This window comes from Scleropages formosus, chromosome 25 (genome assembly GCF_900964775.1).
Source record: "Scleropages formosus chromosome 25, fSclFor1.1, whole genome shotgun sequence".
Taxonomy (NCBI): domain Eukaryota; kingdom Metazoa; phylum Chordata; class Actinopteri; order Osteoglossiformes; family Osteoglossidae; genus Scleropages; species Scleropages formosus.
Genome location: NC_041830.1, coordinates 1,208,149 through 1,311,067, shown reverse-complemented (window position 1 = coordinate 1,311,067; position 102,919 = coordinate 1,208,149). Strand labels below are relative to the sequence as shown.

Below are 102,919 nucleotides of genomic sequence, written 5' to 3'. Positions count from 1 at the left end.
TGGAAACAAACAAAGTTTACTTGGGAATCACACGTCTACAACTGTGTCTCTCTTTCTTCTAATGTAATGCACAAATTGTATTTCTCTGAAATGTACATTGCTTTGGATAAAAGCATCTGCTAAATGAATAAATGTAAACTATGTTTCCTTCCAATATACAAAATAACTGTTAGTTCCAACGAAATCACTATAGCTGTTGAGGCCATGTTGGAACAGATTTGTTGAGAAACCCTAATAAAAGTAGTGTTAGGGTTGCAAGCTTTGCACCCAGAGGTTACAGGTTCAAATCCCAGCTGCAGTAGCCTTGAACGAAGTACTTATGCTGTATAAATGGGTAAGCAGGTGTAAGAACCTTAACATGGTAACTGCTGTTTTGGAGATCTTTTGATTAAGAAAGTGGGAGAAGTTTCCTTTAGATCACTTCATGGATTTTAAACATCTGGAAAGTTTATTGAAAGGGTAAAGAAGGACACTAACAGCACTGACGGTGCAACTGGTGGGAAGGAACAGCTCTTCACCTGTTCTGCTTCTGCAGCCACACACACATTATGGTCTGGGCTGATTTACTCCGTTTGTAGTGTTTTTCATCTTTATTTGGCTGAGTTGTTTGCTTCTTTTTGGTTTCTCTTGTCTTTCCTTTTATGTTTTTTGTTTTCTGCCATTTTGTTTCTTCTGGCTGCAAGGCTGCTACAAAGTGTGTGAAGCCCTTTTGTCAGAGAGAGGTGCTCCAGGCTGCGCGCAGTATTCCATGCTCTTATTTGCATTTTTAATGACAATTAGTCTTTCTCATGTGCCGTAAGTGTGTAATAATAATAATAAGATTCTGACTTAATAGGTGTGTAATGACAAATTCTGTTTGTTGCTTTAGCGGAAATCGTGTGTAGGAGAAACACAAAAAGTAGTGTAAAGGTGTAAAAATAAGGGAAGCACAAATTTCACCACTTAAACCAGCACACTGAAGCCACAACCTGAACCTGCAGATACATCCTGCATAACATCCGCAGGATCCCTCCTTACCTCACAACTGACCCTGCCCAACTACTTGTCCAGGACATGGTGACTTCCCGTCTGGATACTGCAACTCTCTCCTGTGTGGCCTTCCTGCCATCAAACCTCTGCAGCCGATACAGAACGCTGCTGACTGGGTTATGTTTGACTTGCCAAAGTGTTCCCATGTCTCTCCTCTACTCGCCTCTCTGCACTGGCTTCCTATAGCTGCCCAGATCAAAATTAAGACCTTGGTTATTGCCTACAAATGCATCAATAGAATTGCTCTTAGTTATCTTCAAGACTTTATCATTTGCTCCACCCCAACCAGACTGCTACGCTTTTCTACTTCTGCCTGCTTGGTGGTCCCACGCACGAAAGGTAAAGGACGGAGGTTCTCAGTTCTGGCTCCGTTGTGGTGGAACAGTCTCCCCCTCTTACTCAGAACTGCTGAATCTCTGTCCACATTAAAAATGATCTTAAAACTCATCTTTTCCAGGCTCACTTTGCCCATGACATCATAAGTTAATGTAAGGTAGAATTGTTCATGATCATGCTCGTATCACTCCTTTACAGAGCCACTCCTGTAATGTATAACATATTTATATATATCTCAAAAAAAAAAAAAAAAAAAAACTACTAGGAAGAGTCAACACTGAAAAAAATGGTTTGTTGAATTTACTCGAATTATGGACATTGGTTTCACATAATTAGTTTGGGTTCACAGTATCCTACACATTCACATGGTTTCAATATAATAATTTTATGTTAATGAGATGTATTTTAATAAAGTATACACGCTCTAATTAAGTTATCCTAACATAATTCAGTCATGTTGACTTAACATTATTCTTTTATATTCAGATACTTGTTTGAATCATGTTATGTAATCTAATCACATCATCTTTACACCATTGTCTTTGTTCAGTTTTAATGGTTTATGTTGTTACTCAATATGTTCCATTTTATTTTCAATAAAACAAACAGCTTTAGATTCAAAGGCTTTATTTCATTAAGTGATCCACCTGTCCTTTAACAGCAATATGAACAATACTCTTAAATGCATTGCAATGTGAAATACAGAGATTAACTCTTAAAGGATCGTGCTTATCAAAACTTAGTTTAAATTACATCTATTTAACAGGTCAGTTGGCAACAGTGTGACTTAAAAGCAACTTGTATCTGAAAATATGTTAAAAAAAATGTGCTGATGTATACACACACAACCATTTTACGCTTGACATTAACTATTCTGTCATGAAGGCCACAAACACCATAAGAAACATTTTGTTAACAAGACCATAAGCAACATAAGTTATACCTCACATTTCTGCATAAAGATTAAACTGCATTTCTCTATAAACAAACAGAACATAACAGCACTAATAATTTTACTTAATAAAATAACTTTGTCCTCTCAGACTCTTCTATACAACTTGAAACGTCATAAGTGTAGCACAACTTTGTGGGGAACTTCAGGTTAAAAGCATAAATGAGACCAAACAACACTGCAGTTGCAAAAGCCACATTCTTCTTGAGGTCCTGAAGCACAATCACACCCTCAAAGAAAAAAACAGCAATTAGTCATGAATAACATGAACAACAATAAATAAGTTTAACTATTACTAATAATTTGCACACAGTTACATTAACTTGTGTCAGTATTGACAGTGAAGCAAGTGAAGTAATCTAGCTATGGACAGGGAGGGATCGACTATCGCGATCAGCAATCAACTGTCGCGATCAACTGACAAACATTGATGTAGAAACGTGAGGCGCAATTATAAATGAGCCGTTTACCCATATCACTACCTACATATTCATATATAATAAAATGTATAAAGCATCTGATAGTTTGTTAGCGCATACAACAATGAATGAAGACCACTGCTCTTCATAAAAAACTTTTTTTTTTATTCATTACTATTGCCAAAATAGGTATTAAGCAAGCTAGCCTAGGTAAGTCAGGCGACGACACTCGGGGGAAACTACAGGCCTAAATTTAACGGTAGGTGGACAGCTATTATCAGAATACTATCAGATTTTATTGCAGTTCTTACCTTCTACTGAATTACCAGGTGCCCTCGTGTCGCTCTCCAGACCGACGGTTGTGCTTTGTGAAGTGCACGCGCGCTCGCTCACTTTTGAAGTTGCTCCCGCGCAAACGAAAAAAGAAAAAAAAAAAAAACTCGCAGAAGGCAGAGACGAAAATATGTGAGGAATAAACTCGATATTTCTTGAATACAAGCTAAATACATGCAACATCATGGACAGCGTTTCAACAGAGGTCCATCTCATTTTTTCTTCCTCATAGAAATGAAGCTTTGAACCTTAGTGGAAACACGCATTCGCAGACAGTTCAGACTCGGACCGACTGAAGCCGACATTCTGAGTTTTTTTATGCAGCTACTCGTGATGAACAGTGCATTTGGTGGAAAAAAACAAACTGTATTTAAGAATCACACATCTGCAGCTATGTCTCTAAGGTAATGCACAAATTGTATTTTCTATGAGATGTACGTCGCTGTGGAGAAAAGCGTCTGCTAAATGAGCAAATGTAAATCAGTGTAAATGTCTGTGAAGAATCCCAATAGAGTCGCTAGGGACAATCTAAAAAATCCGAGTCCAGAGCGCGAGTAACACGGTTTAGAACCTGGCTTTCTGGTCTTATATAATCTTAATAAAGTTACCCCGTAGTGTAAGTACTATTGTAAGAAAGTGTCATTTTACGTGTGCTATGGCTAACGCAGGGCCGACGGTTTCTCCGTGCGCTTTGCACGAGTGTACTTTGTAGACGGTGCCTCACACGAGTTTCGTTTCTTCGCACTGGCAGTTTTTCTGCGGAAATAATACGGACGCGCGTTTATAAATTGTTATCATCGCTCACATATCTCCTCTCCTTTCCATTTCATACCATGGCTCCAACCCTCAGAGCATCTGCTGATGTTGGACTGGATTTCATCAAATTTCTTGAAGAGACTAACAGAAAATCTACAACGGATAAGAACAAACTTCGCGATATATACAACGCGGAATTTAGAAGCAGGTACTTCGGCCGAATGTATTTTACAATTTATGACCATTTCGACAATGATAATAATGATGATGATGATGATTGACCTGCTGTGTGACGCGCCCAGGGACGGAGTGAAGAATCCCAATTTCTCGCGGGTCCTGTACGCGCTCGTGAAGTTCCGCGGAGCGACCGTGCGCGCTGGAGTGGTGCGCTTCACGCGCGCGGTAAGAGTAATGGAACCCGCTCACATCTGCTCACATCGTATAACTTCTGTTCTTTACTCTTACCTGAAATTCCTTTACACTTCACGTGTTCTGCGTCACACAGGTCAGTTAAAATGAAACACTTGCTGAAGTAGCCAAAGGTGTGCGTGTCATAAGCTGCATATCTGTTTATTTTTTATTTATTTTAAAAAAATAAGGAAAACAATAAAGAAGTAAAAAATAATGATATTAAAAAAAATAATAAGAACAAGAATATGCCTTCACCTACAGGGAAAATAAATGACTACATTTTCGAGTTTGTGGGCCTTCTGTAAGGTAGTACTTGGGATTTAACTAAGATTCATCAGAACCATTGTGTCCAGTGTCCAGTGGCCACTTGTGGTACCTTCTGTAGTAAAATGTCTTGAGCAGCTCTTACCAAAATCCTGCTGCTCTTCTCGCTATGAGACCACAGATGAGACCAAATGGCCCTTTTTGTGGAATCCCCCATTAGTGGAGTGCTAAAATAATAATAATAATAATAATAATAATAATAATAATAATAATAATAAATCAGTGCACATGTCCTACAGCTCATCTGTGTGCAGTTTTCATGCCTGCTGCCCCTTGTTTGTCCTTCTATGGTGTCAATATCTCAGGTGTGGATTTTCATTTGATCATTTATTGTTTCTCACACAAACTGGCATCACAGGTAATATGTACACATTGAAGATTTTATTTTTCTTAACAGCAATAAAAGTATTTCACTTGTGTCACGCACAAGGTTTCCCATGGAGCCCTTGTCTGAAATGTTGAGTTTGGACAGTTCTGGATAAGAACATGCTATCTGCTCACTGAAGGCCACATTTTTAATTAAACTCCCTTTAGCACACATACTTTCACAAAGCAGTTCAACTCTGATATACTGGAACATTCCAAGGTGTGGGAAAGGCCACGGTTCATATTTACCTAATTTACTATGGTCACATATTCCTTAGCACCAATACTATGAAATCAGGTTTATTGCTAACATTTGGTATGGCCTTGAAATGAAGTCAAAATTTTGTGCGAGGCTTTAATTTTGTAAACTATTTTCATAGATGTGTGTTTGATGGTGTAAAGGCAGAGGTAAATATTTGAATGTTGCTTGAAAGAGGAAAATGTAATACTTTTTCACTCTAAAATGTTCAATTTGTTGATATTAGTTTAAATATAACATATTCAATCATTTTTTCTGGTCCTTAAAAATAAAGAGGAAAAATTGGCTAATGCTGTTTACTTTTTATTTAAATTTGTAATGATTTATTGAAGGATCATAAACAATGATTAAACAAAAATGAAATATTTTCCCTCCCCTCTTCATCACTTTGGCTTAATGAAAGGCCACTTAGTTGAATGAGGAGACTGGTTACAGTACAAATAAATAGGCTATCTCAGTGATAACTAACCGAGTTCTGGTTTCCAGCATGTTAATCTGGATTTTTCTTTCAGCCGTCATCAATCAGTTACACTTAAGAAGAAAATAGTTTTATTTAAAAAATTAAAACATTTCAAAAAGTCAATATGCACAAGTAAAAAATTTGCTGTTATTACACCCAGTCAAAAGTTTTTTTTTTTTTACATTTCTTTGGGGAAATTTGGTGAGTCAGCTTTCTGTGCCTCTCAGTGTCAGACTTTGCATTGCGTGGTTCCTTGTGAAAAAAGTACCTATGTTTCCATGTCATTTATGATGCTTGCATGCCATTGTGGGTGTAATTTTTACAAACAACAGATGCATCAAAAACTGTCTCATTCTTTTGTAATGATTCTCCATGTTTTGTAATTTGTTTGAATGCTGTATGTCTGGTTTTAGGGAAATTTCAAATGACTTGTCCATGAACAAGCAATATTTGCAGGAGTCCAGTGCAACAGACAAGGCTGGACAGTAGTGCTCGCCTGTTGGCGTCTTTTCTTTATTCTGTTGTCTGGGAGGAGGCAAGGAGGGAAAGGGGGAACCGGGAATGGGTAGATTGGGGATTCAACTCGGTCTCTGCTGCGTCGTCCACGGCCTTGAGGTCGAGGTCGTGCTCGTTTTCTCAGTTGTGTTCTCCTCCTCCATCTCTCTCTCTCTCTCTCTCTCTCTCTCTCTCTCTCTCTCTCTGTCACTCACTGTCGGTTCTGGGGGAAGAAATAGTGGCAGTAATTAGCCCCAGCTGTGGCTGCCCTGTCCCTGTCTCCGCTCCCCTCCCCGGTCGCCTTGGCGTGTTGCTCATCAGCAGTGACTGTGACAGCGAGACTGAGCTGTGGTGGACAGAATATTATAAATGCAAAACAAAATGCAGAGCCATTAGTACTGAACCACGCTGAAAGAAGGAAGTCCTAGTGCTGTTTTGGTGATGAAGACATCTACTCTGTGGTTCAGACCTTCTTGTAATGCAACAAACTAGTTACAGATGAAAATCTGCTTTAAATAATTGACACCTGGAAATATGGGTTGAATAGACTGATGTTCCCCAGACAAAGCCCATCTTAAAGTAGAAAAAAGTAAAAGAATCATTACTACCAATGGTGCCACATAGTAATTCTCTGGTACTCCATGTTGTTTTTCTTTACAATTAGTAAACTGGTTCTCTGGTTACTGGTTTGTCTGCTTTGATTGTTTACCTATTCCCTACTTACTTGATGTATTCCTGGTTATGTTTTGTTTATGTACTACTTTTGTTTAGTACTCACATACAGTTTATTCCTGCTTGTATACCTGTTGCCTGTTCACTGGACATGTATACTGTATATATATACTGCCTCCCGACTCACTGTTGTTGCTGTGGTTAATACTCCATGTTTGGAGTTCGAGTCCCTTTGTAAAATCGGATTATTGGGGAGTCGTATTCATGACTTTGGACCCCTTTGGTGACTTTAAATAATGTTCACCTTCAATTAGAATGTCCAGCATCCAGTCCTCTTTTCTGCTCTTTGGGACCTAGTAGCTTTTGGCTTTTTTAACTGAAGACTGTTACAATAACCGTATTGCTTCTGCAGCTGTGATTTGTCAAGGTTTCATGCTCATTACTACATGTTATCACACTTTGGCCTTGGATGTATGAGATTTATGAAGTGAAGGCCAACTGCAAGTATGAGTTTAATGAAAGTTGCAAAGTGCAGTTTTGTCTGAGACTGGGCCACAGAGTTATTCACTTCTGCAGTAACGGCATGTGCTTTTTGCAGTAAGTATTTTGCCTAAAATACTGGAGAAAACCAATGTTATGGGACAAAGTACCCCTCAACCTCCATCAATCTCCATCGGCAACTACACTCTTGAGGTTGTTCATGTATTCAATTACCTCGGGTCGACCATCACAGATACCATGTCACTGGAGCCTGAGCTCAATAAAAGAATAGGAAAAGCCGCCATGACTCTGTCCAGTCTCAGCAGGAGAGTGTGGATGAATGGCATGCTCTCCAAGCGTACTAAGATCAAAGTTTACTGCGCTTGCGTTCTTGGAGTTCTGCTCTACGGAAGTGAAACGTGGACTTTGTATGCCCACCAGGAGAAAAGATTGAACACATTCCACCTGCGTTGTCTCAGACGCATCCTCCAGATCTCGTGGAAGGACAAAGTTACTAACAGTGACGTCCTTAATCTGGCTGGATTGCCAAGCATGCAGACCATCCTCAGGCAACGCAGGCTACGGTGGCTAGGGCACGTTCGTCGGATGGATGATGGAAGGATCCCGAAAGACATCCTGTATGGGGAACTGGCCTCTGGTGTACGACCAACCGGACGGCCTCATTTGCGCTTTAAGGATGTGTGCAAAAAGGATTTGAGAGAGCTTGACATTAATGTGAACGGCTGGGAGGAGCTGGCAACTGATCGTTGCAGCTGGAGGCGGGAACTTCATCAAGGTCTGGGACGTGGCGAACAAAAGCTGCGACTACAGGCTGAGGAGAGGCGAAGACGCAGGAAGGTCAGGCTTCAAGTGGAACATATGAACAGCACCCAGCACATCTGTTGCAACTGCGGCAAGGATTGTCATTCTCGTTTGGGCCTTCACAGTCATGGCCGGCGATGCAAACCACCGTGAAGTGGACAAAACCAAGGTGCAATTCCATGGTCTTTCTAGACTGATGGATGCCAATGACATTTTGCCTACTAGTGCAGTTCATTTCTAGGTGTATAAGGACATGATGAAGAAGGCAGTTCTGGGCTTCTTCAGTTTTCAGTTAGACATTGTGTTAGTGAGCGTATCAGTTCCCCAAACCTGTCAACATAATTTATTTTCTTGTGTTTTTCAGTATCAGTTAGGATCGGTTACCCTTTACAGTTGGGGGTGCAGTTTCGGTACATCCTGTTTCTCACACAGTAGCCTTTTTGCAGCCGTTACAGAACATACCAGTTGTACATTTAATGCACACCATCATTTCTACAATGTTTCCTTATTTTCTCTCAAGACAGCACTGAAATGTTCACACATACAAACATTTCTTTCACATACTTCATGCAGCTAGGAGCAGTGTGTCATGGCAAGGGTAACGTAAGGAACATAAGAAGAACCATCGCATTCAGGTGGCAGCCAGAGATGCGCATATGTCTTAGACATGTACCAAGTTGTACTGCACAAAGTCCATCCATGTCTCAGCTGAACCTCCTTGTGAACATCCAAACTTTGGCTATTTTTAATGTAGACATGCCAAACTCTGTCCTCCCTCCACCTCACAAAGCTCAGCACCCATTGCACAAGTAGAGAATACAGGGAATAGCCCCTGTCCTGAAATGTTCGGTGGATAAGGGAATTGTATCCCCAGTAATATACACACAATTCCATGATCGCTCTATAGGGAGATAGGACCTCACTCGCTCTGAGATAAGCGAGTCTTCAGAAATCAAAAACCTAAAGCAGCAGGAGAATATTTTCTTGCAATTTCCCCAAAGTCTATTTGCAGCTTCTGATGGGAGCACCCACATGATTGTGTGCTTGTGGGTCATAAACCGGTACTGGCTTGCAAAGATCTTTCTGATTAAGCTCAATCTGTATGTTCAGGTTGGCTGCATTAGTGCTTTCTTTGCTTAATACTACATAGGTGCTCAGTTCTGGTTAGAATTGCGTTAATCCATAGATTGCATTGCAATGCCTGTTTAAAGTTCAGGCTAATAGTCTAGATGGTGTGAGGATGTTGTCATGGGTGGATTGAATATATTAATGGAGAACATGGAGTTCTTACTTTAGCTGAACCATGGACAGTTGGCACTTCAGGTGGTTGAGATTTGCTGGGTGTGTACATTCAAGGATACACTATACTGTCATGCTCATGAAAGGCAGGGAAAAAGTATAGATTTGTCAAAAGGGGCATTCTGGTCCAAATATTTGTAGAACTCCTTTGTATTTAGTGCTACAATTTGTCTTTAAGGAGATATCTTACTGAAGTGTTGCCCCAGAAGGTAACTGTATGAGTGCAGTGTAGCTTTGAAATCCCACGTGAAAGTTGCAATATTGTGTTATTTATGAAGCTAGGGATGTGAGAGCATGGTGTAAGGTTTGGAAAGGTAATAATGACAGTAAACAATTGGAGGGTGGTTCTTGGGAACAACACAAGCCTGAGCATTTGAAAAAAATTGGTAACCTTACGGTAAGACTTTGCACTTGGCATTTACTTTATCACCTGTTCATGGGTGGAAGCAATAGAAACTGAACATGTAGATTCAGCCCATCACACCCTTTGAACTCCCTGTCTTCCCACTGTAATAACATAATTTTTAAATTAATCCTTTCCAGGCAGACGTTGCAAATTAGCATCAGCTGTTACAGGTTTCCCTACTGCTGGTATTAATTTGGCCCTGAGAGGGTTAACTACTAGTGTGTCAGCATTATGGGGCAAGCATCCTAACCAGAGTACAGCCATACACAATATCTTAACTCCCTGTGATTTTCTGGAAACTGAAACTGTTCAGTTCTTCAAAATGCAGGTCAGAATATGAATGATTAAATTAATGAAACTTTATTAATCTTGGTTGAATATTCATTTTATTTCCGGCAAACAGCATACAACACACAGTACATACTCACATACATACTGTACATACAGTAACAAAACAGAGGTAAATGAATAGATTCATTAGCTAATAAGTAAATAAAAAAGCACATTTACAGGCAAGAAGGTCAGGTGAAGTGAGGTGCTGCTAGGTGTAGTGAGACAGCAGAGAGCAAGTTCAGTACCACTCAGTCTTTATCAGTCATTAGTCATTGTTTTTCCAACATAGCTAAGGGCTGTCTGTCTTGTGTCATGCAAGGTGGGGAGTTGCTGCTTCATGATAAATCCATGGCGTTATTTGCCTATGGTACACTTTCATATTTTATATTTACATTAGTTAAATTTGTGATAATCGCAGATATAGCCCAGAAAACAACCACAACTGAAATGGGAAATTAGAATGCTCAGCAGAATTTTTTGGTAGTTTTTTTTCCAGTCAAATGTTTGGAACTGCACTAGCAAAAATACTGTCGCTGAATGACAAAGTTCTTATGAAATCAAGTTTAGATATAGGTAAAAACACTGTGCAAATCCTGCGTTTTCTGTTTTTTATAACCATGAAGGACATATATGAAGTCGAAACTATGAGATGTTTGGATTATAGTGTTTGGCAGATAGGCATGTACAGCATATCCTTGATAGCCATATGTTATGTTTTAGGGAACTCCCGAAGTGTGCAAAAGCCACACTGTTGGCAGGTATTTGCAAAAGTGAAACACTAGTCATTTGACCCTGTTCATGATTTGTTCATGCAATTTGCTTGGGAATTTTTTTGTATTTACTTTATTATAAATAAAGTTTAACAATATGAAGAATAATCAGTATATCCACTTATAACACTGAGCTTATCACGTTTATATATTCTGAGGGCTTCACACATTTATACAGACTTTTTAATGTGGAATAAATGCTCCTGTTACTGATCAGGAGATTAGGGTGCGGTGCAAGGGATAGGAGCTGATGTGCTACGACACTCTGACTGGTTTCGAAACGGTTGCTACAGAAGGCTTTCGTTTTGTGTTTCTGACATGTTTGTTGCACAAGCTGTTTCGTGTTTTTAATGAAACACCCAAGTACGCCCTATGCCTGGTTAGTCCCCAAACGCAGTTTTTTAAAAAATGTATAATTATTCCTTACCGGTGTCCATGATGTTAGATGATGCAGAAAGTACACAATACATTTTAGCATAACATATAAATAATAGAACATAAATGTATGTATTTATTTTACAGTTAATTTTCTGGTATTTTTATTTCCCCCCACCAAAAATACAGAAATTGGAAAGCATTACCTTCTGTATTTGTTACCTATATGTCATGCCCACGACATCAGATGGAACGAACGCACCTGCAGCACATCTGGGAGACGAAGCATAAAAGGGCTGCTCAGACACACCAGATCATGGAACCTCACCTGGGCAACTGTTACCACCATGACTAGGCATTGTGCTCCTCATCTCCTTGTTCCCAGTTGCCCTTTTCCCTGTTTCCATGTTTCTCCCTTGCTCATTCATATTGGTTTTTCTGGCTTCCTGACCTTCGTTACTGTCTCTTGGATTCTGATTCTGGTTTGCCCCGGTTATGATGTTTGCTCCTCGGTTACCTCTGCCTGCCCCTTTGGTTTTCATCGTTATAATAAACACCTGCTGATGGGTTTGACGACTCCGCTCCATGTGTTCCAGCATGGCACTATAGGGTATATAATGTTGTATGTTTTATTTTATTATTATATTCTGTATTCTTTTTGTGGGGGCGCAGTGGGTTGGACCGGGTCCTGCTCTCCAGTAGGTCTGGGGTTCGAGTCCCGCTTGGGGTGCCTTGCGATGGACTGGCGTCCCATCCTGGGTGTGTCCCCTCCCCCTCCAGCCTTACGCCCTGTATTGCCGGGTAGGCTCCGGTTCCCCGCGACCCCATATGGGACAAGTGGTTCAGAAAATGTGTGTGTGTGTGTGTGTGTGTGTATTCTTTCTACCATTATATTACGTTTTTTTATTCTTTCCAGTTATTTGGAAATAATTAATGAACATTGATGTTCATTTACCATGAAGTGAATGACATGATCTAAGTGTCATTGAACATAAAACAATTTTTTGTGCCAACCACACTGATTACGTCATCTGAGAAACAGCCAACCTCCTTGGGTTTTTCACATTGGACAGTATACAGATGTATCAGCCTACAAACTGGCCGTATGTAAATGTTTACAGAGAATGGTGTGAAAAAACATTCGTTCAACAGCACTTCTTTGGGTGACAATGCTTTGTTAATGAAAGAAGCTATTAGGAAAACAGCCAGATTCATGCACCTGACATGCTACAAGTAAGCAAATAATGGTTCAGTACAGTTGTGGTGGGGGGCCTGGTGGTGCAGCGGGTTTGGCCTGTGCCTGCTCTTTGGTGGGTCTAGGTTTTGAGTCCCGCTTGGACTGGCGTCCCATCCTGGGTGTGTCCCCTCCCCTCTAGCCTCACACCCTGTGTTGCTGGGATAGGCCCTGGTTTGCCACAACCCTGCTTGGGACAAGCAGTTTCAGTCAGTGTGTGCGTGTGTACACAGCCGTGGTGTGAAGAAGGGTATCCTGAAATGCTACAGTTTCCAAACTTTGAAACTTTGGATGGACTGCAGCAGCAGAAGACCATCCCATTCATCTCGTACGAGCACAAAACAAGAAGTTTGAGGTTTCATTGGACAGTCACTAGCTGAAGAATGTAAAAAGGTTAAGTTGTCAGATCTCTTTGTGTTGTTTCACCCATAGTGTGTGAGTGACCAAGAGAGTGTGTTCCACTGATGGATGGATGAGTCACTTTGGTGAATAAGGTGTGTGGGCTGATAACGCTACTTAGAGTTCATTGGAAGTCGCTTTAGAGAAAAGCATCTGCTAAATAAATAAATGTAAATGGAAATATTGTTCCATGTTAATGGCAGAGACAACAATTGACATATGAGGAATGAATCCATGGACCCATCATGTCTGGTGTCAACGGCACAGACTGGTGGTGGCGTAATAGTGTGGAAAAGGTTTTCCTGGCACAAGTTAGGATTTTTCGTGCTGACTAAGCATCATTTGATCATGGCCAATCCAGCCTTTCTGAAACTGACACTTCTAGCAGGATAATGTGCCCTGTCACAAAGCACACATCATCTCAGAATGATTCCCCCAACATGACAGTGTCTTTACTCCAATAACTTGCAAAGTCCTCATCTATCAAGCCGATAGACCATCTTTTGGATGGGGTTGAATAAATGTTACAAGAATGAATTTACTGCCAAAATCTATATAAAAGTGTAGAGTTTTCAAGCTGCCATGAATCAAAAAGTCCATGGAATGTGTCTCGTGCCTTCTTGCTGAATCCACACTGTTCTACGAGCAAATGGGTCCCACCCTGTACTAGCTGGGTGCACCTCTTAAGGTTGTCTCTGTGCGTAATTTAGTTTTTGCTTTCTGCAATTTTATTCCAATTTTGCAATTTTATTATTTTCATTCCTCTTATGTCAGTGGAAGTTGCTTTCTGCAATTATAAATTTTATGGAATATTGGCAAATAAATATTTTGTTGGAGATTGGTAGGCAATATCAAATATAGGGGAATATAAAAAATTATAAAATGATATTGTGTTTATGGTCAGTTTCTAAGCGAGTGGTTGCAGTTTGTGGTTTGTTTCCAGGCAACAGCACCTGATCCGGGACGGGGAACTTGCTTGCTGAAGCGTGGGTGTGGCCAGTTAAGCTACTTAATGTATAAACTGAAAGCAGAAGGTGTGTGCTGCATGTTAGTTTTGTTCTTCTCTAAAGTTCCTTTGAAAGGGGTTGGTTTTTGTGGTTGTGGGTGAGGTGTGTTACATAAACTGCAAAAGACATTAATTAGCAGAGTACATATAGATTATACCATATAAATTACATTATCATATAACTTGTGAGATGAAAATTACAAAATAACCCACACAAATAACTCACCATCCTTGATACTAAACAATGACATACTTTACCTAATTTCTTTCTCTGATGATGTGTGATACAGTTATTGAGAGTTTTTATTTTATGGTAACAAAATATGATAAAAAGAATGAGATATACAAAAATAAGGGACAGAATGTTCCATCTTTTGTTAACAGTACTCTTCTCTGAATATTTATGAACCAACCCACTTTGTTGTTCTGTCTTTAAAAATATTTTTATTAGGCAATATAGGTATGTGAGAAATTAATAGTTGTTTCGAAATGGTTGTATGACCAAACAATGTCATGTGAAGACAGGACTGAGTCAATAAAAAATATGCTTCCCTAAATTTAAGGAAAATAATATCCTGTGAATATACAGGGTCTGGGGCGCAGTGGTGCAGTGGGTTGGACCAGGTCCTGTTCTCCAGTGGGTCTGGGGTTCGAGTCCCGCTTGGGGTGCCTTGCGGCGGACTGGCGTCCCATCCTGGGTGTGTCCCCTCCCTCTCTGGCCTTACACCCTGTGTTGCCGGGTAGGCTCCGGTTCCCTGCAACCCCGTATGGGACAAGCGGTTCTGAAAATGTGTGTGTGTATACAGGGTCTGGACACAGTTTGTTTAGTTTAACCTTTTGTTCAGTTTATTTAAATTTGTCTTGAATCAAAATACCATGCTTCGATATGTGAACTGACCTCAGTTGCACCTGTGTGTTTGCATAATGCTGTTTTTTTTTTTTTAATGAATGTTGGTGCAATAGCTTCTGCCGAGGCTCAAAACAGAGAACCCTCTATCTTAGATTTGCTATGGCATGCTTAATCGAGAGCAGAGGTGCTACCTGACCTGTGTTTAGGCAGTAGTGCCATTCCATGGGGTCAAGGTATATGAACATCTGGTGATTTTACCTTCCTGGGGGAGTTAGTTTTCAGGCTTGAGAGCTCTTTGAGTTTTATTTTTTATTGAAACTTTGCCGGGGGGCGCGGTGGCACAGTGGGTTTGGGTTGGGCCTGCTTTGCGGTGGGGCAGGGGCTCGAGTCCTGCTTGGAGTGCATTGTGGCAGACTGGCATCCTGTCCGGGGTGTGTCCCCTCCCTCTCCAGCCTTGCGCCCTGTGTTGCTGGGTTGGGCTCTGGCTCCATTGTGGTGGAATGACCTTCCCCTCTCATTCAGATCTGCCGAAACTCTATCTATATTCAAGAAGGGTCTGAAAACTCACCTTTTCCAGACACATTTCACCCAAGATCTCTCCAGCTCGTGTATGGTGTAAATGTTCATACACCGTAACTTCATGATCATCCCCAGATAAGTCTTTACACAGCTGCTACTCCGGCATTGTATGTGAATGTTTGTGTATCTTCTAAAAAAAAAATAAAATTGTAGGAAGGTTATCAAGATTCATCTATCCTGCGTTTTATGCACCTACTAGAGTGATGAACATCGGTGCTTTAAGTGGAAGGCAACAAACTAGGTTTACTTAAGAGTCCCATGTCTGCAGTTATGTCTCTTGCTCTTAATTTAATGCACAAATTGTACTTTTGCTGAGATGTACGTCACTTTGGAGAAAAGCGTCTGCTAAATGAATAAATGTAAATGTAAGCGGTTATAGACACTGTGTGTATGTGAAACTTTGCCTGAAAGTTTTTCAGATTGTGGCTGTTGAAGATGTGGAGCAAGAATCAAGTCTAGGGCAGACATATTACTTGACCATGATGTCCTCCGGCTTTGTTAGGTGCAGCTGGTATCTCAGGACCAGTGGAGGAGACCTCAGCGACAAAACCAGAGTAATGCTTCTCCATCGCTGCCTGCTGATGCAACACCTATACAGGCAGCTGATGCTGATTCTGCAGTACGGAGCAGGAAAAGGCTGGGCCATGACATCCTTCGGAACCTGAAGGAGAAAAGGTGAGACATCTTCGAAGGTGCAAACAGTAGAAATTCCCATTATTCACACCCCCCGCAGCCACGTTCCCTTCAAACAACAAGCATACTAGTACCAGGAAAGGTTTCCTGAAGGAGATGTAAGACATACCAACATGGAATGACTCAGAAGACTCAAAGATGCCCAGACAGAGAATAATTGCAGGGTGGGGTTTTATGAGATTAGGAAGGATAACTAAATCAGTCACGTTTTATTACATAAACATTTTGAAATGATATCTGGAAGTCTACCAGTAGAAAGGATTTTGCTTTGTAAAGGCTTCCCTCGCATAGCAAGTATCATTCATTGCTCAAGATGTGCTTGTAAAAAGAATTCTTGTTAAAAGAACTCTTTATTACCATTGATTTAAATAGGAAAAATAGAAAAATTAATAATTACCTTAAGTACCTGCCAACAGCCACGAAGCTTTATAATGGAGCCCTCTTGCTGTCTGATTTCTCAGTACCACCTTATTACTTTTTAACACTTGACTTATTTGCATCTACTCTCTGTTTTTTTGGACTGTTCACTGTTCCCACTATTTCTGTTGTGATTCCTGTCTCTTTTCTGTTACTGCGTGTATGTCCTGTCCCTACTTGTGTGTATTCTGTGCACTTGTGTAGTTTCTTGTAGTTTCCTTCAGGATCAGTAAAGTGTTTGTTGCTCTGTTTATCAGTGTCTGTCCGTCTCGTTCCTGGGCCGCAAAAGGTTTGCCTGTTTTCACCAAACGTACAAAAATCCTGTATTATCTTTTAAAGATGCACAAAATTCAATTCAACATCAAGTCCAAAATATCAGAAATGCTCCTGACACCTTTAAATCCGACCTTAAGTCCTTCAGATTGCCCCTTGTGTCCTGGGAGTCTCAGAGTGGAGGGACTCTCTCCTCCTTGTTTGTCAGAATGGTAACTAATCTCTGTGCACATGACCCCTGTGATGGTCATGTCACTACTGATCGGGCTGTGGATAGAGTGTGTGTTATATGTCCTGTTGGAGCCTACAGACCATGGAAAGGGAGAAAAGAAAGGGGGAGGGCATGAATACGAGCTTTGTGCCTGTGTTTGGTTCGCTGTTGTGCTTTAAGGAACATATATAATAACTGTGTGATTTTATACAGCTAAAGTGAGCTTGAGAACAATAATGATCTGTGTCTTGTACCAACAGCAGCGACTATGTCGCTAATAAGAAGGGCATTGAGATCACCTCCGACCATAACACTGTGGATGGCAAGATCTTCTTCTGTGTGCAGAGCACCCAGGAGACAACATACACTATCAAGCTGTATGTGAGCAATCGGGGCACCAGCCCAGTTTACTTCACCGACTACATAGCCTTGCAGAGGATGCGCTCCTTCACGCTAAGAGATGAGAGGAATGTGAGTCGCACTAAACCACTGCTCCTAAGCCCAGGTAAGGAGCCTGTGAACACTTGATGGAGTCTGAAATTTTCCCAGGTCTTTTTATATCCTTCCATATATTTGGAGTATCCATCCATCCATCCATCCATCCATCTTCCTCCGCTTTATCCGGGGCCGGGTCGCAGGGGCAGCAGTCCGAGCAGAGTCCTCCAGACTTCCCTCTCCCCGCACACCTCCTCCAGTTCCTCTGGGGGAACCCCAAGGCGTTCCCAGGCCAGCCGGGAGACATAGTCTCTCCAACGTGTCCTGGGTCTGCCCCGAGGCCTCCTCCCAGTGGGACAAGCCCGGAACACCTCCCCAGGGAGGCGTCCAGGAGGCATCCGGAACAGATGCCCGAGCCACCTCAACTGGCTCCTCTCGATGCAGAGGAGCAGCGGCTCTACTCCGAGCTCCTCCCGGGTGACTGAGCTCCTCACCCTATCCCTAAGGGTGCGCCCAGCCACTCTGCGGAGGAAACTCATTTCTGCCGCTTGTATCCGCGATCTCATTCTTTCGGTCATGATCCAGAGTTCATGACCATAGGTGAGGGTAGGAACGTAGATCGACCGGTAAATTGAGAGCTTCGCCTTACGACTCAGCTCCCTCTTCACCACAACAGACCGGTACAATGACCGCATTACTGCGGACGCCGCACCGATCCGTCTGTCGACCTGCCGCTCCATTTTTCCCTCACTCGTGAACAAGACCCCGAGATACTTAAACCTCCGACCTAGGGTGTCCTGGTGCCAAGTGCACTGATGGACACCCTTATGCATGAACATGGTGTTCTTTATGGATAAACCGCGACTAGCACAGAAATCCAATTATAACTCACTGCTCGGGTTCAGATCAGGGAGGCCGTTCCTCCAAATCACGCCCCTCCAGGTATCACTGTCGCTGCCCACGTGGGCGTTAAAGTCCCCCAGTAGAACGACAGAGTCCCCAGTGGGAGCGCTTTCCAGCACGCCCCCCAGGGACTCTAAAAAGGCCGGGTACTCTACACTGCCGCTAGGTGCATAAGCACAAACGACAGTGAGAGACCGTTCCCTGACCCGAAGGCGCTGGGAGACGACCCTCTCATTCACCGGGGTAGACTCCAACACATGGCGGCTGAACTGGGGGGCTATTAATAAGCCCACACCAGCCCGCCGCCTCTCACCTTGGGCAACGCCAGAATAGTGGAGAGTCCACCCCCGATCTAGGAGAGTGGTTCCAGAACCCAAGCTGTGAGTGGAAGTGAGCCCGACTATATCTAGACGGTATCTCTCAACTTCCCGCACCAGCTCAGGCTCCTTCCCCGCCAGTGAGGTGACATTCCATATTTGGAGTATCTTTGAAAAGAAACTTTATGGAACCCATATTCAAAAGTCAGTAGGACTCTTATCCTACGTTATGTGGTCGTAATTTGTTCTTAAAAACACACAAAATATCAGAAGTCCAGATAATGAAATTACTTTTCCCATTATTTCTTATGGGGAAATATTCCAGTTTCTTTGAAGCCCAGTCTAAGTTCACTCCAAAGTCACCTTAAATAATGCCTAACATCATGAGGAAAAGTAGTGTAAAACACCCATACGCTGTCCGAAACTGCTTCTTCTGAGCAGGGTCGCAATGAACTGGAGCCTAACCTGGCAACTCAGGGCACAAGGCCGGAGGGGGAGGGGACACACCCAGGACAGGAAGCCAGTCTGCCTCAGAGCACCCCATTCAGGACTCGAGCCCCAGACCCGCCGGAGAGCGGAACCCAGCCAGGTCTTCTGTGCTACCGTACCCCTCCAGCGTAAACTATGAAAACAGGATGAATAACAACAACATTAGACATTCAGGCCTTCCTGTTTGTAAATTTTTAAGTGAGTTTATTTTTTGCTAATTGGTGCTAAAGAAGTGATTTATTTGATCTTGTGCGCAAAGCTTTTTTGAATCACACTAGTCACTGTGTGAATGGCATGCATTGCTGTAGTTCCAAGCATGGGCCTGTATGCACTTTTACATTTTCATTTATTCATTTAGCTGACGCTTTTGTCCAATGCAACAGATCGCATACATGAAAATCCAGACTGATTAACAATATGCTCTTAACAATACGTAAGTATTAATAATCTTGGACCGCATATGTGAAAAACGGGATATGGGGAAACCAAATAATGGTGATGTATGTAATTAGGAGAGGGGGCGCAGTGGGTTAGACCGGGTCCTGCTCTCCAGTGGGTCTGGGGTTCGAGTCCCGCTTGGGGTGCCTTGCGGCGGACTGGCGTCCCCTGCCCCTCCGGCCCTACGCCCTGTGTTACCGGGTAGGCTCCGGTTCCCCGTGACCCTGTATGGGACAAGCGGTTCCGAAAATGTGTGTGTGTGTGTGTGTGTGTGTGTGTGTGTGTGTGTGTGTGTGTGTGTGTGTGTGTGTGTGTAATTAGTGTAGTATAGGATTACTACAGTACTCATTACTATAGTATATGATTAGTTCTGTGTTTGTACTACACTGTGACTTGGAGGGGGGAGGGGTGAGCTGAGTTCCTCTTAGATGGCCAAACTCCTCACCCTGTTGTGGAAAGTGAGCCCCACCTCCCTCTGGAGAAAACTCAATTCAGCTGCTTGTATCTGTGATTGTATTCTTTCAGTCATCACCCAAAGTTCATGACCATAGGTGAGGGTAGGGACGTAGATTGACGGGCAAATAGAGAGCTTTGCCTTATGGCTCAGCTTCCCCTCCACCACTACAGTCCGGTATAGCGACCGCATTACTGCTCCTACTGCTCCCACTGCTCCCAGTATGTGCCAAATCTCATGCTCCCTTCTCCCCTCACTTGTGAACAAGACCCCAAAACACTTAAACTCCTCCACCTGGGGCAGATTTTCTCCCCTTACCTGAAGTGGGCATTCTATCCTTTTCCGTGAAAGAACCATGGACTCAGACTTGGAGGTACTGATCCTCATACCAACCGCCTCACACTTGGCTGCAAACCGTTCCAATGCATGCTGGAGGCATCCATGTGATGGTGCCAAAAGGACAACATCATCTGCAAAAAGCAGAGACATCGCTTTCCAGCCCCCACACAGAATGCCCTCCTGACCTCGGCTACGCCTTGATATCCTGTTCATGAAAACCAGAAACAAGAGTGGAGACAAAGCACAACTTTGACAGAGTCCAACACCCACACTGAACAAGCTTGACTTAATGCCGAGTATGCGGACACAGCTCTCACTCCATGTGTACAAAGACTGAATGACCCGCAGTAGTGGCCCCAGCACCCCATGCTCCCGAAGCACCTCCCACAGAATTTCTTGGGAAACCCTTCTCCAAGTCCACAAAACACATGTAGACTGGATTAGCGAATTCCCATGCCCCCTCAATTATCTGTGAGAGGGTAAAAAGCTGGTCCACTGTTCCACAGCCAGGATGGAATCCGCATTGTTCCTCTTCAATCCGAGGTTCAACTATCGGCTTGGAGCCTCCTTTCCAGCACCCTGGCATAGACTTTCCCAGGGAGGCTGAGAAGTGTGATACCCCGATAGTTGGCACACACTCTCCGGTCCTCTCTTGAAGATAGGGACCACCACCCTAGTTTGCCAATCCAAAGGCACTGTCCCCCAGGTCCATGCAACATTGCAGAGGCGTGTCAGCCATGACAGCCACACAACATCCAGGGTCTTAAGCAGTTCCAGGCAAATCTCATCCACCCCTGGTGCTTTGCCACTGTGGAGCTTTCCAACTACCTCAGTGACTTCCACCAGGGAAATGGACTCTGATATCCTGGAAGCCTCTGGCCCTGACTGCTGTAAGGGAGGCATATCTCTCGGGTTTAGGAGTTCCTTGAAGTGCACCTTTCACCTCCCAACAATATCCTCATTTGAGGTCAGAGTTTCTCCACCTTTGCTGAGCACAGCTTGGACGAAGCTTCTCTGACCCTTCCTGAGTCAGCAGATGGTTCTCCAGAATCTCTTTGAGGCCAACCAAAAGTCATAGCCTCCCCAAACTCCTCCCATGCTCTGGATTTCACTTCTGTAACCACAGCCGCTGCCGCCTTTTTTGCCTCCCGGTTCTTATCCGCTGAGTCCCCAGAGCCAACCAGGCCCTAAAGGCCGCCTTCTTCAGCTTGACGGCTTCCCTCACCACCGGTGTCCACCAGCAGGTTCTTGGGTTGCCGCTGTAGCTGGCACCAACAAGCTTTTGGCCACAGCTGCACCTGGCTGCTTCCACAATGGAGGTTTTGAACTCCATGGTCCATTTGGACTCCATGTCCCGTACCTCTTCCAGGACATGGGAGAAGTACTCACGGAGGTGGGAAATAAAATCATTTTGGACAGTCCTTCGACAGTCGTTCCCAGAATACTCAGAATACCTCACTATGCGCTTGGGTCTTCCGGGTCTGTCCTCTAATTTTCCCCGCCATCTGATCCAGTTCAACACCAGATGGTGATCACTTGATAGCTCAGTACCTCTCTTCACCTGAGTGTCCAGAACATAAGGCCTCAAGTTAGGTGAAACAACTACAAAGTCAATCATTGACCTTTAGCCCAAGGAGCTCAGATACCAAGTACACTTATGAGCATCCTTGTGTTCGAACATGGTGTTTGTTACGAAGAAACCATGGCTAGCACAGAAGTCCAATAACATTTCACCATTCAGGTTTAGGTCGGGCAAGCCTTTCTTCCCAATCACCCCACTCAAAATTTCCCAGTCATGGGGCCCTATCCAGAGCCCTATCCACTCTCTCCCAGAAGGTTGAATAGTCTGGACTGCTGTTTGGTGCATAAGCACACACAACAGTCAGAGTTTTCCTCTCTGTAACCTTAAATCACATTGAGGTGACCCTCCCGTCCACCGGGACAAACTCTAACTGTATGGCAGCCAGCCGGGGGCTTGTGAGTATCCCCACACCCGCTCGGCACCTCTCATCCTGTGCAACTCCTGAGTAGGAGAGAGTCCAGCCCCTATCGAGGAGTTTGGTTCCAGAACCAAAACTGTGAGTGGAGGAGAGCCCAATTATATTTAGTTGGTATCTCTCAACCTCCTGCACCAGTTCCGGCTCCTGTGAGGTTACATTCCACTTGCCAAGAGTCAGTTTCTGCCTCGAGGGACTGTGATGCCATGTGCCACCCCGCCCCTTCCAGCTGCCTTAAAGGCATTGCACCCGACCCCCATGTAGGACCTTGCGGGTGGTTGCCCCACATGGCCAAGAGTAACTTGTGATGGATTAATAAGCCCCACTCTACATTGTTTTACTTCCCGTGACACTAAGTTGATAAGCGCTCACTGTGGGAAATAGAAATAAGGGTTCCTGCAAATGTTAGACAGCTCAAGTTTTTCCAAACTCTGAAATTTGTTCATGAAATTCACTCACAAATGTTATTTCAAATGTATTTATTGTCCAGACAATCGCCATGAGGTCCTGGTAGAGTTCCATATTCGCCACTACGGTTTCTTCCCTGCTACATTGGCATTTGAGTTCCATGAAGATTCAGCTGCGGGTCGCCACTCCTTCCACATTGTGCGCTTCATAGAGGCCCAGTACCAGACGGTGCTGGCAAAGGACCTGGCTCCTGCTGAACCGTTCAAACCCATCACTATTGCTTCCTACAAGGCCATCCCTGCTGAGATAGTGGATGGAGGCGAACCGCCTGATAGGTGGGATACTGGACCCAGGAATCTCAAGTTACCTTTCGGAAATACAGCAGTTAATAATTTAAGGCTGTTCGAACATTAATATTTGTCCTGTTGACAGAATGAATATACACAACATTCCAGTTAAGTTTCAATTAAATAGAAAAGAAAAATCTATTAAATTAAGACTTTTCATCTCCTGGTTCAGATGAAAGTTAAAGATCGAAAGATATGATTCAATCTGTCCTTCCAGTCATTTTGCAAAATTCAAGATATCTGCTTTTCTGCTGAATATATGTTTGTAACTACATTTTTTTAAACTTATTTGGGAGCGTTTGGCATTTCATTGTATGTCTGTAGTTTGTACGAGTTTTTGCAGGAAGCAATGATCATAAAATGTCTAGTTGTTTTTATCCTAGTCATCTGACTTCCCTGTCCCGTCTGTCTTAGTTTTGCCCTGAATAACCTGAAAACAGTGGAAAAACTAGATGAATACAAAATTTCTGGTTACCTTTGGGACCTGGTGAATTTCCTGAAAGGACAGTCATATCCTGGACCCAGAGACCAGATCCTGTCCAACGCGTAAGTACTCATATTCTTACTTCCCTGTCTCAGTTCAGCTGTTTGTGACATTTTGGCTGTTTTTCCAGTTTCCATAATGGTGGGTTGCGATGGTTTGAACCAGATGCATTAGATGTGGAATGTCAGGTTACAGCACTGGTTAGGGTCACGACCAGTATGGCTTTTGCAAAGAGACAGAAGCCTTGATCTCTACTAGTAGTGTCAGTTATGACTTAACTGTTGGAGTGCAACAGTACCCTGAAACTATGGTGTTTTTCAGCTTAATAACTCAACATTTTCTTATAACATCTTGTTTTTTTTCCTGTTAAGAAGGGCTGATACACTGAGTTGCTGGAATTTGAGTTTCAGTCAGGAAGAAACAGTTTAAATACATGAGAGATGACCCTGCCTTTCTCACGAGTTTCTAAAACCAGTGACTCCTCCAATGAAAATTTGTGTCATATTGCTGAACTTGTGTCTTTCCTTGGATTTCTACAGTATAAGACATGACAGGAAGTAACAATTCCTATGTTTTCTCCTCTGGTTGAAGATACATCAGTACCAGTATTTAAAAAAAAAAATGCATGGAATTGGATTACAAAAACTGGAGGTTGAGCATATTTTATCATGGAAATAGCGTACAAAGTTACGCACATAAAAATGGTATTTGGACACAAATGAGGGCGTGGTGGTGCAGTGGATTTGGCCTGTGCTTGCTCTCTGGTGGGTCTAGGGTTTGAGTCCTGCTTGGGGTACCTTGTGATGGGCTGGTATCCCGCCCTGCGTGTGTCCCCTCCTCCAGCCTTGCACCCTGTGTTGCTGGGCTCGGCTCCGGGTTGCAGTGACCCCACTCGGGACAAGCGGTTTCTGTGTGTGTGTGTGTGTGTGTGTGTGTGTGTGTGTGTGGACCCAATACTTGAAGATGGATAGGATTGTATTCTGTGAAGCACAGACAAAGAGAAACAGGTCAGTGAACAAGAGCCACTAGTTAATCACAGGGAAACCAGTAAAGAGCTGATCAAGAGTTTGCAAACTAGTGATGAACTGATGAGGTTCACTGAAAGCAGGCGTGTTAGCTTAATTACATGGTTCTCAGGTGGTGCTACTGGTGGACCTTGGGGCTTTCACCTCCTGGGGTCAATACAGACAAAGAATATTTAAAGGGATACTGCAGACTTTTTTAAAACATGTCTCTATGTACTGAATGTGCAGCAGCACTGTGTCCATAAGAACAGGATCTTGACCAGCAAACCTGCTGACTTGAAAACACCTGCAATGGAATCTGATGTACAAGGTCAATATCAAAGTTGTCTGTTCTTATCAACATTGTACTACAGGTACAGATGCATTAAATAGGATTACACATTACAGTGCTAGAACACTATACGTTTGAAATTAGAGCTGTTCAGACAAGGACGTCTTCGTGATATAAGTTTCCCAGCTTTGGAAAATACTCACTTGGGATGGATGTTGCCATTATGGACTCACTCTCTGTCATCATGTTCAGTCCAGCATTTGGCAAAACTTCCTCTTTGTCCAATCAACATGGAGTTAAACTAGAACTAAACTAATGTTTATTTAAACTCTCTACTAACTTGGTATGAGTCACAGATTTACATAATTGTGTCTTAAGATAATTTAGACATTAATGGTAAACTATGAATTTATGTAGCAATGTAACTTGGAGAGCTGGTTAAATTCGATGGGTAACGGGCTAAACCTATACCTGACTTTTCTATGTCAACACCTTGGGATGGATAGCCTTTACAAGTTTTATCATTGGCAATAATTTATTACATGTCAGCATTTTGTTAAAATGCTACAATTTACTTAGTTTTTCAACTTGTTTAAAGTAAAGCATTGCCAAACTGTTGGCACATGTTGTATGGAGGGTGTCAACATTTCTAAACAGCCGAATCTGAATTAAAGTTCTTCTTTTACTTCTCCCTTCTTATGTTATCTGTACCAGCGGGAGCAGGATGGGCACAGCGTTTGTGGGACACATGCAGAATCAATTTTACTGTGTGGGATCAACTCCAAAGTTTTGAGTCGACTCTTGATTCCTTGCCGCTAGGAATCAGAGAATCATCTCTTTTTGATCAACTCCCAGCCTTAATAAATACGGATATCCATGCAAAAATGTCTGAAAGTTCAGTTAAAGAAAATCTTCAGTTCTAAAAGAGGGCTGAAGTAAAACACATTTCTGGATGTCATGGGTTTTATGTCTTAGTTACTGAAAGAAAGGGTGTCCTTCACACATACTTTCTCACACACACACACAGACAGTATGTGGTGTCATGACCGATGTTTGCAGTTGAGCAGTACCTGTGTTTGACTAGGGCTCTCCTGGAGTCTCCCCTGAGCTTCCAGAACTACAAGAAAAAATTCCAGCTCCTTCTCCATCTGGAAGAGAAACAGATGGAGATGGATATCAGGAGGTACGACATGCACAACGTGATCATGACTCAAGACCGGAACAACAAAAAGCTCCTCGTCCTGCACGTGAGTTAATCAGGTCAAAGGGTTGATGGTCAAGAGCTTATCTCTGTAGTGGAACAAGGTCATCTTTTCCTGGCTGTCACAGCTGAAGAGTACTTTCAAGATCACCTGATCTTGTAATGGTCCCTGATTCTGAATGATTTGTGTTCAGCTTTGCTGTACAATTGTGTTCTAAGGTGAACCAAATGGTACATAACAAGTGGTGCATAACTAGTTGGGCTACGTCTTTTCAGGTAAAATATACGTTTTATGTGAAAAAATGAAGGAACTAAATGTTAGATCTGTGTTAGACAAATAACAGCATTTTTTAATGGGAAATGCTGTATCTGTTTGGGGAAGTGCATTTTGGAAAATAAGCTTTGTTTCACCATCCAGGTTCACATGCTTACTAATCCAAAGTGATAAGTAACCCTTCCAATTTTAGGAAAGGAAACGACTGGGGGGGGGGTGGTAGAACAACGAGCTTGGCCGGGTCCTGCTCTCTGGTGGGTCCGGGATTCGAGTCCTGCTTGGGGTGCCCTGTGGCGGACTGGCGTCCTGTCCTGGGTGTGTCCCCTCCCCCTCCAGCCCTGTGCTGCTGGGTTAGGCTCCGGCTCGCTGCAACCCCACTTGGGATAAGCGGTCTTAGCCTGTGTGAACAACTGAGTTCCAGTTTAAGGCAGTTGCTGTACCCTGTACCTTTCAAACTCTACTTTACGTTTCTACAAATAAAACTTTGATGAGGGAAACAATCAAAGAAAGTGCAGCCAATAAAATGATTTATAAAATAAAGCAATATGTCTGTTTTGCATTATTTCAACCAATAGTTTTTGATTTTCTCCAATCAATCTGTGGGGAGCGCAGTTGCTATGCAACTTTTAGACTGTGTCACAAACCAGTGTCATTACAGCTCAGTGTTAAAACATTAAAGTGTGGTAAGAGGCTTTCTTTAAGTGTTTACATGTGTACACTCTGAGTGTTTGCGGTACTACTCAAGCTTGGATGGCTACTGTAATAATGTCTCCAGAGTTCAAAAACACTCTGTTTAAAATGAGTGAGAGTACTGAAACCCAAATAAAATTCATACTGTGCTCCACCTGCTGCCTTCAGTAGCAAAGTGGTTTAATTCAAAAAGAGGAAAACACTCATGTGTGAAGTACTTCTTCAAAATGAAAACCACACAGTTTCAAAGACTTTCTCTAGGAATAGGTTAAAAGAACAGCATTATAAAAAAAAAAAATCACAATAAGATAGAATAAAGAGAATAAAAGTATGTTAAAAAAGTTTTCCTTGTCAGTACAGATTTCCCCAGTGGAGAAAAGCTCCATAGTTGTTTCCTCAACAGGCAGAGAAGTATATCTATCACAGTGCTCAATTAGAAAAGTGGTTATTGGTAATGAATAAATGATAAATTATTTAAAAAATAATGTAGAAATAACTTTTATTAACAGCAAAACATGAAAAATGTTGCTCTTACAAATGTTTTGTGTAAAATACCCTTTATTTTTTGCATTTTAATTAATTTCAGGTGACTTTTTTTTGCCTAGAAATCTTTTTTCTGCGTAGAAAATATTTGGCAATTCAACCCTTTCACAATGTGAATTCCCCTGTCAGGGTGGTTTCATATACTCATGTGACGAATGCATGCAGTACCTCCAGGAACTGTAGTAGGATCTCTAGTAGAAAATTTTCATCACAATCCCTCTACACTGTCACCTCATTTGCTTCTGTTTGCCTCCAGGTCCCGGGTGTGGCTGAGAACAGGCCCTCTGTCCTGAGGGGGGACTACCTGTTGGCGTCCAAAGCAGGCGATACAGAGGAACCTGCCACCATGTACAAGGGCTATGTGCACAAGGTGGAGCTGGAGCAGGTCAAACTCAGCTTTCCCAATAAGTGAGTCAGCCTCCACCAGATTTTTTCTGTTCTCTTTTGACTCTGACTAGGGCAAGTATGCTGTTTTGTCCAGCAGCAAGGTATAAAGCAGTCATGAAGACACAATGCAATGGTGGAGGCTTCCTTCTATTTTGCTTCTCTACCCAGTTAGCCTACTGGTACTATTCTAATAAAGAAATTAACTTTCAGGTGAGCAGAGATCCTCCAAAGCTGTCTGTCTACTCAGGCATGAAGAGGAATTCCCAGTCTGCATATTGTTGATGTGTCCTAGCAAGCAGTTATATTTTTTTCCTATGTCTTATTGCCCTTCTGACATAATCATTTTGGGACAGGGGGTTGTAGAAGGAGTGGGGGTGCGGTGGCGCAGTGGGTTGGACTGCAGTCCTGCTCTCCCGTGGGTCTGGGGTTCAAGTCCCGCTTGGGGTGCCTTGCGACGGACTGGCGTCCCGTCCTGGGTGTGTCCCCTCCCCCTCCGGCCTTACGCCCTGTGTTACCGGGTGGGCTCCGCGACCCCGTATGGGACAAGCGGTTCTGAAAATGTGTGTGTGGGTTGTAGAAGGAATGCACTCGGACACATGGGGCCTTACGGGTCTTTTGGTTTTTCTGCAGACTTCTGAAAGAGTTTGTCAACAACATGCGCTTCAACATACGGTTCACCATAAACCGCTTCCTTATGCAACTGCAGCACCGCGCTGTGGAGCTAGCAGTCAGGCACCAACTGGAGGAGGTGCTCTTTCCTGCTGCCCGTGGGACAGTAGACTTGCCCCTCACCCCTCTCAGGTGAGTATTTGCCTCACTATACTCTCTCAGTGCAGGCCATAGTTCTTCCTTACCTGCAGTTGTACACTCTATATACATTTTATACAGTGCCTTACAAAAGTATTCAGACCAACTAAAAGTTGTCAATGTTGTGTGGATTACAAATTATATTTACAGATTATGCTGACTCATACTTATCCAATCAGTATTTTCATTTTTAACTCATATGCTCTAGCACTTAATTGCTCTAAATTATTTGTTTGGAGATATTTTAAAGAAACTGATAAATGCTGTACCAAATATCAGTATGTGGACTTGAATATGTACAGTATGTAAATAGCATATTTCAGTTTTTAATTACATTGTATATACATTTCTTCCTGAGCTGCTCTTAAAATCATCATCTCATCAATCATCTCATCATTCCATGTGCGTCACAATAACAAAGACAGTCTTTTACTTGACAACACACACAAAATTGTACATTGCCATATAATTATTGTACAATAGTTTGAACAAAGTCAAGTATGTCAACATCTAGTAACATCATGAAAACAGGATAATTGGAGGTTTGACTTTGATGTGTCATAAAAATTTAAAATAAATAAAAAAATTTTAGTTACCTGCTATTCACAACAGAATTCTGTTGAAGTGCAATTTTGCTTGATCAAGAGAGTTTTCAGAGGACCTCAGAAAAAGATTTGCTGAAGCTAATAAGACTGGAAAGAAATATAAAAGGATTTTAAAAGATAGTTCACAGACAGTAAATGGAAGAAGTTCAGCCCCATTGCTAGGAAGAAAAGACTCGGCGCAATCAGACACTCAGATTGCAGCAAACTTCATTTATTCATGTGCACATGGGTGAGCCTCCTAGAGAGAGTCACACTGCAGCAGCTAAGCAAGCAGATATTTATATACATTCTAGGGCGGATCTTCGCAAGCATGGGTAAGATACATGTTTTGTTCCAACATTCCAGGCAAGTCACTGTGCCCCTCAGTCTCTCATCCTCTTGTAAAACACCTCCAACAGTCGCCAGTTGATCTCCTTTCTTACACATAACAGGCTTTACGTAAATCTGCATTCCTCTGATATCTTATTAACACAGAAAGGGGCAAACTGACACCAAACTGCTGCCTGGAATATGGCACTTTCTTGCATAGGCTGTTCAGCAGCTAAACATTTCTTAAACATTCCATTATAGCAGCATTTACGCATAGTAAAGCTTTTAAAATCAAATTTTCTTTCCACACTACTCTTCTTAGGAGTGGGCATACAACAAAAACCAGTGCAAGGGCATACTGAACAATTCCCAAACAAGGGACAAAGAACCCTAGGATGACAGCTGCAATCCTCTTGAACTTGGTAACATCTGAGTTCATGAGTCTACTTTAAGAAAACACTGAAAAACAGTGTTGTTCATGGGATGTTCCATACAGGGAACCACTACTCTCAAAAACATTGCTGTCTATCTCAAATTTGCTAAAAACCACCTAGATGTTCAACAGCACAATTTGAGCAATATTCTGTGAAAAGATGACAGAAAAGCTGAACTTTATAGTAAATGTACACTGTGTTATGTTTAGACAAAACAAAGCATTGCATATCAATACTTAAACCTACTTCCAGCTGTGAAGCATGGTAGAGGGAGTATAATGTTGTGGGGCTGCTTTGCTGCCTCAGAGCCTGGATGGCTTCAAATCAATGAATTCCAGGTTGTATCTCTGTGCCAAAATGCCAGGGTGTCCGTCCATGATCTGAAACTCATAAGAAGTTGGGTAATGCAACACAGTAATAATCCAACATGCAGCGCTAAATAAGCGACAGAGTATCTCAAACCGAAGAAGTTCCCTTTTCTAGAATGGCCAAGGAAGAATCCTTACTTCAGTCCCACTGAAACGCTGTGGTATGATGTGAAACAGGCCATTAAGGCAAGACATCCCAAAAATACATTAACTGAATGGAATGTCACCTCACTGGCGGGGAAGGAGCCTGAGCTGGTGCGGGAGGTTGAGAGATCAGAATCAGAATCAGAACGAGCTTTATTGCCAAGTATGTTCGCACATACAAGGAATTTGTCTTGGTGACAGGAACTACCACAGCACAGACAGAATGACAGTGACAAGACAGGTGAGAAGATAGAGTATGTGAGCAAGGGATAAAAAATATTTAAAAATATAAAGTACCCAATATACAAAAATAGTCACTAGATACAAATGCAAGGGAGTGTAAGTAAGAGATATGTGATAAATAGTTATAAATATAAATAGCATTATGTATTGCACGGTTTACTCTCTAGGGGAGAGATTTAGGTGTTCATGAGGTAGATGGCCTGAGGAAAGAAACTTTTCTTATGCCTGGCTGTCCTGGTGCTCAGCGCTCTGTAGCGCTGGCCAGATGGCAAGGGTTCGAAGAGGAAGTGGCCTGGATGTGAGGGGTCTAGAATGATTTTGCTAGCCCTTTTACTGACTCTGGACGAGTGCAGTTCTTGGAGAGCTGGGGGGGATGTGACGATGATTCTTCCAGCAGTCCGAACTATCTGCTGCAGTCTTCTGATGTCTGACTTCGTAGCTGAGCCGAACCAGACAGTTATAGAGGTGCAGAGGACGGACTCAATGACTGCGGAGTAGAATTGCATCAGTAGCTCCTGTGGCAGGTTGAACTTCCTCAGCTGGCGAAGGAAGTACAACCTCTGCTGGGCCTTCTTCACAATGGAGTCTATGTGGGGCTCCCACTTCAGGTCCTGTGAGATGGTGGTGCCCAGGAACCTGAATGACAGTAGAGATACCGTCTAGATATAGTCGGGCTCACTTCCACTCACAGCTTGGGTTCTGGAACCACTCTTCTCGACCAGGGATGGACTCTCCACTATTCTGGCGTTGCCCAGGGCGAGAGACGGCGGGCCAGTGCGGGCTTGTTAATAGCCCCCCAGTTTAGCTGCCATGTGTTGGAGTCTACCCCGGTGAATGAGAGGGTCATCTCCCTGCGCCTTCGGGTCAGGGAACGGTCTCTCACTGTCGTTTGTGCTTATGCGCCTAGCGGCAGTGTAGAGTACCAGGCCTTTTTGGAGTCCCTGGGGGGCGTGCTGGAAAGCGCTCCCACTGGGGACTCTGTCGTTCTACTGGGGGACTTTAATGCCCACGTGGCCAGCGACAGTGACACCTGGAGGGGCGTGATTGGGAGGAACGGCCTCCCTGATCTGAACCCGAGCGGTGAGTTGTTATTGGATTTCTGTGCTAGTCACGGTTTGTCCATAACGAACACCATGTTCATGCATAAGGGTGTCCATCAGTGCACTTGGCACCAGGACACCCTAGGTCGGAGGTCGATGATCGACTTTGTAGTCGTTTCTTCTGACCTTCGGCCATATGTCTTGGACACTCGGGTGAAGAGAGGGGCTGAGCTGTCAACTGATCACCACCTGGTGGTGAGTTGGATTCGATGGCGGGGGAAAAAGCTGGACAGACCTGGCAGGCCCAAATGCATAGTGAGGGTCTGTTGGGAACGTTTGGCGGAGGCCCCTGTCAGAGAGGTCTCCGACTCCCACCTCCGACAGAGCTTCAACCAGGTCCCAAGGGGGACGGGGGACATTGAGTCCGAATGGACTGTGTTCCACACCTCCATTGTCGGGGCGGCGGTTCGGAGCTGCGGCCATAAAGTCTCCGGCACCTGTCGCGGCGGCAATCCCTGAACACGGTGGTGGACACTGGAGGTAAGGGATGCTGTCAAGCTGCTTCAGGAGTTCTATCGGGCCTGGCTGGCTCATGGGACTCCTGAAGCAGCTGATGGGTACCGGCGGGCCAGACGGAACGCGGCCCTGGCAGTCGCCGCGGCAAAAACTCGGGCCTGGGAGGAGTTCGGTGAGGCCATGGAGGAAGACTTTCGGTCAGCCTCAAAGAGATTCTGGCAAACCGTCCGGCGACTCAGAGGGGGGAAGCGGTGTTCCGCCAACACTGTTTACAGTGGAAGTGGTGTGCTGCTGACCTCGGCTGAGGATGTCCTTGGGCGGTGGAAGGAGTACTTTGAGGATCTCCTCAATCCCTCCGACACGCCTTCCGTAGCGGAAGCTGAGGCTGGAGACTTGGAGGGGGACTCGTCCATTACCCTGGCTGAAGTTGCTGAGGTAGTCAAAAAACTCCTCGGTGGCAAGGCTCCGGGGGTGGATGAGATCCGCCCTGAGTTTCTCAAGTCTCTGGATGTTGTGGGGCTGTCTTGGTTGACACGCCTCTACAGCATCGCGTGGAGCTCGGGAACGGTGCCTCTGGACTGGCAGACCGGGGTGGTGGTCCCTTTTTTTAAGAAGGGGGACCGGAGATTGTGTTCCAACTGTAGGGGAATCACACTCCTTAGCCTCTCTGGGAAAGTCTATGCCGGGGTACTGGAGAGGAGAATCCGACCGATAGTCGAACCTCGGATTCAGGAGGAGTAATGCTGTTTTCGCCCTGGCCGTGGAACACTGGACCAGCTCTATACCCTCACTAGGGTGTTGGAGGGTTCATGGGAGTTTGCCCAACCAGTCCATATGTGTTTTGTGGACCTGGAGAAGGCATTTGACCGTGTCCCTCGTGGCATCCTGTGGGGGGTACTTTGGGATTATGGGGTTCAGGGCTCGCTGCTACGGGCTGTTCGTTCCCTGTATGACCGGAGTAGGAGCTTGGTTCGCATTGCCGGCAGTAAGTCAGACCTGTTCCCGGTGCATGTTGGACTCCGCCAGGGCTGCCCTTTGTCACCGATTCTGTTCATTATCTTCATGGACAGAATTTCTAGGCGCAGCCAGGGAACGGAGGGTGTCTGTTTTGGTGGCCGCAGGATCTCGTCTCTGCTTTTTGCGGACGATGTGGTCCTGTTGGCTTCATCGAATCAAGACTTACAGCGTGCACTGGAGAGGTTTGCAGCCGAGTGCGAAGCGGCGGGGATGAGAATCAGCACCTCCAAATCCGAGGCCATGGTTCTCAGTCGGAAGAAGGTGGATTGCCCCCTCCGGGTTAGGGGGGAGTTGCTCCCTCAAGTGGAGGAGTTTAAGTATCTCGGGGTCTTGTTCACGAGTGAGGGAAAAATGGAGCGGCAGGTTGACAGACCGATCGGTGTGGCGTCCGCAGTAATGCGGTCATTGTACCGGTCTGTTGTGGTGAAGAAGGAGCTGAGTCGTAAGGCGCAGCTCTCAATTTACCGGTCAATCTACGTTCCTACCCTCACCTATGGTCATGAACTCTGGATCATGACCGAAAGAATGAGATCGCGGATACAAGCGACGGAAATGAGTTTCTTCCGCAGGGTGGCTGGGCACACCCTCAGTCACCCGGGAGGAGCTTGGAGTAAAGCCGCTGCTCCTCTGCATCGAGAGGAGCCAGTTGAGGTGGCTCGGGCATCTGTTCCGGATGCCTCCTGGACGCCTCCCTGTTGAGGTGTTCCGGGCATGTCCCACTGGGAGGAGGCCTCGGGGCAGACCCAGGACACGTTGGAGAGACTACGTCTCCTGGCTGGCCTGGGAACGCTTTGGGGTTCCCCCAGAGGAACTGGAGGAGGTGTGCGGGGAGAGGGAAGTCTGGAGGGCTCTGCTTGGACTGCTGCCCCCGCGACCCGGCCCCGGATAAGCGGAAGAAGAAGAAGAAGAAGACATTAACTGAAACAATGTGTAGTGTAATGGGCAAAATACCTCCTAACTGCTGCACAGGTCTGAGCAACAGCTACAGAAAGTATTTTCTTGGGGCTATGGACAGTGAAGAAGGGCTAGTTACTAAATGTAAGGGTTCACATGCTGTCTTCATCAATGACCTTTGCTGTTTAAACCATTTGAACTCAAGAAGGGTGGCCTGAAGACATTTTGGGATCAAATCAAGACCAGAATATCTGCGCAGAAACAGGCAAACTGGAACAGGAAGCAATGAAATAGGAAGGAGAATTATGCCAGGAGGAGAAGAAGAGTGCGAAATTGTAAATCACCACGGAAAAAACACGGAGTACACTAATAAACAGTTTGGTCATCTCTAAAAGAACATCCCACTTGGCTCACCAGAGCATGTACCACACCTAGGCCCCATCCAGTTTCCAAGTTCAATATCATGCCTCCTAAGATCAATTGCATACCATATAATTTATATAAGAGCTGCCACAGAACCTGATGAGAGTGGTCTGGAAGAACCAATGGACTTCATTTGAGTCATGAACAACAGTGGCTATACTCATCCTAAAACAACTGGAGTCTGGCAACACCAATCACTTCAGAAGCATTGCTCTACTGAACATGGGGGGAAGATGTTCTCAATGGTGGTGAGGAGAATCAGGTACCTCATAGCATGCAGTGCTGGCTTTGGTCCCAAAGGTTGATGATTTTAATATTACCCACTAGTACCCTCAAGCAGCATACTTGCCCTAAATTACACACACACACACACACACACACACACACACACACACACACACACACACACACACACACACACACACACACTTTCAGAACCTCTTGTCCCATACAGGGTCACAGAGCCTACCCAGTAACAGGGCATAAGGCCAGAGGGGGAGGGGACACACCCAGGACAGGATGCCAGTCCATCACAAGGCACCCCAAGTGGGACTTGAACCCCAGACCCACAGAGAGCAGGACTGTGGTCCAACCCACTGCGCCACCACACCCCCCTGCCCTAAATTACTGTAGTAAAAATTACCCAGCTGTATAAATATTGGTAGGTAGCTTAACATTCTAAGTTGTTTTGGAGAAAAGCAGCAGGTATATATAAATTAAATTTATTAACAATGTGTTTTTTCCTAGATTGTTTTTTTTTTTTTTACATTTTTCAGCTGTAAACAGAAGTGCTGTTATTTTAAGTAGTTTCTGTTACTTATTTTCTTCCTCCTTTCTTCATATTTCCTTATATCCTTTCATATGTTTCTAGTTTTACTACCTTTGTATTTTTTTATTAGCTAATGCGCCTCTTCAGAAATCTGCAATGGCACGATGAAAAAAATCAAAATGATGATGACAGACCGTTTCATCTCTTTTCATGGACTAGAGAGAGGAGGACAGTGAATTGCTTTCTGAGGAAGAGCCGCTACTCCCAAGGTTTCCCTCAGGAGCCTCACTGCCCTCCACCCTACAGACTCTTTGACAGGTGTCTGGAGCAGAACCCGGAGCAGTATACCGCCGTCCGTCATATTGTCTCAGGGGTGTCCAGGCCCGCTCCCTATCTGGTGTTCGGACCACCTGGAACTGGCAAAACCGTCACCTTAGTGGAAGCCATCAAACAGGTTCTTCCTGCTTTCTGTAGCCTTTCATTGTGCCATAAATTCATAGTTTCTTATCAAACTTGCACTTTCTATTGTTTACATTTGTTCACATAGCTGACTCTTTTCTCCAAAAGGATGGGCAGCATTAGGCTGTTTACAATGACTTACCCATCTGTACAGCTGGATCACTTTTAGGATAAGTGCTCTATTCAAGGACACTACTGCATAGGTGGGATTTGAAGCTGCAATCATCAGACCTAGAGGTGACAGCACTAACTGCCATGCTGCCTGCTCTTACTGCAGTTTCCTCCTGGTATTCTGGCTGTAAAACAGCTATTACGAACATGGTCCCGAGTGTCTCTTGTATCTTTACACAAAAGGATAGGTGGATGCAGCCAATTTTATCACAAATAACAATGACTATATAAATTGCTGCGTGAACTGTATAATAGTGCACAATTTATAATGTTATGTATGTACTGTATCACAAAGTAAATTACAACAAAATATCAGGTGTACTGCTCTAGGACAGGATTTGAGTGATCTTGCTGTACATTGTACTGCTGAGTAAATTAGTGTTTAGTCATAAAGACAGAAAATGTACAATGTGTAATAGAGCAAACTGACCTTTTCATTTTACATTTACATGTATTCATTTAGCAGATGCTTTTCTCCAAAGCGACATACATGTCACAAAAAAATACAATGAGTGCACTACATTAGCAGAAAGACTTAGATGCAGACCTGTGATTCTCAAGTACAGTTAGTTTGTTACTTTCCACCATATGAACCAATGTACATCACATGAGTAGCTGCATAAAGGTTTATCAATTTATTGTTAATTTCTAATCACACAATTGTAACAAATGTTTACATCTTGCAAGTAGCTGCATAAAGGTTTATGTGCTATTCAACAGTTATAATCACAAAGTTCAGCATAAACATTTACCGTTAACATGCACTTAAGAGATCATGAAAGAAGTGAGAGAGAATGTAGAGAGAGATTCAGCAGTTCTGAGTGAAAGGGGGAGGTCATTTCACCACATCAGAGCCAGAACCAAAAATCTTAACGTTTTTGATTTTGGACCTTTTATACGTGGGACCACCAAGTGGGCAGAGGTGGAGGAGTATTAGCAGTCTAGTTGGGGTGTAGCAGATGACCAGGTCTTATAGATATCTGGGAGCAGATCCATTGATGCTTTTTTAGACTATAACCAGGGTCTTGAATTTGATCCAGGCAGCTATAGGAAGCCAGTGCAGAGAGATGAGTAGAGGAGATACATGGGAATGCTTCGGCAAGTGAAACACAACTCGGGCAGCAGTGTTCTGTATCAGTTGTATAGGTTTTATGGCAGTAGCAGGAAGGCCAGACAGGAGAGAGTTGCAGTAGCCCAGACAGGATGTCACCATGGTCTGGACAATTAGTTGGGCAGAGTCAGTTGTGAGGTAAGGACAGATCCTGCGGACGTTATGCAGGCTGTATCTGCAGGTCCGAGTTGTGGCTTCGATGTGCTGAGAAAAAGACAGTCAATCATTATTCCCAGCCTCTTAGCCAAGGGAGTAGGCAAAATCAGTGAGCTGTCCAGTTTAATAGAGAGTTTACGACAGGAAGACAGGTAAGCTGGGAAATGAAGGATCTCTGCTTTGGAGAGGTTGAGTTGTAGGTGGTGATCAGACATCCATGTAGAGATGTTCATCAGGCAAGCAGCAATGCGCGTGGAAATGTCTGATGCTCCAGGTAGAAAGGAAAGGAAGAGTTGGGTATCATCAGCGTAACAGTGGTAGTTGAATCCATGGGAGGCAATAATTGGGCTGAGAGAGGAGATCTAAGGGCAGAGAAACTAGTACTGAGCCCTGCTGGACACCAATTCAGAGAGGCAGAGGAGAAGAATGGGAACCCCACCAGACCAGTTGATTGGATCTGTTAGATAGGTAGGACTCAAACCATCTTAGTACCATTCCTTTGATGCCAAGTTGACCAGGAGAGGAGAGTAGAATCCGGAGCTATTCAGATAGTTGATCACAGGTTGCCCGTTCCAGAGTTTTTTGACAGAAAAGGGAGGAGGGAGACTGGCCTGTAGTTTTGGACTGAGTCAGGATCCAGAGAGGGTTTCTTTACCAGAGATGAAATGAAGATGTTTTGAAGGCAGATGGGAAGCAGCCAGAAGAGAGCGAGGAGTTGATGATCTTGGAGATGAAGGTGGAGAGTTGCAGGGAGATGGTCTGTAGGAGTGTCGATAGGATTTGATCTAGTGAGTAGGGGGTGGCTCTGTGTGACAGCAGAAGGTTGGAGCTTTCAGTTCCTGATAGGTGCTTGAATTTGAAGAGCGTGACTTCACAGAGTGGTCCAGCATGATCAGGGTGGGTGGATGCCAAAAACTTGTTCATGATTGTGTTGACTTTGTCTCTGAAAAACAAAGCAAAATCATCAGAAGTGAGAGAAGAGGGAGGAGAAGGAGGACACAGTTGGGATGAGAAGGTGGCAAACACTCTGTGTGATTTGTTAATTGCACACTGTATTTTGTTGTGGAAGAGGGTTGTTTTAACTGAAGAGACAGCAGAGTGAAAGGTTGGTAAGAGTTGTTTGTAAACATCCAGGTTCATGCTAGTCTTAGTTTTTCGCCACTATGCCGCCCGTAGTTTGGTCCTGTTAGGACATAGTATGTCAGTATGTCAGTCAGCCATGGGGTGGCATGGGGCGTGCTGGCCTGAGAGAGTCTAGAGAGGAAGACAGGGCAGAGAGAAAAATATTAGTAGTATTGTCTGTGGAGAACTGTGAGAATGTTGCAGCAGAAGGGAGAGTGGACAGTGTGGCAGAGGCAAGGTAGGAGGGCGAGAGAGATTTTAGGTTATGGCGGAAAGTAACAGAGAGGACAGGACAGCCACAGTTATGGGAAAAGACAAGGTCAAAGCAATTACCAGCTTTGTGAGTGGCAGGGGACTGGGACAAGGAGAGGTCAAAGGATAGCAGGAGCGACAGACGGCCGCTTGCATGAATGTCCTCGACATGCAAGTTGAAGTCACCCAGCAGAATCAACGGAGTGTTGTCCCCTGGGAGAGAGCTCAACAAGATGTCGAAGTCATCTAGGAAGAGGCAGGGAGGCCCAGGAGGGCGATAGAGCACAACCGCAATGAGTGTGATAAGTTGCTACTCTACTGTGTGCGGTACCATAGATTAGTAAATTCCAACCATGGTGGGCTCTCTGTTCTAGGTGGAGGAACACCACCCGTCTGCCCACATCCTGGCCTCTGCCCCCTCCAACAGTGCCACTGACCTGCTCTGCGATCGCCTGTTGACACATGTGGATGCCCACAAGGTGTACCGCCTGTATGCCAGCAGTCGTAACCCAGATGATGTGCCATCTAAGCTTCTGGTGAGGGGTCTGCAAAGCCACACCTGGAACACTGATTATTTGAATCATCCACTGGGTCTGTTGTAGAGGTCTTAGCAGTACAGTGCAGCGGGTGAGAATCGTAGTCCATGATGGACTGGAGATTATTTATTGTCATTTACAGTCCCTCTCTGTACCGCTTTGTCCAGAAAGGAAGAATTATAAACAAAAATTGTACAATGGTGAATGCATGCTGTACTCTTTGTTAAACAACCTGCTTGCTGGAACGAGTTATTGTCTTTAACTGAGAATCTTAGGTGAGGAACTGATGTCTGCGTGGGCCTCGGTTACTCTTAGTTGCTGTATTAGTTATTTTCACTAGAAGCCACTGCTGTTGATATATAAATCATTTGCCAATTAGCGTGACCTGAAATTTTCCATTAACGTAATGGGGCCTCCGACTTGTTTGCAGCAGTAATAACAATCCTCCTTGTATTTCCCAGGGCTGTTGCAACTGGGATCAGAATCAAGGCTGTTTTGTATTCCCCTCAAAGGAGAAGCTCATGGAGTACAAGATCTTGGTCACCACTGTGTTCACTGCTGGACGGTATGGCTAGGACTTAAGGACCAAGACTTGGCCTTATTGGTACCATTTGATCCTTGTAGGGGAACGTCTGTTGTACACTATAAGGCTGGAAAACATTCAGTATCTGATGTGTCAGTTATGCACCTTGGAAACTATGTTATGTGCTGTGTTTGCAAATGCTTGTGTACACTGTTTCGGCAGACTAGTTTCTGGAGGCCTCCCGCCGGGCCACTTCACCTACATCTTTGTGGACGAGGCAGGCCATGCTGCGGAGCCAGAGTGCATCATCGGAATCGCTGGTGAGGGTCACAGGTTTGAAACCAGGCGCTGAAGTGTCTCGACTTACACCATCGGTTTTCTGGATGGATACAGTACTGCTGTCCTGCTGTGCCATTTTTTGATGAAGAAATCCCAGAAGTGTAGTAAATCATAGAGGGGAACTAGAAGGCGACCTTCTTGCCAGTCGTCAAAATAAAACTGGGGATGTTGATAACAACATGTATTCTTGGAAGATTTTAAGTTCACAGACCGAATACTTCACTTTGAAAGTTCTTCACACTGTTATGTCACAGAGGTATGCAAGGTGAAACAATAGGAGGTGTTAGTTACAAGGATCAGTGTCAGTGGTAACTGTTAGACCACTGGGGAGCAGAAAAGAAAGATAAAACCTTGTGTTGAGGGACAGTACAAAATTAGGCAAAAATGGGAGGGCACGCGCACACACACACACACACACACACACACACACACACACACACACACACACACACACACACACACACTGCCACGCCCACACCTTCGGACCAACACGGAACACCTGTGACCCAACGCAGACCGCAGCATAAAAGGCTGCGTCGAACAACCAGCTGATGCGGAACCTTGATCTGCCTCCTCGTTAGCGACCTTCTCCAGCCATTTCCTGTTCCTGAACGCCTTCCCCGAACCCGTCCCTTGTTCCCCCGATCTACTGCCTCCTTCGGATTATCGACCTCTTGCCTGCACACTGACCTCGCCTTTTGGATCCTCCCTGTTACGACGTTCGCACCTTGAAGACCCTTTGCCCGTCCTCTGACCTCCTCTCTTGGATTTCCCCGAAGACACCACGATTACCGCTCCGCACTTGGGTCCGCCGCTTCCCTCTGACGCGACCATGACACACACACACACACACACACACACACACACACACAGACACACGTTTGGTCAAATAAAAATGGAATGTTGTGAATTCCAGAATTTATTAGCATTGTAACACAGGTCTTGCATCCTGACCGAACCCTAACCCAATCACACACACACACACACACACACACACACACACACTTTCTGAACCACTTGTCCCATATGGGGTCGCGGGGAACTGGAGTCTAACCTGGCAACACAGGGCGTAAGGCTGGAGAGGGAAGGGACACACCCAGGATGGGACGCCAGTCCGTCACAAGGTACCCCAAGCGGGATTCAGAATCAGAATCAGAATGAGCTTTATTGCCAAGTATGTTCACACATACAAGGAATTTGTCTTGGTGACAGGAACTTCCACAGCACAGACAGAATGACAGTGGCAAGATAGATGAGAAGATAGAGTATGTGAATAAGGGATGAAAAATATATAAAAATATACAGTACCCAATATTCTATACAAAAATAGTCACTAGTTACAAATGCAAGGGAGTGTGAGTAAGAGATATGATGTGATAAAACGTTATAAATATAAATAGCGTTGTGTATTGCACTGGTTTACTCTCTAGGGGCGATTTAGCTGTTCATGAGGTAGATGGCCTGAGGAAAGAAACTTCTCTTGTGCCTGGCTGTCCTAGTGCTCTGTAGCGCCGGCCAGATGGCAAGGGTTCGAAGAGGAAGTGGCCTGGATGTGAGGAGTCTAGAATGATTTTGCTAGCCCTTTTACTGACTCTGGACGAGTGCAGTTCTTGGAGAGCTGGGGGGGGATGTGACGATGATTCTTCCAGCAGTCCGAACTATCTGCTGCAGTCTTCTGATGTCTGACTTCGTAGCTGAGCCGAACCAGACAGTTACAGAGGTGCAGAGGACAGACTCAATGACTGCGGAGTAGAATTGCATCAGTAGCTCCTGTGGCAGGTTGAACTTCCTCAGCTGGCGAAGGAAGTACAACCTCTGCTGGGCCTTCTTCACAATGGAGTCTATGTGAGGCTCCCACTTCAGGTCCTGTGAGATGGTGGTGCCCAGGAACCTGAATGACTCCACTGTTGCCACAGCGCTGTTCATGATGGTGAGTGGGGATAATGCTGAGGTGTTTCTCCTGAAGTCTACGATCATCTCCACTGTTTTGAGCGTGTTCAGCTCCAGGTTGTTATGACTGCACCAGACAGCCAGCTCTTGGACCTCCTGTCTGTAAGCAGACTCGTCACCATCCCGGATGAGGCCAATGAGTGTGGTGTCGTCTGCAAACTTCAGGAGTTTGACAGAAGGGTCTTTAGCGGTGCAGTCGTTGGTGTACAGGGAGAAGAGCAGTAGGGAGAGCACACATCCCTGGGGGCGCCAGTACTGATCGTGCGAGTATTGGATGAGAATTTTCCCAGCCTCACTATCTGCTGCCTGTCTGTCAGAAAGTTGGTGATCCACCGACAGATGGAGGTGGGCACAGAGAGTTGGGTTAATTTGGACAGGAGGAGGTATGGGATGATGGTGTGGAAGGCTGAGCTGAAGTCTACGAACAGGATTCTCGCATAAGTCCCTGGTCTGTCCAGATGTTGCAGGATGTAGTGCAGTCCCATGTTGACTGAATCATCCACAGACCTGTTTGCTCGGTAAGCAAACTGCAGGGGGTCCAACAAGGGTCCAGTGATGTCCTTCAGGTAGTCCAACACCAATTCGGACCCCAGACCCACCGCTGAGCGGGACCCGGTCCAACCCACTGCGTCACTCCGCCCCCCTAACCCAATCACTTTCTTCTGAATATAAAGTTCCAAACGTTTCAGAGTTGGTCAAAAGGAGGTTTGGTTGTGGTTTAACAATAAAAGGTCACTTGAAGGGCTGTGTAAACCCCAGTGCAGTAGACTTGTGTCTTATCACAGTTAATTCTGTCCGTAGTCTCTTCTCTTGTTTTGAACTGCAATGAAGTGTCAGTTGTGTGTACTTAGAAAAATCGCAGAAATGCCAGTTATCTCTGTGAAGGTCAAAAATGATCACCATTTAGTCTATAACTAACAATGCACTCTATCAAGTTTGTGTAGCTGAGCTTTATCATCCCTGACTCGGCCATGTCTTTGATAGCAGGAAAGCTCTCATTCCAGTATGTTAGTGAGTTTAGTTTCCATAGCAACAACAGAGGGCAAAAACTTCTTTAGCATTAGCATCATGTGTCTTACCCTTTATCATGTCCAGCTTGGTAAATTAAAGGGTCAGAAGGTGTTAGAAAGTCTTTAGAAAGGCTGTTAGAAAGACTGCTGCATGCCATGTCATCAGGTGTGTCCTTTGATGTGTTGTTTGTGGTAGGAAGAAAAGACTCAGTTCGACAAGGCACTCAGACTGCAGAAAACTTCATTTATTCATGTGCACATGGGTGACAGTCACACCGCAATAGCTTAACAAGCAGATATTTATACACACTCTAGGGCGGATCTTTGCAAGCATAGGTAAGTTACATGGTTTGTTTCAACATTCCAGACATGTCACTGTGCCCCTCAATCTCCCATCCTCTCGTAAAACACTTCCAACAATCGCCAGTTTATCTCCTTTCTCCCATAAAACAGTCCTCTGGGATTTACGGAAATCTGCATTTTTCTGTTATCTCATTGACACAGAAAGGGGCAAATTGACACCAAACTACTGCCTGGAATGTGGCACTTTCTTGCATAGGCTGTTCAGCAGTTAAACATTCTTAAACATTCTACTATAGCAGCATGTAGGCATAGTAAACCTTTTAAAATCAAATTTCCTTTCCACATGTCACACCATTGGTCCTTAGCTAGCTCCTTCTACATAGCTTGTTTAGCTTTGTGAGAGTCACAAGGAGATTGGGAAAGCATTGCTGTCCCAGCGCTGAGACATAGATATTCAAATTCATGAGTTTCTGGATCAAAGGCAAAAATCAAGTGGCTATCTTCAGTCCAGTCCATGGGGGCCCCGACCTACAGTATATGTCACTGCGTGATAGAGCAAGAAGTGTAGTTAGTGGTACTGTGTTGGAACATGGGCTGTAATGGAGATCGTCTCCTTACCAAGCACTTGTTCATAAAGTCTTATACTGTTTTGCACAAAATAATACAATTCTGTTTTCTTCAGTTCAGGTTTGCTTGATATGAATATAGTGGTTTAAGGAGTTCACATGGTTTACTCAAGTGTGCGACAGCAACATTTCTCAGGAACATGAGCTGGCAACAAATTCCAGTGAAATGCAGAAACAAATCCAATAGCCTGGTATGCTTCTTAAAATGACACAAATTCCGTGTTGTATGGAGTCTGAGGTGCAGTCACCACTGTTGCGGTCAAGGACACTTCACGGAGAGATCGCCTAGTGGAAGTCAGGAAGTCACTCATCTCTTTTTTTGTGTCCCCAGGACTCCTCCATCCAAAGACAGGGCAGCTGGTGCTGGCAGGGGACCCTAAGCAGCTGGGGCCCATTCTCAGGTCTCCTTTTGCTATAAACTATGGACTAGGTAAGAATCAGGTGCTCGGCCATGATCCTGACACACAAAATGATGAGCATGTCCAAATTACAAACATATGCAATGTGTTTAGACTGGAATTTAGCATCAATGATCCATGAAGACAATGTCTAACGGTTTACGATGCAGAACCCTGAGGATGTTTACAACATAGGAAACGAAACGTTGGGATTAGTCTCTATGACAACGCGGTCTACTCCGGAAGATGCTAAATTCCAGGCTAATGACAAGGCCGCGGAAGCCTACGTGAGTTGATATGCAATGTGTACCCTTATGCAAAACTGTAAATGCAGGAATAAAAGTTCTTGATTTACAAAGACTAAAAAGGTCCTGTTTTACACACACACACACACACACACACACACATTTTCTGAACCGCTTGTCCCAGACGGGGTCGCGGGGAACCGGAGCCTAACCCGGCAACACAGGGCATAAGGCCGGAGGGGGAGGGGACACACCCAGGACGGGTCCTGTTTTACATGCGACTTTTTTAATGACCACTTATTAAATCTTCAGCTTTGTAGATCCAACATTGTTTGTCTTCCAAATAGATGTGTAGAAGTAAAAGTGCCAAGTGTGTGCATATGTGGGGCGTGTCACGTGCTACAAACTGTGAGAACACAAAAAAGGAAAACGAAAGAAAAGGGAAACACTGTGATGCTGATAACGTTGGGGGAACTTTGGATGGATTTATTGGAGGATCAGGCATTTATTATGTAAATCAGCTTCCTCAAGGCACTTGCTGTTTAAAAAATAGTGAGATTCGTGAAGCTGGGTTCTGTTGGTGAGGGAAGACTCCATAGGGCCAACGTTTGATCATGCTGAAGGAATATCAGAAGACTTTTTGGAGATTCATTATTGAAGGGCAGAGCTCATGAGTCTTTTTGAAAGCTGTCATGTATGGCTATGGTTTTGAAGAAAACATTATGATGCATAGCTAAAGACCTCAGAAAGACGGCTGCTGCGTGAGGACAGATTCAGCAGTTCAAAGGAGCATTGGCTCAGCTAGAGCTTTTATCCAAAGCAACTGTTAAACATTTTAACAGCAGAAAATTGTAGTGTAGAAAATGGGTTTAGGTAGCTTCGAGAAGGATTCAGCCTCACAGTACATCCCGAGACTTGGATGGGTAACCATTACGTAAAATGCCTTTATCTTCCACACTAACATGTAATGTTTTTATTAGAAGTCTTTGTTGCTATATTCTGAAAAACTAACACTGTCAAAAAGGAAAAAAAATATATTTGTTGTATAACAGCAGTTGTTCACCTGACCGCTTACCTTCTCCTTACATGTCAGAGCACAGGAGCAGGAGGGGGAAGAAGTGCAGACCTCAAAAGAAACTTGGACCGTTTTTGTTTTCCTGAATGTTAAATGTCAGGTTTACTGACTGAGGCTGCTCTTTGTTGGGACTTCAGGACTGTCGTTACTTGAGAGGCTGATGACGACCAACCCTCTGTACAAGAAAGATGCGAATACAGGCCATCTGGACAACCGCTTTGTCACCAAGCTGCTGAGGAACTACAGGTAGTCTGTAGCCCAGAGTGGACATCCCCAACATTTAGTTCACTTCCAGACACATTTCTGTGTATATGTAAATGTAGCAGTGACGTGTCCCAGAAGTGTTTCTTTAATGTTGTTTTTTTCTGATTTAAATTGCCATTTAATGCAGTTTTGTGGAATTGTCTTTTTTTCGTCTTAGGTGGGAATCACATTCATTCATCCTTTTGATGCTTTTCTGCAGATTAATTTAGATTGTAAAGCTACTTACACTGGTTTACTCATTTGTACAGATGGGTATTTTTTACTCTAAGTTCAGGGTAACTACCTTGATCAAGGGTACCACAGCAGAAAATGGGATTCAAGGTTTAGTCCTTTGAGTACAAGGCAGCGGCTCTAACCGCTACAACAATTCCACACCTTGCATGCGTCCCTTGCAGCATCACCACATCAAGTGGCAGAGCCTCACCTGAGACTGTTGTCCCCTAGATCTCACCCAGCCATCCTCAAAATCCCCAACGAGCTCTTCTATGATGATGAACTGGAGGTGTTTGCTAATGAGGTCATTTGCAACTCCTACTGCAGATGGGAGTATCTGCCTAAGAAGGTAGGAGGCCCTGAGGGGGGAGGACAGGGGTGCTGTGTGCTCTTCTCTTCGGCTACAGTTGGTTATGTGGTCCCAGCTTTATGGTACCCTAGTATCTTGTCTGATAGGAACGTCTGTCACGGTCGCGAACAGGAAACGGGAGGTAGGGTTTGGACCCAAGTGCGGGTGCTGTTATTTCAGAGTCAAAACACGGGAATAATCAGAGACGGAGGTCGGGGACAGGCGAGGATCTTCTGAGGGACGAACATTGTTTCAGGGGCGAGGCAATACTCAGTAAACTGGTGAACAATCCAAGGTCAAAAAACTAGGAGAAGTAGGAACGTTAAACAGGGAACAGGGTACTGGGAAAACAAGACGCTGAATGCACAAGCCAACTGATGGGCGTTGTAGAGTCCCCACCTGTTGACGTGATGGCGCTGCCTTTATACCGTGCCGTGCTAATCAGCAGCCGGTGCTGTCACTGAGCCTGTGGATGTGGGCGTGACAGCATCATTACATTTACACTTATTTTTTTACTTGACGTTTTTTCTCCAAAGTGACTTACAACATTAAGGTAATTACATATATCTTACCCAATAATGGTAAGTACCTTGCTCAAAGGTACTATGCCAGTCCTTATTTGTGACCATGTCTTACTTTAAAACACTTTTGCATTTTTACTGAAATTCAGACACACACACACACACACATTTTCAGAACCGCTTGTCCCATACGGGGTCACGGGGAACCGGAGCCTACCCGAGAACACAGGGGCGTAAGGCCAGAGGGGGAGGGAACACACCCAGGACGGGACGCCAGTCCGTCGCAAGGCACCCCAAGCGGGACTTGAACCCCAGACCCACCGGACAGCAGGACTGTGGTCCAACCCACTGCGCCACCGCACCCCCGAAATTCAGACATTATGCAAAAATATATTTTTTTAACAATGAATTTTTTTTTTATTATGAAGTGAGTGAGTTTTTAAGAAAATACGTTTACCTGTATACAAACGGGCAAATGTGATTCCTGCCAACTAAGTGAGAGTGTGAGACTGTCTTAAAGTAACAGCACACTTGTAATATGCAAAGATTTCTATAGATATTATATATATAATATATATATGTAGGGGGGTGCGGTGGCGCAGTGGGTTGGGCCACAGTCCTGCTGTCCAGTGGGTCTGGGGTTCGAGTCCCGCTTGGGGTACCTTGCGACGGACTGGTGTCCCGTCCTGGGTGTGTCCCCTCCCTCTCCGGCCTTACGCCCTGTGTTGCCGGGTAGGCTCTGGTTCCCCGCGACCCCGTGTGTGTGTGTGTGTGTGTGTGTATATATATATATATATATATATCTGTTCCTTCTACTGTATAACTGTACTCTATTTAATATACTGCCTTGAAGTGCACACAACCTACAATATACCCAAATAAGGGAAGTACCTTCATTAAGGGTACCAAACTGAATTGCTGCTACCTCAGTAAAATAACTAAGAATAAAGAAGGAAGTTATCAAGCAGAGTAAATGTGTACACAATACACAGATACTCAGATAAATATGAAATGTTGATAGTGTTTCGTATGCTCGGTGCATCTCCTGTTGTCGACAGCCACGTAGGTCCAGTTTGCTGTTTGTTGTCAGTGTTCTCGCTTCATCCACTTCTCACACAAAGTGTGGAATTCTACAGTATGACATTTTAAAAATTCTGTATTTTAAATGTAATCTGTTTATTCACTTTTAGTGTATGAAACTGAAGGTGACACTTAAGTTGTCTGCTTGCATGCCACACTATTCCACGTAACTAATTGACTGATCCATTATTTCTGGTGGAGAGATATACCTGGAGGTGTGGGTGCGGGGGCACAGTGGCGTAGCAGGTTTGGCCAGGGCCTGCTCTCTGGTGGGTCTGGGTTGTTTGGGGGTCTGGGGTTCAAGTCCTGCTTGGGGTGCCCTGCGGCAGACTGGTGTTACGTCCTGGGTGTGTCCCCTTCCCCTCTAGCCTTATACCCTGTGTTGCTGGGTTAGGTTCTGGTTTGTCATGACCCCACTTGAGATAAGTAGCTGTAGACATTGTGTGTGAGAGATATACCTACTACATAGATTTCACTATATGTAGCACTTTTTCACTCCATATTAGTGTTGTATAGCAGTGCTCCATATATTACCTGGAAAACAGCAACTCCAATAAAGCAAAAGAGTTGTTCATGTGGTTGTCAAATCTGATGCTAAACTGATGTAAAATTTGTGTGTGCACCTGGTGTATGAGTTCATAAATGTGCTTCACACACTTGAACATTTATTTTGACCTTCCCTTTTCACCCCCAGGGATTCCCAGTGATCTTTCATGGTGTGACCGGAAAAGATGAGAGAGAAGGCAACAGCCCATCCTTCTTTAACACGACTGAGATTGAGGTCCTGGTGGATTACCTTAAAAAGCTGCTGCAGACTCAGGGCAAAAAGGGCTTGGCCACCATATCACCGAGGGAAATAGGAATCATTGCCCCCTATAGGAAACAAGTAAGAGTCAAACTGGAAATGTGTAAAAATAATGTTTAAAAGTGTAACTGTGATCAAGATATAGTCATCAGCAATATAACCATGTTACTGTCAAATTAGCTTTGGAAAAAAAAAAAAAAAACTTGAACTCTAAATTAACCAGGAGAACCTAAGGGAAAGGGATTATCAGATTTAGGGTAATACATTAAAGTGGTAAAGCGGTGCACAGAGAGTTCAAGCCTTGTAGGAGAATCTGTCTAAAAATTGATATGCACTTATATAACATTATGTGCTTATCAAATAAGCTTTATTTCTAATCCCTAAAAATATATTTTCACTATTTTATTCATGAAGGAGAATCTTAAAACTGTTCCCTGATGCCTTAGAAGATGACCCTTTGTAAGGTGGAACAGAGTGGAAATTGTTGTTATTTCATTCCCCATCAGTGACAAACACTGATTTTTAAACATTTTTTCCCTTCATTTCCACAGTTGTATCGTGAAAGATAATAGATGTTGTCAATCTTATGAAAGACACTGACTAAGGAATGGATTATTTAAAACCACATAGAACTCTAACCAGAGTTTTTGGTCCATAGTGTAAAATATAAGTGTTGCTCTCTGGAATAAAGTGGGAATTCTGGCCACAGAATCATCTTGGTGTCACCTTGGTGTCCGCAATGTGTTAGTAAACTCAGCCCTGTTGCATACGCTAAAGGCAACGTAAAGTTCTGGTTTACTATAGTAGGTTTTAAGCAAGCCCATTTTGTACTGTTAAAAATGGCTTAACATAAGAGTCACCCATATTTGATCTGTTCCATCGTTGTCTACCATCAAGCAAAGCCTAGTGTCCCCTTTCAACATTAGTTTGTAACTCTAGATTGCTGTAGCTTAGATCTTTTGGTCCCTCGACAACCAACAAGTTGAGGTGCCTCTGATCTGTTTAGTTCATAATTGCCTTGTGTGTATCACTCTGTTGGAATTCTCTGGTAGGTTGAGAAAATCCAACAGGCTGTCAGAACTCATGATAAGGACCTGCGCAAACTGAATGACATCAAGGAGCTCAAGGTGAGTATCACCATGACATTTTCACCCTCCATTCTATAAAGTTTCAACCCTTTAACACTGATTTCCAACAATGTGAGACAGAGTGCAGAGTATCACTGGAATGTATCGCAATTCTAGCGTGATGTCAGTCAGAATGCAGGCGCGAAGATAATGGTTGTCTGAAGTGACGTAGAGTGAGGGTCGTGATCTGAAAAGTTGGGGTTTGAAGGAGAAAATCGTAGTCCGAGGAGTCGTGGTCCAAAATGTGAGGGTCGTTCTCGGAGTAGTTTGGGTTCGCAGGTGAAAATCTTAGTCAGAGAAATTGTGGTCATGGTCCAAAGAGCAAGGGTCGTTATCCAAAAGTTTGGGGTTTGAAGGCGAAGATCGTACCCTATGGAGTTGTGGTCCGAAAGACAGTTGATAAGGAGTAAAGAATAATGCTGAGCATGAGGAAAGGCAAGGTTTCTTGATGAGATTTTGCAACTACTGTGGGTAGGTGGTCTTCCTTTATAGGGTGTTTTTAATGATGTGCAGGTGCTTGTCATGTATGTCAATTTAGCTCTGATGACCTTCTCCTATGGTCCTTTGGTATCACCTCATCAAGGTTGTGACAAAATGTACATATACATTTTCTCCTCAGCTATACATCAGTATATTCTGTTTCAGCTCTGAATCTGGAAACATTATTGGCCATTGTTAATTATAAATGTAACATGGTGGAAATAAAGAAGGATGAATATTCATCAACCCATCCAATTTCAATAGCCTCTGTATACTGACTGCAGATGTGAAAAGGCCCCAATGACAAATAACAACTAACGTAATGTTTAGATGTAAATGACAGTGTGGGCAATGGGGCTGGTGGTGTGAGTGGGTGCCGTAAGACAGCCTCTGTCACCCTAGGTAGGTGTGGTGGAGGAGTTCCAAGGACAGGAACGCAAGGTCATCATGGTGTCAACTGTGCGAAGCTCCGGGAACTATGTCAAGATGGACCAGGATTTCCGTCTTGGCTTCCTTAATAATGAGAAGGTACTCGACACCCTGCATTCTCCTTACTGCACACAGTTATTATACGTTAACATTTTTACTTACTTATTTTGCAGCTGCGGTGGCGCGGTGGGTTGGACCACAGTCCTGCTCTCCGGTGGGTCTGGGGTTCCAGTCCCGCTTGGGGTGCCTTGCGACGGACTGGCGTCCCGTCCTGGGTGTGTCCCCTCCCCCTCTGGCCTTACGCCATGTGTTACCGGGTTGGCTCTGGTTCCCCGTGACCCTGTATGGGACAAGCGGTTCTGAAAGTGTGTGTGTGTGTGTGTGTATTTTGCAGCGTTTGCTTTTACAGAGTGATATAGTGCATGAACAAGTAGAAAGTGTGCCACAATGGCAGTGTACCTGCCTCTTAGTACCTTTAAAGCAGCGTGTGAAAAAGTTGTAGGAAATATCAGTTGGGATAAATAAGTGCCTGCTCAGTGAAATAGACAAGTGTACACTGTGCACTGGTTTATACCGTGGTTTGAGACATATTGATTGTACTCTAGAATCAAATGTCTGCATGTAGATCTTTTCTTCTGTTGGTGTGATGTGCTGTTGTGGTGTTCATAGAGATGTATGTCTACTCAACAAAAAAGTATAAATGTAAATAAAATCAAGGCACTGAAGTGTGGCACATAGGTGGTTTAACTTTAATATTGCACTTGGTTTTACTTGGTGAAAAGGTATAACAGCAGTGTATAGAGATGCTTTGTAATTGTGTAGCCCTGCCAGTATCTAGCATTCCCTGTGGTTTATTGCTATAGCCTGCTACCATATAACAGAATTCATTCACGTTGTCATTTTCATTGCATTTCACTCCATATGTCACACTCTTCCTGACAGAGGTTCAACGTGGCTATCACTAGGGCTAAGGCCCTCTTAATTGTGGTGGGGAATCCTATCATTCTCAACATGGACAAGACGTGGAGACGGTAAGGTTCATTGGCCAGGAACCTGTTCTCATCCTCCATTTGCATCATCACCATTGCACATGCTTCCCATGCTCAGAGTCTCATATTGAAGTAAGTACAATAGGTGGTTAGGAAAACAGCAGGGTCAGCCCCAGGCCCAAGTGGAGTGCCCTACAGGGTCTATGAGCTTTGTCTAAAGCTCTTGTATAGGTTGTGGAGGGTCCTGAAGGTCATCTAGAGAATGGGCATTGTTGCATGGCAAATGGGGTATGCTAAAGGGGTGTGGATTCCAAAAGGATCAACTAATTCAGAGTTATCTTTCTGTTAAATGTACAGGGCATATTATTCCTCAGCATTGTCTCTCAGCACTTAACAGCATTCCTCCTCAGGAATGCTGACATTGACACATTGGGGCAGAAATGCGGGATTCCTGAGGTACCAGGGTGCTGAGGGCATATTCGTTTGGTGATTCAGTTGATTAGAGAGGCTTGTGAGAACAAGGGAGACCTAGCAGTGCTGTGGGTAGATCTTGCAAACAACATGTGGCTCAATTCTGGACACAGATGAGGAGCTTAGGGTAACACAGGTAAGTGAAGTGCTGCTATACTGGGACTCAAGTGATCCTAGAATTGGAAAGTCGACTGTGTGCTGTGTTTGGCTTCAGCATAGCATGGCGGTAGGGACAGTGGTTTCTGGAAGAGTACAAGTGTCTTCTATCATGGTGATATGACAAGGTCCAGCGGAAGGAGGTGTGTACAGGCCACAGCAGTAGATGATGAAGGGATGGCTAGAATGGTAGGGATGCAACAGCAGGGAGCATGAACTAGGTAGGAAAATGTGTTGGACTGTAAAGTCTCATTGGCAGAGCTCTGGAAAGCAGAGTCCCATCATATTTTCTTTTTGATGCAGGTAGTTTATGATATGCTGCCTAGTCCATCCAACCTGTATGGCTGGGGAAAAGTGGACTGTCTCTCATGCCAAATGTGTGCAAAGATAGCATCACTAGAGCATGTTCTCCGCAGCTGCTCAAGAATAATAAGTAATAAGGACTGGTATTGCTGGCATAACCATGTGCTGAAAGTGGTAACAGGGTCTATGAGTATGGGGATAGCGCATAGTAGGACCTTACAGGCAGCCAGACAGGCTGTAATATTTGACAAGAAAAATGAAAGAGCAGAGTCAGCACCTGGTACCAATTCAGTTCACTGGTGATGGTGTGAGACAGGTTATTGATGCTTGACATGGGAAGGCAACTTAAGAGGCATTGCTCTTTTGACTGAAACTTCTAGGTAAGACATCTTTTTGAAGCCTACAGTTCTGTGGGCCACATGTATGGAGGAGCCATTGAGAGCTGAATATAAAGCATGAGTAACTGGTGGAATAGTACCACTTGAATGACTAGAGGGCAAGGTGTGTGCCCACTGAAGCAGGCTGGAGGGGCTTTGCAGGGAAGTCATTGTATAGGATCTATAGTATGTAGGGTATCACAGGTAGCCAGAGGAGGAAAGATATGAAAGTTGTTACTGAAGCTGCTCTATGGAGATGGCACCTAGATGGCTTTGGATCAGAAGAGATGAGCCAATGGGTTCAAAGTAGTGCTACCTGGACACAGAATGGTTGAATTTCTTGGCTGAGTTTTTCTGATGCTGAAAGACCTGAAACACCCCATGACCTCAGGTTACATCAGTGATGATGGGTCCAGGTGCATTGCAAGATGTGTGTAATAAAATTAAATGCAGTTCTCAGAGCACTTTGTCGAGGGATTATGTCCCTTTACCTTCACATAGTCTAAATCCTAACCCTAACACCTTCATCTACTTTTAGATTCATTCAGTACTGCTCAGAAGAGACGGGGTACACAGGGATTAACTACAGAGATGCCAAAGGTGAAGATGACATTATTGATTTTCTGGTTAACCTCCATATTGGCATTGAACCAACAGGTAAGCCCCTCCAACCTAACATTTTATATTCAAATTGTTTTTGGATATTCTGCTTGGTTGCGTTTAACTGCCAAGGTATGATTGGGTGTAGGACCGAAGGTTGTTTGCTCTGCAGCACATTTTTGAATTTAGGAATGCGATGAGAATAAAGTAAAATATTGGCTTTGAACCAAAACTGAAATATCTCCAACCTAACCTTTTACTTCCAAACTGCTTTTTGTATACCTATTCTGGGATGCGTTTTACTGCCAAATAATGGTTGAGTGTGGAAACGCAAGTTGAGATTGCTCTATAACAAATTTTTGAACATAAGAACATGACAAAAATAAAAATAAATAAACCGCAAAAATAGCACTGGACCAACCAGTAAACCCCTCCAGCCTAATGCTTTATATCCAAATTCTTTCCCCCTCCCAGCACTCTTACGCTCTTTATGCTGCTTTGCTTCTCTGATCTTTAAGCAGCGCTCAGAATATTCAATGAAATTTTATTGAGCACTCTACACACACAGTGACAGAGTGGTGAACAAAGGATCAGGGGACATAGCAAATAAAAGGTTAGCTACATATTAAATTTCTATAAAAACTATATCAGGTGTTAAAGCTATAAGTAAGCCAACTGGCCATTGAGGAAAGGAAAAGAAAAATCTCCCAGATCAAAGGTAAGCGATAAAAAATAACCCCCTTTGCTCAGTCTGTGAACTCGAGTGCACTGCTGGTTTCCTTCAGGCTCTAAAGTGGTCTCATTGCTCCCATCTGCCCCTCCAGTTGAGACCGAAGAAAGCATGATCCAGCAGCACGTGGATCCCGAGTGGAAGCGTGAGCAGTGAGTCACTCCTGGACCCCTTCAGTCAAGTGAACCCAGCATTTGAGTGGCCTGCCTGATGCACATCAGATACTCAGAGAAGAAACTGGCAGCCAGAGGGAATTATGGGGCATTACAACCCCACCACGTTGATGATCATGTTGTCAGTTCCTCTTCTTCTGTTTGTGTTCAATAAAAAAAAAAAAACGTTTTTCTTTCCAATTACAGCTCCACATATTTTGACTAATTAAAAGTCAGATCAGATCGACTGATTGTTGTCTCAGTTGATGCGAGTTGTTTTTCATGCAGGTCCTTTTCTTTAAATGTGGTTTAACATGTTTAATTCAAATGCCCATTTGAAAGGTTATTACTGTCTTGTGGCATTCAGAAATATGAATATATCCCTCATTTCAATTTGATATTTTTCATGACTTTTTTCATAATGTATTTTGGACCAATATGTTGGGAAAACACAAGATTGTCTGATAATGAATAAATAAATTTGTAATAGCTGTACATTTTTTCTTATTGTTCAGATTTGTATCAACAAACTAACGTTAATGAATAAATCCAAAGGACATGAAAGCAAGAAAACTTGTTTATAATAAGCATTGACTGAGAAGTGCGGTGTAACAACACATCCTGCTCTAGCCTGGTATAGAGTGTCTATTTACAGTGCATGTCATTTACCGTTTTTCTCAAATGCTTAAAACAAGTCTAAAAATGTCAATACAACTTTTTAAAATCTTTCAGGCAAACTCCAGAAGAGCAGCTTTTTGTATAAAACACTATATACACTCACCGGCACCTTTATTTGGTACACCTGTTCATCTGCTCATCAACGCAAATATCTCAGCAGCCACTCACGTGGCAGCATCTCAATGCATTTAGTCATGTAGACATGGTCAAGACAATCTGCTGAAGTTCAAACTGAGCATCAGAATGGGGAAGAAAGGTGATTTAACGTGGCATGGTTGTTGGTGCCAGATGAGCTGGTCTCAGTATTTCAGAAACTGCTGATCTACTGGGATTTTCACGCACAACCATTTCTAGGGTTTACAGAGAATGGTCAGAAAAAGATAAAATATCCAGTGAGCGGCAATTCTGTGGGCGAAAATGCCTTGTTGGTGCCAGAGATCAGAGGAGAGTGGCCAGAGTGGTTTGAGCTGATAGAAAGGCAACAGTAACTCAAATAACCACTCATTACAACCAAGCTATGCAGAAGAGCATCTCTGAATGCACAACATGTCGAACCTTGAAGCAGATGGGCTACAGTAGCAGAAGATCACACCGGGTGCCACTCCTCTCAGCTAAGAACAGGAAACTGAGGCTACAATTTGCATGGGCTCACCAAAATTGAACAATAGAAGACTGGAAAAACGTTGCTTGGTCTGATGAGTCTCGAATTCTGCTGCGACACTCAGATGATAGGGTCAGAATTTGGCGTAAACAACATGAAAGCATGGATCCATCCTGCCTTGTATCAATGGTTCAGGTTGGTGGTGGTGGTGTAATGGTGTGGGGGGTATTTTCTTGGCACACTTTGGACCCCTTAGTACCAACTGAGCATTGTTTAAACGCCACAGCCTACTTGAGTATTGTTGCTGACCATGTCCATCCCTTTATGACCACAGTGTACCCATCTTCTGATGGCTACTTCCAGCAGGATAACGCGTTATGTTACAAAGCTCAAATCATCTCAAACTGGTTTCTTGAACATGACAATGAGTTCACTATACTCAAATGGCCTCCACAGTCACCAGATCTCAATCCAATAGAGCACCTTTGGGATGTGGTGGAACGGGAAATTCACATCATGGATGCACAGCCAACAAATCTGCAGCAACTGCGTGATGCTATCATGTCAATATGGACCAAAATCTCTGAAGAATGTTTCCAGCACCTTGTTGAATCTATGCCATGAAGAATTAAGGCAGTTCTGAAGGTAAAAGGGGGTCCAACCTGGTACTAGCAAGGTGTACCTAATAAAGTGGCCGGTCTTCTTCTTTGGCATCCATCAGTCTAGAAAGACCATGGAATTGCGCCTTGGTTTTGTCCGCTTCATGGTGGTTTGCATCGCCGGCTATGACTGTGAAGGCCCAATCAAGAGTGACAGTCCTTGTCGCAGTTGCAACAGATGTACTGGGTGCCGTTCATGTGTTCCACTTGAAGCCTGACCTTCCTGCGTCTTTACCTCTCCTCAGCCTGTAGACGCAGCTTTTGTTCGTCACGTCCCAGACCTTGATGAAGTTCCCGCCTCCAGCTGCAACGATCAGCTGCCAGCTCCTCCCAGTCGTTCACATTAATGTCAAGCTCTCTCAAATCCTTTTTGCACACATCCTTGAAACGCAAATGAGGCCGTCCGGTTGGTTGTACACCAGAGGCCAGTTCCCCATACAGGATGTCTTTCGGGATCCTTCCATCATCCATCCGACGGACGTGCCCTAGCCACCGTAACCTGCGTTGCCTGAGGATGGTCTGCATGCTTAGCAATCCGGCCTGATTAAGGACGTCACTGTTAGTAACTTCGTCCTTCCACGAGATCTGGAGGATGCGTCTGAGGCAACGCAGGTGGAATGCGTTCAATCTTTTCTCCTGGTGGGCATACAAAGTCCACGTTTCACTTCCATAGAGCAGAACTCCAAGAACGCAAGCACAGTAGACTTTGATCTTAGTACGCTTGGAGAGCATGCCATTCATCCACACTCTCCTGCTGAGACTGGACAGAGTCGTGGCGGCTTTTCCTATTCTTTTATTGAACTCAGGCTCCAGTGACATGGTATCTGTGATGGTCGACCCGAGGTAATTGAATGCGTGAACGACCTCAAGCGTGTAGTTGCCGATGGAGATTGATGAAGGTTGAGGGGTACTTTGTCCCATAACATTGGTTTTCTCCAAGCTTATCTTGAGACCAAAGGCCCCAACTGTGCGAGAGAAGCAATCCATCAGCCGCTGAAGCTCTTCCTGTGTGTGTGACACCAGAGCAGCATCATCAGCAAACAGCATATCACGGATGAAAACCTTCCATACCTTTGACCAGGCCTTAAGCCTCGCGAGGTTAAACAGCTTCCCGTCACATCGGGTATGTAGGTAAATCCCCTCTGTGGAATTTCCGAAGGCTTGCTTCAGCAGCACTGCGAAGAAGATCCCAAAAAGAGTTGGAGCGAGCACGTATCCCTGCTTGACACCACTTTTGATGCTAAAAGCATCAGACGTCGATCCATTGAAACAGACTGTGCCCTGCATATCAGCATGAAAGGACTGAATCAGCTTAAGTAGCTTAGGCGGACAGCCGGAAAAACTCACTTCTGCTGACGGTATCAAACGCCTTTGTCAGATCAATGAAAGCAACGTACAAGGGTTTCCTTTGCTCTCTATACTTTTCCTGCAGCTGCCTCAAGGAGAAGATCATATCAACGGTTGATCGTCCGGCACGGAAGCCGCATTGTGATTCCAGGTAGATCCACTCGGCAATTTTTTGAAGCCTTCTGAGGACAACTTGAGCAAAGAGTTTCCCAGTAACGCTGAGGAGTGAGATGCCGCGGTAGTTGTTACAGTCACTTCGGTCTCCCTTGTTCCTGTAGAGAGTTACAATCGTGGCATCTCGCATATCCTGTGGTACCACACCTTCTTCCCAGCACTGACACAGTAACTCATGGAGAGGTTGCAGAAGAGTGTCTCTCGCACACTTGATGACTTCTGGTGGAATGCCGTCCTGTCCTGGAGCTTTACCAGCAACTAGGTGGTTGATGGTGTTCTTGAGTTCCTCCACCGTGGGCAGGTCATCCAGCTCACTCATGAGTGGCAACTGTTCAATGGCTTCAAGAGCAGTGTCTGACACTGTGCTCTTGAGGTTATACAGTTCGGAGAAATATTCCAGCCAGCGCTCCATCTGTTTGGTTTTGTCCGTTATAATATCACCTGACTTGGACTTCAGAGGAGCTGTCTTATTCTGCCTGGGACCGATAGCTTGCTTAATGCCATCATACATCTCCCGGAGATGACCAAAGCTGGCATGGATCTGAATCTTCTTACACAAGTTGAGCCAGTAGTCGTTCGCACACCACCTGGCTGTTCGCTGAACTTCTGCTCTGGCTGCTCTCAGCGCTCGCTTGGTGTTCTCGCAGGGTGATCGTTTGTGTTCCAGAAAGGCGGCACGTTTCTTCTCAACGGCTGGAATCATCACGTCAGAGTACTCCTCAAACCAATCGTTCACTTTCCTAGACTTCCTCCCGAAAACTGCCAAGGCCATGTCGCGAATTGTGTCCCTTAGGTAATCCCACTTCGAGGTGACGCTTTCTGTATCGCATCTGGTGGGTAGTGTTTTCTCAAGGCAGTCATGGAATATCTTTGCCGTCTCTACATGCAGTGCTTTTTTTTCCATCGATGCGGGGCTTCCCATAGGGTTTCGAATGATGTAACTGCTTGGGCATCAGCTTAACTTTTGAACACACAAGCAAGTGATCCGTGTCGCAGTCAGCGCTCTGGAAGCTGCGTGTAAAGAAGACATTGTTCAAGTTTGCTCGCCTAGTGATCACCAAGTTCAGTTGGTGCCAGTGCTTCGAGTGTGGATGTCTCCAGCTGTCGCATGCAAACAGCTTACGAGGAGCCACAGGTGAGAGCCGAGCATCAGGTGGGGACCAAAGGTGGACAAACCGCCCTGAAGAGGGTGCAACATGTTCATCCACCAGAGGTGCTACCCCTCCCTGACACCCCATACACCCCAAAGTGGCGGGTAACTGTATGTATATTCTCATTTCTTCGACACAGAATTCTTAAGCCAGTCACTCTTCTTCTTGCTCAGCAGTGAACTCTAACAACATTTAAACAGTTTTAAACTAAACATAACATTGGCTTCTTAGCTTTACCAATCTGTCACATCAACTTCCAACCTCACCTCGCTGGTGTGAATCATCTGCTGCAAAATACTCCAACATTACATTTGGTCTTGATCCCATCATGGAGAGGCTCACCAGTGTGAAGATGGAACAGCAGGAAGAAAGGCAACAGCAATGTGCAGTCAGAGGAAGGGCTGTTTGTATTGGTGGCAGCAGAGTGTGGGAAGGAGGGGAGGGGAGAGGAGGGGAGAGGAGAGGAGGGGAGGGGAGGGGAGGGGAGGGGGCGAAGAACAGTTCATATTTCACTGGAAATTAGAGTAGGAGGGCTGCACAGTAGTGCAGCAGGTAGCCTTTCCTCCTCACAGGGCCTGGGCCATTTGGGCGCAGGCTTAAATCCAGCTCAGTCTAAGTGGAGTTTGCTTGCTCGCCCCATGTCTCTGCAGGATTCTTGCAGTTGCTCTGGTTTCCTAGTACAATTCAAAGAAATGTGTTGAACTTAAATTGGTGATTGGTGGTCATTTGCCTGTAGTGTGTGAAAGTGTGTGTGGGTGTATGTGCGTGGCAACGCTGCGATATCCTGTCCAGAGTGTACTATCTACTAGCCTAGTCCTCAGTGACTCCAGGATAGGCTCAGGACCACTGCGATCCTGACAGAGAAGCAGGTATTGTAACAAAACTGAGTGATCGCAGTAGACGGCGAGGCTCGATGCTCCATGTTAGATGTTTCTTCCTACATTGCACTGAAAAATATACAGTGTGATGCTGATGAAAATGTCACCTGACGGATCAGACTGTAATATGTGGAAAAATGAGTGAAATCTTTTACATACATAAACTACATTTACTAGTGTCTTTGAATTTTTTTGTTTTAGTTTTTCAGTTTAGAATAATAAAATGTTTTGTTGTATACACACACACACACAACACACTTTGACTGAAACCGCTTGTCCCAAGTGGGGTCACGGCAAACCGGAGCCTAACCTGGCAACACAGGGAGCAAGGCTGGAGGGGGAGGGGACACACCCAGAACGGGATGCCAGTCCATCACAAGGCACCCCAAGCAGGACTCAAACCCCAGACCCACCAGAGAGCAGGATTTGGCCAAACCCGCTGCACCAATGCACCCCTCTTTGTTGTACTTTACATTTGATTTGATTTAAATTTTTGTACAAACAATAACACAAAATATATGAAACTCATCAGAAAATACTGTATATCAACAGATTATTTTATGTTGCCTGCAGTATGCAGTGTCACACAAAACCTTTCACTCGCCTTAAATCAATGATTATAGACAGTCATTCCAAATAATTCAGGAATTGTTAAACTCACATTGTGATAGACAAAGACATGCAGTATTATGCTTGCTGTTATTAAAAATTGATTACTTTAAAATAGTTCTACTTTGGGGGGGTGCGGTGGGTTTTGCTGGTGCCTGCTGTGTGGCGAGTCTGTGGTTCGAGCCCTGCTTGGGTTAGCTTGCGACAGACTGGCATCCTGTTCTGGGTGTCCCCCCCCCCCCCCCCCGTGCTCTGTGTTGCTGGGTTGGGCTCCGGTTCGCTGCGACCCTGCTTGGGACAAGTGGCTCCAGCCTCTGTGAGTGTGAAGTAGTAACATGTGAGACCTCCTTTTTCCTTAGAGAATATAAAGACATGTGAGCACAAAGCACATGTGGGGTCCACAGAAATTGAATTGGGTTTGAACCCACATCAAAATGCAGAGCCTAAGACTTTTGAGACACCGTTGCTACCAGCTGTACTGGTGCCACCCTGGAATGTAATACTATTATGAGTAGTTATGTCCAGTAGCTGTGAATTACATAAGGAGAGCCTGTTTTTTTTTTTTTTCTTTTAAATAGCTGCATAGTCCATCTACTCACTACAGCTGCATTAGGAGACCCAGAACTTATAGTGTTCAGTCAATTTTAGTCCATTCTGAAATTCTGAGCTTTTCTATACAGGAGTGATTACTTGCTGAATTTCTTTTGAGGAATATGATCAGACTTACAGCTAATTAGTGTTTTTTTTTTTTTTTTGTGGGAATAATTAGCATCATTGTGCAGGTCCCAAATGGACTCATACTGGTGGGGATCTGGTGCTCATAGTAGTTGGGTCACTGCCAGCCAAATTCCCACCAAAAATTAATCAGACTTAAGGCCTGATATATAAAACATCAGAATCATGACAACAGAAGAGCTCACTCATTCTGAATCTAATTCTATGAATCTAAATCATATCTAATGTGTGCACTGGAGCTTTCTGGGGAAATGTTTTCTTTGAATTTGCTCACTACCTCAGGCATGTTCCGATTTATAAATTAAAACATCACAATGAACCTTATGGATGGGATTTATTACTCAGTTAATTACTTGCCTGTTATATTAATGACACATGACATTGCTTGCCATGAATATGGCTAGAGCAATGAAAACCACCGTTAGTAAATTTACACGCCTACAAGGTTACCTTTCAAAAAATAGTTTATTAACATTCTTTGCATTTACTTCATTGTAACATTCACTGCAACACTGGTTCTGTTTACAAAGCATTAAGACAACGAGCCTTTATATAAATCTGGATCATTTTATCACAAGTTCCAGGAGGAAGGGAGAGGGGGAGAAGAGAAAAAAAAAAAAAAAACAGTAAACAGTAGCAGAAGGGGGTCATGTAGAAACCATGTTTGACCCATGCAGACAAAATACAAAGTTTCTGTATGCATACTTAGCGTGTGTATATATATATCTCCATTTATAGTGGTATGTATACTAGCTCTGTTACGCTGGACACATGGAATTGTCACAAACATGGTTACGCATAAAGAACATGTTCCACTGCGGCAGCTGTCAGGACAAAGGCAAGAGCACTGACACATTGTTCTGGTCCGCACGTCGGTGCCGAATGAGGAGGTCCTTCTTAAAAACCTCAGTGTCAGGTGTCCCCTCAACTCCCCTGCATCTCCACAGGAAAGATTGTGTGCTCATAAGACAGAGCTAATAGCCAGTCTGAAGAGCTTATTGGTATCATTATTAAGTACAAGTGATTCTGCTGCTATGGTTTCCTTTAAGCCCCTAGATGACACCAAATGTCACCTTTAGAGTATGTGTGCTGCAGTTCTCGAGTCTCAAGCTGTGAAGCAGCAAACAGCCTCCAGGGGGCGCTCCATATACACTGACGTTTACAAATTTTTACTAACCTTTCAGAAACAAGGCTTCTGCTGTAAGAAAGCACCTTATAAATGGACAGGGACTCAGACTGCTGCTCCACGGTGTAAACTAATGACTGGTGGTGATGATGAAGATCGCAGAGTCAACGTTGCCAAAAAAGCAAAAACCTGCAAAGAACGGAAAAAATTGGGGTTCTGTTCCTAATCCATTGTGACCTGAAGTGGTCTTGATACCAAAGCAGTGGTGCAGCAAAGAGATCTTTAAAAGGAAGAAACAGACACACCCACCGCCTGCGAGCCCTTTGTAAAAGGAAACAATGCAGCACTGCGATGGAGGAGTATCTCACCACAGCCGATCTCAGAGGTCAGCGCACATGCCACACGCACTTCAACAGCAGTGTTCCTTCTCCCAGTAGTTATCATCAATGTCCCACACAAGCATTTTCCACAGTGCTTCAACACACAGAAATGTTTTGCTGAACACTAACCGAACCCTTCTAATGATGCACATGGGCCCAGATCTCCAGGGTCCAACAGCAGAGTGCCATGCAGTGAATGGACCAAGCTACCTTGTTTACAAATGTACCGTTAAGTCAGGAGGGTTACAGGAACACCACTATCCTACAGTGAGGTGTGTCCATGAGGGTCTCGACCCACACCATGCTCCGCTGAAGCTTCTGTATGAACACTGGAGGACAGCATGGGGTCAAAACCCTTCATGAGAGAGGTTTGGGAACACAAAGATGTGTCTATAACAGAGAGTGTCCCAGCTGGACATGCTCAAACGGAGTTGAGCTCAATCGAATCATTTCACCCAGGCGGTGTGCAGGAATAGGAACCCATCAGTACCTGTGTGTGGATGTGACCGAGATGGAATGTCAGGGTACTACTGGCACATCGCCCCCTGCTGGCCACGTCACTGTTTTGCAGCACTAAGCCTGATGAGAGTGGGTGGGACAGTAGAGCAATGGGTGCTGGGTGGAAGGTTCAAGCAGGACCATCGAAGGGGCTGGAATGGAACAAGGCTCTGACTTGCCTGTTAGACACGAGGGGTGTGTTAAACGGCCTGAATGGACACGACCCCCAGCCTGATGGAAAGCACGCAAACGCGCACAATGAATAGTAATTATTTCCTCAGTTACACAAACAGATATGGTGCAGAAAACAAAGAAACAAACATCACCAACGTTGAGGAAAAATGCAGGAGAACAAAAGTAGAAATACATTAATTTGTGATCCGTGGAACTGCCGCGCGTGGTAAGTTGTCGACGAGCGTGTTGCCGCCGTGCCCTCGTGACAGTCCGAAGGGGCCATCCAGCCCACATCCCCCCTCACAGCAGCAGGCAGCCGCTCCTCTTCTTGCGCTTGCGCACTTGCAGTGCGGCCCGGGTCGCCATCTCAAACACTTCACGCACCCCCTCCTTGGTCTTGGCTGAGCACTCGAGGTAGCCGAAGGCGCTGATGCGGTTGGCCATGTCCCTACCCTCCTCGGGCTTCACGGGCTCCTGGGACACATAAATAGCAAGAATTATACACCACATTTTTATATATATATATATATATATATATATATATATATATATATATATATACACACACACACACATACATACACACACACACACACACACACAGCGTGAGAAGAACGCTCTATAAAAATAAATTGAATTGAACATATAGTATATAAAAAAAATGGAGAGGGGTGGCGTGGTGCTAAATACCTTAATTTACACAATAGCTGAACACATTTTCACAGTTTACTGGTGGAAATCGTCACGCAAGCATGGCAAAATATTTTTACTAATAATCTTACCTTTATTCCATAGCCATCTCATTATTTTGTGCTCGTCTAAATACACCATTACTATATTGTGTTTGCGTGTATGTATTCTGTTATATTTCTCAGCCCTTGTGTTTCTGCAAAATTTGCCAGAAGTTGTGAGACACAAGGGGCAAAATGCAATGGGCTACAGGAGGTCTGTGTAAGACGGGCAAAGCAGAGCGTGTAGAAGAGCGTTGTGAGCAACGTGCTTTGGCATCCACACATTCAGAGCAAGAGGGTCACAAGAAGTACTCCAAGTGCCATGCAATAAGTGTCTGTTGAATCCAATTGTCTACATTCCATCACCGTGTCTAAAAAGAACCGGGCTTCTCCATGACCAACACTGGATTTCAACATAAGAAACAAGTAGCACCAAAAAAAAAAAAAAAAAAAAAAAGTAAATTTTATCTCCACCCTGAGGTCATTAGATTATATAATGCGGTCTCTTTTTGGTTGTCACCTGCTGTGACCCAATGGTCTCAGTATCAAGCTATTATGACCAATTTGCTGTCCTCCTCTTTCATTTGTACTGCAGTTTGTATAATGCTCAACTGCTGATCTCCATTCTGCTGGTTGTGTATCTAGCAGTTACTGTCCCATGCTGATTGAAGATGATGACCAACTACCATGATAGACAAGACGTTCCATGCTGAGCTGGGGATTCAAGATACCATACAGCAACAATATCATTACTACCTGTTAACTGGCTTAGAATTGTTACTTAATCTAGAATTACCAGGAAGGGTGGGCAACCACTGGCCCTTGGACCCCCAGAGGCTTTTTCTCCCTCAACTTTCAGTTGGGAGTTTTTAATTCCTTTCCTCCATGGCCAGTAGGAATACTTATAGCTCTATAAAAGTACTATACTATGGTAGTCAGTCAACTGTCCTCTTTGTTTCTTATCTGATGTATTTGTTTTTCTTGCCTTATGCCTGTGTTAAAGCACTGTGTCACTGCATGAGAAGAGCGCTCTTTGAAAATAAACTGAATACTGTCATAACCTGTCATGTTTCAAAATCACTTATAAAGACTGTACATTAACCCCCAATAATCATTTCATTCTTACTGAATATACCCTAAAAAATGCTTAACATAAGGAAAAAGTAGTGTAATATAAAATACAACAGCAATAATATTTCTTTACCTGACTCAGAGCTTTTTCTTAAATTACTATTTGCTTGCTTTGAAAAAGCTTTGTTTTTGTTTTTTTCAAGTCTATATTGGAATAGAACCATTTAATTTTAACTTCCCTTTTCTTCTACTCCAATTATAAATAAAGTACAGATTTTATACTTGCATTTATTTTAATATTTACTCTCTCTATAGGATAATGGAGCACTTTTTGCTGAACCTTCATGAAGTCTCATGTATATAACAAATCAAAAAAAAAAAAAAAAAAAGGACTTCACAAAGTGAATTTGCCATAAGTATGTGGTGGAAAGACTGACTTGGGGAATATAAAGGCTACATGTTACATTGAACTAAACAAATAATTATAAAGTCCAAAGGCAGAAAACGCAGGATGCAAACGCAAACGCAAACACTAGTTTAGAGAGCCAGAACACAGGCGAGAGCGGGGTACACATTTCCCACAATTCATTGCATCTCCTAGTCTCTCTCACAGCCTTTGGTGTAGTTTCCAAATGTGGTCCCAGTTTATTGAGCTAGACCAAATGCTGAGGCCCAAACAGGATGTCACAGACTGCACATATGACAATTAGGACCAATTCATGATTTTAATAATGCAAAAAACCCACATATATGGAGACTGAACAAAAAAAAAAAAAAAAAAAAAAAAAAAAAACACACACACACATTAGAAGAACACATGTCCACTTCTGCCAGCATCCTGTCAGTTTCAGTACCAGCGGACACAAAATGGGCCCCACCTGCTTCATCTTGGCCAGCTCCCGCCGCGTGTGCTCATCATTCCGCAGGTCCTTCTTGTTACCCACCAGAATGATGGGCACATTGGGGCAGAAGTGCTTCACCTCGGGGGTCCACTTCTCCGGGATGTTCTCTGCAAGGGAAACGATCATTGGACCCAACACCCAGTCTAGTGGTTCATGGTTTTAGCAAGCAGTTCCAGATCTGCTAGAGCTGGAAACATGCCAGTGAGCATGCAGGACTGGAGGTACAGTTATAGTTTATCAATTTAACAGTAGTGCAACAGCACTTTGACTGCAGTTTTTTTTCCTTAACCACATAACTATCGTGGTTAACATGAATACAGCTATAATAATATTGCAAATACAGTAATAAGTAATGGTTATTAAGTGTTCAATACAAAAAAAAAAAAGAGGTCCCTGACCTAAGCTGTCAGGGCTGTCGATGGAGAAGCACATGAGGATGACGTCGGTGTCAGGGTATGAGAGCGGCCGCAGGCGGTCGTAGTCTTCCTGGCCAGCTGTGTCCCACAGAGCCAGCTCCACCTGATACGTTGACCAAGGACAGCATGAGTGACACATCCTCCACACAGCAGGAAATGATGGGTGACATACAACCATAGAGGAGTCCATTTCCATTCATTAACATTTCATATGGAATATCTCAGTTGAAAGCCTGTAATGCGGGGCAGTCTCGCCATGATAGACCAACCTCCATGCTGGAGGTAGCTTGATCACATTTTGACATCATCATCATCTACTTACCTGGCAATTCTGTCCAAAGCACCAGGCAGTACTGGACACATTTAGACAGATGGGTATTTTGCATCTGCTAAATAAATGTAAATTTTACACTCAACCCTCCTACGGACTGTTTGGGCTCTTCAAAAGAACTTACTGTGTTTATATCCTTACATGATTTGCCCATTTGTACGGCATGGCAAGTTTTACTGTATCAATTCAAGTTAAGAACCTCAACAAAAGTTACAACAGGAGGTGGGACTTGAACCTTGGTCCTTAGAGACATAACCTACAGTGTATACATGTAACTATTAAAGCAGGTTGTGGCACACTTCGGCTGATGGAGAGGGGGAGGAGAAAAGAAGGGACTCGCCACACCAGGGACTAATAACGACCTCTATTTCAACCCCTGTACCCGATGATGATCAAGGGAGGAGGGGACAGAAGAAGAGATGGACACTCGATGCCCACACCGTGACGACAAAGCGCAGACGATCTTGCCCAGCCCTCTACGCCCAAAAAGACCTCCGGCGTACTGCTTCCAGGTCCTCCCCACCGTAACCCGATCCACTATCTGCAATGATTGCAAATAAAAAGAAACACGAACGCACACCAGCAGTCTTCTGCGTTCGTGGTGCCGAAACCCAGGAGAGTGCTCCGCTGGATGTGACCAGCTGCAGCATATCCTGCAGAGAATCCACCTCCAGCAGCAAGAGTCCATGGAGGCCCTGTTGATAACCCAGTTCTTGGAGTGTGGCGGGCGCTACTGAAAGATGGCTCCGGAGGATAACCCAGGCATGTTCTTGAGGTCTTTGAGCGCACTGTCCCAAGGCTGCCGGCGGGCCCTTAAGGAGTGGATCTTGTGGCTCACCACTCTCCTTACAGGCGAAGCCCTGACGGCGGCTTAGCAGGTCCCGGTGGCGGCTGACTACGGGGCCCTCCGGGAGGCGATAATGGAAAGGGTGGGGCTTATGTTTGAGGGGTGGAGGGGAAATGCCTGCGCAGCCTGCGATGGGAGGAGAGGGCTCAGCTATTCCTTTTTGCCCAGAGGGGTCTAGGCTTTGCCTGGAGGTGGTAACAGCTGGACTGTCAAGACCCAGAAAAGATTGTGGAATAGGTAGTCCTGGAGCAGTTTATGGTGGCCATGCCCGCAGCTACCACCGATTGGCTCCAGTGCCACAGGCTGGAGACCCCTGGGGAGGCCAGCCAGGTTGCCGAGAACAATTTAGCCCCAACTCAAGACACTCCTTCGCCTTCAGCTGTAGAAACCCCTCCCCAGACTCCAAACCCGTCTAGGCCCCCTCCTTCCCCTGCCCCTTTGCCCCGGAAGTCCTCTCCCTCCACCCCTTCCTTCCCCGAGATGGCTTCCCCTGGGCGGCCAGAGGGCAGGGACTGGACTGTTGGCAGTGTAGGAAAAAAAAGCCACATCTGCTGGGAGTGCCCCATTATGGATGTCAGGGCTGTTGGGCCCACTGATGACACCGCCGACATGACCGCTCTCAGTCCAGCCCCACAATACTGAGTTCCGGTAAGGTCCTGAAGGGGTCTCTTGGCCCGGTCATAGCCTCCCATGGATTTAAATACATTTCCATTTATTCATTTAGCAGATGCTTTTCTCCAAAGTAACATACATGTCAGAGAAAATAGAATTTGTGCATTACATTAGGAGAAAGAGACATAGCTGCAGACATGTTAAGTAAAACTAGTTTGTTTCTTTCCACCTTATACACCAATGTTCATTGCATGAGTAGGAGCATAAAGTGGAAAGAAATAAACTATGTTTACTAAAGAATTGCATGTCTGCAACTATGCATCTCTTTCTCCTAATGTAATGCACAAATAGTATTTTCTCTGAGATGCATGTTGCTTTGCAGAAAAGCATCTGCTAAATGAATAAATGTATCTGCTGGGCTTTGCTGAACTCGGGGTGTCAGCAAACGATGATCCAACAAAGCTTAGTTCCTCCAGGGGTATGATGTAGTCTCTGCACGGTAAAGGTTCGGTGTCAGCCCATTCTGTAGATCAGTCAAAAGCTGGCTCCTCAGGAGCACAAGTACAGCATGATCGAAAAAGAATGAATGACTCACAATGAAATGTGCCATCCTCTCCCTCCAATTCTACCTCCTGGAACGGGAATTCCAGCTCTGTACGGACCATGCGCCCCTGCAGTGGCTGCACTCCATGAAGGACTCAAACCCACGCATCACCCAGTGCTATCTGGCCTTGCAGCCCTTCTGCTTCCAGGTTGCCCATCGGCCGGGGAAGAAACTGGTTGTCCCCGATTTCCGCTCGTGGTGGGGAGGGTGTTGGCATGGGGCAGGGCCTTCCCTCCCCCAGATGGTAGCATGGGAGTAGCAGTGAAGGAGTCTGGCACATCTGGGTTGATGGAGGGACATAGAGTGAGGAACTCCTCACACCTGGGACTAATAATGACCTCTATTTTAACCCCTGTGCCCAACAGTGGTCAAGGGAGGAGGAAACAGAACAAGAGACTGACGACCATACAGCAAGAAAAAAAGCACAGACAACCTTGCCCAGCCCCGCACGCCCAACAAGACCCCTCTCTCTGTACCACTTCCCGGTCCCCCCTTTCCTCCGTTCTCTCTCCCGTGACCTGAGCCACCGTCTGCAACGATTGTAAATAATATTTAAAAAACACACAAACACGCACCAGTGGTCTCCTGTATCCTGTGTCGCACATTTCGGCATGCAGTGCTGGGACAGCAGGAAAGACTGTGCCCCGAACACAGCTTAACCCAGGTAATTCATCTGTGAGTGTATTTAAACATATCTCCCCAATAGTACACAAACGCAGCCCATGTTCCTTTTATAACTCCAATATTTACAATAGCGGAAATAAAGCTTCTTCTAACAATGAAGTGAAGATGAACTGCCTGCCTTTCACTATGAAACCCATATATATACACACACACCAATAATTTGTGATTTTTGTTTTTTTTCTTTTTTGCCAAGAGCCGTTATACCTCAATTACAGAATAAAGAGAGCTTGTAAAAAAAGAAACTACAATTGGTAGCATAGTAATTACAGCTACTGCCTTCGCATCCGAAGGTTGCAGGTTTGAGTCCCACCTACCTCTCTACCACAGACAGTCAGAAAAGCATTTCACTGCACATCATACCAACTATTGTTGTGCATGTGTCAAATAAAAACTTGAAATGAATAAATGTAAACTGAGGAATGCCGGCAGTTGTAAGTGGCTCTGGAGAAAAATGAACACAATAAAGCAGCATATTCTGACCATAAACGACTGACTGGAAGGTAAAAATCTATAGTGTGTTAAAAACTGAAAGCACATTTTCAATTTTACTACATCGGACCTAAGACTGTGCCATTCAGACTGCATCCATATGTGGTCCTGGGCAAGCCCTCTCAGCCTGTCACTATTCTAGCTGGGACAGGCTGGATGGACAGACAGAAGTTACCCCTTGTAATGCCACTGTTTGGAGCACCAATCTACACTTCCACATGATGCTTCACAAATGGACCTGATCACTCGATGTGCAGCAAGACACTTTAAAATAATAATAATAAAAATCCCTACAGTATTTTCAAAGTTAAATGCATGGCATCAAAGTTGTCAACCATTGAACGCTACAATTACAGTTGAGCACGAGAACACACAGCACACTGTGTTTAACCATGACTGCTGCCAAATTATAATCATAAACCATAACTATAAGTGCAATAACAGAGTATTAATCCACCCCCATCCAGAAGGGTGCAAGAAGGTACTGTATATGTAAATGTAGAACACTCCTCATGATGTACGGTGCAGTTCTTACCCGGCCTCCTAGGTGCCGGCTAGTCGAGAAAACAGCACTGTGGCAGCAGACATGTTTTATAATCATATTCCGTGTCAAAAAGGCAGTCAAATTCATCCACAAATTAGTTAAAACACACAGAAACAAACAGCTAGTCTCCTAAACTACCCAAATCTGTCATAAATTCACGCAAGTAGCAGTGTGTTCCTGTTCAAACGCAATTCAAAATTCCGTTTAACATAATTTTGCCATAAGTTAAATTCAGTTGAGTATAAATTCATTGTATCTTTAAAAAAAAATTCTGACTTAACACTTACGTTGCAGCTGTTTTGTAATAGACGACTAACTTGTTAATTATTGACAGCAACTGTATAGAGCTCATATGCAAATGCACAACCCCGAAAACACGGGGGGGTGGGGGTGCATAACAATGTAAATCTAAAACTTTTTTAAACTGTAGTGAAAATGGAAACCATTTGGCTTCAGGCAGTGACCCCACTAGCGGTAGCCTGGCATGTGGGCGACGTCCACAGACCTGCTTGCCATCCACCTCGATGTCAGCGATGTAGTTCTCAAACACCGTGGGCACGTAGACCTCTGGGAACTGGTCTTTACTGAAGACGATGAGCAGGCAGGTCTTCCCACATGCACCGTCTCCTACGATGACCAGCTTCTTCCTGATGGCAGCCATCTCTGTAGGGGCAAGAGAATCTGGCCCATTACAGTGCACCACAGTAACCATCCAAAAATGGTCATTGAAGAGTTTACCATAGTTCAGTAGTCTACAACAGCCTAGGATAAGACAACAGTGCCAATGTGCCAAAGGAGCTGGTACTCAGGAAGACACAAACACAAAGAGAAGAGGAAAAATGAAGGAAGGCAGAAAAGGCAGTGTATTTCACTACCAGAGTTACTCAAGCACTGTAAAAATAGAGCGATACCCTCAGTTGACACTTTTCAGCCTACACGCCCCCACTGAACAAGTTTGGTTTGAAGCCAAGAGAAAAGCGCAGAGTATTTCTGCAGGAACTCTGGTAGAGCAGAGCCCATCAGTTGGGGGACAGAAGGGTCTTTAGAGCGGCGTAATGATCACACATGCCGAGTACACTCCACCCTTCCTCTCTCATGGGGGGGGTCAGTCACACACACACACACACACACACACACACACACACACACACACACAGAAAGCACTACAACGGCATAGGACAACATTTACCTTTTAATACAACAAGCTCATTATCAGGCACAGCAACATTTCTACAGCTCGTTCTGCAGTAGATATTTTATTGTGCAAAAAAAGCTTGAATCAGATGCTCATATCACGTTTTGGGAGAGATACAATTTGCTTCTAAAACCCAAAAGGTTTTTGCATCTTAGTCTTGTTAGTCTGGCTCGTTTTCTTCAGTTTATCGACACTTCCATACGTTTTCTAGAAGTACATAGTGGAGTCATTAACTCCTAATACTGCCTGACATTTTTGCTCAGGAATGGATAATTTTTTTTCATTGTGATACAACAGCAGTTGAACCTCTCTCGAAGGGAATTAACCTAATGGGTTCACTTCCCTGAATAAATCAATGTGGGTATAGAGTCAAATAGGTCCAAAATCAGAAGACTTGATGAGTCACTATCAATTACCTACCTTAATAAAGGAATAATTAATTACAATTACGTTTGCTAATTTAACAGACTCCTCTTCAGTGCGATGTCTGTCTCGGGGGGGGGGGGGGGTTATACAAGGAGTGCATTACATCAACTAAAGGAGAGTTTTAGATGCGCACACACACATGATTCTGGAGTGCAGTTAATTTGTCACATACCACGGTATGAACTAGTATACATCACGAGTAGCTGCATAAAGGCTTACCCATAATTCAAAAAAAAAAAAAATTGTTTATCACGCACTTCTGAGATCAAGGGAGAAGTGAGTTTGAAAGATGTGGCTTTCAAGACCCTTCTTAAATGTAGACAAATTCAGCAGTTCTGAGTGATAGGAGGGGGTCATTCCACCATATTGGAGCCAGAACTGAACCTTTTGATTTTAGACCTTTCATTCGTGGAACCACCAAGCAGTCAGAGGTAGAGGAGCGTAGCAGTGTGGTTGGGGTGTAGCAAGTAGTGAGGTCTGGTAGATATCAGGGAGCAAAACTGTCGCAGTAAAGAAAAAAAACCAACAAACTAGTGCATTCAGTGAGAAGGGTTGACCTCCCACCTGGAGTTTAACACAACCAGATATGGTAGAACAATGCAGGACAGCAAATCTAAGCAGGAGGGCATTTCACTCTGGAACCGCTTGGAGATGCATGGGGATGAGCGGGACAAGACAGGTCACAAGGGGAGTGAACAGCCGAGTCTCAAGTTTGGCGGGATTCCGAGCACTCCAAGACCAATGCAACAGCAGAGGAAAGGAAAAGCAGAACGGCAGTTTTTTTGGCAGGACATCTAAGCGTTATTTTTGTAAAGGGAACAACCCAATGAGAATTTCTCAAAAATAATCATCAGAGGTTGAGACTCTGAGAAACATCTGGGCCTAACTCTCAGAGTTTATCAAGTACGAAAAAGTGGGGTTGCTGGGAAAGCAGAGTAAGAAGTGAGGTAAAGCCCAGCCTTTTCCTGTCCCTGCAGCACAGGAAACGCAAGCATGGGTGGTCAAGAACAGCAACGGGTGTGTTTGATTCCCAAAATAGCTGCATGACCATGGACATCCAGTCTCCCTGGTGGCAGGAAATGATTGTAAGAGGTGGCACGTGTGGAGCTTCTGCTCTTCTCATCACCAAATGCTTAGTGGACTCACTGTGCGTCCTGTCGGGAGTCCTCACTCGCACCAGAGGAGGATTCCGTGCACATGGCAGAGGTTGGGTTTACTTATGCTCGGCTGGATTGGACAACGCATCTCGCTCCTCCATGTTAAAAACAGCCCTTCAGCCCTAATGGCATTGCTGAACTGCTGAGAGGGTGGCCTTCAACACTTGGAACATAACCATATCGAGCCTGTTCATTGACAGCGACCTCCTTATGCTTGACTGTGTTGCTCCTTTAGGTGACTTGAAAAAAAGAGGGGCATAAAGTTCTCAATACAACCTGCTGATACATCACGTATAAAAAATGTTTAATTTCAAAAAAAGGGTTGACACTGAAATAAGTCACATTGCTCACTATATTTCCTACAGAGACTACAGAGCAGCACAACTTTGCTTTAGACAAGCGCTTACCAACAATGGATGATCAAGTTCTGTTCTTGACTCCCGTTTCATTCATTCATTTGAATAGCAGAGCAAATTTAAAACTTTTTAAAACAAATCAAATTAAATGCTTCAATCACCACATCTGTGCTTGGCCTTGAAATCCCATTGCCAACCCAGTGTTTACACACTTGAAAAGCTCAGTTAAACATCTGGGTTGACACAAACTAATAAAGGATTAAAATTAATAAATTACAATAGACAGTAAGCATACTGAAAGCATTGCTATTGCTGATTGTGGCTGTACAGTGACAGATTACCGTGGTGTCAAAGCCATGCTTACACAATGGTGCTGGACATTCTTCCATTGGACATAGCATAATACAAAAGCCACATCACAGCTGGAAGTGGGCATCGAACCTAGCCTCTTCCAGCGTGAAATTGTCCATGGCAACATATTGGGGCTGTTCTAAAATGCTCCAGGTATCTCACCTGCATAAGGATCCACTAACATCCCCTCAATGTCCAACATGAACGGAATCACATTCCCTCAATTACACGTTCCGCTGGAGTGTTGTCCTCTGTTAACACCACATGAGCACTAAGAACATTTCAAAAGGTATAGTGTGTCAGCAACCACAGGACAACACAGCCAAGGAGCGGAACCCACAGACTTTGCTCCTCAAGCAACCAGATGGCACATCAACAAGGCTTGTCCAAGTCCCAGCTCTTCCTCAGCCCTGCACCCACCTGCCTGCAAAGCCACAGAACGTGAACCACAGCGTTACCCAAAAGCCTTAATGCAAAATTGCCCCATCTTCTTCAAAATACACATTCTGAATAGATTTACCTCCTCACAATTTCAAAGCATGTTGTTTATGCAAAAGCATTCAGGAATGGAGACCTACCTCACTGAGCAAGAGGGACCTGCGGGTAAAGAGCACACTGGTTTGTTTACACACACTTGGCAACACAAGAGCACAGTGTACGTTGTGGGCAGGTTGCTTCCGTTTGTTGGTGTGACACATCTCTGCTGTTTTATAAATGCTACACAAGTAAACACAGGCCCTTACTCTAGTAGACCGGGGAGAAACACTCTTCTCCAGACACCCATCTACCTGGTTCTAGCACACAGCAATTTCAGTTCCCAGCTCATTGACTCACAGAACTTGCCAAGATTGATTTATATTTAAAGGCACACTATTGTGTGCACAACAGGTTTTCCTGTTTTCCTCTACAGCTGGAAGACTTCTCAGGATGTGACGTATGTTCTCACTGCCATTGTTGGCCTCCACTTTGAGACTGTCACCACTGATGACACATTGACCCCCAGCCGCAACAGCACTGGGCAAGTTGATATGGAATCAGGAGTATTTCCATCTCTTCGGCAGGTTCTTTCAGTTGAATTTTTCAATGGGAGCAAAACGGAAATAAAAACGCTGATGTGTTCACGAATGACAATAATATTCTTCTAGAGAAAGACACTAAGTTCTTCACTAACAACACTTCACATAACCTGAAAGTGCCAGCTGAGCTGCCAAATCAAACAATGAAGTTTACAAACCAACGGGCACGTTCAAATACTGGAAGGAAACTGAACAAAAACGTAACTGTCAAAGTGGACGTGCCTCATTTAAACACACACACACACACACACACACACACACACACACACACACTCTTTCTGAACCGCTTGTCCCATACAGGGTCGCGGGGAACCGGAGCCTACCCAGCAACACAGGGCGTAAGGCCGGAGGGGGAAGGGGACACACCCAGGACGGGACGCCAGGCCGCCACAAGGCACCCCAAGCGGGACTCGAACCCCAGACCCACCGGAGAGCAGGACTGCGGTCCAACCGACTGCGCCACCGCACCCCCCTCATTTAAACAATAAAGGCTAAAAAAATTCTCATTTAACCGATGCTTTTCTCCAAAGCTACTTGCCCATTTATATAGCTGAGGAGTTGCTACTGTATCAATTTTGCATAATTATCTTAATCAAGGATACTACAGCCATAAGTGGGATTTGAACCTGCAACCTCTGTGTTCAAAAGCAGCAGCTCTAACAGTATCACCTGCTGCCCCACGCATCTATTTAAAAGCCCAGCTGAAATATACAGCAAGCCACTAACACAGCAAAACAAACATTATTCCTTGAGCTGGGTTCTAAAGCTCAAGAGGCCAGAATGAAAGTGATATATCAACAGACAGTCATTCAGAACAGAGACCAGAATATCGACTGAAAAAAAAAAAAAACGTGCTGTCAAACTGAAAAGTACATTGACTCAGTTGGTTCACACTCCATGTGACCTTTAATGATGTAGAGCTCAGGGAGCTGCTGCTGTCCTAATACCCTGATAGAAACACAATAAAGGAGCAAAATACAAGTTGCTCCACAAACGAAGGACGAGTGCCACTGTTCAGGATAGGTGCCCCGAGAAGAACCAACCTGATAGATTAGTGACAATAAGGATGTGCAAGCCATGTTTCATATCTTCACAGCAGATGCTTGAGCTCTCCGAGATATAACATGGCAATCCCTCCAATTACAAGATTAATCAGTATAGGAAAACGGTGCACATACAAAAATTTCAGATACTGAAAGCCTGTCTCCCATTATTTTCAACAGAGAAAATAATGCATTCCCAGCCCACCCAACTGTAGTGAAGAGAACAGTTGACTATGGTTTGCAACTGGTGGAAGAGCGAAAAGGCTTGGCAGTCATTCTTGCATTGCTACAGCACAAAAGAACGTGTGACAGGAAACCAAAAAGAAACGGCTGACGGTACACTAGCGCCAACTACAGTACATTACTGCACTCTGGCTTCACTCGTGTGTATGAAGTTTGGCCACTTTCACAACAAATTTAGTTATATGGGTTTTTGTTATGGAAATCAAAAATTGGGTATCAAGAGCCAAGAACCTTTATGAAAAAATTTCTGATGAATAGCTTGTAAGTGGGATGCCTTTACTCTCATCACTCTCCAAAATGTCCCCTTTTGCAGCATGTTACTACAGGTCTGTGCTTCTGCTGTGGTTGTCCTCATCCTGCAGGGCTAACAGGCTGAGAAACACTCATTAAACTGCTCCAACCCAAAGACAGCTCAGCCACCGTTCTTGTTATAGAGCAAAAAAGTTTTCTGAAGTTGATGTAGAAAAGGAGTTCTCAATCTTAGTCCTGGTCGGATGTATTATTATCATCATCCTCATTATTAGCAATACTGGTGTGCTGCTCAGACGATCTGCAGTTCTAAACATAGTTCCTTGAAGCCTTTTACGTTAAGCAGATTAGTCAAACATTTCAAGTTCCCAAATCCTCAACCAAGTACACAGCAAGGTTAATGAATGGCAAATGAAAGAATATCACATAATCAAAATCAACTAAGTACTTGAAGAAAACATTATACATAATTAAATCTGTGCCAAATTTTCAGTTAAAGAATGTTGGAAAAAAAGTAGAAATGTGAAAATCACTGTAAGCAGTCACTGGGATTATTTATGTCAACTTCTGGGAGCAAAACAAAGATGCTTCTCTTCAATCCCCAGAGAAGCAACTGGAGCAAGAGAATGGTAGTATTTGGGACGTAAAAAAATGCAATAAGAAGTCCTTTGCGGTATGGACCTTAGGATATTTTGGGACCTGGACCTTACGCAGCTGAGCCTCCCTGTCGGGAGAGTTAAAGCTGCAAGTGAAGCATAAAGCAGGGATGAGGAGACTCTGGGAGTCTAACTTAAGAACCTTTCATCATGAGCATTTCTCCACCTTCTGTACATGGGAAGATGTGGTGGCAGTTCCTTCTACACACTGCCTCCTTTCACATTGAGTCAATTAAAAATCATCTGATCATGCTGACAGCTGCAAAAAAAAAAAAACAACAAAGTAAAAATATCACAAATAAAAATAATTACGGCTGGTCAAGGAAAAAAAAAAAAAAAAAAAAGTCAGTAGTGAAATTCATCTTAAAATCCACAACAAATCCTTGAAGGCGTGTAGAAATGGTTCATATTTTAGAATTCAGCTCAGGTGCTCAGGCCATACTCTTTGCAATTTATTAAGTACAGTGTTAAGAAAAACAGATTAGCAAATATCAGGAAAATGATAAAAGGATGCACAAATCACTGTTACATTTTCCTTTAAAAACCTGCTGTTCCTGTCAGTCCTGATACCACCACACGGTTTTCCTGACACTTTAAGGCAAACATTTCATTACATTTATTCACTTAGCAGACACTTTTCTCCAAAGCTACTTACAATGGATACTATGTAGTATTACCAGCCCACATCCCTTATTCACCGCAGTGACTTTCACTGCTAGATACACTACTTATGATGGGTCACTCATCCATATATCACTGAAACACACTCTCTCTATGGCACTCACACACTATGGGGGAACCCAGACAGCATGTCTTTGGACTATGGGAGGAAACCCACACAGACACTGGGAGCATATACAAACTGCACACAGACTGAGCGGGGATCGAACCCATGTTCTCTTGCACCACCCAGGTGCTGTGAGACTTTAATGTTGGGAATGTTTAATGTTTAAAGTTGGAAAACAAAAATCCAAAGAAAGTGGAACCAATGACTGACACCAGACAGCAATTTGGGGAAGTGAAGAGAGAACATTCACATTCAAATATAAACAGCTACCAGAACAAGCAGTAAAAAGCACCGTCTTCTACTGGGCAGGTGAGGGAAAGGCCTTTCATCTGATCTACGTTAAGAGAAACCCAAAGAGGCGCTGAACTTGGTACAGTCCAGCAGCCTTGGGTGCTCACACCCCCAGTCTATAGGAGACTAACGCAGATGGACGAGCGAGCAAACTCATGTACTTCTGGTTTCTCAAACAGGACACACGCCTTCATCACTGCATCTGTACCTGTACTGTGCAGTGACAATGATGAAAGATGTTCATCTTAATACCTAGATCAAAAGGAAGCTCAATTACAGCAAACATTGACAGAAACAACATGTATTGTGCCAAGATTAATATTTCTGTCATCCTGTTGCACTCATTTTGTTGCCAACATGCTGTTTAAAGTGACTTTTTAAATGTTTTAATTTTTGCCGTCTCAGTGCCAGTTCCACCATTCAGTCCATTAGCAATGACATCATTTCCTGTAATACGACCTCAGATGTGTATATACAGTGTCATTGCTTGCACTATACAGTATACAGGTATGCTAAGGAAGGCCTCCCGCCAGGACACATCCACCACGTGCATGCTCTTCTACATCTTTGCTCTACATTAATAAAAAACATGCCGATGCTGGCGCCACGCTCCAAACGTGGGACGACTCTTGATAACGATGACTATTTACAGACAGATCGGCAGCAATAAGAGCTTTATCATACTTGCTGCATCGTCCTCATTTAACCTCAGCATTTAAATGTCATTAAACCACATTGTGCCGTGTATATTGTAGCAAAGTCTACGCAACAAGCTCGAACCTTCAAAAGGCTGCTAGTCGCGTTGGAGGATTAAAACGGATGACAATACGCTTCTGGATATTAGCTAGCTGGCTGGCTGGCAAAAGCATCATCTTCTGAGAGTTATGTGGGGAGCAACATGTCCTTTTTCACCACTCAGAAGATCCTACAGTACTGGAGCACAATTCAGTATGCGTAAGGGTAGGAGGAGAATTTTCCAGCTTCCACGTCCCATGTTCCAGCTACATAGACACAGCAATATGTGTCTATGTAGCTGGAACATGGGACATGGAAGCAAAAAAAAGTAGTGTATTCACTCAGTATAAACAGACACCATGCAAACACAGAAGCCACAAGCTTTGAGAGCTCAGTACACACAGGCACCATGATAAAATACATATTTAAAAATTACATCCAAGAACTGCATTAGAGAGGTGGAAATTACTTCCACTGAGGTGTGACCATACTGATGGTGTCAAGTGCATGGGGGGGGGGGGGGGGACCCTGATTCTCAACACTGCCTTTCACATCACCTCTGCAACCTCATTTAGGCAAACACCTCAACTCAACAGTTCTTACGGTCCCAACGGTGAATAAGACATAAGCACAAGACTGATGTGTGGGTGGCACTGCAGCCACCAGACCAGAAGACATGTTCATGGTCGCTGTGAACACGACTCACTCTCACACACACACTCTCACACACAGCATTTCACGGAGCTGAGCTGCGGGATGAGGCACCGAGACTGGAGTGAGTGCACCACGGGAAGCCAAGAGGACTTGAGCCAAACCAGAGCTCAGCATTTATTCATGCTCTTTGGTGCTCCACGGAAGAGGTACATGTTACATTTTAGCAGAGCCGTCAAATGTTACACCTTTGGAACATATGGGAAAGACAAACAAATAAATGTCATGGTTTAAAATATGTGTCAATTGTAATTAAAGTAGTTACTGTGCATTGACAGAAAGGATGTGTGAAAAGCTTCCTTTCCGATCATTTTTCGAAGGCTCCAAAAGAAGGAAGAAATCAGCCAAAATGTAACACGTAGGGGCTGTTTTGCTTTATGTTTAACAAATTTGGGCACTTTCTAGTGACAAAAAGGATTTCCAAACAAAATGCAGTTAGTAATATCACATGACTTCTTTATTATTATGGCAGCCATGATTTAACATTTTACCTTAATTTATTATCCACCTGTGTGTTTGATAGGTGTCAGAACGATTCTATCAGTCTGAGTGTGGAAAATTTAAGCTACCTAATTCTGCGGAGTCAAAGAAGCGCTAATGCTGAGCCCTGCTTACCAAAACCATTCTCTAAGCTATCCTTAAATGGTAATATCAATATTAACTCAACTGAATAGCTATTTATTATTATTATCAGCATCATCATCCTGCAACTATTTCCCAGCACTGGAAGCATGTACACTTTATATTTGACCAGGGTCCAGAAACTGCACAGGAGCAGGACTTAAATCATGCCACGTCCTCTCTGAAAATTCATAAACACAAGATTACATCTTAAAAATGACACATGTGATGAGCGGAAGTCTCTTTGAGGATGCCAGACTGCCAAACCCCAGTGCGGCCATCCCTCAGTGAGCTGTGATAGGTGTGCTCATCCTCATGCTTACGGGACACAGGTTGCATTCTGGGCTGCCAGCGTTCCCAAAGGCCAGCTGTCCACTGGAATGACAGGAAGGCTGCAAACCACTGGCCTCACATCTGACATCTGTGCTCCAACCCGGGAAAGTGGTGTCAATAGATTAGTCCATGTTCCTGGTCTCCATGCTGTTGGAGGTGCTTGGGTGACATCGCACGCCGTACAAATAATCGGTAATCTCAGAGTAAACGATACTTTGAAGTGCACACATGGACACAACTGCAGCACCGTAGAATGTGGACGCACCTCATCACAGCCTGAAGAAAAATAGTTGCCACTGCCTTAAGAAAGAAAAAAAAAAAAAAAGCTGCACAAGTTCTGACTTTCACAATGCAAAAAAGGCAGCAGCAGTAATGAGAGCAGAGATTTCCTCTTTGTAGGGCGCTGGTTCCACGGAGCTTATTTTGGCCTCAAGCACCAAGGACACATGTCACATGTGTTAGCAGCTGGGACCTAAATTCTCCATAAAGTGTGGACCCTTTTGGAATAATTAAATACATTTAAACCATAAAAAAAGCTGCTTGCTGCTTATCCCACTCAGACAACCACCCTCACTGCAAGGAGACCTTTCCACTTTCCGGTCCCACAAGTGAACACACTGTTGTGGAGTTGGAAACAATTTTGGGGTTACTGGAGTCAGTAAAAATGTACTGACTGTGACTAAATGTATTGTATATGCCGGCGTATAAGTCAACCCCAAAAAATTAGGTGTAATACAGGTTTATGCCTATATTCGCTGGATAAGTCGAACCCCAAAATAACGTGCAACTTTTGGGCAGTGCTGTAGAGTTGGAAGTAATTATTGGGTTACCAGAGTCTGAGGTTTTGTGTACCGACTCCACAGCCCTGGGAACGTCTTCTGCGAAGCTGGATTACACTGTTCAACAGCGAACTCCGGTAAAACAGAGTAAGCAGATGACTAATTTTTAATTCTACTTTATCTCTTCATTGCTCTACCAAAGCATTCATGAAGACGGCAACTCTCCTTTTGTATGTTAGCTGTCCTACCATAACCTGCACCTGTCCAACGATGGAACATAAGGCAAGATATACAAAATCCCTGTAAACTGTAATCATGGACTCATTTGTAAGTGTGCATCCCACAAAGAATTTCTAAACATTTTCTCTTAATGTGCCGAGCACTAGTCTGTCGCTCAGGTATCACAACTCTAGCCATCTATGAACGTTAACGTCATGGATCGTCCGACAAAAACCAGCAAACATCTTACCCACAACAAGGTAAAGGTGTGAGCATGGCCGGAGCCCTTGGTGCCCGGTGATGCCAAAAGTTGCCGCCAATGGCCTGCAGCCCATCACGTGCTCATATGACTAGACTGCTCCACTGCACACACTTGTGGGGACTAGGAGGGACCACCCAACCCTCATAACGTACGAGAATGCAGCTAATGCTGACATTCTCCCAACTGCGCGTCACTACATCCACTATCAAGTCCCTGGAAATAAACCAATCAAGTTGCCGAGACGTAATTTCCCGTCCATTACGGGACTTGGCAGGAATCCATTCGCTAAAAACAAGAATGCTCTGTGACAAAACGGGTATCGCGGGGGTTCCCACGACACTCAGAGCATCGCGTTACGCTGGGGCTGCCGCATTCGCACTTCCCAGCATCAGAAAGAGAAAAATGTCTCAATGTGCTTCTGCTACACATCCTATGTCTTTTTCCAAGAAACATTATTAGAACATACTGAAACCACATACACTTAGTGTTGGGCCTTTAGTTATGGATATGACTGGAATAAGACTTCTGAGTGATGAGTTATAAGCACTTTGAGGAGCACACTTAACTGAACAAATCTTGAAAATATTTCCATAATAAATATATGGGGAGGAGGGGCATACTGTCAATATTCTAACAAGAGGATAAAAGCAACTGTGAAGCACAAGACAAACAGGCTACTACTATATGTACTTGCTCAATCTGTTCTACATGCCTCTGACCTCAGTGATACAAGTACAAACATGTACAATTGTACTAATCACAGTAAATACATAAATAATGAACCCAACATTGATTCTCCCAGTAAATCCAAAATTGCAAACACCCTTTATACAGAATCAATCCAAACGTTCAGTTTACCCCGAAATTTAATAGTACATTCATCCAGATTTTGACCCTCGGCTCTGGGTTTGGCCAAGGTTCCAAAGTGTATGCATATGCTCCCTGTGTATGCAAGAGTCTCCTCCAGATGCTCTGGTTTCCTCCCACGGTCCAAAGAGTGAACTGTTGACTAAACTGCCCATCGCTTATGTGCCTCTGTGCCACCTATACGCAACATTGGTGCCAATATTTGTACTTTTCAAAACGGTGTTTATCCTGTGTAGTGGTAAGAAAGCAGGTCGCAGTCCAACAAGGGGCAGGGAGAGTTACCGCTGACGTAACCATAGTGTAAACATGGTTAGGAACATACAGCAGGAAGAGAACGTGGTGCAGGGCTCCATGGTCTCGGTCTATGCTCTACTTAAAACCCTTTACATTTTGATTGGCTGCAAATCTACTGGAACATAAGAACCATCCATTAAATAAATTATGCAAGTGTCCCATAAAGCAGCTTTATGAACCTGGAATACTGCTCCAACAGCTGTATTAAAACAACGTGTTTAGAGTTCATTATACACACACACACACACACACACACACACACACACACACACACACCTCAGTATCACATTTCACCATGGTTACATGCCCATTTTACTGTACGGCTATTTCTATAGCAACCTGTTAGGCACAAAAAAAAAAGGGGAGAAAAAAAAAAAAAAAAAAAAAAAAAAAAAAAACTCTTGTAATATCCCAGAATCACCCTGAAGAGTGCGATACGCGAGCGTCGTTCTTTACACAAATGTACTTAGAATAATCCACTTCCTGAGGAGCACAGCAGCTCCTGCCAGAGAGCACGAGACAGTGCTTTGGGGGGGTTGTGCTCTAGCAGCCGTTTTACACACAAACGGATCCAGAACACACGTACAGCAAACAATACGGGAGATGTGAGTTTTCCCTCATCTCAAGGCTTTCCTGCAATAAATGGGGGGGGGGGGATGACAGAATGTCTCTAGTCACATACAGGGTCAAAATGAAAAGTGCAGGTTTTTCAGGTTTTCATATCTGAGTCCAATGTGGTGAAACAATCTCCCTCTCTCATTCAGGACTGCTGAATCCCTCAACATTCAAGAAGGGTCTCAAAAACAATTTCATGAGTCAAGTGCAACATTATTTCACAACATCCATAAAAATTGTCGCTTTCGTCACCGTAACATCACTCCTTCCTGTACGTAGTAGCAAGAATCACAGAATTATTGTCTTTAGCTCCTCTGCTTTCAAAAGCATACTGTACTTTATGGCTAAGAGACCAAGATTCCCCCACATAAAAAGAATCTGACAACTTCAGATCTCATCCTTGATAACCTGCTCACTTATTACTCATGTTGCTTAGCCAATAAAATACTTTTACCCAGAAATTTACTCTACCTGGAGCACCTCAAGGGGACTGCTAGCTTTAAACTAAGAGTTACAAAAACTCCATCTTTAACAGAGAACATAAACCCTGTTTTCAGGCATTTACTCACACTTCTGTCTACAGAGAAACTATTAAGGCCCATGTATGGATGGGGGGTATGAGGGGAAAGTGCCATTTAGATCATTAACTAGTGAACATTTCATGATTAAAATTTAGGAGTGCGGAAAACTGTGACATGCAGTAAGCACCCAAACAAACCGCTTCAAAAGTCGGAGAACTCTCACATGGGGTAACTTTGGGGAACTGGGGCCATGGAAGTGCTGGAAAGGGGAACAAAGACGGGCCAAGAACATCAAGTTTAATGTGAACCAGTCCAGCTTGTCAACATCTCCCACAGAAGAATTCCTGAATGACATCCAAAGTGCTTCACTGATGAGCTTGTGTTTTCCCATGGCCCTCTGGGAACTCCATTCTCAGGTTTTCAGTCCAGGTTTGGTGGGGCGCTCAATTCTCATGCTTCTACTGGCCTACCAAGGTGATAATACGATCATAACAACAAATAAAGTAAGCAACTGCACTATCGTCATGCTCATCAAAACTGCCTGACACTACACACACCTTTTAAATGGTATACTTCAGCTTTCACAATGCTTAATGACCATCCTCTTCTGTAGAAGGAGGCATTATCACCGAGGTCCAGATATAGATCCCATCCCAGCCTTTTTCACTACCCTGTCAAAGAATAAGAAAGTCTTTGGACCAACCAGTCACATAGGCAGATCTACAGCAGGGTCTGGACATTTCTAACCATCATCATCATCATCATCACCACCACCACCACCACCACCTCCTCCTCAAAACCCAACATGGAAACCCTACCTGTTCACTTCTACAGCTAAATCTTCGCTAACACAAACAAGTGTACACCAAGGAGGTCCCTTTGGTGACGTCAACCAAAAATATACACCATCTGCTAGCTCCAGCGGTGTTTTGCTCAGAAGTGGAACATCTGTATTTCTCCTTCAAATCACGAACTCCGAAGCAAACTGTGTGATATGAAGGTGCGGCTAGGGCTGCTGAAAATGAACTTCATAGGCATCTGTCGAACCCCAGTACTGATGCTGCGCCTTTGGCCAATGTAGGGCATAGCCGCTGAGGATCGCACACTGCTTAATGCCGCCTTCTCCTACCCTAAGCGGCAGCATCGGGGACACTGAAATCAAACTCATATTTAAGTAGCCCAAGCTCTTGCCGGGTTTCCGCTCAGACAGTGATGCCCCACAGCAGAGTTTTCAGACGAGAGAAAACCACAATCTTAAACGTACAGAAATGGAACACTTTGATTAATATTCCATGGCTTCAGATAAATAAATGAACAAACAAGTGATGCTGAGTTTCTCTGGAGGAGAACAGCTGAAGCAGCTGGTCACACTTGTGGCGTCTCGCTTGGTACCTCACGCCTTGTTGTGGAAAGCTTGGTGGGTTGCAGCTGCAAGAGGGCCAACACCTCTCCATCAACGGGTTTAAGCGGAGACAGACTGTATCTATGCTTGAGACCAGCTGATACTCCAGAGATCCTCCATGGATGTTCCAGAGGTCCTCCGTACATCTTCCCAAGATGCTCCAGAGATCCACCATGAATATAACAAAGGACCTTATTGCCTCAAAGTAGTATGGTTGTGGAACATGCTTATTCCAAGGGTCATAATGCAAGGACACATAAGTGCCGTCAAGTCAAAATCGACTCGCAATGGTTTCCAAGGTAACGGAAAGTTCAGAAATGGTTCATCATTAGCTTCTCCTTCACATCTTTTAACCATAAGAGGAAACTGAACTTCTCCACAAACTCCACAGACCAAGGTGGGATCAAACTGTGTCGAGCTGCACAGCCCAGAGGGGTGAGGCACCAGTGGTGCCCTGCTGCATTTCAAGCACACCATATCTAATAAGAAATACTGCATATTTACATTTATTCATTTAGGTGACTTTTTTATCCAAAGTGACTTACAATGTTAAGCTACCTACAATTATTTACTCATTTATACAGGTGGGTAATTTTAGTGGAATAATTCAAGGTAAGTACCTTACTCAAGGGCACTACAGCTGGAGGTGCGACACAAACCTGCAACCTTTGCATCCAAAGGCAGCAGCTGTAACCACGACACAACCAGCTATCGCATAGCGGATTAGACACTTCGCACTCAGCCCGGAGGGTGTTGTGCATACCAGCACACAACTAACAACCCCTCCACCAATTAGAGTAAAAAGTACCATTTTATGAAACCTAATGAAGCTGAAGAACGTTGATTAGATTCAAAGCACAAACTGCAGATTATAAAAAAATTGAAACACTATAATTAACAGGAGTGAGTGAGTAAGTGTTAATTGAATAATTAAACAATGGTTGGGGCAAAAAACGCAGCCCTTGCCACAACGTTTGTGAGAAACCTGAAAATAAACTTCCCTGAAGGAATATACGCCAGACTGGGGGGCTGAGGAGCACAGTCGCTCTTAGGGCTCTGCGGAGCACATCGGCCCACTTTGAGGGGTGGCCTAATTCCTGCAGTTGGGTCACATTGTCCACGTTTTGCTGTGTCCCTCTCACTCCACCTGCGTACAGGGCTACTGGACCTTCTTACTCCAAATTGGGCTGCAGCTGCGCAACACGTCCACATCACCAGAAGCCAATTGCTCAGTTGTATAAATGGGAAAATTACTGCAAATGCGTTTTAATGTGGGAATTCTGCTTGGACAAAAAGAAAAACTCAATATTGTCGAACCAGTAACGCACTGGTGGGATAGGCTCCGGTTCACTGCCACCCACCTCAGGACAAGCGCTTATTGAAACCGGATGGATGGTTGGATGTGAATAGTATAGTAACGAATCACATTACTGAGGAGTGTCACGTTTCAGCGGCAACAGATGTTCACTGTAAATAGTTGTAGATATGGGGAATTGTGGGAAAAACGTTAAACAGTTGTCCAACCGCTGTTGCGGTAGACAGGGATTATAAGGGCTAAGTGCCTGTTGGACAGTGTGAGAAGGTTAAGGAACACTAAGGATGGGGAGGCTGGCTTGCAGAGTACGTCCTTGAGGAAAAGGAGTCCTTTATTTCCATTGATACCCACCAATACTTCTTGCTGTGTGCCGCTGTTCCAGTAAATGTTCATAATGAAACCTGACCATGCGTCCTTCTTGGGCCAAGCACCGTATGCTACAATATATTGCTCTATCAATTTTACATTTACATTACATTTATTTATTTAGCAGACGCTTTCTCCAAAGTGACTTCCAAAGAACTCTACATGGTGTCATCAGCCCACACACCTTATTCACCAAGGTGACTTACACTGCTAGATACACTACTTACACTCGGTCACTCATCCATACATCAGCGGAAAACACACTCTCTGTCACTCACACACTATGGGTGAACCTGAGCAGCATGTCTTTGGACTACGGGAAGAAACCCACACAGACAAGGGGAGCATATGCAAACTCCACACAGAGCAGGGATTGAACCAACATCCTCTCGCACCACCCAGGCGCTACGAAACAGCACTGCTACTCACTGTGCTGCCCGATTATCTGAATTGAATTTTAACCAATGCTACCTACTATTGTATGGGGAGGGGGGGGGGGTGCAGCAGGTTTGGCCTGCGCCTGCTCTCTGGTGGGTCTGGGGTTCAAGTCCTGCTTGGGGTGCCTTGTGGCAGACTGACATCTCGTCCAGGGTATGTCACCTTCCCCTCCAGCTCTATGCCCTGTGTTGCTGGGCTAGACTCCGGCTCACCGCGACCCTGCTCAGGACAAGCAGCTTCAGTCACTGTCTGTGTGTGTACCTACTATTTTTCCCCATTGATACAACTATGAGTTTAAGTGGAGCAGTAAAGGTTCAACCCCCCTCCATGGGTCATAAGCTAGCAGTCTACAAGTTTAAAGCACCTGTTCATCAACATTATTCAGTATTGTGTGCCCTCGCCTTACCAACATGACAATTAAATGTCGTTCATAAATTGATTTGTTGCAACTCATTTACTTTTACCACTAAGCTGCAATTAATAACAGCTGAATAGAGTCATCTGTCCTCCATTTAACAGGTTAGGGTCCAGAATAACTTCTGACAAAGTCATAATGAATTTTTTCTTCTTTTTTATAGAAAAAAAAGGACAGGACACACTCTTGCACATAATTACATTGCAGTATAACATTTTTAATGTTTTTCAAACTACAGTAAACTTGTACGTCAAAATGTCATCTCTGTAACCTCACTTGAAAATTAGTAACATGAGGAACGTGTTTATCAGGTAACTTGAAAACTGGTTGTACAACATGTGGAAAAGATGAATTCTAGCAGCCCAAATTACTTTTTCTAATCATTTGTTCTCGGAGCCTGTGTGAACACATACCACACAGCAGCGACTCTGTACAGAGCTTAATTTCTAAATACAAAATGAATCTACGTGACCAAAAAATTAAACTCGGCTCAGAAGAAGCGTGGAATTCAGCAGCCCCACATTTCAAGGCAAGCAGAGCTGTCCAAGTTCAAGACGTACCGAATCACATGCTAAATGCATAGCTGTGTGCAGAGCATCAGCAAGACATTAATCTGAGCTTTGCGTCAAACTGCAAACATAAAGACAAGCTTAGTCCCTAACCCAAGGCTCAGCAGGGAAATTAAATGCATACAAAGGAACTGCTAAAAAAAAAAAAAAAAAAAATACAGGGCTTGTCGAGAATGCTTTGAGGCTCTGCTAAAAATAATAAATAAAGGCAGACAAAATAAATGAAGGGCCTCAACACAGATGCCACGGACTTTGGGCGACATTAGTCACCTTCGGTGATTTATGTGCCGTGGCCACCTCCCCTATAGAACACAACAGATGGCTCGGCCCTGGAGGCAAAGCCGCCTTCTGAGGCCTGCCACTACCGTTGACGGCCTGCAATGTGGGAGCCATCATAATAAATAAAGCTGTTATTACGCTCCGGCATCAGTGGTGCACACACACTGCAGGGAGGTGCCGCCCACTGCCCCATGGGTATTCTCTCCAGGTGTCTTCATTCAAGCGCCCAACTGAAAGGGACCAAGAGAATGCATGCACCAGGGCAAACAAACACTCACCTTACCCTAGTAAAGCATGCCCATAAAGGTTTGCCCATAATGCACTAGGGTATATACTGCCAGATTTACATTTTTTTCCCCACTAGTTGACACTTTTCTCCAAAGTGACTTACAGCATTAAGCTACGTATAATTATTTACTCACTTCTACAGTTAGATCACTTTTACTAGAGCAGTTCAGGGTAAATACCTTGCTCAAGGGTACTACAGCAAGAGCTGGGAGTTACACCTGCAACCTCTGAGTGCAAACGCAGCAGCTCTATTAACTACAGTACCTGCTGCTGCTCACATATAGCCGAGCAGACAAAGTGATACAGCTCATCAAATATTTAAAATCACCCTCAGCCTGAATATGCAGAGGGTTTTTAAAAAAAAAAAAAATAAAAAAAATAAAAAAAAAAACCAACAACAACAACTAGTACAGATTTGTACTATTGGTGACTGTCTCCATTCTGGAGTGATCTTAAAATTGCTGAGCAAATGAGTACAGGACACATGGGCAAAACCTCCAGCCATCTATGTCCATCACTGGCTGTACTCTTAAGTCTTTCACAAAACCCGACACGTATGTTATTAAAACATCTTGGGTATAACTTGCATTTTTAGTATTACCTGTAAACAGCTGATATGCATATTTAAATTGTTTTCATTAAAAATTCGGCAATTAAGTCTCAATATCCGAACGGCATGTGGCTGTGTAAAAGACGTGGAGTACGAAGCCATTCGGACAAGCCCTCGCACCCTCTTGTGCGAGCACATTTCTCTTGATGTACGCACACTTTTTGAACACCGGGTCGAAGTAAGATTAATTTTGTGGTCAGCACCTGCACATAAACACTACCAAAAGTTCTGGAGCATCAAGTGCTGGTTAGATTTCCACCACCCTCAGCATCCCTCATGGAAATGGCAGAAATGACAGCTATTTTAATGGGAAACAAATGCACCTTATATAAATATCAACTTTTTTTCTTTCCTCTTGGTGTTTTACTCATTTGGTCCAGCCCTGTTGTCGCTATAGAAACCATATCTTCCTCGAGAGCGTTCTTACGGCCTTTGTAAGATGTAACGACTTCGTGGAGTGGTGTGCGATACAATGCAGTGCTGCTCACACTGGCCTCAATACCCTTCATACCCTCCAGGAGGGAGTCAGTAGCGCCGACACCCAGGATCGGTCAGCTAGTCGAATCGGCCCACATTCGGCAATGACAGCAACATGTAAATCATCTCGCTGCTCCATGAAATACAGGTCTGTGGAGGTGCTGCACTTTTTCATCTCGTCAGTCACGTGCAGCTAAGAGATTCTCCAAATGCATCCATGAATACATATCCCATAAACAAAAGATTTAAAGTTTTAAAAAAAAATCCAGCTGCTGTTATATAATAATTTAGTATAAATGCCAATTTCCAAAGTGTTGGGAAAATTAGCAAAAACCAAACAATATTGTAAAAACTGTAACTGAATAAACAATTTACTTTAAAAAAAATTCAACATGAAACACTGTAAAAATCAGGTTTTGTAAGGAAGTGTCCTCACCCTGTGCCATGATCCAATATAGAATCATGACTATTGGTAGTTTTTCTACTGAGAGGCCAAACAACTGGAAGAATTAAAACCAAAACTGTTATAAAATAGCACATTAATGCACCTAAAATGCAAATATTAAGAGCATCCAACTCCTAAAACATGTTAAATAAAACATTCAAATTACATCTTTTTTTAAATCTGATATACGATTACAATGGTCCGTAAAGTTAACCATAACCGCCCCCTCCCCCATTGCTCTACTCATATGAGTCATGAAATCTCAAGGGCCCAGACCCCCCCCACACACACCTATGATGGACTACATCCAGGATAGGCTCCGCACCCACTGCACTGGACAGACAGAGTTACTGAAAGATCAAGGCTGAAAAGGAACTGGCATGAAACTGCAAAAAAAATGTAAGCGCGCGCGCGCACGCACGCACACACAGGACACTTGACACTCAGCTGTCTAGCGGCACAGTGTAAGAAAGCAGTAAGACACGGGAACGCGCGGAGGGCGCGGCACCGCCAATAGCGCCAGTGATTCCCTGCGGCTTTTCACGGGATCGCGCAACGCAGTTGACAGAGCGACGCCCAGAGCGCGCAAGACAAACACACACAGAGTAAATATAGCAATACACAACTTAATAGGAACGCAGCGATAAACATGTCGCGTTAAAACTGAGTCGCCATTTAAATAAAAAGAAGTTTTTACGCATTTCCAAGAAGAAGCAGCAAGAGTGAATTTCGGGGGAAACACGTCGAACGTGGTTAAGGGACTGGCTGTTAAAGTATAACTTTAAGCGTTTCCTGTGGGGAAAAGTTTAGGTGGTGTGTGTACACTGATGTCCTGCATTGTTACATCACGGGCGAGAGCGCGCTCTGCGGGAGGCTCTTGTCACTCTCCCGTCTTTCACACACAGAGAACAGTTCGACTGACATTTCACATATTTCAATAAGGCGCTCCGACACACCCCACGTGTTGAGAACTCGCTCCGTTTTGAGCATGTTACATGGTTGTTTCGACATCTCCTGATCAACAAAGTGCAAACCGAGAGCGCGCGAACAGGCGCGCCCCCGCTGCTCATCAGGGCGAACTGCGAGAACAGGTGTCCCCGGAGCGCGGGCGCGCAGCGCAACTTCAGTTCAGGGGACTCTTCACGCGACACGTACCGCCCACGACCCCCCAGCGGCACATTCGCTCTGGGCTCCTGGCTTTCAGTACAAATCACTGTACCACTCGAAGCCCACAGTCAGTGTCCGCTGTCAAAAGTGCCGGCGGCGCGTGCGCAAGCCCCCACCTACTTTTCCCACGAAGCCAACGTGTGCCGGCAACGATTGAGTTCAAAACGCTGGAATTGGCAGTAAAACAATTAAATAAAGTGGAGAGTGCGTTTTGTCGTGGCCTTACCTCTGACCGAAAAGTCGCTCGCTCCCCACGAACAGTGTATATGCGCGTTTCTCGCGCTCTACCGGCCCTCGCTGCAGTGTGTTTCCAGCGAGCGGAGTCAAGCGCTAAAGCTCCGCCCACATATGCTCGCCCCCGTTCCCCATTGGCCAGGGTGGAGGCGCAGCCGTTGGAATCTCTCAAACCGCGCCCCTTTTCCCCAGTTAAAATATAATGACATCATCGTAGAGCGGGGGATTCTGGGAGACATGGGAATCGGAGAGAGGAGGAGGAGGAGGAGGAGGAGGAGGAGGAGGAGGGGCGGGGGGCGTGGGAGAGATGTGGGCTTGGAGATGCGGGCTAGGAGATGCGGGCGGGGACGAACGTCTGGAGGCGCGTGCACCTCTGCGCTACCTTTCCGCCGAAGTTGGAACTGCTGCGTGCGCGATGAAGGTGTCGGGAGCAACACATTCGTTGCTGAACATGGCTGGCGGTTAATGAGTGACCCTTATTCCTAGTGGTTAATGAACAGATTCACTGCAGTCACTGAAGTTCAACAGGTGCCGCAGTGTAGCGGAGAAACGAAGAAATGCGTACGTGGCACGCGCTCCTCTGAACGTCCTTCTGTCAAACTGTCAGCGTGAGCGCGTGGCGTCTCGGCCACTCGTTCGCAGCGCTCCCCCCAGTACAGTAACAGTTGTCCTTCATTCTGACACTTTTCGCTGAAGCGCCTTAGTCAGTCACACATGCACCACGATTCAGATTCAGGGTTAGAACTTCGATCAGGTACACTGCAACGGGAGCTGGGATTTGAATCTGGGCCGTCCGGGTGGCGGGTGACACCTCTGACCACCACGCCCCCTGGTGCCCCCCTCCCTCCCCGAGACCCTTCAGCGCTGTCGATAATATGGTTTCGGCTTCCGGGTACAGTTACGCTCCTGTCTCCATGGTTACCAGGGAACGCTGCCACAAACTGCACCAGTGCCTGTTTACCTGGTTGCCAAACTCACTTCGGCACGTAAACTTGATAATGTCAGTCAAGGTAGATTGCCATATTTATTATTAATGTTTATTGCTGTTAATGCTTATTAAATAGTCCATTTTACTGTATGAGTTCAGAGTTAGTAACAAACCAGGGTTCATCTTCACTGGTCATCTTCACAGCCCAAACCACTGCTCCACCTGTTGGCTGTGTAGCAAACTGCACAAAAAAGCTGTAGGCGTTATTCGTTTCCTCCGTTTATTGACCAGGTGGAGTGTGAGCAGGGTAAAAGCTGGTAGCGTAGTGGTTACAGTTACTGCCTTTGGATCTAGAGGTCGTAGATTTGATCCCCCTCTGGTTATAATACCCTTGAGTGAGGTACTTACCCTGAATTGCTCCAGTAAAATTACCCATCTGTATAAATGGGTAAATAACTGTAAATACCTTAATGCTGTAAATCGCTGTAGAGAAAAACTCAGCTAAATGAATAAATGTAAAAGAGACCCTGTGAAAGGACAGACAGGTGACCCTTACTCTGTCATTAGTGGACGCATTTACACTGACCGCATTGTGTTTCACTACAGTATACGTAGCGTAGCGTGACGTGACAGACAGTATAGCGAATGTAGCAGCACTGCTACATACAGTATTGCAGTATGTACAATAATGTGGGTGTGCTTATATAATAGCGCAACGTGTTAACAGTTCGCTCAATGTACACACTGCTTATATAACCAGTACTGTGCTTTCTAACATCATGGTGAGAAATTCTTCTTCTTATTATTATTATTACTATTATTGTTATGACATTTATTTTCTCTTTCACACAGCGACATATAGGCAGAGAAAGTAAACCAAGAAAGTGCAGACATGTCCATGTACATAGAACAAGGGCTCAGGGTCAAAAGGTCACAACTAAGGTCATGTAGCATTTCCTTATATGTTCTAGAAGGGTGTGTGAACTGCAGTTCAGTGAATTTGTATCTAATCACATTACCAGAGTAAATGTACCAAAGTGCCCAGAGAGGATCTGCACTGAAAAGAAATCCTATGGAGGCACAGCACAGCCCAGGGAGATTCTGTGACTGATCTGCATTTGTTGCTGTGCGCTGAGGGAGGACGAGGAGGACATATAGACGACCTCTCAGCGGCTGTAGGACACGTCGACATCCTGTCTGTGTTGCCCCACGCATATTTTCTTCCTGGAAGTGTGTATTTTCTTTTCTTTTCTTTTCTTCCCCGGGTCCCCCTCCCATATCCCAGCAAACACGTGTCAGTTAAGTAGCCACCCAGCATGATACAGCAGGACCCTCTTGAGTTCTGCTGAAGGTCAGCATTTCGAGGAAATGTGGCCTCCATGCCAACGGTCGGTGCTCTTGTTTATCTAGATGCGATTACCTTCTGGATTCGGACCTCAGATGGAGCCCCGAAGTGGTATTTTTGAAAAACATGCTTACTGCCAACTACTTGTTTCAAACATTAAGCAACAGCGCGATATTGCAGCTGTGTTTGGCATTTGCTCAACACATTCCATCATGCTGCTACTTGGTCCTTTAATAACGGACTGCAGGTGCAAGTGGGTGAGATGTCAGCGTGTGAGCTTATATATTGATCGCTTCTCGACCTTTTGGCTAAAATCGTACTACATTTTCTGGCCACTGGGTGCCATCGCAGAGCTTAGCAGGGATAGAGGTGATCCTAGGCCGTGGCCAGCGGGTGGCTTGTTCGCCGCTGCCACGGGGTAATTCTATATTCACTGGAAGGTTTTTATTTTCTTTGGATAGCCTGGGAATCCTAATGCATGTCTAGCAGGTAGCATGACCGTCGCTGTCATGGGGTGATGTGGACATTTTATTTTCTAGAACCTTTTATTAGTTTTAGATCATCGCGTCCATGAAGACTTTGCCGACAAGAACTCCATCTCCAAGGAAGGAGGCTTTGATGGACACCACTGAAGAAAGCAGATGGAGCAGCAAAGATGATGGACACTGGCAGAACTTCCTTTGCACCGAATGAAATGCAGACAGAGGACTGCTGACAAACACAGTCCGCTTTCACTGGAGACCTCAGGAGAAAGAAAGAGACTTCCCTGTCCGACTTGCCTTCATAAAAGAGGTAATATTAGGTCTCCTTAGCCTTACTGTGGAGGGTGTCATTTGTATCCAATAGAACAATCCACAGAGGTTCTTTGATGTCCCTTTAGCCAGAGAGTTGTGTTTTAAAAGGATGATTGAGAACTGTCAAATTTTAGCTGATCATCCTGCTTTGAAAGTATATGTGTCACACAAAACAGAGGACACAGGGAAGGCTGGGCCCAAGTGCAGGATCATTTTTTTAGAACCAAGGGATTAGACGTGTTCTTTTTGTCGGGGACGGGCGAAGAGTTGGTCAGTTGGTGGTAAGGGTGAGAGCGAAGATCTGCAGTTGAAGTCGGAAGGCGAGGTGAATGGTCAGGAGCCAGGGAACAACGAACAGGAGCTGAGGACGAAGGGAACCTGGACAGTGGTGAGTAATATTGGCACAGAGGGGATCGTTGTCTCAATGAGATTCTGCGACTGGGAAGAGGATGAGGAGTGTCTTTTAAGGTTGAGTGCTCCGATTACCACCAGGTGCTTAAATGGAGCCAGGTGCTGCTGGTTGAGATGCAGATGTGGATGTGACAATGTGATGTTGAGGACCATTGGCTTAATAATCAGTGTAAAGTGACTGTGCATGTTTTTAGCCATTTCATTCCGGCCGAGCCAGTGCAAGATTTTTTTACAAAAATTTGTTGAAGTTTTGCTCGGTCACAAGGACATGAGGGACGAACTTGGGTTCTGGAATGGGAAAATACAGTTCTGTATCCATTTGCACCCTGATTCACAGGGATTTGATGGGTTTTGCCACCCTCCAGTTACTTTTAACTTGGATTCAAATATGGAATATCTTTTCTACTGTAACCAACCACCTTTCTGTCGAGTGTATCAAGGTTTGGGCATACGGGGGCTGAGTGTACCAACATGCAGTGCAACAACTGTTTGGAGAGGACACATGGCCAAAGAGTGTAAAGGTCCTTGTATGTGTAATATCTGCAGGGCGGAAGACCATCTTGCCCACACCTGCTCCCAGAGGAAGCTCTCCTATGCGACGCTGTGTCGGGGAGCCGGGTGTCTAACAGTAGGGAGGAGGGGGTGTTTTTTCAACAGAATGTTGTTGAGGAGCAGGTGCATGCAGATCCACGAGGAGGAGCACCTGATGTTGTTTGCTACGCCAATGATCTCGCCCACCAAACCTCAGAGTACCCCAAACACTGAAAAAAATGGAAAGTAGCTCTACTGAAAATAGTGTCTTTGCCTGACTTATCTATGCTAGCTTGCTATATAATACCTATTGCGAACGCGGGAATATTGTTGAGAAATGAGTTGTGGTTTATTCAAATATTCAAAGTGAATCTAAAAATTTATGAGAGCGATTTTAAGATCATGTTCTGGTGAAATGTCACAAGCTCTTAATTTTGAATGAAAACCACTGCTCTTCATAAAACTTTTTTTATTGGCCTGTATGCTCTACCAAACCAACAAGTGGTTTATACATTTTATTATATGAATATGTAGGTAATGATATGGGTAAACAGCTCATTTATAATTGCATTGCATGTTTCCACATAATCTCTGTCAGTAATGAGCACAAGACCTAGACTAAGAGCTTCCATTGAGTATAGTTACAGTTACACCCACCCTGTCCATAGCTAGATTACTTCACTTGCTTCACTGTCAATACTGACACAAGTTAATGTAACTGTGTGCAAATTATTAGTAATAGTTAAACTTATTTATTGTTGTTCATGTTATTCATGACTAATTGCTGTTTTTTTCTTTGAGTGATTGTGCTTCAGGACCTCAAGAAGAATGTGGCTTTCGCAACTGCAATGTTGTTTGGTCTCATTTATGCTCTCAACCTGAAGTTCCCCACGAAGTTGTGCTATACTTTTGACGTTTCAAGTTGTATAGAAGAATCTGAGAGGACAAAGTTTTTTTATTAAGTAAAATTATTAGTGCTGTTATGTTCTGTTTGTTTATAGAAAAATGCAGTTTAATGTTTATGCAGAAATGTGAAGTGTAACTTATGTTGCTTATGGTCTTGTTAGCAAAATGTTGCTTATGATGTTTGTGGCCTTCTTGACGGAATAGTTAATGTCAAGCTGTAAAATGGTTGTGTGTGTATACATCAGCACATTTTTTACATATTTTCAGATACAAGTTGCTTTTAAGTCACACTGTTGCCAACTGCATACCCACTGCATGTTTGCAAGCATCTAAGTGCCTCTATGTGTCAGAAGCATTGGGTAAATAGCAAGGACAGCTAGGTGCAGACCATCTTTCACAAACAGGCACTGTTGGCATTGAAATTAATTTACAAGCACAATTTTTCTCCATACATGTATTATTTGGAACAATGGTGAGGTCCTGTAAATGGTAGGAGTATCTTTTTAAGGAGTTGGTTTGACAGAAATATCCTTCTAGTGGGCCAGTAACTGACCTCACAAGGAGTTCTTATGAGTGACACTGAATTTGTGTCATGTTTTGGGTTTCATGTCACACAGGAAGAGTTTGGTCTGCTAATGAAGGCTATTCCTTATGGTTCTGTGACTCTACTTGGAGAGTCTCTTACCCTGCTGTTGTTTCTATAGTGAATCCAGTTGATACTCCATGTGGAAGGATCTGTTTCTCCCAGTCTCTCCCGGTCTCTCTCAGACATCTCTTCATGGAGGTATGATCACCACCTCCAACTCAACCTCTCCAAAACAGAGATTCTTTACCTCCCAGCTGGCCTGTCCTCTTGTCACGATCTATCGATCAAACAGAACAACTCACTCATTTTGCCTAGCTCCTTCGCTAAGAGTCTGGGAGCAATTGTTGATACGAGTCTGTCATTCTCAACATATTGAAGCCACAACCTGGTCCTGCAGATAACATCCTGCATAATATTTGTAGGATCCGTCCCTACCTCACTTCTGACTCCACCCAACTACTTGTCCAGGCCATAGTGACTTCCCGTCTGGACTACTGCAACTCTCTCCTGTGTGGCCTTCCTGCTAATGCCATCAAACCTCTGCAGCTTCTACAGAATGCTGCTGCACGAGTTGTGTTTCATTTGCCAAAGCGCTCCCATGTATCTCCTCTACTCATTTCTCTGCACTGGCTTCCTATAGCTGCCTGAATCAAATTCAAAATCCTGGTTACTGTGTACAAATGCATCAAGAGAACTGCCCGCAGCTATTTACAAGACTTAATCAACCGGTACACCCCGACCAGGCCCCTTCGCTCATCTACTTCTGCTTACTTGGTGGTCCTACGCACGAAAGGCAAAGCTCGGAGGTTCTCGGTTCTGGCTCTGTTGTGGTGGAATGACCTTCCCCTGTCACTCAGAGCTGCGGAAACTCTGTATGTTTTCAATAAGGGTCTGAAAACCCACCTTTTCCAGATCCACTTCACCCAAGATCTCTCCATCTCATGTATGGTGTAACTGTTCACGCATCGAAACTCCATAAGCATCCCCAGATACAACCTTTATTCAGCCACTACTCTGGCATTGTACTTGCTTATTTGTGTATCTTATAATATTTCATTAAGAAAAAAATTGGTTGGAGGTTATCGGGATTTGTCTATCCTGTGTTTTATGCACCTATTCGAACGATGAAACTCGGTGCAGCAAGTGGTAGGTAACAAACTAGGTTTACTTGAGTCACATGTCTGCAGCTATGTCTCTTTCTCTTAATGTAATGCATAAATTGTACTTCTGCTAAGATGTACATCGCTTTGGACCAAAGCGTCTGCTAAATGAATAAATGTAAATGTAAATTTTAACAGAGCTGTTCGGTCTTTGTTTCAGAATGAAGTTACCACCTTACCTTGTGTCACTACTTACTGGAACACCTTTGTTGACAATATCCCATGGGAGAAAGTTTGGCTGTTGACTCACAAATACTTTTTAACAAACAAGGTTCAGGAAATCTCTTTCAAGATTATACACAAATTCTACCCTGTCAAGCATTTTCTTAGAAGATTCAAGGATGGGACTGATAAATTGTTCTTTTTGTAACCTGCACCCAGAAATGGTGCCTCACCTCTTTTGGCACTGCCGTTATACCAAAAAGCTATGGAGAGATGTCTCAAAATTTATTATTGATAGACTGTGTAAGGATTTTGCTTTGTATTATGAATATGTACTGTTTGGGTTCTTTCGTTTTGATAGATGTACAGAGAAACAAGCATGTATCATTAATTTATTAATCATTTTGGCTGAATATCATATACACAGGTCAAAATTTGCTAATAAAAAACCTATATTTTCTGTTTTTCTTAAAGAACTTAAGCAGTATATACACACTATCGAGGAGTGTGATAAGAAGGCCATTAAGACTTATTTATTGTAATATTTTTAGAGTCTTGATGTAATGTCTGGTGATTGGAGTGTTTTTTATTTTATTCCCCCTGGTTAGGTTGACTGTTCTGAATTAGCATTCTTGTATTGTGTGTGACTTCCATCCATCCATCCATCTTCCTCCGCTTTTATCCGGGACCGGGTCACGGGGGCAGCAGTCCGAGCAGAGTCCTCCAGACTTCCCTCTCGCCGCACACCTCCTCCAGTTCCCCCGGGGAAACCCCAAGGCGTTCCCAGGCCAGCCGGGAGACATAGTCTCTCCAATGTGTCCTGGGTCTGCCCCGAGGCCTCCTCCCAGTGGGACAAGCCCGGAACACCTCCCCAGGGAGGCATCCAGGAGGCATCCGGAACAGATGCCCGAGCCACCTCAACTGGCTCCTCTCGATGCGGAGGAGCAGCGGCTCTACTCCGAGCTCCTCCCGGGTGACTGAGCTCCTCACCCTATCCCTAAGGGTGCGCCCAGCCACTCTGCGGAGGAAACTCATTTCTGCCGCTTGTATCCGCGATCTCATTCTTTCGGTCATGATCCAGAGTTCATGACCATAGGTGAGGGTAGGAACGTAGATCGACCGGTAAATTGAGAGCTTTGCCTTACGACTCAGCTCCCTCTTCACCACAACAGACCGGTACAATGACCGCATTACTGCGGACGCCACACCGATCCGTCTGTCAACCTGCCGCTCCATTTTTCCCTCACTCGTGAACAACACCCCGAGATACTTAAACTCCTCCACTTGAGGGAGCAACTCCCCCCTAACCCGGAGGGGGCAATCCACCTTTTTCCGACTGAGAACCATGGCCTCGGATTTGGAGGTGCTGATTCTCATCCCCGCCGCTTCGCACTCGGCTGCAAACCTCTCCAGTGCACACTGTAAGTCTTGATTCGATGAAGCCAACAGGACCACATCGTCCGCAAAAAGCAGAGATGAGATCCTGCGGCCACCAAAACAGACACCCTCCGTTCCCTGGCTGCGCCTAGAAATTCTGTCCATGAAGATAATGAACAGAATCGGTGACAAAGGGCAGCCCTGGCGGAGTCCAACATGCACCGGGAACAGGTCTGACTTACTGCCGGCAATGCGAACCAAGCTCCTACTCCGGTCATACAGGGAACGAACAGCCCGTAGCAGCGAGCCCTGAACCCCATAATCCCAAAGTACCCCCCACAGGATGCCACGAGGGACACGGTCGAATGCCTTCTCCAGGTCCACAAAACACATATGGACTGGTTGGGCAAACTCCCATGAACCCTCCAACACCCTAGTGAGGGTATAGAGCTGGTCCAGTGTTCCACGGCCAGGGTGAAAACCGCATTGCTCCTCCTGAATCCGAGGTTCGACTATCGGTCGGATTCTCCTCTCCAGTACCCCGGCATAGACTTTCCCAGGGAGGCTAAGGAGTGTGATCCCCCTATAGTTGGAACACAACCTCCAGTCCCCCTTCTTAAAAAGAGGGACCACCACCCCGGTCTGCCAGTCCAGAGGCACCGTTCCCGAGCTCCACGCGATGCTGTAGAGGCGTGTCAGCCAAGACAGCCCCACAACATCCAGAGACTTGAGAAACTCGGGGCGGATCTCATCCACCCCCGGAGCCTTGCCACCGAAGAGTTTTTTGACTACCTCAGCAACTTCAGCCAGGGTAATGGACGAGTCCCCCTCCAAGTCCCCAGCCTCAGCTTCTGCTACGGAAGGCGTGTCGGAGGGATTGAGGAGATCCTCAAAGTACTCCTTCCACCGCCCGAGGACATCCTCAGCTGAGGTCAGCAGCGCACCACTTCCACTGTAAACAGTGTTCGTGGAACACCGCTTCCCCCCTCTGAGTCGCCGGACGGTTTGCCAGAATCTCTTTGAGGCCGACCGAAAGTCTTTCTCCATGGCCTCGCCGAACTCTTCCCAAGCCCGAGTTTTTGCCGCGGCGACTGCCAGAGCCGCACTCCGTTTGGCCCGTCGGTACCTGTCAGCTGCTTCAGGAGTCCCATGAGCCAGCCAGGCCCGATAGAACTCCTGAAGCAGCTTGACGGCATCCCTTACTTCCGGTGTCCACCACCGTGTTCGGGGATTGCCGCCGCGACAGGCGCCGGAGACCTTATGGCCGCAGCTCCGAACCGCCGCCCCGACAATGGAGGCGCGGAACATAGTCCATTCAGACTCGATGTCCCCCACCTCCCTCGGGACCTGGTTGAAGCTCTGTCGGAGGTGGGAGTTGGAGACCTCTCTGACAGGGGCCTCCGCCAAACGTTCCCAACAGACCCTCACTATGCGTTTGGGCCTGCCAGGTCTGTCCAGCTTTTTCCCCCGCCATCGAATCCAACTCACCACCAGGTGGTGATCAGTTGACAGCTCAGCCCCTCTCTTCACCCGAGTGTCCAAGACATATGGCCGAAGGTCAGAAGAAACGACTACAAAGTCGATCATCGACCTCCGACCTAGGGTGTCCTGGTGCCAAGTGCACTGATGGACACCCTTATGCATGAACATGGTGTTCGTTATGGATAAACCGCGACTAGCACAGAAATCCAATAACAACTCACCGCTCGGGTTCAGATCAGGGAGGCCGTTCCTCCCAATCACGCCCCTCCAGGTATCACTGTCGCTGGCCACGTGGGCGTTAAAGTCCCCCAGTAGAACGACAGAGTCCCCAGTGGGAGCGCTTTCCAGCACG

The 102,919-nt window shown here is 44.6% G+C and overlaps 2 protein-coding genes across 5 annotated transcripts; one reads left to right on the top strand and one right to left on the bottom strand.

Moving 5' to 3' along the window:
- The first annotated feature begins 3,519 nt into the window (after nt 1-3,519).
- On the top strand, nt 3,520-55,347 carry LOC108928219 (putative helicase mov-10-B.1). Of its 3 annotated transcripts, none has more exons than XM_018742054.2 (22): nt 3,520-4,033; nt 4,128-4,227; nt 15,868-16,040; nt 17,223-17,464; nt 22,822-23,074; nt 23,501-23,632; nt 25,951-26,113; nt 27,831-27,982; nt 28,592-28,762; nt 35,837-35,984; nt 39,176-39,337; nt 39,799-39,902; nt 40,083-40,180; nt 44,420-44,518; nt 45,944-46,052; nt 46,515-46,632; nt 48,928-49,119; nt 50,091-50,165; nt 51,048-51,173; nt 52,017-52,105; nt 53,909-54,027; nt 54,756-55,347. In XM_018742054.2, exons 1-22 carry the CDS (start codon nt 3,903-3,905, stop codon nt 54,854-54,856), a joined length of 3,057 nt encoding a protein of 1,018 aa, XP_018597570.1. In that variant the 5' UTR covers nt 3,520-3,902; the 3' UTR covers nt 54,857-55,347. The 3 variants fall into 3 exon arrangements, with proteins under 3 accessions (XP_018597570.1, XP_018597571.1, XP_018597569.1); XM_018742055.2 differs by having other exon boundaries at nt 17,220-17,464; nt 54,795-55,347; XM_018742053.2 differs by having other exon boundaries at nt 17,220-17,464.
- Nucleotides 55,348-62,094: 6,747 nt separating this feature from the next.
- On the bottom strand, nt 62,095-92,981 carry rhocb (ras homolog family member Cb). 2 transcript variants are annotated; one of them, XM_018742074.2, is made up of 5 exons: nt 92,878-92,981; nt 71,599-71,756; nt 66,965-67,085; nt 66,543-66,673; nt 62,096-64,336 (listed from the first exon to the last, which is right to left on the bottom strand). In XM_018742074.2, exons 2-5 carry the CDS (start codon nt 71,752-71,754, stop codon nt 64,163-64,165), a joined length of 582 nt encoding a protein of 193 aa, XP_018597590.1. In that variant the 5' UTR covers nt 71,755-71,756; nt 92,878-92,981; the 3' UTR covers nt 62,096-64,162. The 2 variants fall into 2 exon arrangements, with proteins under 2 accessions (XP_018597591.1, XP_018597590.1); XM_018742075.2 differs by lacking the exon at nt 92,878-92,981 and having other exon boundaries at nt 62,095-64,336; nt 71,599-71,754.
- Nucleotides 92,982-102,919: the final 9,938 nt, after the last annotated feature.

Bases quoted from the DNA above. Each gene is read 5' to 3' on its own strand.
- LOC108928219 (XM_018742053.2), top strand. From the start codon at position 3,903: ATGGCTCCAACCCTCAGAGCATCTGCTGATGTTGGACTGGATTTCATC. The intron at 28,763-35,836 runs GTGAGTATTTGC...TCCACCCTACAG, and splicing joins TTGCCCCTCACCCCTCTCAG to ACTCTTTGACAGGTGTCTGG. The intron at 46,633-48,927 runs GTAGGAGGCCCT...TTTCACCCCCAG, and splicing joins GGGAGTATCTGCCTAAGAAG to GGATTCCCAGTGATCTTTCA.
- rhocb (XM_018742074.2), bottom strand. From the start codon at position 71,754: ATGGCTGCCATCAGGAAGAAGCTGGTCATCGTAGGAGACGGTGCATGT. The intron at 67,086-71,598 runs GTCTGTGGACGT...TCAACGTATCAG, and splicing joins TCGAGGTGGATGGCAAGCAG to GTGGAGCTGGCTCTGTGGGA. The intron at 64,337-66,542 runs GTGGGGCCCATT...TATGTGTCCCAG, and splicing joins AGCTGGCCAAGATGAAGCAG to GAGCCCGTGAAGCCCGAGGA.